The sequence below is a fragment of the Nicotiana tomentosiformis genome, chromosome 8 (genome assembly GCF_000390325.3).
Source record: "Nicotiana tomentosiformis chromosome 8, ASM39032v3, whole genome shotgun sequence".
NCBI lineage: Eukaryota > Viridiplantae > Streptophyta > Magnoliopsida > Solanales > Solanaceae > Nicotiana > Nicotiana tomentosiformis.
The window spans coordinates 121,676,272-121,820,450 of NC_090819.1; the positions used below are offsets into that span (position 1 = coordinate 121,676,272).

At 38.9% G+C, this 144,179-nt stretch overlaps 3 protein-coding genes and 1 long non-coding RNA gene across 8 annotated transcripts in view; 2 read left to right on the forward strand and 2 right to left on the reverse strand.

The window, feature by feature from the left end:
* Nucleotides 1–55,197: 55,197 nt before the first annotated feature.
* LOC138896722 (uncharacterized) lies at nt 55,198–80,933 on the reverse strand. Its single transcript, XR_011410121.1, has 3 exons — nt 80,810–80,933; nt 80,549–80,720; nt 55,198–55,346 (listed from the first exon to the last, which is right to left on the reverse strand). It is a non-coding gene; the product is annotated as an uncharacterized lncRNA (long non-coding RNA).
* An 11,263-nt stretch (nt 80,934–92,196) lies between these two features.
* Nucleotides 92,197–100,787, forward strand: LOC104105973 (protein transport protein SEC16A homolog). Its single transcript, XM_009614418.4, has 13 exons — nt 92,197–94,547; nt 94,644–94,964; nt 95,853–95,978; nt 96,059–96,181; nt 96,264–96,434; nt 97,062–97,187; nt 97,279–97,413; nt 97,551–97,678; nt 97,759–97,867; nt 97,941–98,258; nt 98,344–98,499; nt 98,601–98,899; nt 99,771–100,787. Exons 1-13 carry the CDS (start codon nt 92,625–92,627, stop codon nt 100,276–100,278), a joined length of 4,443 nt encoding a protein of 1,480 aa, XP_009612713.1. The 5' UTR covers nt 92,197–92,624; the 3' UTR covers nt 100,279–100,787.
* A 1,084-nt stretch (nt 100,788–101,871) lies between these two features.
* Nucleotides 101,872–106,625, reverse strand: LOC104105972 (uncharacterized). Of its 5 annotated transcripts, none has more exons than XR_011410595.1 (6): nt 106,493–106,625; nt 105,147–105,462; nt 103,570–104,017; nt 102,845–103,143; nt 102,222–102,678; nt 101,872–102,037 (listed from the first exon to the last, which is right to left on the reverse strand). XR_011410595.1 is itself a non-coding variant. In XM_009614417.4 (6 exons), exons 2-5 carry the CDS (start codon nt 105,447–105,449, stop codon nt 102,331–102,333), a joined length of 1,398 nt encoding a protein of 465 aa, XP_009612712.1. In that variant the 5' UTR covers nt 105,450–105,462; nt 106,493–106,625; the 3' UTR covers nt 101,872–102,037; nt 102,305–102,330. The 5 variants fall into 5 exon arrangements, 4 of the variants coding, with proteins under 4 accessions (XP_009612712.1, XP_070038834.1, XP_070038832.1 ...); XM_009614417.4 differs by having other exon boundaries at nt 102,305–102,678; XM_070182733.1 differs by having other exon boundaries at nt 101,872–102,029; nt 102,298–102,678.
* A 34,741-nt stretch (nt 106,626–141,366) lies between these two features.
* LOC104108030 (pentatricopeptide repeat-containing protein At4g02820, mitochondrial) overlaps nt 141,367–144,179 on the forward strand; it is a 4,072-nt gene continuing 1,259 nt past the window's right edge. The window contains exons 1-3 of the mRNA XM_009616985.4: nt 141,367–141,508; nt 142,173–142,559; nt 143,113–144,179. The exon at nt 143,113–144,179 is cut by the window's right edge and continues 197 nt beyond it. Coding sequence (XP_009615280.1) covers nt 142,179–142,559; nt 143,113–144,179 — 1,448 coding nt within the window. The 5' untranslated portion in view covers nt 141,367–141,508; nt 142,173–142,178. The remainder of the gene's footprint in view (nt 141,509–142,172; nt 142,560–143,112) is intronic.

Consider the following 144,179-nt stretch of genomic DNA (forward strand, 5'->3'; position numbering starts at 1 on the left):
AAAATTAGTTGCAGACACAAACAACTGATACAGTATTGACCTGAGGGGCCCAGCTAAGGGTGAATTTTTTTTTTTTGGGGGGGGGGGGGTTGGAGGAGAGGGGACCCACTAGTGCAAGGGTAGTAGTAGCAGTAGTATAGTAGAAGAGAAGAATGAATTCTATATTTGCATCAGAAGTCTGCATTCTTTTTTGTTTTGTGCACTTTGTTTTTCTTGTAGGAATATGGAAATACTCTCCCCATTGAATATCTCCTTATTATGTTTGCATATGATATGAGTATTGCTTGTGGTACAATTTTGTTCAGTTTTGGTCTCAGTGAAACTACCAAAGCAAAGTTTTCAACCTTCTGTTAAGCTGCTCCCACTGACTCCAGCTGGTGCCTTGTTTCTCCTTATGCTTCTTCATATTTCTTTTCATATTATTTTGGGGAAATGATACTGTATAATTACTTTTAAAATAATAAAAAAATATTATATTTCATTATATATGCATATATATATTTCTATATATTATATACAAAACTATATAAATTTTATATATTTTTACAATTACTCTTTGGCCTTTTATTACATTTTCTATAGAAAGAAAAAAAAAAGAAACCTTAAAGAATTCCATTGTTTTTGTTCTCTCTCATAATTGCCTTTATGGATTTGTCTGCTTGAGGTCTGCACAAGTAGTTCTTCTCCCATCTGTGACAGATATGACTACCAGAATCAACATCCAAAATTACCAAAATAACCCCTTTCACTTTTCTTTAGCCTATCATTGCCTGCTATGATAGGTAAAAATAACTTGATGGTATAAAAGTTACTTAAAGTGGCCGTATGTATAACTTATATACGATAATATACTGTTGCTTCTATTCAAACTTATTAATTTACAGATTTAATACATTAATATAAGCCGTATGCATTTGTGTTTGACCTTAATTTATTACTCCGAGTACGTCATGATCAGCTAATAAATTACTCTCTCCGTTTACTTTTACTTGTCACGTTTTTACTTTTTACACCCCTTAAAAAATAATAAATGAAGTGCATAATTTACTATGATACTCATATTAATTGATGCGTATTATTAATGGTTTTGAGAAAATAATTTGAAATGAGTAATTAATGACGTGAGTATAACAGGAAAAAGAAAATTATCTTTTCTTGATATGCTAAAAATGAAAATCTATTTTTAAAATATTGAACAAGTAAAAGTGAACGAAAGAAGTACATGGCTTTCACCTTTTGGGATTATCGTAATCTATTTATTTAGTTAAAGCCAGAAGGTCAAACAATGTATTCATCTAACATGCTAGTAGTTGCTTATCGTTATCATTAGTGTTACAACTAGCACCTCTTTCGTCTCAAATTATTTGAGATAGTTGTTTCAAATTATTTATCATTTTAGAAGTTAAAGACAAAATAAATAAATTTTTTTTTTATTTTACCTTTAGTAGTAATTGTGGTCTTGAAAACTACAAACACCTCAATTATGGGATAGTATTATAATTGTTCAAATACTAATAAAATATAAATAAAGATAAAATAATTAAAAATACCTCATAATTATTATTTTTATAAAGGATGTAACACGACGTATAATTTGAGAAGGAGGGAGCAGTAATTTGCATAAACAATCATAACATCACGCCTCCAAGTTCCACGGAGTTTAAAGTGAACTAATCCCATTGATGGAGTGGTGGCCATTATAGATCTCTGTTTTAAAAGGCAAAATTGAGACTCACTCCCGGGCAGAGCGCTCGTAAAACGCCTCTGGGCTTATGTGTGGGGCTTAATTTCGTGAGATTTATGCTTCGTTCATCAGGACTTACGCCTCGGACACGCTCAATACCCAGCGTACTGGGCTCGGCTAATAGAACTTTATGCAATTGTGTGTAACTAACATTGTAAATCCTCAAATTTTCTTAATAAATCGTTGACTATTCAAAATTATTTTTTTCTTAATCATAAATCATTAAGTTGAGAGTATTTTATGTCATAATTAAAATAAAAACTATTGCACGTTATCCACTAAGATTGTTATGATAGTAAATTTTAAATAAATATCTCATTTAAAAGTATTTATTTATTAACTTTTGTTATCTCTTTATTATATAATAGTCCATAATTTTTTTAATAATTATTTTCCTAAATATTATTTTTTTCACGTTTACGAGATACAGTATTTATTAATTTAATAGCTCAGTATTAGCTAGTAACTATTTACAAGTAATTAGTTATCATGGTATAGTATGGTGAATTATGTGTCACTTTATTAACTTATTGAAACTAACGATGCTAGAGAATCATATTTAAATTGTGAATTATATTTTTATATAAATGCTCTTTCAAATAAAAAACATATTAAATAAAAGGAGTATTTTAAAAAAATATCAAATTATAATATCGAAGTTGTTTCAAGATTCATTACTTCTTAAGAGATACATATAAAATTTCGCATCGAATACATTACTTTTGATGTTTGAGTTGTATGTATATTATGATATATGTCATACTTTTCGTAGTATTCATAGTTTAATTATAATTTATAAATATTTTAAATAGATTATTTGTTATAATTTTGTGATTTTAATGTAATTTTTATGATTAATTTTTATTTTATACTATCTTAAAATTCTTGAAATTAGTAAAATTCAAAGATCCGTAGGACTTACTCCCCATGTCTCAGGGCTTACGCCTCGCCTCGTCAGAGGTAAAACGTCTATAACAACACCTCACTATAACAGCCAAAAAATATCGAAACAAACGAGGTTGTTATAGAGAAATTTGACGGTATTGAAATAATCTTTTGTAACGACCCGACTGGTCATTTTGAGAATTAGAGACCCGATCCCCTAATATCTGATTTTTTCACATTTGTTTCTGCTTTTGAGATTTGCCAGAGTGATTGGTTATGGAATTCGGGGAGTTTTGGGACACTTAGTCCCTAGTTGTGAGTTTAAGCCTTAAAAATTGGACCGTAGTCGGAAATGTGTGAAGACGGATTCGGAATGGAATTTCGCCGACTCCGTTAGCTCCGTTGAGTGATTTTAAGCTTAGGAGCGCGTTCGTAATGTGTTTTGGAGGTCTGTAGTAGATTTAGGCTTGATTTTGCGAAAGTTAGTTTTTCGGCGATTTCGAGCGATAATGAAAATTTTGATATCAAACTCGGAATGGAATTTCAAAAGTGGCTATAGGTTCGTAGTGTCATTTGTGACTTGTGTGTAAAATTTGAGGTCATTCGGACTAGATTTGATGTGGTTCGGCGTCATTTGTAGAATTTGGAAAAAATTCTAAATTCTAAGGCTTGAATCCGTGCTTAATTCATGATTTTGGTGTTGTTTGATGTGGTTTGAAGGCTCGACTAAGTTTTTATGGTATTTTAGGATTGGTTTGTATGTTTGGTTGAGGTCTTGGGGGCCTCGGGTATGTTTCGTATGCTTAACGGAATGAATTTGGACTTGGGAAAAATCTGGTGCCTTGCCGGTTCTGGGGTTTAGCACCTGCGGAATGGAGGCCGCAGGTGCGAGAGGCGCAGGTGTGGAGGGAGTGCGTAGATGCGGAACTGGTGGGGCTGGTAATGGAGTGCAGGTGCGCAAGTTTGACCGCACCTGCGAGCCCGCAGGTGCGAAGCGTGGGCGCAGATGCGGAGCCAGGCTGCTTTAATGAAATGCGCAGATGCGCCGTTTGGACCGCAGGTGCGAGAAATGCCCGCAGATGTGGCCCCAGCCCGGTTAAGTGACATTCGCACCTGCGATGATTTTTTTCGCAGGTGCGGGACCGTAGATGTGGCCCCATGAGCGCAGATGCGGATATCGCTGGACAGAAAAGAGAATTTTGAGGGTTTGAAATTTCATAACACAAAATTCAATTTAGAGCTCGGTGGGAGATGATTTCTCGAGGGATTTCGAAGGAGAACTATTGGGTAACTAATTCTAACTCTATTTTGATCATAATACATTAATCTATTATTGTTTTCCTCGTCTAATTAAAGAATTTGAGGGTAGAAGTTTGGAAATGGGGGAAAAGGTTCCCCAATTGAAAATCTGAGATTTGAATGTGAATTTGACGTCGGATTTAGATGATTTTTGTTCGAGTGAACTCGTGAATGAATGGGTATTCATAAATTATAATTTTTACCCGATTTCGAGACGTGGGCCCGAGAAAACTTTTTGGGCGTTTTCCCTAATTTCACGCTTTAGCTTCGAATTAATTAGCTAAATTAGTTACTTGTAGTTATATTTACATTATGCAATTAATTTGAATAGATTCGGGCCATTTGGAGACGGATACTCGTGGCAAGAACGTGATATCGATTTGATTTGAGCGGTTCAAGGTAAGTGGCTTGCCTAATTTTGTGTTGGGGACTTTCCTGTTAGGATGTTTGATATTAATTGATGTGTGGGCGCCGTGTACGTGAGGTGACGAGTACGTACACGGGCTATTATGGCAAAAATCTTATTTTTCTTTTCTAAATCATAAACTGTTTTCCCCTTATTAAATTGCATTAATACATTTAATTGTTTAGCTTAGACTAGAGAAGCATGATTATGTGTTCTAACTGCCTATTTGACATTCTGTGCGCTATGCTTGGTTAAGTCCATATTTTTCTTATATGTGTTCAGTATAAACTGTATAACTCGATACCATACCTGTCATTCCATCTTGCGTTGCATATTTAAATTGAGACTACGGGCGTATTCCGGGAGACCCCCCCTGTCTTGCATATTTATTTTGGGACTGCGGACGTATATCGGGAGATCCCCCAGTACTGCATATTTACTCTGGGACTACAGACGTATTTTGGGAGATCCCCTTATACTGCATATTCATTCGAAACTACGGGACGGTATCTCGGGAGATTCCCCATTGTGTTTACCTTGTTCTGAGCCGAGGGCTCCCTTAACTGTTAAATTTTTGAGAATTTCTTTAACTGTGTTACCGTAAATTCTACTTATATATTTTACTGTTTAATTTATTATACTTACTCCGGTAGGGCCTTGACTTGAACTCGTCACTACTCGACCGAGGTTAGGCTTGGCACTTACTGGTACTATTGTGGTGTACTCATGCCCTTTCCTGCACATGTTTTCATGTGCAGATCCAGGTGCGAGCTATCAGCCTCGGGGTTAGTACGTGCTGCTGATTCTAGAAGACTTCAAGTTACTTCTGCTTGCGTTCGCAGATCTTCGGAGTCCCCTTATACTCCCTCGCCTAGAGACTTTCTTTATTATCCTCAGACTTTTGTATAGAGCTACATAGATTATAGCAGCTTGTGACTTAGTGATATTCCGGGTCTTGAGAAATTATTTTGTATATGCCGAGCGGTACTACTCTTTGCTATTCACAATATGTTGTTTATCTTTAAAGTGTTGTGTTTCTTTACATTTTTCGCAATATTAGGCTTACCTAGTCGTAAAGACTAGGTGCCATCACGATACCTTACGGAGGGTTAATTTGGGTCGTGACAAGTTGGTATCATAGCACTAGGTTCATAGGAGTCGCGAGTCACAAGCCGGTTTATTAGAGTCTCGTGGATCAGTACGGAGACGTCCGTACTTATCTTCGGGAGGCTGTGTAACTGTTAAGAATAATCATATTCCTTTGATTTCCTTGTCGTGCGAGTTATTGACATCAAAATTCTAAAACTTTATTCTATTCTTTCTCATAGATGGTGAGGACCCATACCAGGAGGACCGACGATCAGGCACCCGAGCCCCCTGCTAGAGACGCCAGAGGTCGGGGTCCGGGTAGAGGACGACCACGCGGTGCAGCTCGAGCACTTGGGAGAGCTGCGTCAGAGGAGCCACCAGCAGCTCCAGCTGGAGGGCCAACACTGGAGATCCCTATTGCTACTCTAGCCCTCCAGGAGACTTTAGCTTAGTTCATGAGCATGTTCAGCACTCTGGTTCAGGCTGGACTATTTCTGATTGCTCCCGCTACATCTTAGGCCGGGGGAGGGGCACAAACTCCCGTAGCCCGCACTCCTGAGCAAAGGGTCCAGGTTGATCAGGCCCCAGAGTATATTCCTATGCCTCAGTGGCTCCGGTTCAGCATGAGAGCAGGGTAGCTGCTTCTGAGGTAGAACAACTCAGACTTGAGAGGTACAAGAAGTGTCACCCACCTACTTTCAGTGGACTAGCTTCATATGATGCTCTGGGTTTTCTTGAGGAGTGTCATCGTATCCTCCGCACTATGGGCATTGTAGAGACGAGTGGGGTTTCTTTCACCGCTTTCCAGCTGAGGGGAGCAGCATATCAGTGGTGGCGTGCCTATGAGCTGAGTAGTCCGGACGAGGCAGCATCACTCACTTGGACTCAGTTTTCAGAGATATTCTTGCATGGGTATCTTCCTCAGAGCCTCAGGGATTCTTGGCGTGCAGAGTTTGAGCAGCTGCGTTAGGGTGCTATGACTGTGTCGGAGTATGCAGTCCGTTTCAGCGAGTTAGCTCGCCATGCACGGGCTCTGGTTGCTACAGTTAGAGAGAGGGTTCTTCGCTTCATTGAGGGACTCCACCCCAGTATTCGGACCGGTAAGGACAGGGAGTTGGAGATGGACATCACTTATCAGCAGGTAGTGAGCATTGCCAGGAGAGTGGAAGGCATGTTCGCCCTGGACAGAGAGGAGAGAGAGGCCAAGAGGTCTCGAGAGACCGATTACTATTCAGGAGCTCGTGCACCAACAACACACTATGATAGGGGTTTTGTGAGTTTCCATGTTCATTCAGCTCTTCTAGCAGCCAGCGGTGTTCCCGCTCCTCCTAGACTTCAGGAGCCCTATTATGCACCGCTAGTATCCAGTATGCCTCCTACTCGAGGTGCTATTACCGGCCAGTCCAGTAGGCCAGGTCTGAGTCAGTCTCAGCCGCCCCATCCTCCGAAGGGTTGTTTCGAGTGTGGCGACACTCATCACATGGTTAGAGATTGCCCTAGAGGCAGGAGGGGTGCACCTTCACAGACTTATCAGCCTCCACGTGCTCCACCGGGTCCTCCGGCCATTCTTCCAGCCCCATCTGCCACCCCACCTCCTCAGCCAGCTCGAGGTGGAGGTCGCCCTAGAGGGGGAGGCCAAGCCAGGTACTATGCCCTTCCAGCCCGTTCAGAGGCCGTCACTTTAGATTCAGTCATCACAGGTATCGTCCCTGTATGTCATAGGGATGCATCAGTATTATTTGACCCAAGCTCTACGTATTCATATGTGTCTTCTTATTTTGTTCCACATTTGGGGATATCTCGGGATTCTTTGAGTTCCCCTGTTTATGTATCTACTCCCGTAGGAGATTCTCTCTTTATGGATCATGTATATCGGTCGTGTTTGAATGCTCTTTGTGGTTTTGAGAGCAGAGCCGATTTGTTATTATTCAGTATGGTAGATTTTGATGTTATCTTGGGCATGGATTGGTTGTCGCCCCATTATGCTATTCTTGATTGTCACGCTAAGACCGTGACGCTGGCTATGCCAGGCTTGCCGAGGTTAGAGTAGAGAGGTACCTTAGAGTATACTCCCCGCAGGGTCATTTCATTTTTTAAGGCTCAACGAGTGGTTGAGAAGGGGTGTGATGCGTATTTGGCTTATGTGAGAGATGTCAGTATTGATACCCCTACAGTTGAGTCAGTCCCAATAGTGAGGGACTTCCTTGATGCGTTTCCAACTGATTTTCCAGGTATGCCGCCCGATAGAGATATTGATTTGTTGCCAGGCACTTAGCCCATTTCTATCCCTCCCTACCGTATGGCTCCTCCTGAGTTGAAGGATTTGAAGGAGCAATTGCAGGAGTTGCTTGATAAGGGTTTCATCAGGCCCAGTGTATCACCTTGGGGTGCTCCGGTCTTATTTGTGAAGAAGAAGGATGGTTCTTTGCATATGTGTATTGATTATCGACAGCTGAACAAGGTTACAGTGAAGAACATGTATCCTTTGACTCGCATCGATGATTTATTTGATCAGTTATAGGGTGCCAGGGTGTTTTCCAAGATTGACTTGCATTCTGGCTATCATCAGTTGAAGATTCAGGAGCCAGATGTCCCGAAGACTACTTTCAGGACCAAATATGGTCACTATGAGTTTCTTGTCATGTCATTTGTTATGACCAATGCCCCAGCAACCTTTATGCATTTGACGAACAGTGTGTTCCAGCCTTATCTTGATTCCTTCGTCATTGTATTTATTGATGACATGCTGGTATATTCCCGGTCTCGGAAAGATTATGAGCAACACCTGAGGACCGTGCTTCAGACTTTGAGGGAGAAGAGGTTGTATGCAAAATTTTCTAAGTGTGAATTCTATCTTGATTCAGTGGAATTCTTTGGCCACATAGTGTCTTGTGATGGGATCAAGGTAGATCCGAAGAAGGTGGAGGCAGTGCAGAGTTGGCCTAGACCGTCATCAGCTATGGAGATCCGCAGTTTTCTTGGTTTGGCGGGGTATTACCATCGCTTTGTGAAGGGATTTTCATCCATTGCAACACCTATGACCAGGCTGACCCAGAAGGGTGCTCCGTTCAGGTGGATCGAGAAGTGTGTGGAGAGCTTTCAGAAGCTTAAGACAGCTTTGACTACAGCCCCAGTATTAGTATTGCCTACAGGTTTGGGGTTCTACACTGTCTATTGTGATGCCTCGAGGATTGTCCTTGGAGCAGTATTGATGCAGGACGGTAGGGTGATTGCCTATGCGTCTAGACAGTTGAAGGTGCATGAGAAGAATTATCCGGTCCATGATCTCGAGTTAGTAGCTATTGTTCACGCCCTGAAGATCTGGCGTCATTATTTGTATGGTGTTCCTTGTGAGATCTATACTGATCACCGGAGTTTGTAGCATTTGTTCAGGTAGAAGGACCTTAATTTGCGTCAGCGGAGGTGGTTGGAGCTACTTAAATACTATGATATCACTATATTGTACCGCCCAGGGAAAGCCAATGTAGTGGCCGACGCCTTGAGTCCCCGGGCAGAGAGTTTGGGGAGTTTGGCATATCTTCCGACAGCTGAGAGGCCCTTAGCCTTGGATGTTCAGGCCTTAGCCAGCCAGTTTCGTGAGACTGGATATTTCAGAGCCTAGCCGGGTATTAGCTTGTGTGGTTGCTCAGTCTTCTATTTATGACCGTATCAGGGAGCACCAATATAATGATCCTCATCTTCTAGTTTTTCAGGACAGGGTTCGGCGAGGTGATTCCAGAGATATGACTATTGGTGATGACGGTGTGATGAGGATGCAGGGCCGGATCTGTGTGCCCAACGTATATGGGATTCGGGAGTTGATTCTCGAGGAGGCCCACAGCTCGCGGTACTCCATTCATCCTGGTGCTGCGAAGATGTACCAGGATTTGAGACAACACTACTGGTGGAGGATGATGAAGAAGGATATAGTTGGGTTTGTGGCCAAGTGTCTCAATTGTCAGCAGGTCAAATATGAGCACCAGAGGCCGGTGGATTACTTCATAGATTAGAGATCCCAGAGTAGAAGTGGGAGCGGATCACCATGGACTTTGTAGTTGGACTTCCACGGACTTTGAGAAAGTTCGATGCTATTTGGGTGATCGTGGATCGGTTGACCAAGTCAGCTCATTTTATTCCAGTGTTGACCACTTATTCTTCTGAGAGGTTGGTTGAGATTTATATCAGAGAGATTGTTCGCCTTCATGGTATTCCAGTATCCATCATTTCAGATAGAGGTACACAGTTCACATCACGGTTTTGGAGAGCCGTACAGTAGGAGTTGGTTACTAGGGTGGAGCTGATCACAGCCTTTCACCCTCAGACGGACGGGCAGTCCGAGCACACGATTTAGATTCTTGAGGATATGCTCCGTGCCTGTGTGATGGAGTTCGGAGGGTTATGGGACCAATACTTGCCACTTGCAGAGTTTGCTTACAACAACAGTTACCAGTCCAACATTCAGATGGAACCGTATGAGGCTTTGTGTGGTAGGCAGTGCCAGTCTCCAGTGGGATGGTTTGAGCCGGGCGAGGCCCGATTGTTGGGAATAGATTTGGTCCAGGATTCCCTGGATAAGGTAAAGGTGATTCAGGAGAGACTTCACACAACCCAGTCCAGGCAGGAGAGTTACACGAACCGGAAGGTTCGTGATTTGGCATTTATGGTTAGTGAGCGGGTCTTGCTTCGGGTATCGCCTATGAAGGGCGACATGAGATTCGGGAAGAAGAGCAAGTTGAGCCCGAGGTTCATTGGTCCTTTTGAGATATTGCGGCGAGTTGGGGAGGTTGCTTATGAGCTTGCCTTGACTCCCAGCCTAGCAGGAGTTCACCCGGTATTCCACATGTCTATGCTCCAGAAGTATCACGGTGATCCAACTCATGTATTGGATTTCAGCTCAGTGCAATTGGACAAGGATCTATTTTATGTTGAGAAGCCAGTAGCCATTTTGGATAGACAAGTGATAAATCTCAGGTCAAAGAATATTGTTTCAGTAAAAATCCAGTGGAGGGGTTAGCAGGTCGAGGAGGCGACTTGGGAGACCGAGCAGGATATGCGCAGCAAGTACCCTCATCTTTTCAGTGTTTCAGGTATGTCTTTATACTCGTTCGAGGACGAACGATTATTTTTAGAGGGTGAGGATATAACAACCCGGCTGGTCGTTTTGAGAATTAGAGCCCCGATCCCCTAGTATCTGATTTCCCCACATTTGTTTCTGCTTTTGGGATTTTCCAGAGTGATTGGTAATGGAATTAGGGGAGTTTTGGGACACTTAGTCCCTAGTTGTGAGTTTAAGCCTTAGAAATTGGACCGTAGTCGGAACTGTGTGAAGACAGATCCAAAATTGAATTCTGTCGACTCTGTTAGCTCCGTTGAGTGATTTTAAGCTTAGGAGCGCATCCGGAATGTATTTTGGAGGTCTGTAGTAGATTTAGGCTTGAATTGGCGAAACTTAGTTTTTCGGCGATTTCGGGCGATAGTGAAAATTTTGATATCGAGCTCGGAATGGAATTTCGAAAGTGGTTGTAGGTTCGTAGTGTCATTTGTGACCTGTGTGTAAAATTTGAGGTCATTCGGACTAGATTGGATGTGGTATCATTTGTAGAATTTGGAATAAATTCTAAATTCTTAGACTTGAATTTGTGCTTAATTCATGATTTTGGTGTTGTTCGATGTGGTTTGAAGGCTCGACTAAGTTTTTATGGTGTTTAGGATTGGTTGGTATGTTTGGTTGAGGTTCCGGGGGCCCCGGGTATGTTTCAGACGCTTAAAGGAATGAATTTGGACTTAGGAAAAATTTGGTGCCTTGCTGGTTCTGGTGTTTCGCACCTGCGGAAGGGAAGTCGCAGGTGCGGAGGGAGTGCACAGATACGAAACTGGTGGGGCTGGTGATGGAGCGCAGGTGCGCAAGTTTGACCACACCTGCGAGCCCGCAGGTGCAAAGCGTGGGCGCAGATGCGGAGCCTGACTGCTTTAATGAAATGTGCAAATGCGCCGTTTGGACCGCAGGTGTGAGAAATGCCCGCAGATGCAGCCCCGACCCAGTTAAGTGACATTCGCACCTGCGATGATTTTTTCCGCAGATGCGCCCCCACGAGCGCAGATGCGAATATCGCTGGGCAGAAAAGGGAATTTCGAGGGTTTGAAATTTCAGAACACAAAAATCGATTTAGAGCTCGGTGAGAGACGATTTCTCGAGAGATTTCAAAAGAGAACTATTGGGTTCTAACTCTATTTTGATCATAATATATTAAACTATTATTTTTTTCCTCGTCTAATTAAGAAATTTGAGGGTAGAAGTTTGAAAATGCGGGAAAGGGTTCCCCAATTGAAAATCTGAGATTTGAATGAGAATTTGAAGTCGGATTTAGATGATTTTTGTTCGAGTGAACTCGTGAGTGAATGAGTATTCATAAATTATAATTTTTACCCGATTCCGAGACGTGGGCCCGGGGAAACCTTTTGGGTGTTTTCCCTAATTTCACGCTTTAGCTTCGAATTAATTAGCTAAATTAGTTACTTGTAGTTATATTTACATTATGCAATTAATTTGAATAGATTCGGGCCATTTGGAGTCGGATACTCGTGGCAAGAACGTGATATCGAGTTAATTTGAGTGGTTCGAGGTAAGTGGCTTGCCTAATCTTATGTTAGGGACTTTCCCCTTAGGATATTTGATATTAATTGATGCGTGGGCGCCGTGTACGTGAGGTGACGAGTATGTACACGGGCTATTATTACAAAAATCCCATTTTTCCTTTCTAAATCATAAACTGTTTTTCCCTTATTAAATTGCATTAATACGTTTAATTATTTTGCTTAGACTAGAGAAGCATGCTTACGTGTTCTAACTGCTTATTTGACATTCTATGTGCCATGCTTAGTTAAGTCCTTATTTTTCTTATCTGTGTTCAGTATAAACTGTATAACTCGATGTCATACCTGACATTCCATCTTGCGTTGCATATTTAAATTGAGACTACGGATGTATTCCGGGAGACCCTCCCCCTGTCTTGCATATTTGTTTTGGGACTACGGACGTATTACGGGAGATCCCCCAGCACTGCATATTTACTTTGGGACTACGGACGTATTTCGGGAGATCTCCCAGCACCGCATATTTACTTTGGGACTACGGACGTATTCTGAGAGATCCCTTGTACTGTATATTCATTCGCAACTACGGGACGGTATCCCGGGAGATTCCCCATTGTGTTTACCTTGTTCTGAGCCGAGGGCTCCCTTAACTGTTAAATTTTTGGTAATTTCTTTAACTGTGTTACCGTAAATTCTACTTATATCTTTTACTGTTTAATTTATTATATTTACTCCGGTAGGGCTTTGACCTGACCTCGTCACTACTCGACTGAGGTTAGGCTTGGCACTTACTGGGTACCATTGTGGTGTACTCATGCCCTTTCCTGCACATGTTTTCGTGTGCAGATCCAGGTGCGAGCTATCAGCCTCGGTGTTAGTGCATGCTGCTAATTCTAGGAGACTTCAAGGTACTTCTGCTTGCGTCCGCAGATCTTCAGAGTCCCCTTTTACTCTCTCGCCTAGAGACTTTCTTTATTATCCTCAGACTTTTGTATAGAGCTACATAGATTATAGCAGCTTGTGACTTAGTGATATTCCGGGTCTTGGAAAATTATTTTGTATATGCCGAGCGGTACTACACTTGGCTATTCACAATATATTGTTTATCTTTAAAATGTTGTGTTTATTTACATTTTTTGTAATATTAGGCTTACCTAGTCGTAAAGACTAGGTGCCATCACGATACCTTATGGAGGGTTAATTTGGGTCGTGACATCTTTGTGATGACTTCCTTTTGTCTTTCTTGTCATTAAAGGCCTTTGGGTGCCTGGTGGTCAATAAATTGAGTGCAAACTTTTGGAAATCAAGATTCAAATTCAAATAAAAATAGAAAATAAAAGTGATTTTTTTAATCTATCTAAGTTGTTGTGATTGAATTATCTGATATGGTACTGGTAAGAGGTAACATGTATTTAATAGTTGATAGAATAATCAAGCAAAAATTGATCGAATACCACCATTACATTTGAAAAAAGGCCTTTTGGTCTAAAGGTGGTCTTTTATCAAAGGACTAAGATAATTAACAACTCAACTAGTAACTACACTATATATGTTACTACTAAGTATTTCCTTCGATCCACTTTAATTGATCTTTTGGTCTTTTTTGGGATTTGCAGTCGTACCCTATATTTGTGTCACCTTTTAACCTATACCCTATTTTTAAAAATTATTGATTTGGTAGCCAGCTGACAAAAAATTCGTAATAATATGACAATTACACCCCTTACAAAAGATATAAAACCTGCTTCACGCATTAATCTCGTGATTTGCAATCTCATTCGTGAAAAAAGATCTCCTCCTCTCCTCTCAACAGCTTTATCAAAAAACTAGAAACTTGTCCAGATTCATCTTCAGAATCACACTTGCATAAAGTTGTTTCACCTTGAAGCTAAAACTTTATGCTAATGTAGCATGAAATTGTTTCATGTCGAAGTTAAAACTTCATGCTAATATAGCATGAAATTGTTTCACATTGAAGCTAAAACTTCATGCTAATGCATGCTGAAGTGATTTATCCTGCAGTCTACAGTTTTGTCATGAGTTTTATCCGAAACTTAAGTCTAAACATGCTGAAGTTATTTAGTTCATTTGCTAAAATTTCAGACTTAACATGCTTATATTTTTTAGTTCATTTGCTAAAACTTTAGACTAAACATGCTTAAGTTATTTAGTTCAGTTGTTAAAATTTTAAACTAAACATGCTTAAGTTTTTTAATTCATTTACTAAAAGTTCAGACTAAATATGCTTAAGTTTTTTTAGTTCATTTGCTAAAACTTCAAACTAAACATGCTTAAGTTTTTGTCTTGCAGTATGTAATTTTCTAATAAGTTTTTGCTAATACATGCTGAAGTTATTTAGTTCACTCGCTAAAATTTCATACTAAATATGCTTAAGTTTTTTAGTTCATTTGCTAATACTTCAGACTAAACATGCTTAAGTTTTTTAGTTCATTTGCTAAAATTTCAGACTAAACATGCATAAGTTTTTGTCTTGCAGTATGTAATTTTCAAATGAGTTTTTGTTAATACATGCTGAAGTTATTTAGTTCATCTGCTAAAACTTCACACCAAAACATGTTGAAGTTTTATCATGCACTCTATAGTTTTGTCATGAGTTTTATCCGAAACTTCAGTCTAAACAAGTTAAAGTTTTTTAGTTTATTTGCTAAAATTTCAGACTAAACATGCTTAAATTTTTGTCTTGCAGTATGTAATTTTCTAATTAGTTTTTGCTAATGCATGCTGAAGTTATTTAGTTCATGTGCTAAAATTTCATACCAAAACATGCTGAAGTTTTGCCCTGCAGTCTACAGCTTTGTCAATAGTCTTTTATTAAAGAAATGCAAAATCATCTTTTTAAAACGCTTTTAACAAAAAAATGGGTACGGATGCAAACGGAAAAATAAAACGGGTATAAGTTAAAAAGGGGCGACCAAATAGGGCGCCCCATGCAATTTTTACCCTTTTTTGTGATTCACAATATTTAATTTTTCTAATATCAAGAAGGAATTAAATTTTTTTCCCAAGTTGCCCTTGTAGTAACGAGCTTATTAATATTTATTGTATTTCCAATGAACAAATTAAGGTTAATATGATTAATTTTACTGTTAATTAATGTCATAATCCAATTTTTCCTCCGTTGGATATCGTGATGGCACCTAGTCTTAGAGACTAGGTAAGCCTAATATTTTCTTAACAACAACAATAATTAAATAATATCTGACAATTTTTGAAATGAAAATCTCTATAAAATTTATAATTCTCAAAATTGGTAGTACAAGTCATAAGCTCTACAGAGTTTGCGACAATTTTCTAAATACAACTGTTTGAAATAAAGTAACAGTATGAATACAAATCAGAAGGTGACTCCGAAGCCTGCGGACGCAGCAACATGTTTACCTTGAGTCTCCATAGCAACAATCCACACGGCTAGATAATGATCAACTGACTTCGAAATACTTGGATCTGTACAAAAATATACAGAAGTGTAGTATGATTACACCACGGCGGTATCTAACAAGTATCAAGACTAACCTCGGTGGAGTAGTGACGAGAAATAGTCAAGACACTCACTAGTCAAATAACATGTGCAATATAGCATACAAAAATAATAGAAAATAAATAGCAATGATAGCAACACCAATCAACTAGTGATTTAAACAGCAAGGCAACAGGAACACCATAAATATTGTTCAAACGAATAATAAACACAAGTACAACCAATTAATCAAGTCTTTCAAATATATATCTTTTATCTATAAATTTTTCAATAAAAGTCTCTAGAATATAATCCTTTCCAATAAATATATTTCGAATATATTTCCTCCAAATAAATATCTTTCCATTATAACTCTTTCAAATAAATATCTTTTGAATATAATTCTTTCAAGTAAATTTCTTTCAAATATAATTTTTTCAAGTAAATATCTTTCAAATATAATTATTTCAAGTAAATATCTTTCAAATATAATTCTTTCAAGTAAAAGTCACCATGTGACACCTCATTTAACTTCCCTGGTATGAGAAATATATTCAATATATCACATCAAATGGTAGACAATACTTTCATGCACTTGTCTCATTCTCACTCCAATATATATATATATATATATATATATATATATATATATATATATATATATATATATATATGTAGACCAAATCAATTGGCACGGCAACCCTCTTCGTGCATTTATACTCTTCCTCACCGTGCAAACATATAACAATACCAACTAGGTGGGAGAAAAGTCAATAACAATAAAAGAAATAAAGTGGGAGGCACACAGTAAGCAACAACGACTACAAGTCACATAGAAAACATAGGGGCACAATAACATCTCAAGATAAAGGCATGAATGTATACACAACAAAACGATATCACAATATAATGTATGTCTCTCGTCCTCGCCTACACGGAAACACCCTTCGTGCCATGAATATATGATAATATAAAAATAATGGCACGTCATCACCCTTCGTGCTTTTACTCTCATCCTCACCTGATAATATAAATGAAATGGCACGACATCACCCTTCGTGCTTTTACATTCTCAATGGCACGGCATCACCCCTTCGTGTTTTACGCTCTCAAATGGCATGGCATCACCCTTCGTGCTTTACACTCTCAATGGCACGATATCACCCTTCGTGCTTTATACTTTCAAATGGCACGGCATCACCCTTCGTGCTTTACTCTCTCAATGGCACGCCATCACCCTTCGTGCTTTACACTCTCAAATGGCACGACATCACCCTTCATGCTTTACACTCTCCCTTACATGATAATATAATTCAAGTGGCACGGCATCACCCTTCGTGCTTTTCACTCTCAAATGGTAGGCATCACCCTTCGTGCTTTACATTCTTCCTTACCAAGTACATGTATATCATTAACAAGCAAGGTAGGAAGCATAAATAACATCAAGGAGAGTGTTTAAACCACAACACAATAATCATATCACAATTTGCCACTGACCACAACCAAATTTCAAATATGTAGCAGAATCAATAAATTTCTCAACAAATAGCCCACGGCTCCACACAACATATATAAAACCTCAAAACAATCAACAGAGGTGAAAAATACTCAGTATAGGGCAACACCTTCATTAATCCAAATTCTTGATAATTATATTAACTTTTCAATTTAAACTTATTTAATAAATATTTGCGGAAAAGGATTCCATCATGAATTTAATTCCAAGAAAAATATCAAATCAACAAACACACGGAATTCACATAAAATCAAAGTGGCAATCACACCAAATTATCATATAAAAACAAATTCAACAAAACAAGTATTTATGCATGACAAATAAAGGATTTACTATGTTCCAATAATTTTCCAATTTAATACATAAGGGCGTCTATGAATTTCAACCAATATAATTTGCACATATAAACCAAGTATGTACTCGTCACCTCGCGTACATGGTTTCAATTACATAATTTTCACAAAAGACTCAATGCCTAACGGGTATTTCCCCCAACTCAAGGTTAGGTAAGATACTTACCTCAAAGAAGACAAACTGATACTCAAGAATGAACTTCTCGGTGAAATGGCCTCCGGACGGCTCAAATCTAATTAAAATAACTTCAATGCACAAATAAAACACATAAGAAACTATTGAGGGTCATAAAGCTCAATCTTTATCAAAATCTAAAAATCGACCCAAAAGTCGACCCCCGGGCCCGCACCTCGAAACCCGACAAATTTCACAAAAACCGAACACCCATTGCGATAAAAATTATCAAATTCCGATACCAATTCGTCCCTCAAATCATGATTTTTCATTTTGAAAGTTTTCTTCAAAAATTCCCATTTTCCTCAACTCAAAACACAAATTAAGTGATAAAAATAAAGATAAAATCATGGAATATAATAATTCTAGGTGAAGAACACTTACCTAATCGATTTGCTTGATAAACCCACAAAGAATCGCTCAAAACCAAGTTCCACAAGTCAAGATATGATAAATTGGCCCAAACCTCGATTTGGAATATATATATTCTGCCCAGGTATTAAAGCACCGCGAATGCGGAAAACGAATCGCTTTCGCGAAGAAGGAAAGTGAAGGCTGCCAAGATGTGCTTCGCTAACGCGACAGATTGCTCGCGAACGCGGAGAGGAAAATTTGATGGTCCAATGATTGGGCTACGAGAAAGCGTGAAGTAGTACGCGAACGCGAAGAATAGGATGGCATACTTTTGCAAACGCGGGAAGAAGGACGCGAACGCGAAGAGGAAGTAGTCACCAACGCCTAGCTCCTAGTTTCTACTACGCGAACGCGAAGGTGGAGCTACGAACGTGAAGAAGGGAAGGGCATACTTACGCGATCGCGGATGGGAGCTCGCGAACGCGAAGAACAAATAATTCCTCCTCCAAAATAACACTATGCGGATGCGGAGGTAGTGACGCGAAAGCAATTAAGGAAACCAGATGATAGAAAACAGCAGTCCAAAAATAGAAGAAAATGACCCGTAGCCCATCCGAAACACACCCGAGGCCCCCGGGACCCCGTCTAAATATACTAACAAGTTCCATAACTTAACACGGACTCGCTTGAGGTCTCAAATCACATCAAACAACGTCAAAACTATGAATCACACCATGAATCGAACTTATGAACTTTCAATTGTTTCAACTTCTAAAACTCGCGCCGAAACCTATCAAATCAACCCGGAATGACATCAAATTTTGCAGACAAGTCCCAAATAACACAACAGAGCTGTTCCAACTCTCGATATCACATTCCAACCCCGATATCAAAAAGTTCACTTCCGGTCAAAATCTCCGAAAATACGGTTTTCGCCATTTCAAGCCTAAATGAGCTGCAGACCTCAAATTCACCGTTCGGACACGCTCTTTAGTCCAAAATCACCCAACGGAGCTGACGAAACCGCTGGAACTCCATTCTGGAGTCGCCTTTATACAGTTCCAACTACGGTCAAAATCCTAAGACTTAAGCTTCCATTTTAGGGACTAAGTATCCCAAATCACTCTGAATCATCCGGTAACTGAATTCAACCACACACGCAAGTCAATACACATAATATGATGTTGCTCAGGGCCTTATGCCGCCAAACATGACTTAAATTCTCAAAATGACCGACCGGATCGTTACATTCTTCCCCTCTTAAACAAACATTCGTCCTCGAACGTGCCAAGAATCGCCTCGAAGTCTTCAAATCACTAAAAGCACATATCCAACATACACCCGCGGGTGACCCCCTGTCACCCCAATCCATATAAACCTGACGACTCCATCTCAACTGTAATTCACCCTTTTTACCAACATCGATAAGCCTTATAGTCAAAATTCTCACCTTCCATTCATCTCCAAAGGACCTGATTCTAAATCCATACCCGGTATCAGTCTCAACCAGCTGCAACAACTCATGCCTACACCCACAAGGTATGACCACTCAACATGACATGCCACACGAAGGCCCATAATACACTTCTGATCACAATAGCTGCCAATAATCAAAACCAGCACCGGCAATTAGCCTCATAACCATTAGAACCCTATTTCAAACCTCTACAACACTGACAACGATGCAAGAAACATGAAGACCTCTTAACTATACACCCGAATCAACAAGTCACAACTAACACCACCAGCACACACCCCGCAAGCTAAAACTCAAGAAACACAGAACGAAAAATGATTGAATATGTAAAGAGAAATACATATGAGAAATATCAAACAAGCCCGACATGCACAACTCTCTATCAGTACCATCCTTCGAATCAATTTAAAAGGAAAAAAAATCAAAGTATATGAACAAATCACAAGGATCGCATCCTGATATAACCTCCATCGCGACACGCAGCCTGACTCAAACATATTAAATCACATGGAATCGCGAGGGTCTCAACCTCAACTCTGAATCACAAGCCGAATACATATCATACCAATTGAAATCTTCCACTAACTTAATTCTGCCAATAAAATCACAACACTTACTAACTCTCACCTCGGTAGAGTATCAAATCACAAATCGTAACCAAATTACTCAGGAATCACATCAAACCTGCCATAATAGACAACATGAATTTACTTCTAGTTTTGTAATTTTCAATAATGAATTAAAACAATGATATACACGGCTATCACTCATATAATCTCCCAATAGGGGCAAACACATAAACATAATACTAGGTCATGAACTCACCCAAATGTGGGACAACAAATAGGGGAACTCGCCCCGATAAGCAGAACCGAATCAAAATATGAATGGTGCCCCTCTATAACAAATCAAAAGCATACATGTATGAAATCATCTGGCACAACAGCCTCAAGACTACTATATGAAACACATCAACGTGTCGGGCCTTCCCCTCTTGGGCGCCCTCTACTCGCCTGAATACTCTGCTGTGACATACATATCCGGAGTTTAGGACAATCTCGCACTATGTGGCTGGTATCTCCACACTCGAAGCAACCTATCTACTGACGTGGCTGCGGGAACTGTGCGGTACGGGTACTCTGAGACCCATGAGCACCTGAAACACCGTGTGAAGCCTGAAGTGCAAACTGAACTGGCTAACCCACAAAACCTCTGCCATGTCGTACCCTGCCTCCAAAATAAGGACCAGTAGATCTCTCCGGTCTAAGAGGCCTCCTCGCCTCCCCATCCTCTCTCTCCTGACCTTGCATGTCCTCTCTCTCCTGATCTCACATGCCCTCCACTCGACGAGCGATCCCTACCACCTGCTGAAATGAAATATCCGACTCTAACTCCCTAGCCATGATGAATCGAATATCATGCCTGAGCCCCTTAATGAGTCTACGGGCACGCTCTTTAACTGGAGCGACCAAAGCAGGTGCATGTCTGGCTAAATCACTTAATCTAACGGCATACTCTGACACTGACATTGTGCCCTGGCGCAGCTGCTCAAACTCCGCGCGCCATGCATCTCGAAGGGACTGAGGTACGAACTCTCTCAGGAACATCTCTGAAAATTGAACCCATGTAAGTGAAGCTGACTCGGCCGGGCTACCCAACTCATACGTCCGCCACCACTGAAGCAGAGTGAAGCAGATGTGAGGCAAGATTTGAGGAAATCTGGGGTGCATTATGCTACCGCAAACCCTTTCTGCGGTGCATTATGCGACCGCAGAACAGGTGCGGGACGCATAATCACCGCACACCTAAATAGGTGACCCTCGTTTTGGAGCTTCAATTATACGGCCAGTTTGTGGACTGCATACGTGTTATGTGATCGCAAATCTGCGTCGGGGCTTCAATTATTTCTAATTTTTGAGCCGACCCAACTTCGATTTATAGCCCTTGAAGCTCATTTTGGAGCAAAAATCTGACATTTTTAGAGAGAAGGGGGAGTATTTTAGAGAGAGGAAGAAGCTCAAGTGCTTTGTTAAAAGCACGAAGGGTGATGTCGTGCCAAATGAGAGTAAAAGCACGAAGGGTGGTGTCGTGCCCTTTTCATATTATCAATTGCTCATTTTATTGTTGATAAATTAAATGGCTGCTAAGTGATACTTCTCCTGCTGAAATTATTATATCATTCTCCTTCGCATGTTCCCTCCCAATTTATAAATTGTTATTTATTGTATTATTGTTACTTTGTATTTGTATATACTTGTACATGTGGTTTACGTACATGTCTTGTCATAGCCTCGTCACTACTTCGTCGAGGTTAGGCTCGGCACTTACCAGTACATGTGGTCGGTTGTACTAACACTACACTCTGCACTTATTGTGCAGATTTTGGAGTTGGTCCCAACGGCGTACCATAGACTTGCTCGGATTCAACTACCCAGAGGAGACTTGGGGTATAACTGCACAACGTCCGCAGTTCTGATGTCCCCTTGTATCTTATCTTAGTTGTGTCTTATCTTTCAAACAACTTGAATTTTATTCAGACCTTTATTTGTATTATCCTAGTAGCTCGTGCACTTGTGACACCAGATTCGGGGATGTATTTTGATAATTCGATATTTATGGTCTTTCGTACTTTATTTCAGTAATTTAACTTCTATTTAATTAAATTTTTTTAAAAATAGTTAAGATTATTTTAACGTTGGATTGCCTAGCAAGTGAAACGTTAGGCGCTATCATGATCCTGAAGGTAAAAATTTCGGACCGTAACAATTAATGCTAAAAAGTAAATTTTTTAATATGCGTGAAAATAACCAAAAAATTAATTAAAATGAACAGGAAGGAGTATGATTGGAAAAAGGACACACTAATTGCTGGGTGGTGTTAATCGTCTTATTAACTCAAGCTGGCGTGAAAGAATATCTGAATATGTGAATTACGGGGTTTTGAAAATGGTCTTGATATAGATTTTGGATATGTTTTTTTTTTTAATTTCACTAACGAGGGTTAGTTATTGGAATTAAAGAGAGTCAGTACGAAAACTAGATATTGTTCTAGCTAAAAAAGCAAGTTGGTTTTGGTCTTGTAAAAAGGCTTGGGTGTTGAGCCCTATTTAACCTAGTCGAGCCGTTAAATAGATTTATGTTACTTTATCCGTTCCAATTTAAAAGATGTAGTTTGACTTGACACAAAATTTAAGAAAAAAAAGAAGAATTTTGAAATATATGGTTCTAAAAGCTTAAGGGGCAAAATCTTTATAAGACAATAATATTTATGTGACTATAAAAAATTTTCATTAAAGATAAAGTGGATAAAATAATAAGTTTAAAGTTATATTATTTTCAAATATAAAAAAGTATCATTCTTTTTTGAACGAACTAATAAAAAATAATATGTCATTTAAATTGAAATAGAAAGTACTATTTTGAGTTAATTTGTTTGTTCTAGTGTCAATAAGGAAACAAGGAGGGATACGAGCACTCAAATTCCACAAATAGAACGTTTAACAGTTCAATAAACAGCATAATTTGGTAATAAAGAATTTAAATAACTTTTAATGATATCGAAGCTAGTTGGCATGCAGTTGTTAAGGCAGCTGTCAGTCACATAAATTAATAAGTCGAGATTGAATAGAAATTTAATGGCACTACATCTTCCTGTACATGTTAGACGGTGCAGATAGTGTTTTGTCAGAAAAAAGAGTGTGAGTTTCTTTACCTTAGTCCTTTTCTTTAATCGCATGTGATTGCTTGCTTACTACGGATTTATTCTCTTTAATTATGGCCCCAAAAGATTCTTTTTTTTTTTTTTTTCCAATTCATCCTCAACATATACAAGTATACAACATTGACTCTTCAACATATTAATTATTAAAATTTCTTCAATTCTTCGTATAACACTGTTGGAGTGAAAAAAGTGAATAATATTTCAAAAAAGGAAGAGTTCCTCACTGTTGAAAAATATCTATTTCCTTAACTTTATAAAGAGTCATCCTATTAGTAGCTTGGTAAAGAGCTCGAACGAACCAACAATGATTGTGATGAAGTGATAAATACTTTTTTATTCTTAACCAGAAATTTTAAATTCAAGCCTTAAATATGGAGTCGCCTTTGTTAGTTAAAACATGAAGGATCGAAGCAGAATCAACGTAAAATATAGATTGCGAACCCAAGCTCTAACATTCTGAGAAAGAGAACAAGGAGAAGAAAATAATTTTTCTCTTTCATTCGATAGTCAACCATGTCTTTTATAGAATGAGTAAAAAAGTAGTCGGGTCTTATTAAGTTACAGTAGTCCAATTATGGGTGTTTAACGGGCGGACTGGAACGAGCTGTACACAAAAAAAATTAGTCCGTCCGTTTAACGTTAAAGGCTGATTAGCGAGCTGAATTAGTTGTATATTTTTCGGGTTTTTTTGGGCCCGTTCGAGTTCGGGCTTAACAGGTCTGGGCCGGGCCGGGCTACTTTTTTTAAAAAAAAATTAGTAAATTTTATTTTTCTTATTCAATGTTATTGATACTTACGTGTTTGCAAACTTTTAAGGCTTACAATTAAACTTTGAAGTTTTAAGTTTTAAATTTGAAATTTGAATTTTAAAATTGAAATTTGAAAGTAAGTGGTTACAAAAAATTATTTAATAAGACCAATAGGCAATATGTAAGGATCAAGCTCCGAAGGCTTTCATTTGATATTTTTATTGAATAATATATAATACTTCAAATTAATTTATAATTTTTTTTTTGATTTTTTTATTTTTTGAACTTGCAAATTAAAAGTTTACAACAATTATATAAAATAAGAAATAGTACATCACATGCTTTGCATCATTTTGGTAAGTTCATCCATGTCAACATGAGGTTCTTGGTTTCCGGCATTGGTTGAATTGGAACCATAAACCATTATATCTCCAATTTTTTGGTTCTCCGCTTTATTTACCTCGTCACGCCCTTGATTTCGTCGTTCTGATCTTATCCAATCTCTAAAGTACACTAGAATTTCTAAAGCGTTGCCACCCAATGAATGATGGGTATCTCCTAGTTGCTGCCTTGCTTGGCTAAATGCGCTCTCTGGTGCGACTGTTGAAATCGGCACATTTAGCACGTCTCGAGCCATGGCCGAAAGAACAGAAAATTGATTTGAGTTGCTCCTCCACCAACCCAGCGGTAGAAATTTCTTTGTGCGGGGCTCTGCTGACTTTTGCAAGTAGAATTGGAGTTCATCAATATTCCTACTACTGGTTTGTTGATGCTCTCCTAGTGTAGACCAAATCAAATAATCTTCAACACTATCATTATCATCCAAAGCACCGGTCCCGGATGTTAAAACTAAACTCGAAGGAATATTTGCATCTACAGCAGGAGAAGCATCAACAATGTTAGCATAATAATTATATAAAGTTTGTAAATGTTTGTGTAGATCAGAAATACAAGTGTCAATATCAGGAGTTTCAGTTGGTCCAATATCCATATAAGAATATAAAGCACTGATTAATTGGCGACAAGTGGCCATTTTGATAGAAGGGTTTAAAATAGCACCAATTAAGTAAATAGGAAAAATTGGGTAGAAATAATTTTTAAACTTATCTAGCATAGATTCAACAACAGAACTATATCCTTCTTTCTTCTTCAAATTATGTAGTAAAAGAGAAATTTCACCAATATGAACTAAACCATTTGCAATAGTAGGATAATAAGCTCCAGAAAACTCAAGTGTAGTCACATAAAATTTTTGTAAAACTTTTACAACATCTTCAATGACATCCCAAGTTCGAGATGTTAACAAACGGCTAGAAACGGTACAATGAGAATTAGCAACTTCAGTTATAGGCATTCTATATTTATAATAATATTTTAAGAATAAATAAATATAATTTCACCTAGTAACTATTTCTTCAGGCATGAGTCTTGGTTTTAGTCCATAGTGTACACATTTTTCCTTAAATGCATTTAATCTAGCATTTCTATTATTTTCTTGAATTACACCAACAACTCTTCTAACTAAAGTGATATCATCTCAAAATAATTCAAGGCCACTCTTCACAATCAAGTTATAAATATGACATGCACATCTAACATGAAATATTTCAGGAAGTGGTGGGTGTAGATGCAATTTTAATATTATAATAGCAGCATTGTTGTTAGAAACATTATCAAATGACATACACAAAACTTTTTCTGCAAGGTTATAAAATATAGTAACTTCATGGATAGTATTACTTATAAATGCACATGTATGACTTTGATCTTCATCATATTTAAAAGCAATAATACGTTTTTGCAAACAAAAATTATCATCTATCCAATGACACGTAACAGTCAAATAATCATTTTTATTTACAGCAGGACCAATATCAGAAGTAAGAGAAATTGTACAAGAAAGACTGGCGAACAAATAACGTATATATGTCTGGTATTGTCCAAAAAGCCTAAAGATATCAGCTCTACAAGTACTTCTAGGAATACCTTTAAATAAAGGGTTATAAATTCTTTGAGTATAAGTAACAAGATATGGTGAAGCAGCAAAACTAAAAGGTAAACAACCTAAAACAATCATTTTAGCTAATTCTTCCCGATCTTTCTTAATATAGTATTTACCCATTAACCCCCCAGTACCCGGGTTAAGTTTTTGTTGCCCATCTTCCTCATCTACTCCCCAATCAAGAGGGTGGTGCTCTACCATGTGCCTGCGAAGTTGACTCGTTCCCCCTCTATTACCGGTCTCATGTTTATAAACATCCTTACAAATTCTACATCTTACATAATTTTTATCTTCTTCTAGTCTGTCAAAAAAATTCCAACACTTACTTCTTAATCTTCGATTCTTCTTAATAGGGATGGGAGGCCTACTTGTATTACCACGACCTCTACCCCTAATATTTTGAGTTTGACTAGCATTACCAGGTGTAGCTGGTGGTGTTTCAAGATTATCAGGTGATAGAATATCATCTAAATCATCATCTATACCATAATTTTCTTAAAGTCACTCATAATCTACATTTAAATTTTCAGGTGAACTTTTAGAAATATGTGTAAAGCTACTAGAAGAACCAACACCACCTCTTGATCTTTTGAAATTTCTCTTACTACCACCTCTACTAGTGCACGCTTTTTTGACTGCTCTAAATATATCCATTATGTAAATTAAATTAAGAAATTAAATTAATAATTATAAATAATAAAATAAGGGTACACCAAAGAAGAGAATGAGATGGAACGAGTGTACCGGGATTCCGGATGCCGCACTAAATTTGATATCAGAAATCAAACTTCAATTGATAGACCGATACTTGATAGTTGATACTTGATACCACATTTCATTTGAATACTTGATATTTGATAATAATAATTTTGTAATGGCTAAACTAAATATTTGATGAACTTTGAAATAATAAGTAATTGAGAATTTAAGAACAATAATCAATATTATCAAGAGAGAATTGAGAGAGAATTAGAGTAGTAAGAGAGTGAATTGTGAGGTAAAATGAAAAAGAAAGGGGGCTATTTATAGTTTTTAAAAGGTTAAAATTATAATTTATTAAATATTAGGGGTAGGGGGGTATTTTCTTAAGGAGGTAGGCCGAAATGGCCATTTCTACAGAAAAGGGCCGTTGGCCAACAATCATATTTGAATTTGACCGTTGGCAACGGTCCAGAAAATTAAAAAATAAATTATAACGGAAATCGGGTTGTGGGCCGTTAAAAACCCGTTAGCGGGTTACCGGGCTAAGTGGGTTCCGGTGTACCGGTATCCAAAAACTTTTCGTCTAAAACCCGCTCCCTGCCCAACCCGTCCCAGCTCATCCCCAAACGCTACAGTACCGGGCTGAACCGGTCAAACCGGGTTGTAAACGGGCCAGCCCGGCCCGATTAATAGGTATAACTCCAATACAATGTGTTAGGGAGGCTTGAGTTGGGCCAGTTCAACTCTAGTGGGCTTCCTTAATAGTGGATTGGGTTGTTGTACATCCTGTGATCCAACACCCCTCCCTCCCCCCCCCCCCCCCCCCCAAAGCTGAAAGGGGAGGCCATTCCAAGCTTGGAAATAAAAACCTATTGAAGAATACCCAAAAGAGGTTTAGTGAAAATATCAGCAAGTTGAGAAGAGGTAGAGATGGAGAGAGGATTGATAACACTAGACTTCAAAGCATCCCATACAAAGTGACAATCAACTTCAATGTGTTTGGTCCGTTCATGCCTGATGAACTATCCCTTGAGCCTGAAGACTGCCTCTGCATTTGCAATCTTGGTGAGACTTGAGTCTACATGTGCTGAGTCTGAGCCTGATTTTGCACCTACATAAATGGTTGTACATGTGAATAATAAGACAGATTTGGATCTTCAATGCAGGCATTGTAAGCAGCAGCTCCCCCTTTCCCCTTAGACTTAGACCCCTGTGGATAACCAATGATCTTCCAGCAATTCTCCCTGTTATGCCCCTTCTTTTTTGCAGAAGTCACAGTATTCATTGTAAGTCTTTTTCTGCTTTGAGTAATTCCCAGGCTGTTGAGAATCGTTGACATGGTAACTGTTAGGTTGAAAATTGGCTTGAAATCCACCAGGCCTGGCTGAGTACACGGCAGTTGACTCATAGTTCTCATTCAAGGTTGGTGATGTTAATCCTAGACTTATTGCTGTAGCAGTTAGTGACTTTTGATTTTCATCATTCATAATCATTGAGAAAGCCTGATTAACTGTAGGCAAAGGGTTCATTAGCAAAATTAGGCTTCTTGCTTGAGCATAGGAATCGTTCAATCCCATTAGGATTTGATACAACTTTTGTCTCTTCATAAAGGCAACATAATCCCTAGATTTCTCACAGTCACGGGGAGCTGGTACTAATACCTCAAATTCATCTCAGGGGTCCTTCATTTTAGTGTAATAGACTGAAACAGAGGAAGTGCCCTGGTATAGTGTTGCAATCTCTTTGTGCAAATTGAAAGACCTAGAGCCATCTACCTTATCAAATTTCTCTCTTAGGTCTTCCCAAACAGCTTGTGCACTAGCTCCAAACACTACTCTTCCAACAAGTTGTAGAGTTACTGAATTCATTATCCATGAAAGTATAATTGCATTGCACCTCTCCCATTGTTCCCACAGATTTTCACGAAATTTCTCCTTTTTCCATGTTCCTTCTACAAGCCCTATCTTATTTCTTCCTCGCAAAGCTATCCTCATAGAACGATTCCATATAGTATAGTTATCCGTGCCTGTTAGTTGAAACGTGATCAGTTGAGCTCCACTCGTATCGGTAGATCCGAGATACAACGGGTGATTGTGAGGCAAATAGACTCCAAATTCTTCGTTAGCTTGAGTACTACCACCAACACTTGGATCTACACATGTAGCGACATTAGTCGGGGTGTTTTCAACAGCGTCTCCCATGGCTACTCTGCTTCAATTGACGAGAACTTCGTTGTTCAATTGATTCTCTGAACTCACAAATTTCACTAATTAGCAATGCGGATCAATAAACAAGACCAGAATTTTCTAGTCTAGCTGCTCTGATACCATGTTAAATCTATGGATCTGATGGAGCAAACCCTATCTAGAAGAGAGGAAGGAGGAAGATGAGCAAAGAAGGAGGAAATGAGAAAAGTCATATTATGTTATTAACTACCCAAGCACTATACAGACGACCCATATTTATACACTTCACAAACTAATATTTAATCTCTAACTAACTATCATTAAATAGTCTAAACTACCCCTAATACAGTAATACAACATCAAGTCACCCCTTTCATAATACTATAGAGCAATAAATATTACTTATAATGATTTGTGTGACTAATTCACAAACTAAGTAAAGTACGATCAATCATTCTAAGATGAATAATTTTCGTAAAGGATTTTAATGTTTAATTATGTGGCTGATAAATACAGAATAAAGCTCCAATAAAATCAACTGTCATGTCATAAATTTGGTTTGAACTAAAAATTCATAAAAATAATTGACCAAAGGTCTATGAAATAAGTGAAAAGTTGAATCTAATCTAATTTGTATTAAATAGAATAAAGTGGTATACTTTTTTGCATCCTAGAATAGCTAAAAAGGGATGAGTCATCTTAATACCTCCTTGTTTACCCGAAAAATGGATAGAGTTGAATTTGTACGTACTTCTAAGGGTATGTGGTATAACTTGACATAAATCATAAGAATAAATAGAAATATGGAGTGGTGACTGTAGAGAATAAAAAATAAACAAGGTTGAAAAGAAGATAATTTATGGATTAAGCAAGATGAATCAATTTATGAAGCTAAAAAGGATAACTCTGCAATATAGGAGTGTATGATATCTCAGTTACAATGTATGCCAAAACTTGTCCTTTTACAAAAATATAGCCATCCCTTTTATAGTGGAGAATCCTACTTTAGATATAATTAAATATACATAGTGGGGAATGATGTGTGGCTATAATTCCATAGTTTTGTACATTATGTGCCTTGCATTTTACATGCTTTAATGATAAATTATACTTTATTTGCGCATAATGGAATCTATTTTATGTGTAGGTGAATTGGAGATGAAAGTAGAGCAAAAGAGATACTTAAACGTTGAAAGTGTGCTCGAGAACAGTGAAAAGGAGAGACTTGGCGAGGCCAGCCAAAAGCCAGGCAGAACCAGGCTTTAGTCTAGCTAGGCCAGCACAAAGGCCAGGCTGAACCAGGCTTTAGCCTTGCGAGGCCAGCCAAAGGCCAGGTTGAACCAGGCTTTAGCCTGGCGAGGCTAGCCAAAATCCAGGCATTAGGCTGGCGACGCCAGGCCTGAGGCCAGGTCCAATCCGAGTTTTGAAGACTTAATTCGTTTTCGGGTTTGACTAGGACTTGGCCTACACGTTTAGGGTTTCTTCTACACATATAAATAGACCTAAAAACACCACTTGGAGGGACTTTTGCAGCCAGAGGCAAGAAGAGCTGGTGGAATCACCTATTGGGAGTTTAGAATCATCAATTTCCACATCTTTTCATATTTACTCTGTATTTTAATTATGCAAAATATTTGGGATATTGTTACTATGAGTATGAGTAGCTAAATTCCTATCTAGGGTTTTGATGGAACCTATTGAAGGATGATTTTCTTGTTACGTTAATATAGATTTGCTGTAGTATTTTCTCTATTTGTTCAACTATATTATTCTTGTGGTTGATTGAAGGGCCCTTAATTAGCTGTGCCTATTTATTATATATTACTCGGGAGAGAGTGCATATGTAGGTAGTTGTTGAACAACATCACTCCTAAATGTATATGAGGGATCAATACGGAGGTTTAAAAGTGGGTTTAGGTATAACGAAACCTTGATGCGATCTGAGTGAGTTGTACTTAATGCCAGCTAGCATAATTTGGGAGAATATGCCTAGTAAATTATGGTTATTACTCCGAAGATAGTTACTACAATTGGAGTGCTCATGGTCGATAGAGAAGACTTAGGCAAATTTGTAGAAAATATAGCGGAAAAAATTCCGACAATAGGAGAAATCACAACCTTAGATCATTCCAATTCTTGTTTACAACCCGTTCGTAGTTAGTTGTTAATTATTACATTTTCATTACGTAATATTTAGTTAATAAAACCCAATCTGTTACTTAAATATTTCTGAAGATTGATTGTGTGAATTTGTGCGAGTCTAGTAGCTGTATTTGATAAGTTAATTCCTTGTAGGATTCGACTCCGGACTTATTAGCCGGAATATATTTGCAACGACCGCTTAGTCCTTTTTATAAGGCATAGTTGGGCATGATCAAATTTTGGTGCCGTTGCCGGAGAATTAACGTTCTTATTAATTGCAGCTAAAAGAAGTGCTAGAATTCTTAGTGTAGTCAATTTTCTCCCTTCTAAACCAAATACATTAAAAATTTTAATGTTGTAGTCTTGGGTTTCACAGGTGCATGCCTAGGAAATCCTCAAGAACTGGTGAATTGCTCGAAGCATTATCAGATCCTGAGAAAGTTTTCAAGGCACTAAATCGTGTAAACAAGAAAAGCAAACAGCAACAAAACTTGACAGAACAATTCGAACCAAACATGGCTGACGGAATAGAAAATCCAATCAATAACAGAAACAATGAGAATGAACCAAACATTCGGGGGTGTGGTGCCTCTTGTACCAGAAACAACATTATATGATTGGGCACAGCCCACTGCCTACAATCTGGCAAACGCAATTGCAGTCCCTCAGCTACAAGCAGAACCATTACAAATCACAAATAACATGCTACATTTTTTGCAGAACAAGGGACTGTTCTCAGGGTCATACATTGAAGATCCTCAGCAGCACCTGAAGAATTTCCTGTCAATATGTTTAACGCAAAGGCAACCTAACATAACACCGGACGCAATAAAGCTTTTGTTGTTCCCATTCTCGCAGACAGGAGAAGCTCAGACTTGGCTTAATTCACTCCCCGTAAATTCCATCACTACTTTGGAAGAATTAGTCAAGCAATGTTTGAACAAATTCTACCCACCAAATAAAACTGCCCAACAGATTGATGATATATTGAGCTACAGGTAGAGACCAATAGAATCACTACAAGAAACGTGGGAGAGGTTCAAGGTCATGCTGGTTAAGTGTCCACATCATGGTATTCCAGATCAGATGTTGGGGCAGAGATTCTACATGGGACTAGCTGACAGCTTAAAGGCCAATGTTGATGCTTCAGCAGGTGGAGCATTTCTGAGTAAAACATTCGCAGAATGCAAGATCCTACTTGATAAGATGGCACAAAACTCAGGATGGATGACAAGAGCCTCCACGATTACTCCGGTAGTTCACTCAGTGGCGTTGGACCCAAACAACTCCATAGCTGAGAATGTGGCCACTCTAATGACACAAATAAGTATCCTCACCAAAAAGATTGATGAATCAGGCCAGAAGCAGCAGGTTCACATAGTTGACACAACTAATGGGGGCTTATGTACACCATGCATTAACCAACCATATGTTTGCTCGTGGAGTGCGGAAGGTGACAACCAGCAATATCATGAACATATGAATTATGTAGCCAACTATGGGGGACAGAGGCAAGGTGGTCAGAATTGGGGTCAACATAATCAACAATATAGACCAGCGCGGCAGTAGTACAATAACAACAACAATCTTGGAGCTATGCGACCACTGGGTCAAGTTGCGCCGTACGAAAGGCAACATGGCTACATCCAGCAGAATCAACAGCTGACTTATTAACAACCTCAACAACAACAGATTATGAGACCAGATGATGGGTTTACTAAACTTGAGGGAATGCTTGACAGCAACAACAGAATGTTGTAACAATTGATTGGGTCCACAGGAAAAATGCAACAGAGGGTAGACTCGCATGAATCAGCGATAAAGGGTATTGAGATTCAATTAAGATAGATTTCTATGGCCCTAAACAATCGTCCCCAAGGGACGTTACCTGCAGATACACAAGTTAATCCAAAAGAACAAGTCCCAAAATAGCTTATGGCAGTGAGTCTACGAAATGGTAGAGACCTAGATCTGGAGCAAGAGATGGCTCGTGAAAGCCGGCCTACTGAAACACTTGTGCCAGTACCCATCGAAATAGATGACTCAACAGGGTTAATAGAGGTGACAGTACAACATGCGCCAGGTGAAACAAGCAAAGAAAAAGAAGTTGTGAAGGAAACTGAGTCAGAGCAAGAGAAGGCAGCAGAAACAGTGCCAGAGCAGGTTTAAAATCAAACCACATTAAAGAAGCGGCCTCCAGCACCCTTCCCCCAAAGATTGGCCAAATATAAAAAAGATGAGCAATATAAGAAATTCTTGGAGATGTTAAAGCAAATTGGGAGGTTCGGGCCGAGTCCCTGAATCGTTAGAGATCGAGGATGCTTCCCACTGAATTCAATAAACGGTGGGTATATCAGAAGGGACCAGTCCTGAAGCTCTCCGAACTGAGGAGAACTCCCCAAGCGAGTCGCTTGGGGCAATAGTAATCAGAGACTCGCCCACTCTCCCTGCTTTTTCCGAAAGGGCGATTTGGGAAGCCCAAGCTTTGGGGGCCTTCGAGATAAACTAATCTCATGAAGGGGAGGACCCTTCTGTGATTTGTTTACTGGTGTCGAGGAAGTTGCTGGCCCTTGTGATGTATCGAGCCTTTTCTGTGAAGTGGAACAAGCTCTAAATCGGGTAAGCTCTAACTTCCTTCGTTAATACCACTTTCATGTTTGCTATTCTTTTCTAACTTCTTTTCTTCTTTCTTTGTAGGCCGCAATGGTTCATCGAGAAGTGTGTTCTCGGTCTTGAGCTGAGCTGCGTCGATATGAGGCCGACCTCCGACGGGTCACGGAGGAGAGGAACGCCCTTAGACTCCTCTTCGGACAAAGGGAAGGAGAAATTAAGGACCTACGAGCTGAATTAGCCAAGGCTCAACAAGATCAAACCGACCTGACCGTGCAGGTAATGGTAATCTTAAAAACCCATGGGCTCGGTTCTGGAACGATGGCTAATATTTCGATCTCACAACTGCAGCAGAAGCTTGAAGTTATTGGGAAACTTCGTGAGGAGGTCGATATGATAAGGGTGGAGGCCTTGGGATGGAAAGACGGCATGGACCGTCTTGCCACAGAAAAAGAAACTGCTCGAGCCCAATAATCATCAGCCAAAAACCAACTTTAAAGCATGAAGGAGAAAATCTCGGATCAAGCAAGAAGAATAGAGGAGCTCGAGACTCAGTTTGCCTCCAAACTTGCCAAGGCTAAATCTGACGTCGAAAAGGCAAAGGTCGGTGTGGATGCATTCGTGGTCGTTTATCGGGCCGATGCTGAAGCCGCTCAAGTATAAGCAAGAGAGGCAGTCGAGACCGCCAACACTCGAGCACATTGGGTTGATGAACTTGTTAAATGCCGATCTCGGAGGGAGACCCTCGAGGAGATCCATGCTCGAGGTTTCGATCTCACCGAAGAGATAAAAAGGGCTAAAGATCTCGAAGCCGATGCTGATGCCTTGGCTTCCGATGATGATGATGGTGATGATGATGATGATGATGGCGATGATGAGAGCAAGAGTGGGTCCGAGAGCGGGGAGGAGCCCGGTGGAGAAGAGACTGCCCCCGTAGATAACCAAGAAACTTAGCCCTTAGTTTACATTTTGGTTTTCTGTGTAGGGTCTTGTTTGGACGTTGTAAACATTCTTGTATATATATATATATAAAGATCTTTTCTTTTCTCGATTTGCCTCTATTTTATTCTCTACCTTGCAAAGATTTTGTTTCATTTATGCCTTATGAAAGTTTTCATAAAGCTTTAGGTATTTTGATCGAATTTGGACCTTATAGCCTTTATAACTAAGTGAGTGATTGTGCGAACTCGAAATAAGAGTAGCCTGTAGGCTTAGTAGTCGAGTGAGTGATTCGAATTCGAAGTAATGTAGCCCGTAGGCTTAATGGTCGAGTGAGTGATTGCTCGAACTCAAAATAAGAGTAGCTCGTAGGCTTAGTAGTCGAGTGAGTGCTTGCTCGAACTTGAAGTGATGTAGCCTATAGGATTTATAGTCGAGTGATTACTTGTTCAAACTCGAAGCAGTGTAGCCTGTAGGCATTTGAGTGATTCGAACTCGAAGTGATGTAGCCCGTAGGCTTAGTAGTCGAGTGAGTGATTCGAACTCGAAGTAATGTAGCCCGTAGGCTTAATGATCGAGTGAGTGATTGCTCGAACTCGAAATAAAAGTAGCCCATAGGCTTAGTAGTCGAGTGAGTGATTCGAACTCAAAGTAATGTAGCCTGAAGGCTTAATGGTCGAGTGAGTGATTGTTCGAACTCGAAATAAGAGTAGCCCGTAGGCTTAGTAGTCAAGTGAGTGATTCAAACTCAAAGTAATGTAGCCCGTAGGCTTAATGGTCATGTGAGTGATTGCTCGAACTCGAAATAAGAGTAGCCCATAGGCTTAGTAGTCGAGTGAGTGCTTGGTCGAACTTGAAGTGATGTAGCCCGTAGGCTTTATAGTCAAGTGAATGATTCGAACTCGAAGTGATATAGCCCGTAGGCTTAATGGTCAAGTGAGTGATTACTCGAACTCGAAATAAGAGTATCCCGTAGGCTTAGTAGTCGAGTGAGTGATTCGAACTCGAAGTAATGTATCCCATAGGCCTAATGATCGAGTGAGTAATTGCTCGAACTCGAAATAAGGGTAGCCCGTAGGCTTCGTAGTCGAGTGAGTGATTCGAACTCGAAGTAATGTAGCCCGTAGGCTTAATGGTCGAGTGAGTGATTGCTCGAACTCAAAATAAGACTAGCCCGTAGGCTTAGTGGGACTTGATCTTGTTGATTTTTCGGTTGGCAGTCCCCGATCGGCCCTTAAGCCTGTTTGCAAAATAGATCACAAAATAGAGGATGGATTCTGAGATATCGATAAAAAATTCTCTTTATGTCGTTATGCATGTGTTTATGTTCTGTACCAGGGATCGAGCAAACTACATGAGCATGGTTCGTTTTGACCATTTGGCTCTTACAATTTTTCATATCGAAACCTTGTTTTTATGTAGTAAATTTCTTGCATCGAACTTGATATATTTGAGGGTAATGCCCCCCCAGTATTCGAGGTTGATTGTAAGGAGGCCTCGGATACTGTTGAATTGTTCTAAGTTAGCACGATCAATGGTTGCCTCATTAAAAACCATGCCGAAAAACCCATTTGGGATAAAGTCGATCTAAGGGAAAAAGAGTGCAACGCGTGCTTTCAGACCTAAGGCGTCGTGTTGAATGATCCATCCTTGTTCTGATCGAACTCCTGCAAGGGTTAGTTTCGAAATATAAATGAACATGGGAGGGTCGTACCTTAGCAGTAGTATCGTTTTAGGTGTAACACGTTACAATTGCTTGGTAGTTGTTTGTTGTTCATAATACCGAGATTGTAGGATCCTTTACTGACGTTTTCGAGTACCTGATACGGTCCTTCCCAGTTTGGACCCAGTTTTCCTTTATTCGGATTTCGGGTGTTGAGGGTGACTTTCCTTTGCACAAGGTCCCCTATTTTAAAATGGCGAAGATTGGTTCTTCAATTATAGTATCTTTCAATCCGCTGCTTTTGGACGGCCAATCGGACGAGAGCGACTTCTCGTTTTCATCCAATAATTCGAGGCTAGTATTCATATCCTCGTGATTTGACTTTTCTATTGTATATCGAAACCTGGCACTGGGTTCTCCGACTGGAATCAAGGCTTCGGAGCCATATACTAAGGAGAATGGGGTTGCCCCCGTACTGGACTTTGATGTTGTTATATAGGCCCAAAGAACTTCGGGTAGGATTTCTCTCCATTTCCCCTTTGCGCCGTTTAACCTTTTCTTTAGATTTTGAATGATAGTTTTGTTTGTCGATTCGGCATGTCTGTTACCACTAGGGTGATACGGTGTTGATAATATCCTTTTTATCTTGTGGTCTTCGAGTAATTTCATCACTTTGCTGCCGATAAATTGTTTCCCATTATCACACACTATTTCGGCGGGTATCCCAAATCGACATACAATATGATCCCAGATGAAGTCTATAACCTCTTTCTCTCTTACTTTATCGAACGCATGTGCTTCAACCCATTTAGAGAAATAGTCAGTCATAAATAAAATGAACTTTGCTTTACCTGGGGCCGATGGCAGAGGACCGACAATATCTATTCCTCATTTCATGAATGGCCATGGGGATAGGACTGAGTGAAGTTGCTCCCCGGGATGATGGATCATCGGTGCAAACCTTTGACATTTGTCACATTTTCGAACAAACTTCTTTGCATCTTTGTCCTTATCGATCCAATTATATCCTGCTCTGATTATTTTTCGGACTAATGAATCGGTGCTTGAATGATTTCCACAAGTACCCTCATGAATCTCACATAGGACGTAGTCGGTATCTCATGGTCCTAAGCATACTGCCAATGGTCCATCGAATGTCCTTCGGTATAATGTTCCATCTGCAATTAATATGAACCGAGCATCTTTGGTTCGTAGGGCCCTCAAAATTTTAGGGTCCGATGGGAGCTTTCCGTTCTCCAAGTATTCAATATACTTCTTTCTCCAATCCCAGGTTAAGCTTGTATAGTTTATCTCGGCATGACCTTTCTCGATCACGGATCTCGAGATTTGAACGACAGTCCCTGAGCTGATCTCATCTTCCCCGACCGATTACCCCAAATTTGCAACTGCATCGGCCTCATTGTTTTGTTCTCGAGGTACATGTTGAAAGGTCCATCCTTTGAAACGGTGCAAAGTTACCTGTAGTTTGTCCAAATACCTTTGCATTCTATCCTCTCAAACTTCGAAGGTTTTATTTACTTGATTCACCACCAGCAAAGAGTCACACTTAGCTTCAATGACTTCTGCTCCCAAGCTTTTAGCTAGCTCGAGACCTGCAATCATGGCCTCATACTCGGCCTCGTTGTTAGTCGACCTAGTAGTTTTGATAGATTGCCTAATAGTGTTACCCATGGGCAGCTTTAAAATGATGCCTAGCTCGGACCCCTTCACGTTCGAAGCCCCGTCCATGAAAAGGGTCCAAAACCCCGATGATGTACCCAATTTCAATAAGAGTTCTTTTTCAACTTCGGGTTCGAGGGTTAGCGTGAAATCGGCCACGGAGTCCGCTAAAATTTTAGACTTGATGGCCGTCCGGGGTTGATATTTGATATCGTACCCACTAAGTTCGACGTCCTATTTGGCCAATTGGCCTGATAGTTCGGGCTTGTGTAAAATATTACGAAGTGGGTAAGTGGTTAATACGCATATGGGGTGACATTGAAAGTATCGTCTTAACTTTCTAGAGGCGCTTATCAGTGCTAGTGCCAATTTCTCTAATTGTGGATATCTAGTTTCTGCTTCCCCTAAGGTTCGACTTATATAATAAACGGGAAATTGCGTACCTTGCTTTTCTCGACTCACCCCGAAAGCACATTTCTCGGGTTTGAGTTTCATGTTGTATTTCCTTAAGATTCCGAACATTTCCTGCAAATGAGTTAAATGGTCCTCTGCGTCTAGGGACTTAACTAGCATGTCATCAATATAAACTTCCATCGATTTACCTATTTGCTCTTCGAACATTTTATTTACTAGGCGTTGGTAAGTAGCTCCTGCATTTTTAAGCCCGAAGGGCATTACATTATAACAATATGTTCCATACTGTGTGATAAATAAAGTTTTTTCCCGGTCTTTCGGGTTCATTTGTATTTAATTATACCCGGAATAGTCATCGAGAAAAGTAAGGATCTCATGGCCGGCCGTGGCATCGATCATGCGATCGATGTTGGGTAGCAAAAAAGAATCTTTGAGGCACGCTTTGTTTAAATCCTTATAATCTACACACATTCTAAGTTTGTTCCCTTTTTTAGGGACTACAACTACATTGGCTAACCATTCAGGGTATTTCACCTCCCGAATGGACCCTAGTTTGAGAAGTTTAGTTACCTCGTCCTTTATGAATGCGTGATTTATCTTGAACTGTGGTCTTCTCTTTTGCTTCACCAGTTTGAACCTAGGGTCCAGGCTTAGCCGATTCGTCGTTATATCTGGTGGGATCCTTGTTATATCTAAATGGGATCAAGCAAAACAATCTATGTTATCGATAATAAATTGAATAAGCCTTTTCCTAAGTTCGGGGGTTAATCTCGTTCCCAGGTATACCTTTCGTTCGGGCAAATGCTCAATCAGTATGACTTGCTCCAGTTCTTCAATCGTTGATTGTGTAGCGTCGGAATTATCGGGGACCACGAAGGATCGAGGGATCCTTTGATCATCATCTTTGTTAATCTTTTCATTTTCTAGTTGGGTTGAAACTGACGTCTGTGATTGCTAATTGGCATCTTGTTCCCCTTTTGAGTCCGACCCATTTGTTCACGAAAGTGAGGATATTGGAATTGCTTCTTCGATGGCAAACATTTCTCTTGGGGCCGGTTGTTCTCCATACACTGTTTTGACTCCCTCCGATGTTGGGAATTTATGAACCTGGTGGAGGGTCGAAGGAACAGCTTTCATATTGTGGATCCATGGCCTTCCAAAAAGGGCATTGTACCTCATGTCGCCTTCGATTACATGGAACTTCATTTCCAGGATGGTCCCGGCCACGTTTATCGGCAGAATTATCTCGCCTTTGGTGGTTTCACATTCCATATTAAATCCGTTTAGAACCAGGGTCACGAGTACGATCTGGTCCTGTAGACCGAGCTGTTCTACAACCTTCGATCTAATAATATTGGCCCAGCTACTTGGATCAATTAACACATGCTTAACTTTAGTTTTATTCATAAGTACGGATATTACCAGTGCATCGTTGTGAGGTTGCATGACTCCTTCTGCATCCTCATCATTAAAGGACAAGGTTCATATGGGTGCGTAATCCTAAATTCGAAGTTGCTTTTCTCTCATAACTGATGTCTTAGTACGTTTAAGCACCGACCCATGAGGGGTATCGACGTCACCAATGATCATGTGGATGATGTGTTGTGGTTCTTCTTGTTCGTTTTGTTTACCGAAATCCCTATTTTTGAAATGATTTTTGGCCCTGTCGCTTAAAAATTCTCGAATGTGCCCTTTATTGAATAACCGGGATACCTCCCCTCTTAGTTGCCTATAATCTTCCGTTCTGTGGCCATGGGTGCCATGATATTCGCACATTTGATTAGGGTTCCTCTGGCAGGATCGGTCTTCATGGGTCGAGACCATTTAGTGTCTTTGATGTGTTCGATAGCCGACACGATGGCGGATGCATCGATGCTAAAGTTATACTTCGATAACCGTGGTGCTTCCTTGGGTTCGGTAGGCCTGTCGAACCCACTTCTGTTCATCAGCCCCCGAGACCCTTGACCTCGATCACTCATTTTATTGCTTTGTCCGGGGTTACGTCTTGATTCATTAATCCTATGGTTTCCACTATATGGTCAGTACCGGTCCCTGACTGGACCTTGTTCTCGATTGATGTCCCTTCTGGCAGTGGGTTCAGAACCCAACTGATCGTCTTCGACTCTAATTTTTGACTGGTACCGATTATGCACGTCAGCCCAAGTAATAGCTGGGTACTCGATCAGGTTATGCTTCAACCACCGTGAAGCCGTCGAACTTCGTTCGTTCAAACTTGAGTGAAAGCCTGAAGAACCCAATCGTCTGTGACTGGTGGCAGATCCATTCGTTCTATTTGAAAATGAGATACAAACTCCCTTAACATCTCGTTATCCTTTTGCCTTACCTTGAACAGGTCCGACTTCCTGGTCTCGACCTTTATGGCCCCGACGTGCGCTTTTACGAATGAATCTGCAATCATAGCAAAAGAATCGATAGAATTAGATGGTAAATTATCATACCATATCATTGCTCCCTTTGACAGGGTTTCACCGAATTTCTTCAACAATACGGATTCGATTTCATCGTCCTCTAGGTCGTTCCCTTTAATGGCACATGTGTAAGAGGTGACATGTTCGTTGGGGTCAGTAGTTCCGTTATATTTAGGAATCTCGAGAATGCGTAATTTTTTTGGGATCGGTTTGGGACCGCGCTTGGGGGGAAAGGCTTTTGTATGAATTTTTTGGAATCTATGCCCTTCAATATCGGTGGTGCCCCCGGGATCTGATCAACCCCGGAGTTATATGTTTCCACCTTTTGTCGTTTGCTTCGATCCTCCTTTCTCCTAATTCTATTCGTTTGGTCAGTTCTTCGAACATTTTAGCAATTTCGAGATTAGTCCCCGACTCTTGCTCATTTGACCTTACTATAGCTGGTTCCGTTCTGTGGGCGATTTCTCGAGGTGGACTGGGATCCGGCCTGCTCGGTATCTGGGTTTGACTCTGCAACTGAGCTATTGTTTCTTGTTGAGCTTGCAATATTTTGAAAATCATATGCAAGCTGACACCATTTTCCTTGTCGTTATGGGTATCTCGAGCTGCAGATCGAGTGCCACAATGAATGTTATTTTCAGGTTCAAAATGTAGGTTTGCCTTAATGGCCACATGCGAATTAACGTCTAATGGCACTTCGACTCGAGCTCCAATGGTGTCGACAAGTGGCATTTTGGCCCTGGGCGTCAAGTTGTTGTTCTCACCTTAAAGGCCAGCTTCGTTGTTGATAGGTAGTGCCATTTAATTTGAGAGTTCGTCGTTGCTAATCCGAAATCAAAGGCACTTCCGAAAATAAGCATAAAATGGTGTGTTTTTGTAGATTCGTATCAAATAATCACTATTATTCTTAGTCCCATGGTGGGCGCCACACTATTTACCCGAAAAATGGATAGAGTTGAATTTGTATGTAGTTCTAAGGGTATGTGGTATAACTTGACACAAATCGTAAGAATAAACAGAAATATGGAGTGATGACTGTAGAGAATAAAAAGTAAACAAGGTTGGAAAAAGATGATTTATGGATTAAGCAAGATGAATCAATCTAAGAAGCTAAAAAGGATAACTCTTCAATATAGGAGTGTATAATATCTTAGTTACAATGTATGCCAAAACTTGTCCTTTTACAGAAATATAGCCATCCCTTTTATAGTGGGGAATCTTACTTTAGATATAACTAAAAATACATAGTGGGAAACGCATGATAAATCAGTTTTTCCCTAATTCTCGCTGAGATCTCTCCCTTAGTACGGCTGCAACGGCTCTTGTCTACGAGCTCGATCTTGATCGGACTCGGTATTGGTCGATATTGGTCGGTTTCCAACTTTAGAATTCGATGCGGGTTTGAGGTCGATGCTGACTCGGGGTCTAGTAATGACTTGGGCTCGGTAATGGTTAGCCTCTGGCCCTTAAGCTCGATTCAATTACATCTCATCATAGTTCGATTCGGACCGGAGCTCGATAATGACTTCGAGCTCGGTATTTCACATGTACCTGAAATCTGAAGCTCGTTTGTTCCATCTTCGGATCCATCTCGATTTTATGAAGACTTTTTTCGGTCCATTATGATCTCATCTCGATCAATCGTACGAAAACCGAAATCAATTTCGACCGTCAGAGGCGGATGTAGCGTTTTGGCAACGGGTTCAACTGAACCCAAAACTTTTGATGCGGAATAAAAATTTGTATGTAAAAATTTATTAAAATTACAAAAATATTAGATATGAACCCATAACTTTAAAATTATAATGGGTTCAATGCCAAAAACCTTAAAATTGAACCCATAAAATTTAAATCCTGGATCCTCCTCTGTCGACCGTATACACTCCTCATAGCTTACCACTATCCAAATATGTATTAAGAAACTATTGGAAAGAAATTAGACAAACGTAGAAAAAAAGAGATACATACCAAGTTGGCATACACGAATAACAATAAGATATACCTATGAACCTAAAAAGTAGTTAAACATGTAAATCAGTGACATAATTAAAAAGTAGAAACTAATATAACAAAACACTACTAATTTGTCACATATATAATGTCTCTGTGTCAGGATAAGAAGCAAATATTGATACTGGGAGATTGAGATTGGTTAAGACGTAAAGATGTATATTTGGGGATTCGACGATAACGATCGGACAACGATCTTTTTTGACGAAGATGAGAAAATTTTACAACCTAAAAAAGTTTTGTTAAAGTCAGGAGCTCAGATTAGTTTTATTAGTTTCAAAAGGCTTGGTTGCATTTATAGTTTGTGACAACGTGTAGTGTAGCTACAAGCTTCCACATTTTGCATGGGAAAGGAAAACGAGGGATAGACCAGGAATCAAAATTAATTTTCCATCGCAAAATATTTAAAGTAAACGTAAATGAAACCAAGTTAGAATTTTTCATATAGGTGATTGTAATTTCCCTTGTACTACTTAAGTATACGGTTCAGAATTTCCAAAATGTTATTGTAACCCAAACGCACGACACATATTGTCCGATTTAGTCCCAATAAACCTCATAAATTTGTTGTTAGAGATATGTCATATCGAGCTAAAAAAACGCATGTGAACCAAGTATGAAGTATCATATATACTCCTCTGATGTATCGAGTTAGGCTTGAAGTGTTTCGATACTATATTTTTTCTTTTATCACGAGCACAGATACCCTCTCATTTTCTTTCTTCCCTTTTATAATACTGGCGCACCTCCCCTAAAATTAAAATTGAAAAGAAAATTCTGAAAATAGTTATTGTTTCTTTAGAAAAGCCATCAAGAGAATCAACTAGAAAGAGTTTAACCAAAATTTGTTAATGGCAGATACAAAAGTAAGAGCATAATTTGACTAATGTTTCAAAATTCAAGAGAAGACAAACAGTTAAATTTTGATGTTGTTTCCGAAAATATTAAACAAAAAATGTTACCTCTTCATTGAATTAATCAGAGGAGAAATGAACTAATTTTTAAAGGAGAAATAAACTATTTCTGGCTTCTATGAACACAAAACTATGGATTCGTCATGTGCCCGACATGTGCCAATTATTACAGCCCTTTTAAAATATCATTTCTTCCATTAAAGGCTAATAGTTGGAGACTAATAAATAATTCCTATTTTGTTAAATATTATTAATTATTATTGGTTGTTTTTTTACCTAGTGTTTGGCGTGCATGTTGCTAATTAATTAATAGTTCATCCATCAGAAAACTACTTTAGCACAAAAAGCATCGAAAAGCCAGCTTGATCGATCTTAATGCAACCAGTTTAGCTTGGAGTTAATTTATATGCACTAACAGTATAATATTTTTGCACAATTAAGTTACTTCAAAATTAAATGCATACATTATATTCTATAATAAGTGTGGATAGATAACTTGAATAAGACAATATATGACATGCTACAATCAATTAAACTACTATATATAATTTCATAAAATATTATTGTAAATAATTTAATCCTGTAATTATTTAATTTAATGTTAGACCACAAACCATTTAGCTCATAAAGGTTTAATTAGGCATTCAATAGTGTAGAAAAAATCTTCTCACGAGTCACAATGAAAAGTAGCAACTGAGCATATATACTAAAAATCACCTGTTTATCGACGCAAGTTACCGACGAACATGCCTCGATAATAAGGTTGTACCAAAGGAAGTTCGTCGGTAAGTGGTAGGTAGGTAAAATCTTTCTCGGTAAAATAAACCGATAGAATCCGTCGGTAATTACCGATGGACCCCATCAATAAGCCATCGATACATTTATGACATTAGTTGGTCAAATAATTTTACTTATCGACGGATATCCATCAGTATATTATAAAATAATATAATATTAATAATATCAATACCGACGGATATCCGTCGGTAAATTAAAAATAATAATTTAATATTACCGACGGATACCATCGGTAAATTTAAAATTTTAATTTAGTAATTCAAAAATTAAAAATATCAATAAATTCATATTCCGATGAATATCCGTCGGTATTTTCAACAAAATTTGAAATTTTGGTTCAAGTCTACCGGCGGACTCCCTCGCTAATTAAGAATTGTGGATTGAAAATGAATAAGTATTCCGACGGACTCTGTCGGTAAGTCCCTCGGTAAATCTGGTACAATTTTGGCAGCGAGTGCCTATTTTTTGTTACACCACCTTCTAGCCAGAATATTACAATAGAAACAGAAATGCAACCACAATAAAACTCAACTTAACAACAACAAAACTTTATAAACCATCCAAACATACAAATTATTCCATCAAACATCAAAATTATCCAACCAAACTTCAAAATGTAACATTCAAAGTTAACATCCAACTAACAACAATCCAACCAAACATAAAATCACTCCTCATCTTCGGATTCCCCCTCATCTTCTTCATCATTTATATTATTTTCATCACTTTCATCCTCTTCATAAATGTGACTTTTTGGCGGAGAATGGGGCAGGCCGATTAAGTGGTTCACTTGAGTCTTGTCGCGAGCCAAATTTTTTCTCTGTATAATGTCGTAACGGCACCTAGTCTCTACGACTAGGTAAGTCTAACATTTGCGGAATAATGAAATAAAAACATAATTTTAACACTTAACCGTTCAAAAATACACAGTAAATCCCAAAACCCGGAACATCGTGAATCACAAACTATAGAAGAAAAATTCTAGTGTCTCTATACATCAGAGTCTAACAAGAAAAAATACAAAAGATAATGGACATGAGAAAGAGTAGAAGGGGACTCCGAGGTCTGCGGACGTGGCAGATATACCTTGAAGTCTCCAAAGTTATCCCGGCTCACTGATAGTGCGGCTGATAAGGTGTACCTGGATCTGCACACGAAAAACATGTGCAGAGAGTAACATGAGTACACCACAATCGGTACCTAGTAAGTGCCAAGCCTAACCTCGGTCGAGTAGTGACGTGGTCAGGTCAGGGCCCTACTGGTAAATATATAATAAAATAATATAGAGTGTAATACTGCAATAAAATAAAGGCTAAAATTTAACAACAATAAAATCATAGAAGGTAACAACTTAGTACACAGAAATACAACAGGGGGTCTCCCGAGATACCGTCTCGTAGTCCCAAACGTAAATGTGCAGGGGGATCTTTCGGAATACCATTCCATAGTCCCAAAATAAATGTGCAGGGGGATCTCCCGAGATTCCATCTCGTAGTCCCAAACGTAAATGTGCAGGGGGATCTCCCGGAATACTGTTATGTAGTTCCAAAGTAAATATGCAAGACTGGGGGATCTCCTGGAATACCGTTCCGTAGTTTCAAAGTAAATATGCAGCGCTAATGATAGAAATACAACTACATCACGAAATTCTCACAATTTAGACTAAGTACCAGTCAGGGAAGAAGCAGGAAATTCATTAAGCATGCAGTACATAATTCACATAAACAAGTAAGACACGTAGACATGTTGTATTAGACTAAACATGATAGCTACACATATTGGAATAACTCAATTAATAATGAAAATAGATTAGTACTCATTAAAATGGTATAATTCAAAATAACAGGAAAACATGTTGCTGCTCAGTAAGAAAATTGGGTTTTTCCACAACTAGACCGTGTAAGTATACGGTGCTCACATAGCACAATAGTTCCAAATCTTAAGGGGATTTCCCCCACACGAAGTTAGGCAAGCCAATTACCTCGAACCAAGCTCAATCAATCGATCACAATGCCTTTCCCACGAATATCCGGCTCTGAATGGCCCAAATCTAGCCAAAAGCAATTACATATCATAAATACAACAATAATAGACTCATCTAATTAACGAAATCAACATTTTAACGAAAATTCTAAAATTAACTCAAAATCGCCCATGGGCCCCACGTCTCGGAACCCGATAAAAGTTACAGAATATGAACACCCATCCAACTACGAGTCCAACCATATAAATTTTACCAAAATCCGACATCAACTCGATCCTCAAATCTTCAATTAAAGTCTATGAAGATTTCTACCATTTTTAACCCAATCTTTACCCATTTGAACCTAACAATCTTTCCATAACCTTATTGGTATGTATGCATAATACTCTTACACCCAAGAATCATATTATAAATCACCCTTCTTTACTCCAAACCCGAAATTGAAGAATTGAGGAAAGAAATTCTTACCTCTTTGAAGCCTTAGCGAGATCCTTGTGAAATCTTCAAACCTTGAACAAGAATTTGATGGATAAATGACTAAGTCTTCACTTTCTCTCTCTAAAATGCTCTCACCTCTCTCTAAAATATCAGATGAAACCCTTCAAAATGACCCCCAATAGTGTTTTATAAGAATGGGGTCGGGTTTATAAAATTAAAAAAAATAAAGCTCCGGAACGGATTCTGCTGTCGCATATGCGACCACATAATGGTTATGCGGACCGCATATCGGTCGCATAATCGGTATCCAAAACTGGCAAACATCTGCCTGAGTATGCGGTCACTATGCGGCCCACATACCTGTTCTGCGGTCGCATAGTGACCGTAGAACAGTTATGCGGTCGCATAGTCGACCGCAGATATCATCTAAACTGGACCTCTTCTGCCTCACTTTTGCGGCCCGCAGAGTGATTATGCGGTCGCATAATGGACCGCAGAAACATATTTTTCTGCCAAAAATTTTCCTTTACTTCCCGGTGCATTGTTCAACCCAAAACGTCCGAACCGCAACCTTTGTACTAATTGATCTACGTCGACCCCACAAAACCTTAATTTCCTTAGCAAATATTCTCCGGGTCACTACACATACGTCAATATCTGGTCACCCTTTTTAACTGAATTTCGAAACCTTGGAACTAGGTGTTCCAAATCATTCAAAAACCTCACCGGACCCGAACCAATTACTCCCGGTAAGTCACATAACAAATGTAAAGCATAAATTGAGCAGTAAATGGGAAAACGGGGTTATAATACTCAAAACGACCGGCCGGATAGTTACATTCTCCCCCTCTTAAACAAACGTTCGTCCTCGAACAGGTTTAGAATAATACCTGGAGTCTCAAATAAATGTGGGTATTTACTCCGTATCTCATGCTCAATCTCCCAAGTAGCTTCTCCGACTGGCTGGCTTCTCCACTGTACCTTCACTGATGCTATGTTCTTGGACCTCAGCTTTTGAACCTGCCGGTCTAAAATAGCCACCGGCTCCACATCATAAGTCAAATTACCGTCGAGCTGCACTGTACTGAAATCCAGAATATGAGACGGATCTCTGACATACTTTCGGAGCATGGATATATGGAACACTGGATGAACACCTGATAGACTAGGTGGCAAAGCAAGTTCATAAGCCACCTCTCCAATTTTCTTAAGTATCTCAAAAGGCCCAATATACCGAGGGCTCAACTTTTCCTACCTCCCGAACCTCATAACGCCCTTCATAGGCGAAACCCGGAGCAAGACTCGCTCTCCAATCATGAATGCCATATCGAGAACCTTCCGATCCGCATTACTCTTTTGTCTGGATTGGGCTGTGCGAAGTCTATCCTGAATCACCTTCACCCTTTCCAAGGCATCCTGAACCAAGTCCGTACCCTATAATCTGGCATCTCCGGGCTCGACCCAACCCACTAGGGACCGACACCGCCTATCGTACAGAGCCTCATACGGTGCCATCTGAATGCTGGACCGATAACTGTTGTTGTAAGCAAACTCTGCAAGTGGCAAGAGCTGGTCCCAAGCACCCCCAAAATCTATCACACACGCACGGAGCATATCCTCTAATATCTGAATAGTGCGCTCGGACTGCCCGTCTGTCTGAGGGTGAAATGTTATGCTCAACCCTAGTACCCAATTCATGTTGTACAGCTCTCCAGAACCGTGATGTAAACTACGTACCCAGGTCAGAGATAATAGATACTGGTACACGATGAAGCGTGACGATCTCACGGATGTAGATTTGAGCTAGCTGCTCGGAAGAATAGGTAGTCATCACAGGAATGAAATGAGCCGACTTGGTCAGCCTATCCACAATCACCCAAACTGAATCAAACCTCCGCTGAGTCTGTGGGAGTCCAACAATGAAATCCATAGTGATCCGCTCCCATTTCCACTCCGGAATCTCTAACTTCTGAAGCAATCCACCTGGTAGTTGATGCTCATATTTTACTTGCTGGCAATTCAGACATCGAGCCACATACTCTACTATGTTCTTCTTCATTCTTCTCCACAAGTAATGTTGTTTCAAGTCCTGATACATCTTTGTGGCACCCGGATGAATAGAGTACCATGAACTGTGAGCCTCCTGGAGAATAAACTCACGCAAACCATCTACATTGGGCACACATAGCCTGCCCTGCATTCTCAATGCACCATTATCTCCAATAGTGACCTCCTTAGCATCACCATACTGGACCGCGTCCTTAAGGACAAGCAGATGAGTGTCATCATACTAACGCCCCCTGATACGATCATAAAGAGAAGACCGAGAAATCACACAAGCCAATACTCGACTCGGCTCAGAAATATCCAATCTCACAAACTGGCTTGCTAAGGCCTGAACATCCAACGCCAATGGCCTCTCTGCTGGTGGTAGATATGCTAAACTCCCCAAACTCTCTGCCCGGCAACTCAAAGCATCGGCCACCACATTGGCCTTCCCAGGGTGGTACAAAATAGTGATATCATAATCCTTAAGTAGCTCCAACCACCTCTGCCAACGTAAGTTAAGATCTTTCTGCTTAAACAGATACTGCAAACTCCGATGATCGGTGTAAATCTCATATGGAACACCGTACAAATAATGTCGCCATATCTTTAAGGCATGAACAATAGATGCTAACTCAAGGTCATAGACAGGATAGTTCTTTTCGTGCACCTTCATCTGTCTAGACGCTTAGGTAATTACCCTACCGTCCTGCATCAATACCGCGCCGAGACCAATCCACGATGCATCACAATATACAGTATAAGACCCCGAACCTGTAGGTAATACCAATATTGTGGCTGTAGTCAAAGTTGTCTTGAGCTTCTGAAAGCTCTTCTCACATTCCTCTGTCCACCTGAATGGAGCACCCTTCTGGGTCAGCCTGGTCATAGGTGCTGCAATAGATGAGAATCCCTCTACAAAGCGACGGTAATACCCCGCCAAACCAAGAAAACTCCGAATCTCTGTAGCTGAGGACGGCCTAGGCCAACTCTGCACTGCTTCAATCTTCTTTGGATCCACCTGGATCCCCTCACTCGATACTATATGACCCAAGAATGCCACTGAGTCTAACCAAAACTCACACTTTGAAAATTTTGCATATAACTTCTTTTCTCTCAAGGTTTGAAGTGCAGTCCTCAGGTGCTGCTCATGATCCTCCCGACTCCGGGAGTATACCAGAATGTCATCAATAAACACAATGACGAACGAGTCAAGATAAGGCCGGAACACACTGTGCATCAAGTGCATAAAGGTTGTTAGGGCATTGGTCAACCCAAAAGACATAACAAGAAACTCATAGTGAACATATCTGGTCCTGAAAGCAGTCTTCGGGATATCCGGCTCCCGAATCTTCAACTGATGATAACCTGAACGTAAGTCAATCTTGGAAAACACTCTGGAACCCTGTAATTGATCAAATAAGTCATCAATACGAGGCAATGGATACATGTTCTTCACTGTGACTTTGTTCAACTGGTGGTAATCAATACACATCCGCATAGAACCATCCTTCTTCTTCACAAATAAGACAGGAGCACCCCAAGGGGACACACTGGGCCGAATGAAGCCTTTATCAAGCAATTCTTGTAACTGCTCTTTCAACTCCTTCAATTCAGGAGGAGCCATACGATATGGAGGAATAGAGATGGGCTGAGTGCCCGGCAACAAATCAATGCCAAAATCAATATCTCTGTCGGGCGGCATGCCCGGAAGATCAGCTGGAAACACATCTAGAAAGTCCCTCACTACTGGAATTGACTCAACTATAGGGGTATCAATACTGACATCTCTCACATAAGCTAGATACGCGTCACACCCCTTCTCAACCATTCGTTGAGCTTTAAGAAAAGAAATAACTCTGCTGGGAGTATACTCTAAGGTACCTCTCCACTCTAATCGCGGTAAACCTAGCATAGCCAGCGTCACGGTTTTAGTGTGACAATCAAGAATAGCATAATGGGGTGACAACCAGTCCATGCCTAAAATAATATCAAAGTTCACCATGCTGAGCAATAATAAATCGGCTCTGGTCTCAAAACCACTAAGAGCAATCAAACACGACCGATACACGCGGTCTACAACAAGAGAATCTCCCACAGGAGTAGATACATAAATAAGGGAATTCAAAGAATCCCGAGATACGCCTAAATACGGGGCAAAATAAGAGGACATATAAGAATATATAGAGCCTGGGTCAAATAATACTGACGCATCTCTATGACAGACCGAAACAATACCTGTAATGACAGAATCAGAAGCAACTGCCTCTGTACGAGCAGGAAGTGCATAATATCTGACCTGGCCTCCCCCTCAAGGACGACCTCTACCTCCCCGACCTCCACCTCGAGCTGGTTGAGCAGGTGGGATAGCAGCTGGTGCTGTAATCATAGCCTGAGGACCCGGTGGAGCACGTTGTGGCTGAAAAGTCTGTGGAGGTGCACCCCTCTTAATCCTGGGGAAATCCCTCACCATATGGCGAGTGTCTCCACACTCAAAACAAGCTCTGGGAGGGCGTGGCTACTGTGACTGGCTCGGACCAGGTCTGCTAGACTGGCCGCTAGGAACAGCCCGTGCAGGAGGCACACTAGATACTAGCGGTGTATAATAAGGCTCATGTGGTCTAGAAGGAGCTGGAACACCGCTGGAGGCTGGAAGAGCTGAATGAACGGGGCGGCTCACATAACCCCTACCATGGCGAGCTGCTGGGGCACGAGCTCCCGAATAATAACCAGCCTTTCTAGACCTCTTGGCCTCTCTGTCCTCTTTATCCCGGGCAAATATGCCCTCGAATCTCCTGGCAATACCCACAGCCTGCTAATAAGAAATATCCATCTCCAATTCCCTGGCCATACTACTTCGGATGCTAGGATGGAGACCATCAATAAACCGTCTAACCCTCTCTCGAATTGTGGCAACTAAGGCTGGTGCATGTCGGGCCAAATCACTAAAGCGAACTACATACTCTGACACAGTCATAGCACCCTGGCGCAGCTGTTCAAACTCTGCGCACCATAAGTCCCTGAGGCTCTGAGGGACATACTCTCTCAAAAACATGTCCGAGAACTGAGTCCATGTAAGTGAAGCTGCCTCAGTCGGACTACTCAACTCATAAGTATGCCACCACTGATAGGCTGCTCCTCTAAGCTGGAATGTGGTAAAACAAACCCCGCTCGTCTCCGCTACGCCCATAGTACGAAGAATACAATGACACTCCTCCAGAAAACCCTGAGCATTATCTGTAGCCAATCCGGTGAAAGTAGGTGGGTGGTACTTCTTTTACCTCTTAAGTCTGAGTTGTTCCGCCTCAGAAGCCGTTGCCCTAACTTCAGGCTGCACTAGAGCTACCGGCTGCATTGGTACAATCTCTGGAACCTGATCGACCTGAGCCAGCTGCTCTAGAGTATCGACGATGGGAGTCTGTGCTCCTCCCCCGGCCTGAGATATGGCAGGAGCAAATGGAATCAATCCAGCCTGAACTAAGGTGCTGAACATGCTCAAAAACTGGGCTAGAGTCTCCTGGAGGGCTGGTGCAAGAACAGGTATCTCAGGTGTCTGCCCTCCAGCTTGAGCTACTGGGGGCTCCTCTGTAGCAGCTCGTGCGGGTGCTCTGGCTGCACCACGTGGACGTCCTCGGCCTCTACCCCGGACCCGGCCTCTTGCGGCTCTAGCGGGGGAGCGGGTGCCTATTCATCAGATCCGCTTGTACGTGTCCTCACCATCTGTGAGAGAATAGAATACAGAAATTTAGAATATCTGAAGTCAACAATTTTCGCACAACAAGGAATCAAAGTAGTGAAATTTTCCTAACAGTTTCATAGCCTCCCGAAGATAAGTACAGACGTCTCTGTACCGATCCGCGAGATTCTAATAAACCGGCTTATGACTCACGACACTAACGAACCTAGAGCTCTGATACCAACTTGTCACGATCCAAATTTCCCCTCCGTATAATATTGTGATGGCACCTAGTCTCTACGACTAGGTAAGCCTAACATTTGCGGAATAATGAAATAAAAATATAATTTTAACACTTAACCGTTCAAAAATACACAGCAAATCCCAAAACCCAGAACATCATGAATCACATACTATAGAAGGAAAATTCTAGTGTCTCTATACAACAGAGTCTAACAAGGAAAAATATAGAAGATAATGGACATGAGAAAGAGTAGAAGGGGACTCCGAGGTCTGCGGATGTGGCAGATATACCTTAAAGTCTCCAAAGCTGTCCCGGCTCACTGATAGTGCGGCTGATAAAGTGCACCTGGATCTGCACACGAAAAACATATGCAGAGAGTAGCATGAGTATACCACAATCGGTACCCAGTAAGTGCCAAGCCTAACCTCGGTCGAGTAGTGACGCGGTCAGGTCAGGGCCCTACTGATAAATATATAATAAAGCAATATAGAGTGTAATACCGCAATAAAATAAAGGCTGAAATTTAACAGCAATGAAATCATAGAAGGTAACAGCTCAGTACACAGAAACATAACAGGGGATCTCCCGAGATACCGTCTCGTAGTCCCAAACGTAAATGTGCAGGGGGATCTCCCGGAATACCGTTTCGTAGTCCCAAAATAAATATGCATGGGGATCTCCCAAGATACCGTCTCGTAGTCCCAAATGTAAATGTGCAGGGGGGTCTCCGGAAATACCATTTCGTAGTCTCAAAGTAAATATGCAAGACAGGGGGATCTCCCGGAATACCGTTCCGTAGTCCCAAAGTAAATATGCAGCGCGAATGATATAAATACAACTACATCACAAAATTCTCACAATTTAGACTAAGTACCAGTCGGGGAAGAAGCAGGAAATTCATTAAGCATGCAGCACATAATTCACATAAACAATTAAGACACGTAGACATGTTGTATTAGACTAAATATGATAGTCACACATATTGGAATAACTCAATTAATAATAAAAATAGATTAGTACTCATTAAAATGGTATAATTCAAAATAACAGAAAAACATGTTGCTGCTCAGTAAGAAAATCGGGTTTTTCCACAACTAGCTTGTGTACGTACTCGTCACCTCACGTACACGGCGCTCATATAGCACAATAATTCCAAATCTTAAGGGGATTTTCCCCACACGAAGTTAGGCAAGTCACTTACCTCGAACCAAGCTCAATCAATCGGTCAAAATGCCTTTCCCACGAATATCCGGCTCCGAATGGCCCAAATCTAGCCAAAAGCAATTACATATCATAAATACAACAATAATAGACTCATCTAATTAACGAAATCAACATTTTAACAAAAATTCTGAAATTAACTCAAAGTCGCTCGTGGGCCTCACGTCTCGGAACCCAAAAAAAGTTACAGAATATGAACGCCCATCCAATTACGAGTCCTACTATACAAATTTTACCAAAATCCGACATCAACTCGAGCCTCAAATCTTCAATTAAAGTCTATGAAGATTTCTACCATTTTCAATCCAATCTTTACCCATTTGAACCTAACAATCTTTCCATAACCTTATTGGTATATATACATAATACTCTTACACCCAAGAATCATATTATAAATCACCCCTTTTTACTCCAAACCCGAAATTGAAGAATTGAGGAAGGAAATTCTTACCTCTTTGAAGTCCTAGCAAGATCCTTGTGAAATCTTCAAACCTTGAACAAGAATTTGATGGATAAATGACTAAGTCTTCACTTTCTCTCTCTAAAATGCTCTCACCTCTCTCTAAAATATCAGATGAAACCCTTCAAAATGACCCCCAATAGTGTTTTATAAGAATGGGGTCGGGTTTATAAAATTAGAAAAAATGAAGCTCCGGAACGGATTCTGCGGTTGCATATGCGACCGCATATCGGTCGCATAATCGGTATCCAAAACTGGCAAATATCTGCCTGAGTATGCGGTCACTATGCGGCCCACATACCTATTCTGCGATCGCATAGTGACCGCAGAATAGTTATGCGGTCGCATAGTCGACCGCAGATTTCATCCAAACTGGCCCTCTTCTGCCTTACTTCTGCGGCCATTATGCGGCCCGCAGAGTGATTATGCGGTCGCATAATGGACCGCAGAAATGTATTTTTCTGCCAAAACTTTTCCTTTACTTCCCGGTGCATTGTTCAACCCAAAAAGTCCGAGCCGCAACCTTTGTACTAATTGATCTACCTCGACCCCACAAAACCTTAATTTTCTTAGCAAATATTCTCCGGGTCACTATACATACGTCAACATCTGGTCACCCTTTTCAACTGAATTTCGAAACCTTGGAACTAGGTGTTCCAAATCATTCGAAAACCTCACCGGACCCGAACCAATTACCCCCGGCAAGTCACATAACAAATATAAAGCATAAATTGAGCAGTAAATGGGGAAACGGGGTTATAATACTCAAAACGATCGGCCGGGTCATTACAAGTCTTGAGGGAGTTGATGTCATTCCTAAGTGCGTCTCTAATCTTTTCTTCATGCTTTCCTTTTTCTCATTCATCCATATAGTTCCTAGAAAGTTATTGAATCGTTCGCCGCATATCCTCAAGGTCCTCATTTTGCACGGTGGCGGATGTCCCAACACCTTGTAATCCACAAAAGAGAAGTGAAAAAAATACACGAAGAGTTAGAATTGAATAATTCGGCACCTATTGAATCATTGATGATATCACTATTGTTTGGCGTAGACAAGATCAATGTTTGATTTTAAAATGATAATTAAATAAGATAGTGAATTGGAGCTAAAGATAAAACAAACATGGACAGAAAAAGGAAATGATTAGGGGTTTGGTTCTTTAAGTCGATTATGGTGGATAGGAATCAAGAAAGTATGGGGCAAAACATTTTTGTCCTACCAACTACCATCAAAATAAAGCCTTAGAATTCAATCTTCTAAAAAGGCACAGAAATAGTACTAAGAAACTCATTTTGTTTGAGCTCTACTCCCTTTTCAGAAAAAAGCCTGCTCATTTTGTCTCTTCCCTCTATGAGTCATAATAAGTAATTCTATTTCTTAGGGTAAATGTTTTAGATCAATATAAGCTACAACAAAGCCAAATGCTGGAATTGAATTTATGCTAAAATACAACAAGGACAGTTAACCAGTCCCACCACACTTCACTATCCAATGCCTTTATCCACCTGCCATTCTCTATAAATACCTCTAGTTATAAACACCTGAATCACCCTCACTCACCACAAGGATATCTAAGCTAACAGACTCACTTGTCTTACACCTCCCATACTTGAAAAAAGTTAACTTCTTTCATCCTTATAGACATTCTGATAATTGAAATTAATAGAATGCACTATCAAACATAGTCTTCGAATAACAGATGATTAAACAAGTATCCCAATTAGAAACAGCTGGCATTACCATCATAAATATGAGGCAGTTCAAAAATTTGCTTTCCGTTGGGAGAAACGATAATGAAATCAATTATCTATCTTTAGAAGGTGCATATGTATTAGAAACAATTTAAAAAGTGCATGATAATTTCTCCAACCTATTACAATTTGACATAGTAGAGTTGAATGATTGTACCTGATAATCCTGCAACATGTCTACCTAGATGCTATACATGATTTATGATACAATTGCCTCCTATTAATGAAGTCCTTAAGTTATTTCTCATCGTGAGATGAGATTAGCATGGATTTACCAAATGGCAAACCAAAATAATCTTCAGCTTCAATCTGAGAGCTGAAAATTGCATTTCTCTAGAGGTCCCCATTATTTTTACTTGCAAGTCAGTTTTTGCCACAAATCATAAAATTATGTACTATGCTGAACTAAAGAAAATACCTTTGCTGCGATATCCACATAATAAATAAAAACAACCATCACTATTTCAAAAAGAAAATCAGCAAACATTATCAATAATAAAAGGTCAAGTATCCACATTTTGCAAGAGCCTAGTGTATGATAATATATAGAAGCAGAAACTCTAAAAAACTCCAGCTGGTTGTACACAAATTATTATTGCAGTAAAGATTCTAGTACTAAAATATTGCCTTAGATTATTGATCGGGTCCAAGCCTACACTACTATTGAGTAGCGAGGATGGTCGATGCAATTTTAACCCAACTAGGGATCGAATCCACGGGGAGTTAATATTTGGAATTAGGTTTATATCTAAGCTAGATGCGGGTTTTGAATCTAATTATACTTCCACAAGTTTGGGTTTACTTTCTACTTCTAACTTTACTCTAAAGATTGTAATAATTGAAACTAAGGACAATATTTTTATTGTTGTTTTTTAAATGTTTAAAGAGACTAGGGTAGTGAATTCTACCTAGGTGACAATCTAACGGGTAGCAAAATTTAGGCAAGCTTGATTAGTTGGGATTGTAATATAGCTATCACATCCGGGGTACTCACTCTATACCTCTCGGTAGTTTGAGTGATTTTTTCCAATTTGGCTTTCTCAAGTACAAATGGGTATTCGTGCAAATCAAGTGATATTAGCTCAAGTTGGGTATTACTATCTCTAGGTTTAACCCTTTAATTGGGGCTATCAATTTCTTGAGTTCACCCCAATTCCTTGTTAGCCTAGTTTTCCTAGACTTAATCCCTCTTTCTCAAGTAGAGACAGTCATAAAGGCATGAATCAATATTTGCAACCATTAATTCTTGAGTTCTAGCAAAAACTAGGCTAAATATCACTAACCCATTCACATTCAAGCCCAAAATCAAATACCCATTAAATACCCACACTAGGGGTGGGTCACAACCCTAGCTATGAGTTTAGCTACTCATGAAAATAACAAAAATTAAAGATGAAGTGAAGATAAAATCCATAATATTAATTTATGGAATGAAACTCTAATATTAAGAAGTGAATCTAGTACAAAATTTCAGAAAACAGAAAAGTCAGCCGTCTCAGGTGCTCATACAAAACATAACATCCCCTAAAAATGATAAAAAGTTCTATTTATACTAAGTTGAAAATACTTGACAAAACTGCCCCTGCGGAAGTTGTGCGGCCGCGTAATTCTGAGTGCGACCACACTCTTTCTTTCGCGGCCGCATAATTTTGATGTGGTCCGTGTTCTTCTCTTTTGGATCTGGGTTGAGCTGAACTTTCGTAAACCGCATAATTCTAAGTGCGGCCGCGCTCCAGATTATGCGGCCGCATAAAAGTGATACGGTCCGCACTTGCTTGAGTTTGGCTTGAAATCAACTCTCTAATTCTTCATCTTGCGTACCGCATAAATTCGACTGCGGCCATACAAGGGACTTCCGCGGCCGCACAATTCTGGTGCGGTCCGCACTTCTCTCTTTTGCTCAAGTTGTCAGCTCTCTGAATCTCAGTCATCGCGGTCTGCATAATTTCAATTGCGGCCGCACAGGGACTTTCGCGGCCACATATTTCTGGTGCAGTCCGCGCTCATCATTTAGCCCAAAATCACACTCTCTGAATCTCCCTCTTGCGGACTGCATAATTATGATCGCGGCCGCATCATGGCTTTCGCGGCCGCACAATATTTGTGCGGTCCGCACTTCCGGCCTCTTTGCCCAGCCTTGGTTTTTTGTTCAACTTTTGACTCCTTTGTGAGTTGATGTTGATTTCTTTGGCTCATTTTGAACAATTCCTGAAAGCAAGCATATTTCATTAGTTTTCGGGAATACTATCAAGCATTTTTGGCCTAAAACACAAGTAAAAGAGAGCAAATAATAGGTTAGAATCCCTACTTATCAACTTCCCCAAATTTAAGCTTTTGCTTGTCCTAAAGCAAATAAGGTAATTCCCACCTCCACTAGAAAAAAGGATATTTCAGCTGGCCTAAGGTGAATCAATCATGTATCAATTGGGACTAACAATTACCCTCAACACAAATGAATTATCAACAACACCATGTTTTGACCTTTTGAGTACCATAGTTCTAATGTGATACTAGAGCATCAAGAGTTGACTTAATTCACCAAGGAAGATCGCTCTATCACGTAGGTCATTGTGGAACCCAAACTTCTCCTCCTCTAATCTCCATGATCAAATCTCACTTTAGAATGTAATACTCAAAATAAGGATTGTGAAGAAGTGCGCTCATCTCTCTCAAAAGAATGTCACAAGTCCGGCTCTAAGTACCATAATGTAACACCCCAAAAATTTTTGAAGTATTTAAGTGTACAGCCCCGTAAAATTTCGCAAATGAATTCAAGGTTTCGTGGTGCCGGAATAGGTAAAGCGCGTCTATGTGGTCCATTATGCGACCGGGAAGTAAAGAAAACTTTTTGGTGGAAAAGCGCATTTATACGGTCCATTATGCAACCGTATAATCACTCTGCGGGCCGCATAATGGCCGCAGAAGTGAGGCAGGAGAGGGTTAATCTGAGAGCAATTATGCGGTCGACTATGCGACTGCATAACTGTTCTGCGGTGCATTATGCGACCGCATAACAATTATGCGGACCACATAGTGATCGCAGACTCGGACAGATTTTTGGTCATTTTGCACACCAATTATGCGACCGATATGTGGTCCGCATAACCATTATTCGGTCGCATATGCGACCGCAGAACCTGTTCCGGAGCTCCATTTTGGGGTTTTTAAAACCCGACCCTACTTCATTAAATACACGCTTTGGGTCATTTTTAGCAAAAATCTGATATTTTAGAGAGAAGGGAGAGTGTTTTAGAGAGAGAGGAAACCCTAGGCTTATTATTCATCAAGTCTTGCTCATATCTTAGAAGATTAACAAGGAAAACCCAAAGATCTTCATCTAAGAGGTAAGGTTCCATACCCTAATTTTCAATTTCGAATTTGGGTAAAAGAAGGTTGAATTGGAGTATGATTCTTGGGTATAAGAGTATTATTTGTACATGCTTGTATTAATAAGGTTTGTGGGAAGATTCTTGAGCTCAAATAAGTAAAGATTGGGTTTTGGAGTGAAGAAAATCTTGTAAAAGAACCTTATAGTTAAATTTGCACACCTAGTATTTGATAAAATGCTCAAATGAGCCAAGATCATGAATATCTTCCTAATTATGGTTCAATTTTGTTATGTCTCAAAATAGATTGGGATTGCTAGAATTTTCGGAACGTTGTAGTAATTTAAGGAAAGCTCAAAGCGAGGTATGTTGGCTAAACTTTCTCTCTTAGAATAGATATCCATAATGTTTCCGTAAGATCAAGTATGATTGGCTCAAGATTCCTAACTTCTATATTCCGGGTTATTCCCTATAAACTTGTTTATTCCGAATGAGCCTTATGTCGAAAGATAGATGTTCAAAGTATGGTTTGCTTATTAAAATATTGTGGCTTTGAGTCGTGTTTTAAATGAGAACTAGTATACCAATTGGGTGAGAAAATCTCAATATTCTTAAGACTCTTAATTGCTCATATATGTACCTAAAGTCTTGATTTGGAAATGTCTTATTTTGATAATTTATAAAGATGGTTGGAAGTGAAATAAGTTAATTGGGGATATAGAGTGGCCAACGGGCCAAGAATTTAAGTTATGATTGTGGATAGTAATGCAAATGATATGAGAAGATGCGATAAAGAATATGAAACGAGCCTCGACTCAATTGTTTAAACAAAAGACTTCAAAGATAGAATTGCCTAAAAAGCTTTTGTACTCAATTCATGCCCAATAGCGGTTGCTTTAACTAATGCTTTGCTTTATAAATATATCTAGTGTGATTCGAGTTTTATATGTACTCATGTATTGAAATTGTACATGGTCATTTCTGGGGAAGAGTATTGCAAGAGTAAATGGTGTATTGAATGTTTATGATTTTTCATGTGTGTTTCTATTATTGGTTGGTATGCCTCATTCTTTGGGAAGAAACCATTTGTGTTTGAAGTTCCCATTTCAAATGGATTGGAAGTATATGATTTCTGAAATTTTCTATATGTTGATATTTGACGGTGATCTTTGAAATTGAAAGAGGTGAAAGTGTGGAATATGAAATACAGTCATCGTGTCAGGAATAAAGAATCTTGTGAATTGCCTAATGAGCCAAGGAAATATTGTCGTTATAAATGACTGGAAATACTAATGAGAATATATACAATGTGAAAGATGTTGAGGTGAGTACAATTGTATTTATGATATTTCTGTTTGCAAATCAAATCAAAAATATTTTTGGGACCATCATTAGCAAAACCGAGGAAGGGTGGGTCATAAGGCCCACACCTGAAACTACACATGTCAGTGTAGGGGTGGATTGGGATTATTCCCCTTATTTGGGATGAAATTGGAACCTTTGGGAAATTGTGATATTATTCCCCTTAATTGGGATGAAACTGAAACCTTTGTGGATTAGAAAGGTCAACCCACACAGCATATGTGGGAAGGCAGACTAGCTGATCGGGTGGAGATCAGACACCATGTTGCGCACATGGTGATACTACTCTTGGTAACAACTTTCTTTCGCATCACCTGTCAAATCACATTATCTGTGGGGAGATGGCCTAGCCGATCGGGCGTGATCGGACTCTGTGCTAACAAAGACAGTGGTATATCGGTGCTAATGATCTCCCAACCAAAATTATATATGAAGTTCGTATTTTAAAAATTATTATGTTTTAACTGGACGTTTGGATATTGTTGATTGTGACTTGCTGTTTCTATGTGTTGCCTTTTCTTATATGGGCATTCTATTTTGAAAGAGGATTTTTAGCTATACATACCGGTGCTATTCGACAGTACTAATGTTCCTTTTGCCGGGGGCGCTGCATCTTTAATGGATGTAGGTGGTTCTACAGCAGGCGACATTGATCAGTGATAGCAGTACACTCTTTTCAGCTGATGTGGTGAGCCCCACTTCATTTCGGGGTCATATATCTTTTGTTTCTCATGTACTGGGATTTGAGGTAAAGTCGGGGCCTTGTTGCCGGCATTTTCATATTACTCTTCTATTGTATTAGAGGCTCCATAGACAGGTTGTGGGTTATGGTTGATGTTGGGAATTGAAATAGAAATATTGGTACTTAGAAATCATGTTTTTCATTAATTCTATAAACTCGTAATGTTTTGGAAATTATGAATGAAGCTACTAATGGGAATGAAAAGGAAGTTATTAATAAAATCTTTTTAGTGATTGATTAATGGAGTACATCTCCTCTTTATTCATGGATAAGTTTGGGTAGAAGGAAATCTAACAGACTTGCTCGGCCGGGTTCTCTCGGTTGAGTACCGGTCGCGCTCCCCGAGTTTGGGGCGTGACACATAAGCTTGCCCTTTATGTAAATCACCACTAATGTAAGATCACTCAACTTAAAATCATATAGGACTTTTGCGGGAATGTAATGAAGGCTTTTGGATTAAGGTAGGACTTCTCGGCATATGATGGTTTCATCTTTCCTTAAGCACTCCATTTCCTCTTTTTGGCTCATACTTTATTGAATCTTTGAGTCATTTTCTTCTTCCTTAGGGGAACTATAGAGACGTAATGCCACTCTTTCTTGCTCATGACAATCATTTTTCTCCTTTTCTAATCATTCCATGCCTTTCATCATTGCTTTCTTTGAATCCCTTCAACTTTATACTTTATTCACTTTCTTTTTGACATATTTCTTTTTGGCCTTTCTTCCTTTTCTTTGCCTTCCTTTTTATTCATTTCTTTTTTGTTCTTTGTACCTTTTATCACTTTCACATTCCTCGTCTCTCCCCCAAACTTATGCTTTTGCCAATTGTATCAAGAATGCTAAGTGTCACGACCCAAACCGATGGGCCACGACGAGCACCCGATACCTTACTCAACCGAGTACCAACGTAATGTATCTTTCTTATTACATCATCATATACACGTGACATACGGGCCTAATAGGCTAACATGATCATTTATAAACTCTAAACATAGGGCGACAAGGCCATAAAGCATTCGTATACATGACATCTGTCTACAAGCCTCTAAGAGTATATACTTATCACAAAAGTCGGGGCAGAGCCCCGCCATACCAAATAATACACGTCTAAATCATATTGAACAAACAAGCAACTCCGAAGCAAATGGAGCACACCAACATCTTCCGCTGATCTAATGGCCTACTTGGAAGACTCTTGACCTGTCTTTCGGAAGCTGCGGGCATGAAACGCAGCGTCCCCAAGCAAAAGGGACATCAGTACGAATAATGTACCGACTATGTAAGGCACATAAATAAGTACATAACTGACATGGAAGAAATATAGAGTAAATGACTCAACCTGTAAGTCTGGATAACTCTGTAAATCATGAAATAATTATATTATCATGCATATGCATATGAATGTCATGTCGTTCATAGGTACATATTTCATAACATCATCAGGCCTCTGAGGGCATCCCATCATATCATCTCGGTCACTGTGGGCAAAATCATCAATGTATACCAGCTGATCAGGTGGTGGTGCGTATATAACGCCGTAACCTTTTTCCATATCCCATATACATATAATATACGCGTATATAATGCCTTCTGGTCATGTGTCAATGTACATGTATAAATGCATGAAATATATAAGAAATATGTTAATAAGATTTCTCGAATATCGTAAAATCTATATGCCTTTCGGACAAACTTTATCAAATACATATTTTTATGAGACCCATGAACAGAGGATATACTAATAATTCATATGGGGAATCAAGAATATAGACACCCCTAGTATTTCTATGAATAGAGTCGTTTATGAAATTTGCATATTTTGCTCGTTTCGTTTGTATCGTACGGATCATGCCAAAAAGAAAGAAAGGATAGCCTTACCATACCTGGAGTATGAAAAAATCTGTATGATATTCTTAGAAAAGGTTGCACCGTTCTTCTTTAGAACCGCAAAATTTTACGTTGCTACAGTTCTAACAATTCTCATCTGAATTGTTTGGTTGCAAGATATTTGGTTGAAATCTTATAAGAATTGCTTGAAGTTGTATGAAATCTCCTGTTTTGAATGGAATATTGAAGCAACTACGTTGCTAAGATGATAAGCAACTTTGGTTGAATTGTTATTAAAGATTCGCTACTAAACATATGCACGTCTCGTTTCCATTTAATGATTGAAGGGAGGTTATTTCTTTGTCAAATTGAGTAGGGCCCACTTTTTGGATTACTTGGCTAAACAATTCTCAAATCTTTCCACCTAACTTTCAAGACTTGCTTAGTTATTATTTAATCCTTACTTGCTGCCACGTTTTTGCCTCTTAGGCTTATTCAATCCAAGATCCTAATTAAGTATTCACTAATTATTAATCTCGCACTAAAATCAATAATTATCCGATTATTCATATATTTAAGAATTATCTCAAATTACATAAAATACTACTCACTTTTACTACACTTTATACACCTTACTATCATAGTTGTATGGTACCTTGTATGGTACTTGTCCATAAATATCGGGTATTTTAGCTCGGGCCATATTTTATCCCAATATATCAAATTTCGACGAAATTTATTTTCTTCGATTTTCTTACCCTCTCTCCTTCATGAATATTCTCATCTCTTGTTTGAAATAGCATAATATTTTTAACCTCAAAATAATCTCATTCCTGAGCTTGCGTCGATAAACTTACGATAAAACTTTAACGTCTGAAAATGCGGGATGTAACATCTCATTTTCGAGCTTTCATCAATTTATTTTTGGCGTACTTTTACGTACGAGAACATGGGGTATAACATCATTCCCCCCTTTAGAACATTCGTCCTCGAATGTTGACTGATGCACATATCATTTTCATAGCCTATGTCTTCCGAATACTTTATTACTCTCCTTGCCATCTAGGTAACCGTTCTGTGAATAAATCCAAAGGCCAAGGCATTCCCCCATTTAGGTCTCTTTCTCACACTATGACTTGTGGTCAGAATCCTTTCAATCTCGTAACTGTTGCTACCTTCGGTTATGCAGCATGTACGACCTTTTTCTTGTATGTGCGCCAATCTCTAAGTCTCACTTTGGGAACATGTACAGAACTTGACAAGATGTCCCTCTGGGTATCTATGGTATACTGAAGTTCTTTGGTCGGTATTTTGTTGAACTTACAATATTGCTACATCTTATTTCATAGACCCGGTTATCTATCTGCATGACTTTACTGCATCTAAGTAGGTCATACTATACCATAACTCTTATTTCGATTTATCGTTACTGAGGTCTGCTACCAAACTCCAAGTTACTTTTATTGCTTATACAATATGTATAAATCTATGCACTTTAATGCTTCCACGCTACTGTTCATCTTACGAATGACGGCCTAATCGCATCTCATACTTTATGACTTGTATTCATCCATTGTTGATTCACCTCAATATTGATCTACAATCTTCCATTGATAACTTGAAATTTCTTACGTAATACATTGCCATTAGGGCTTATGCTGTATCGAGGAATATTTGAAGTGATTTTCCTAATCCACTTAGGGGCGATATTGTTCTTCAATAATTGTATTTTATAGTATCCCAATGTGATTCACCTTACATTTTTAATTCCGTACAATCCATGAAATCCTCTTCAAATCATTACTCAATCGAAGGCCCAAACGTCATCCTTTATCTATCACAATCACACCCTTATTCCACTACTAGGGCAGCATTCCATTTTTTTTAGATATTATTAATCTTAGACTCCTTTGAGTTCATTCAGGCAATACTGAACTTTCTTTAACTTAGAGAAACCATTAGTTTTCTTGTTTTCATGGGCTTAATCCCGAGGACTTATCCATTCTCGTCACCTTCTCACTCGCCCTTTCTCATTCTTACTCTTGTCATAAAACTTTGTCGCCTTACTATACTTTAGCTTGGGACCTATACACTATTCGCGGCCTTCCTTCAACTTGCTTGCACCATAAATTTCCTTATGTTATTCTGGAACAATAAGCGAGACATCGCATCGTTTCTAACTCTTCTTTACTCTCTTGACTAGATCTCTCGTTACTTAAAAACCATAGGCTGGAAGGTACGCCACTGACGACGCTGCTATCATTACTGGATATTGAATCCTAGTGCTTCTAGCCTTCTATCCGAAGCATGGACTATTCACGATTTTCTACCTTTGAGTATATTGTACGTTGTTCACCTTTACCTTACTTACCTTAAAATCTCGCATCATATCTTTTATCTCTTTCATGACCTCTCTTCCACATAGGTATATCTCACGTCCATAATTTGAAGCTCTAATATAATACTTGCACCTCTGGTGCCTATAAAATCTGGTGGAAGCTTTATACTGAATTCTTATGAGACTGGTATTGTTTTAGCTGGCTTTATCATAGAGCCGTTATTGAATATGGTTGTTGTACTATCCCTTTGGTACCTCTGATATTAAGAGTGATCCTGTAATGTTCTCAATCATGATTTCTATAATTTTCTGGGTCCAATAATCAGATTCCTGATTTACTTAGTTGATGTAACTCTTTAGTTTCCTCTTCCTTCTGATCATCCTTTATGTAGCCTTAAGCTATCTTCCGATCTGCGACTCATGGCATTTAGTTATTACTTTAGCCTTTCATGGACACTATGGAAAACCATGATAAAATTTTCTAATGATTAAATCCTTTGTCTATAACCTGGACCCAATTCCTTTTTTTAACTTATACCGGAGTCTTCTACAACTGATCATTAATCGAATAATTCCTTTCGTTCCATTTCAGCTTTCTTCACACGTAAGCAATTGTTTTTCCTGGTCTTTTCCCCTCTTTTTGCATGCATGCTTAGCTTATCTGAGTTCTCACGCATGCCGAAATTTTTGTGCAACTCATATGGTCTCGAATATTACTTTTGATTTTACTTCCCGTTCATTAGCCACGGTAGATTCCTCTTTCTTATGGAGGATGTACAATGTTGTTGTGAAATTGTTGTTACAAGACCATTTCCTCTTTAGGTTACCGTGCTTAGGTTGAAGCCTTCTTCCTCATTTCCTCAGCTAGTCTTTCACTGTAGTACTTAGGGAGGACCCTCTGACTCTTGTAAAGCTGCGAGCTTATTATATCGTATACCCAATAAAAGTTTTGATGTCCTTCCTCTCCTACAATTATCCATAGTTACTTGTCTCCACGCCCTTGTGCTTGCAGGGTTTCTTCTGAACTGATATTTTGACTGTCTTCCCAGTGGCACTTTCTTTTATTTCCGTAATACTCATACGGTACCTTTAAAGACCCTAACTCCTATCTGAATGTTTCTTAAGTATTACAATGACATTACTGCGAGGATGAATTCACTATATTGGGTTTTACTATGTTTATCATGCAAGATCTGTCGACTCGTCTGTAACCTCCTGTTTAGCCATAACTAGGCTCTTCCATAATCAACTACTAACTACTCGTTGGCTCATTCTCATATCAATGTTTTGCGTAACCTTTCTTGGGTTATTTCCTTTATTTTAACTTACCTCTCGCACTGTCTCCTTATCTATCAATAACATTTTGGACAGGAACCCTTACTTTATCTCCTTGACGTCGTGTTTGCATAATGTTCTGGAATCGTAGCCTATATGTAGGCTTTGAATAAGTGCAATCTCATCCTTTTTTCATTTTTGTCGCATTCTTCCTTTACCATACCATAATTACTAGAACTACTTAATTCTGATTTAATGCCACATCACTCCATGTTCCCCCTTTAGGGAAGCACTAATATTTAGCACTATAACGATCTACCTATAGATGTTTTACCTCTTCATCATTGGCGTCTTCTCGCATTATCGATGACCCTTACTCGCCTTGCAGTAATCCTTCGGTACCAAGGATAACGAAATTTCTTACTCGCGAGAGTGGCACTTAGTGTAACTGGCACACATAGTCCCTTAAGCTTAACTTTGCTCACATTGCTTGCTTTAGGGAAGCGTCCTCCTGAATGACCTTTAAAGATATTTTCTTATGTCGTCCATTATACTATCGCCGGAACGCAATATGAAATTCTCATAATGCTGACTATTATCAAATCACTCAGTCCCTAATTCATGTTTAGTTTATCTTGTTCGCCAGCCCATATTGATTTTTATTACTCTGGGGTTTTACTCTCCCTTCTGGTAGTCGCGTTGGAGTCATGAACTTATTTCTCGAAATGAGGATATGACTTTATGACCTATACTCTTTTGTTGTCTCAAGGCCTGTCACCTCTCATATTTTCCTTCAATTGACTATAGACTTTGTAATACTGTCATCTTTTTGATCCACTGTTGTCATCCATGTATCATATCTTACTCATGATGTTTCATTAACTCTTTTCTTGTTTTCCGCTAACATTTATGTCTATCACTTTATTTTGAAAACTCGAACAAGACATTCTTTTGCTTTTAGCTCCACTTGCTCCATCTAGTGGCTCTGGGGGTTGCTTAACGTTCTCGCTCTACTAGGGACGCGAGCCATACTAAGGTAATATTTATCCCTTCTAGGCTTCCAGTGCTTATCTTTGTAGTACTCATATCTAGTTGTACTATTTTAGGGTGCACCATCGAGGTGTCTCACAAGGATATCCATTACCACGTTTGCACCATCCTTCGGAAATTGTCAACTAACTCTACCAATCCATCCACTATTTTGGGTTACTCTATCCCCATCTGGATCCTGATAACCCGTCCTTCTCTTAAACTATGTATGTTAGCTCCCATAGGGCATAACTGAGATCTGTGTGGCCAATTGTACATACATCTGTCACTGTTGAAGGTAACTCAAAATGTTTATATCTCCCTTCCTGAATAATGATAATCTTTATTAACTGGGTACCTCGTACCGTTCTTTATCTTGCTTCTTTTAATCCTTGAAACTTGTATTTATCTTCTGAATCTCTCATTGTCTTTCACCATAAAGGTGGATAAATATTCTTGCCTTAAGGCTCCTTATCAAGAGGCTTACACGTCTTAGTACAGATATGATCTGCTGAATACCTCATATTTATCCATCATAAGCATGATGCAAAAATCAAGTCCCTCTGACTCAACTCTTCCACAGCTATATCTCTTACCAACCGTCTTTCTGAATGTAGGCATCGTTGTATTATGACTAGGATAGAGTTTAGGAAATTTAGTTCTTACAACTGAGCTCAACCACATAATCTAGAGTAAGAAGAAAGAGTGACAATCCTAAATGCCATGTAGCCTCCTGCTTATAAGTGCGGTACACAACACACCCACAAACAAGACTCTACTAGACACGACTTGTAGACTCCCTAGGACAGAACTGCTCTGATACCAATTTTGTCACGACCCAAACCGATGGGCCGTGATGAGCACCCGGTACTTTACTCAACCGAGTACCAACGTAACGTATCTTTCTTATTACATCATCATATACACGTGACATACTGGCCTAATAGGCTAACATGATCATTTATAAACTCTAAACATAGGCCAACAAGGCCATAAAGCATTCGTATACATGATATTTGTCTACAAGCCTCTAAGAGTATATACTTATCACAAAAGTCGGAGCAGGGCCCCGCCATACCAAATAATACACGTCTAAATCATACTGACCAAACAAGTAAGTCCGGAGCAAATGGAGCGCACCAATATCTTCCTCTGATCTGATGATCTACTTGGAGGACTCTCGACCTGTATATCGGAACCTGCGGGCATGAAACGTAGCATCCACAGGCAAAAGGGACATTAGTACGAATAATGTACCGAGTATGTAAGGCACATAAATAAGTACATAACTGACATGGAGGAAATATAGAGTAAATAACTCAACCTGTAAGTTTGAATAACTCTGTAAATCATGAAATAATTATAGTGTCATGCATATGCGTATGAATGTCATGTCATGCATAGGTACATGTTTCATAACATCATCAGGCCTCTGAGGGCATCCCATCATATCATCTCGGCCATTGTGGGCAAAAGCATCAACGTATACCAATTGATCAGGTAGTGGTGCGTATATAACGTTGTAACCTTTTCCCATATCCCATATGCATATAATATATGCGTATATAACGCCTTCTGGTCATGGGTCAATGTACATATATAAATGCATGAAATGCATAAGAAATACGTTAATAAGATTTCTCGAATATTATAAAATCCATATGCCTTTCGGACAAACTTTATTAAATACGTATTTTTCTGAGACCCATGAACAGAGGATATAATAATAATTCACATGGGGAATCAAGAATATAGACATCCCTAGTATTTCTATGAATAGAGTCATTTATGAAAGTTGCATATTTTGCTCGTTTCGTTTGTATCGTACGGATCATGCCAAAAAGAAAGAAGGGATAGCCTTAACATACCTGGAGTATGAAAAAATCCGTATGATATTCTTGAAAAAGGTTACACCGTACTTCTTTAGAACCGCAAAATTTTACGTTACTACAGTTCTAACAATTCTCGTTGGAATTGTTTGGTTGCAAGATGTTTGGTTGAAATCTTGTAAGAATTGCTTGAAGTTGCTATGAAATCTCCTGTTTAGAATGGAATATTGAAGCAACTACGTGGCTAAGATGATAAGCAACTTTGGTTGAATTGTTATTAAAGATTCGCTGCTAAATATATGCACTTCCCGTTTCCATTTAATGATTGAAGGGAGGTTATTTCTTTGTCAAATTGAGTGGGGCCCACTTTTTAGATTACTTGGCCAAACAATTCTCAAATCTTTCTACCTAACTTTCAAGACTTGCTTAGTCATTATTTAATCCTTACTTGCTGCCACGTTTTTGCCTCTTAGACTTATCCAATCCAAGATCCTAATTAAGTATTCATTAATTATTAATCTCTCACTAAAATCAATAATAATCCGATTATCCACATAATTAAGAATTATCTCAAATTACATAAAATACTACTTACTTTTACTACACTTTATACACCTTACTATCATAGTCGTATGGTACCTTGTATGGTACTAGTCCATAAATACCGGGTAATTTAGCTCGGGCCGCATTTTATCCCAATATATCAAACTTCGACGAAATTTATTTTCTTCGATTTGCTTACCCTCTCTCCTTCATAAATATTCCCATCACTTGTTTGAAATAGTATAATATTTGCAACCTCAAAATAATCTCATTCCCGAGCTTGCGTCGATAAACTTACGACGAAACTTTAACGTCTGAAAATGCGGGATGTAACATCTCATTTTCGAGCTTTCATCAATTTATTTCTGGCATACTTCTACATACGAGAACATGGGGTATAACACTAAGGAAAGATCGGGTGCCAAGAGATGGTCATTATAGAACGAATAAAGGCTTGTAACATGGCTATTGAATGAAAAGGGGCTTCGGCTCAAAGGGGTTTACTAGGGATATCACATTGGTTGGCTACGGAAGATTTCAAGTTTCAAATTGGATCAAGGAGAGCCTATAATCATTTCTCATGTCGAGCTACACCTATAATTTCGCCTAGACAAACATTCAGGGCAAGTTCTAGACTTATTGGCACGGAACTTGGACTTGCAATTCAATACTTCATCTCTCAAGCTGCTGGATTGTTAAAGAGAATAGAGTCGAGGGCCCACAACAACCCTAGCTAAGATTGAAAATCACAAACGGCTCAAAGAAACCACCCGATAATTGTTTTAGTCAATACAAGAGTCTAAAGGTCACAACTAGAGCTATTCTTTGCCAATCAACTTGTTTCTAACCATAAGGTCGAAGGTAAATGTGTTAGTACCAAGTGAAGCTTGCTTGAGACACTTTTATTTATTACTACTATATATACAAAAACATAAAGAAAATGGACTCAATCCCTTAAGAAGGTTGTCACGCCATCCATCGTTGGGAAGATCCATCCGGTTCACACAACATCCACCTTTGGAAAGAACCGTGGCATTAAGAAAACCAAAGGCTTATTGTTCACACAAAACGTAAAAAGAAGCTACTAAAGTAAACAAGAAGCTATGCTACTAAGGAAAAACAACGAAAGAAGTTATGAAGTAAACTACGGAAAGTAGACTGAATATGTACAAAATAAAGTAAAGCGAATATATACATAATAGAAATGAATATATACATCGAATGATAAGAATATATACATACCAAAAGTGAAAATAAAGATAAAAAAAATAGTATAATGGTTATTACATACCAAATGTCATCAAATCAAAATGGACCACCCCCCAAATGAAAAATAGCATTGTCATCAATGCTCATAACAAATAAGAATAGGGAAAAAGAGTAGAGTTCGGCCGCGGACTGCGCATCACGGACCGCATAAAAATGAGTGCGGCCGCATAATACCCATCGCGGGCCGCACATAATTGAGTGTGGTCGCGGAGATCCCAGGCTCATACTACTGGTTCTCTGAAGTTACCTCAGCACGGACCGCATACTTTTGAGTGCGGCCGCGAAAATCCATCGCGGACCGCACAAAATTGAGTGTGGCCACATAATCGATTTGTTGGGTCTCTGAAGTTTAATTGTGCGGACCACACAAAATTGATTGCGGCCGCAAAAGCCAACCGCGGACCGCACAAAATTGAGCGCGGCCGCACAAACTTAGCAATGAAAAGTGCCTTCAACCTAGGGTATAGCGGACCGTAAAATTTTGTATGCGGCTGCATACCCTAGCGCGGACCGCACAAAAATGTGTGCGCGAAATTCAAATCAGAGTGGAAATGAAGTACGATTAATACTAGGGTTTTCACTAATTAGGCATGATTTGTGGTAATTAAATAATAAAAGCTACTAACCCCAGCCCCCATTATGCATTCAAACACTACCCACGTGCTTCTAAGCAATTAAGCATCAATTTGACATTTTTGGCATGAATCTAACCCTAGATAAAAAGAAAACTAAAACAAAGAGAAAAGAAAAGAAAAAGATGAAATTAATTCATTGAAATCAACATACCAGTAATGAAATGTAGTAGGAAATCAACACTTGATGAATATGGGATGAGATTGAAAACAAGAAAGAGTGCACTGTGCTTTAGTCTAGCTTGAGAGGTCAGAGTGTGTAAAGTGTGAATAGTCTCAAAAAGTCCTATTTATACTCTAACCATGTTGGCCCACCGACTTACCTGAGTGCGGCCGCACAATTTTGGTGTGGTCCGAACTCTTTACCTTTTCTAACTCAGCATCTGATTCAGTAATGCGGTCCGCATAAAAATGGTTGCGGCCGCACAATCTGTGCAGTCCGCGAAATTTTGATCGCGGCCGCGAATCCTTAAGGGATTTTGTCAGGCCAAACTTCAGAGAGTTGGCATTTTCCATCTTTCAGTTGTGCGACCGCACACAGAATTGTGCGACCGCGAAGGGCTTGTACGGTCCGTATAATTCTGGCATGATCCGCACAATTTCACCACTTGGCCAAGTTTTGTCTTGTCAATTTTCTGCACTACACACCCAATTTCTGCATACACTTCACAACAAGTTAGTCCAAAAAAATGCCTAATCTAACAAGAAAATCAAAAGAAAGAAAAACACATAGGTTGCCTCCCAAGAAGCGCCTGATTTAACATCACGGCACGACGCATGTTACCATCATTCATTTGAAATAGAGCAATGCCACAACATGGCCATCATCAACCTTACCAAGGTATTGCTTCACCCGGTGCCCATTGACTCTAAAGATCTCACCATTCTTATTTTTCAAATCAAAAGCACCAAAAGGAGTCACATGTACCACTTCAAAAGGACCACTCCACTTTGATTTAAGCTTTCCCGAAAATATCCGTAACCGAGAGTTGAATAAAAGAACAAGGACACCTTCTTTGAATTATTTGTTATGGATATACTTATCATGTAGGTACTTCATCTTGTCCTTATACAAGGACAAACTGGAGTAAGCATGGAACCAGAACTCATCAAGTTCATTCAATTGCTCCACCCGAAGATTGGCAGCTACATCCCACTCAAGGTTCAATTTCTCCAACGCCCACATGGCCTCATGCTCTAATTCCACCGAAAGGTGACATGCTTTCCCAAACACCAACCGATACGGAGAGATACCAATTGGAGTCTTGTAAGTTGTTCTATAGGCCCAAAGAGCATCGTCAAGTTTCCTTGACCAATCAGTCTGATTTGCATTGACAGTCTTGGATAGAATACTCTTGATCTCCCTGTTGGAGACTTCAACCTGTCCACTTGCCTGGGGTTGATAAGGGGTTGACACCTTGTGAGTGACACCATACTTGGAGAGTAAAGTGTCAAAGGCTTTTTTGCAAAAATGCGAACCCCCATCACTAATGATGGCCCTTGGGGTGCTGAACCTTGTGAATATATTTTTCTTCAAGAAAGCCACCACACTCCGTGCTTCATTGTTGGGCAAAGCCACAACTTCAAAATATTTGGAAACGTAATCCACAACAACAAGAATATAGGTGTTCTCACACGAGCTCACAAATGGACCCATAAAGTCGATGCCCTACACATCAAAAATATCAATCTCGCGGATGGTGGTGAGAGGCATCTCATTTTGCTTGGAGATCTCACCGGCCCTTTGGCAATCATCACAACACTTAACGAGCTCGCTAGCGTCTTTGTACAAGGTAGGCCAATAGAATCCACAGCTTAGGACCTTTGTAGCAGTTCTCGCCCCACCATGGTGAACACCATAGGGAGAATAATGGCAAGCTTCAAGAATACCCAATTGCTCTTCTTCTGGAACACATCTTCGGATAACACCATCAGTGAAAATTTTGAAGAGATATGGCTCATCCCAATAGTAGTCCAGGCAGTCCCGTTTGAGATTCTTCCTTTGGTTTGAGGAGAACTCATTCGGAACAATGCCACTCACAAGATAGTTGGCCATATCGGCAAACCATGGCATACCAGTCATAGAAATGGAAAGGAGTTATTCGTCAGGAAATGAATCATTGATCTCAAGGCCATAATGTGGCCTTCCCTCCTCCTCCAATCGAGACAAGTGGTCCGCCACTTGATTCTCACTACCCTTTCGATCTTGAATTTCTAGATCAAACTCTTGCAATAGAAGCACCCACTGCATTAACCTTGCCTTAGAGTCTTTATTGATCATCAAATAACGAAGTGCCGCATGATCGGTGTGAACAATCACATTTGTACCCATTAGGTACGGGCAGAACTTCTCCAGAGCAAAGAAAATGGCTAGGAGTTCTTTCTCAGTCACTGTATAGTTGACTTGGGCGTCGTTCATGGTCTTGTTAGCATAGTAGACCAGATGAAAGATCTTATTAATTTGTTGCCCTAATACCGCACCAACCGCCACATCGCTTGCATCACACATGAGCTCAAATGGTAAGCTCCAATTTAGTGCGGTGATAATAGCAGTGGTAGTCAACTTATACTTGAGTAGTTCAAATGCCTTCATACAATTTTCATTGAAAAGGAACTTGGCATCTTTCTCCAAGAGTTTTCACAAGGGGTTTACCACCTAAGAAAAGTCCTTGATGAATCGGTGGTAAAATCCCGCATGACCTAGAAAGCTTCTCACCCCCTTTACGGAAGTAGGGGAAGTAGTTTGGATATCACTTTAATTTTTGCTTTATCAACCTCAATACCATTCTTGGAAATCATGTGACCGAGGGCAATGCCCTCCTTGACCATAAAGTGACACTTCTCCCAATTCAGCACCAAGTTAGTTTCTTCACAACGTTTCAATACCTTATCCAAGTTATCTAAGCACTCTTCAAACAAATCCCACATGACAGAGAAATCATCCATGAAAACCTCGAGAAAGTCCTCCACCATATCGGTGAAGATGAACAGCATACACTGTTGAAAAGTTGTCAGTGCATTACATAACCCGAATGGCATCCGCGAGAATGCAAAAGTGCCATATGGACAAGTGAAGGTGGTCTTCTCTTGGTCTTCGGGTGCAATAAGAATCTGGTTATATCCAAAATATCCATCCAAGAAGCAATAATAAGCACGTCCGGCTAACCTATCCAATATTTGATCAAGAAATGGAAGCGGAAAATGGTCTTTCCGCGTAACTTTGTTGAGCTTTCTATAATCCATACACACTCTCCACCCGGTGACAGTTCTTGTGGGGATCAATTCATTTATGTCATTTGTTATCACAGTCATGCCCCCTTTCTTTGGGACACATTGCACCGGCGAGGTCCACGAACTATCAAAAATGGGGTAAATCACTCTGCATCCAACCACTTGATGATCTCTTTATTTACTACCTCTTGCATGGCCTTATTCAATCATCTTTGATGTTCCACGGAGGGTTTGGCATCCTCCTCCAAAATTATTTTGTGCATGCAAAAGGTGGGGTTTATACCTCAAATATCCGCCAATGTCCAACCTATTGCTTTCTTCGTCCTTTGAAGCACCGCAAGGGTGGCATCTACCTGCACGTTAGTTAAGCACGAGGAAAGTATAACAAGTAAAGTGGAACAAGGGCCTAGAAACTCATACCTGAGGTATGAAGGCAAATGCTTTAACTCCAAGGTAGGAGGCTCCTCGATTGAGGACTTTGTTGGTGGAGTCTTTCGATTTTCGAGATCCAAGGAAAGTTTTCGGGGCTTATAAGTATATGATCTCATTCCTTGCAAAGCATTGACACATTCTACACAGCCTTCTATCTCATCCTCATCATGATTCAACAACCCAATTTCCAAAGTATCTTCCATTTTTATCACAACACTTGTGTCATCAACAATTACTTCGGTCACAATATCCACGAATGAACACATTTTTTTGCTATTTGGCTGCCTCATTTATTTACAAATATGGAACACCACTTTTTCATCGCCCACCCGGAAGGTGAGCTCTCCAGCTTCCACATCAACTAAGGCCTTCCCTGTAGCAAGGAAAGGTCTCCCTATAATGATTGGTACCTCGTAGTCAACCTCACAGTCAAGTATCATAAAATCTGTGGGAAGGATGAACTTGTCGACCCTAACTAACACATCATCAATTATCCCCAATGGCCTTTTCATTGTCCGATCCTCCATTTGCAACCTCATGGATGTGGGTCTTGTTTGCCCAATCCCCAATGTTTTGAACACAGAATAGGGCATCAAGTTAATGTTTGCCCCCAAATCACATAAAGCTTTGGCGAAATCGGCACTCCCAATAGTGCACGGGATTGTGAAAGCACCGGGGTCTTCCAACTTTGGAGCCATGGAGTGCACCATAACACTCACTTGATGTGTCATTTTAATCGTTACACAGTTCATTGATCTCTTCTTTGTTATCAAATCCTTCATGAACTTGGCATATCCCGGCATTTGTTCTAAGGCTTCAACCAAAGGCACATTTATGGACAAACTTTTCATCATATCAATGAATTTCTTCAATTAATTCTAATTGTTTTGCTTTGCAAGTCTTTGAGGGTATGGAGGAGGAGGCCTTGACATTGGTACCTTAGCCTTTGGCACTACCGGTTCTGGCATGTCAGTCACGTGCTCCCTAGACGGGTTCACTTCTTCTTGCGTCTCCTCTACATTTTCATCAATATCAATCCTCGCTTCTTTATTACCTTGAACATCATTGCTTGGATCATCATCATCTTGCACCAACACGTCATCACCCACATGTCTTCTTTAGTTTGAGGTACTAGTAACTCCATCTCTCCCACTTCTTGTTATCACGGCCATTGCATGCCCCGTATTCCCACCTTTCGGGTTCACCACCATATCACTAGGTAGTGCCCTCTTTGGGTGAGTATTTAAAGCTTGAGAAATTTGGCCAAGTTGAACCTCCAAGTTGCGGATAGAAGTGTTGTGGGAGGCTAATTGTGCATCGGAGTCGGCGTTTTTCTTCATCATTTGCTTAAACATATTTGCAATCTATCCCATTTCACTATTGGAAGAACTAGGACCTTGCGACGGATATGGAGGCGGGTTGTTTGGTTGTTGATACATTGGGGGCCTCTGAAAGCCCGACCCCCAATCTTTTTGATTGTTATTGTTCTAACCCCCTTGATTATTGTTGTTCCCTCAATTGCTTTGATTGTTGCCAACCCAATTACCTTGATTATTTCCTCTCCAATTGCCTTGATTACCCCAATTGCTTTGATTATTGTTGTTGCCACCACTCCAATTTCCTTGGTGGCCTTAGTTGTTCCAGTTTCCTTGGTTTCCTTGTGATCTCCATTGTTGTTGATTTGGAGCATTGCTTCTTTGACCTTGATAATTGTTGACATATGGAACCTCTTCATCTTGCTCGTCATATGAATCATCTTGATTATACCCACTATTACTTTGCTCAAATTGTTCTAGATAGTTTTGTACTTGTTGACCTCGTTGTCGTCTCTTGTTTACCATCATGTTCGCCCCTTCCATAGCATTCACCTGTTTTGACCCTTGAACTTATTGAAGCTGAGCCTTGGCCAATTGGTTCATGGTGGTTGTCAATTCCGCAATAGCTTGCCCATGATTATGTAGCTCCTTATGTAGGTGAATAACATTTGGGTCACCCTGAGGAACATTGCCTCTACTTTGCCACGCCGAAGAGGTGCCCGCCATCTCATCCAAGATTTCACAAGCTTAAGAATAAGGCATGTTCATGAAGTTACCCCCAGCAAGTTGATTTACCACACACTGATTTGTTGTGTTGATCCCATGTAGAAGGTCTGTTGGATCATGTCCTCGGTCATATCATTGTTCGGGCATTCTTTGACCATGGTGCGATATCTTTCCTAAATCTAGTGCAATGGCTCATTGGGCTCTTGTTTGAAAGCTAGAATTTCATCCCTTAGTGTAGCCATGTACCCCGGAGAGAAGAATTTGGCAATGAACTTCTCGGCCAACTCATCCCAAGTGTGGATGGAATGATTGGGCAATCTCTCTAACCAGTCCAAAGCCTTTCCCCGTAGAGAAAAGGGAAACAACCTTAACCGCAGTGCATCCCCGGTGACATTTGTTTGCTTGCTCCCCCAACAAATATCGACGAACCCCTTGAGATGCTTGTAGAAAATTTGGTGTGGAGCTCCGGTGAAGAAACCCTGCTGCTCAAGCAGTGTAATCATCACGTTGGCAATTTGGAAGTTGCTTGCCCTAATGCGGGGAGGGACTATTGCACTTGCATAGCCCTCATTCGGCAACACCCGATGCGCTGCTCTTGGTGGAAGCGGTTGGCCTCGCCTGTTTACTTGAGGCTCGGGATGAACCTCATCCACTTGATCGCCATCTACCTCCTCCCACAATGGTAAATTTCCAAGGGGCTCGTTGTTAAGGGCCATTTTGTACATTTTGTACCTAAAAGCAATTCACAAACAAAATTAGTGACTCGGAAGGAAAGAAAGACAAAACACACATATACCTAGATATATAGATAAATCCGTTTAACTCCCCGGCAACGGCGCCAAAAATTGATCGGGTCCAAGCCTACACTACTATTGAGTAGCGAGGGTGGTCGATTCAGTTCTAACCCAACTAGGTTGGGATCAAATCCATAAGGAGTTAATGTTTGGAATTAGGTTTATATCTAAGCTAGATGCGGGTTTTGAATCTAATTACACTTCCACAAGTTTGGGTTTGATTTCTACTTCTAACTTTACTCTAAGATTGTAATAATTGAGACAAATGTTTAAAGAGACTAGGGTAGTGACTTCTACCTAGGTGGATATCTAACGGGTAGCAAAATCTAGGGCAAGCTTGATTAGTTGGTATTGTAATATAGCTATCATACCCGGGTACTCACTCTATACCTCTCGGTAGTTTTAGTGATTTTGCCCAATTTGGCTTTCTCAAGTCCAAATAGGTATTTGTGCAAATCAAGTGATATTAGCTCAAGTTGGGTATTACTATCTTTAGGTTTAACCCTTTAATTGGGGCTATCAATTTCTTGAGTTCACCCCAATTCCTTGTTAGCCTAGTTTTTCTAGACTTAGTCCCTCTTTCTCAAGTAGAGACTAAGTCATAAAGGCATGAATCAATGTTTGCAACCATTAAGTCTTGAGTTCTAGCACGAACTAGGCTAAATATCACTAACCCATTCATATTCAAGCCCTAAAATCAAATACCCATTAAATACCTATACTAGGGTTGGGTCACAACCCAAGCTATAGCTACTCATGAAAATAACAGAAATTAAAGATGAAATGAAGATAAAATCCATAATATTAATTTATGAAATAAAAATCTAATGTTAAGAAGTGAATCTAGTACAAAATTTCCGAAAACAGAAAAGTCAGTCGTCTCAGGTGCTCATACAAAACATAACATCCCCTAAAAATGACAAAAAGTTCTATTTATACTAAGCTAAAAATATCTCATAAAAATGCCCCTGCGGAGGTTGTGCAGCCGTGTAATTCTGAGTGCGGACACACTCTTGCTTTCGCGGCTGCATAATTTTGATGCGGTCCGCGTTCTTCTCTTTTGGATCTGGGTTGAGCTGAACTTTCGGGGACCGCATAATTCTAAGTGTGGCCGCGCTCCAGATTATGCGGCCGCATAAAAGTGATGTGGTCCGCACTTGCTTGAGTTTGGCTTGAAATCAACTCTCTGATTCTGCATCTTGCGGACCGCATAATTTCGATCGCGGCCGCACAATGGACTTCCGCGACCGCACAATTCTGGTGCGGTCCGCACTTCTCTCTTTTACTCAAGTTGTCGGCTCTCTGAATCTCAGTCATCGCGGTCCGCGTAATTTCAATTGCGGCCGCATATTTCTGGTGCGGTCCACGCTCATTATTTAGCCCAAAATCACACTCTCTGAATTTCCCTCTTGTGGATTGCATAATTATGATCGTGACCGCATTAACTTCAGACCTCTTTGCCCAGCCTTGATGTTTTGTTCAACTTTTGACTCCTTTGTGAGTTGATTTTGATTCCTTCGGCTCATTTTGCACAATTCCTGCAAGCAAGTATATTTTATTAGTTCCGGAAATACCTTCAAGCATTTTTGGTCTAAAACACAAGTAAAAGAGAGCAAATAATAGGTTAAAATCCCTACTTATCAATTATCACTAAGTAAGAATAATCAAAATTTCCAAACATACAAGAACCCCATCTGACAAATCTCCACACTAAGCAAAAATATATACCTTGTAGTCCACACGCGAGGCGATGAAAACTGCGCTCGGAGAAAAGGCTATATGCTCTACCCTTATACACGCCTCCAACCACGTTCAAACCATAATGAGAGAGTTTCTTCCTCTGATGGCATGATTGGTTGGCCTTGCTCATGGGTCGGCTGACTCCTAGCGAGCTCTTCCACTACTAGTTTATACCGATTCTATATTAAAAGTGAAATTTAGTATATAAACAATCATTATAAAAGAATTTTAAGTTAATCTTGATCTTACATAAGCCTCCTCAACTCGTGGCTTAACCCAAGCTTCTTCCCCAACTTTGCTTTTTGTGTGGGTCTTCTTCCAAACCTCATCACGTTTCGCGGGTCTCTTAAGAGCAGTTTCCTGCAAATGAAACAAAAAGAGTTAATAAATTCAAGTAATGTTAGAAAAAATCAAGACTGAGATCTTTAAATAATTACCAATATCCTCTTAGCAGTCCCCATAGACATTGAACCACAAGTGTGAAACGAGCCACCCTTATCAGAATTACGAGCGGCTTTTGCATATTCACTCTTCTTTTTAAAATCCTCAGTGACCCAGTATTTAAGAAGCTCTTTCCACTCATCTGGTAGAACCCAACCAGGCATTTTACCTTTGGTCCGAACATTAGAGAACATGTCTGATAATCGATGAGCAATCCTCTTTTAAAAATTGTCTCTAATAACATGATCTTCGTCGGGGCTCCATGTGCACCTTTTTTGCAATAAAAATATATTGTTAGTAGATAAATAAAGTTAGATAGATATATAGTTTTTTACAAATAATGTATTCGTACCATAAACTCATTAAGCATCGCTTGATGCTGACTATGTGGAATATTCTCCTAAGTCGGGTAGGCGCCATTATAAATTATCTTAATGGCAGTTGAAATTGCATTTGCAGCCGGTCTAGAAGGATAAAACCTGCAAGACAATGATAGAAACATTTACAAAATTGTTAATTCAATAATTAAAATATATGATAGATATTAAAATATCATGAAAGATTAAGCTTACCCTTCCCCTTCAGCAATGATACGTATTGTATTCTATTAATCCCATATGCATGTCCAGATGGTGGAAAATCTACATGTCCAGGTGGTGGAGGATTTGGACCATGAACTGAAGAAGGAGTCGAAGGAGTAGGCGATGCCTCAGAACTACTTGCTCTAATATTCAACCTAGAAATATATGGAGATGGAGTAGCCTCTAATGATGGAGACTCTGAAGAGGGTCTACTTGTCGTACGCCCGGACATACGACGTTGCTCTATGGCAGCAAGATAAGCTGAGTGCATGCCATGTGTAGATTGCATCGAGCTATAGCCCGGGGAAGGCATATTGGGAAAAGGAGCAGAGGATGGCATCTCGGGATAGCCCGAGGGAGGAATCTAGCTAGAGCCTGCGGGAGACATAGATGGATAACTCGACTGAGGCATCCCGGGATAGACCGGGGGAGGAATCAGTGGGTAGCTCGAGGGAGGCATACCATAAAAAGGATGTGATAATGGTGGCTGACCCTATGAGCGAGAATGCAATGATGGAATGGAAGAACGAGGTTGACTTGATCTAGACACTGTATCCTTCTCTTTTCCTTTTTTCTTTTTCGTCACACTCTCACGAGAATTATTACTCTGACGTCGATCATTATTCTCACCGGATGCCATCTACATAATAAGAATGTTAAAAAATAAGTTAGTAAAAATTATTGATTTAAAGTATAAAAATGAATAGTGTTAAATATTGACTTAAACAGAAGCTTGAATAAAAACATGAAAGGGAAGCTAAGAAAAAAATACAATAAAATGTGAGACCGTTTTTATCATAAAATAGTGGAGAGACTTTCATACAAGAAATGAAAAGGTAGACAAAAAAAAGATTAGATAATCCAAATACAGAAACAACTAACAAAAACTCTCTTTTTAATCCTCCTCGCTTATCTCATCTTCAATACCTGCCAATTCTTCACCTTCGCTTATTTCATTTTTATCACTTGCCAATTCCTCATCTTCACCTGTTCCATTACTTTCTATCGAATCTGACTTGTAAGAAGCATACTCATCGGCATCTGATAATTCTTCCTCCCCATTTGCTATGAAACTTTCTTCCTTGAGATTAATTTCTTCATATATATATATTGAGGATGTTCCAATTCATGTTCTAACTCTTTGTCCACCTCTTGTTGAACACTAGATATATCGTTTTGGTATGCAACATTCAACACATTTTCAACCTCCACACGACCCACAGGCTTAGTTTTAGTAACCGCCTACCAATTCAACTTGTCCCTACGCAATGGATAAGGAGCATAATAGACTTGCTTAACATTTGGTGCAATTATAAAAGGATCGTAGCATCTATATTGCTTTTTGTGGGTAACTTCAACAATGTTATAATGTGGGTGTACCTTTGTACCTCTATTTGGTATTGGGTCAAACCATTTACATCGAAATAGTATCAACTTTTTGTATGGCCAACCAACATATTCTAGTTCTAAAATTTCATGGATCACACCATAATAATCAACATCCCCATCATAATTGTTAGTATCCCCTTTAACCCACACCCCACTATTATTACTTTCGAAAGCTTACAGGATTCTTCAATACAAAACTTATAACCATTGACATAATACTTTTGTATTGTTTCGACCCAGGGGGCTTGGTCCCCAAGCTATATCTTTCAAAAACTGGTCTATTTGGATCATGGATCTATATATGGTAAAAATACGAAAAGTTAGAAAATAATTATAGTTTTTAAACAACTAGATTTTGGTTTGAGTTTATATTAACTCTTACAAAATCTCTGAACCAATTGCTAAACTAAGTATGAACAGCATTGTACCCTCTCAACCCCACAAACCAACTGTCCGACACATTTAAGACTTTTATTAGTTACATATTATGATAGATTTATTCATAAAACTCAATGATATCATTCTAAACTTACTTATAATATGGTTGAACTTCTGGGCAATTAAGCAACAAATTTATTATTCTTACTCATTTAAAAAAGTTATGAAATATTATCATTTTTAGTAAATGAGGACAATATACTATCACTACACTGTAAATAAATGGACTTTACTTTTGGCTTAGAATAAAAATTAAATTCATAATCTACACTCATCCACCATATCAGAATTAAGTCCAATTATCACTCTTATTGTCAGTCAAAACTAGAGTAACTTTTTACGCCCCTAAACAATCAGAAAGCATTCAAAAGCTTTTTAATTGCAAAGATGATCAAAATATATACAGAAAAAAAATATATTAATAAATAAGAGGGAATTACATTGACAAGAGAATCAAATTGACGGACAAAATCTTTATTCCTCCTAATCCATCTCTTATAAGCCTCCATAGCACCAGAATTCCTCCCAAAAAAAAATGAAACACTGCCCTAGTTTTGAGATTTAGGGCAGAAATAATTCGAAAATGGAGAGAAAAAACTCGCCGAGATAAAGTTGCATGAAGGTCTTAGTAGGGTTTTGCTCTTTTTCCCAATTATTAAAATGGCAACGGCACTGATCAAGTCACAGCCACTGCATTATTTCTCTTTACCCAGTTGAAATGGGGCCAAAAAAGACACACTAACACCAACCACCGCTTCCGCCGCTGCGAGTCTCCTTCGTCTACTGCCGATAACCACCTCAATACACCCCAAACCACCGATTTGAACGGTGGTTCTGACTCCGAAAAGCTCCCAGTAGAAGAATAAAGACAAGACAAAGACAAACTCCCAGTAGAAGAAGAAGAAGAACGACAAAAATAGAAAAATATGTTGTGGAATTTACGGCCAAGAAAGAGTGTGATGAAGGTGGGGTTAGAGGCTGAAACGGCGCCGTTAAGAAAGAGGTAAATCACCCAATAATCTTAATTATCAAATGCTTTAATTATGTGTTGTGGAATTTATGTGTAATATTTAAGTTTCTGAAAATATTTAATTCTGAAAATATTATGCCCATAATTGTAATTTTTTCAAGCAAATGTAGTAATTAGCAAGATGTGATTAATTATTTTATTAATCCCTCCCATCCACTTTAATTTAGTTTTTAGATGTTTTAACATATATTAAGAAATTCATCTTTTAGCATTAATTAACAATAAAATTGACCATGAAATATAAATATTCCCGATAAGTGTAATTCATCTTTTAGCATTAAATAATAATGAAATTACTATTAATAATTTAAAATAAATCATAAGCTAATATAATTATTAATTTACAAGCTAATTACTACTAAATCACTTTTATGTAGTTAAGTATAAATTAATAGTCTAATCAATCACTAATATTACTTAAGAATACTGCTAATATACTTCTACTTAGTAGAATTTTCAATGTATAGGCTAATCGATCACTATTTTTTCTTACATGTATTACTAATACATTTCTACTTAGTGTAATTCTCAATGTATAAGCTAATCAATCAGTAATAGTTCTTAAGAATACTATTAATACATTTCTACTTGATTAGTATAATTATTAATACATGGGCTAATCAATCACTAATATTACTTAAGGATACCACTAATACGTATCTACTTTTTGTAATTATCAATTTATAAGCTAATTAATCGCTAACATTTCTTACTGATATTGCTAATACACTTCTGCTTAGTATAATTCTCAGTGTATAAGCTAATCAATTAGTAATAGTTCTTAAGACTATTACTGATAAACTTTTACTTAATCAGTGTAATTACTAATAGATAGACTAATCAATTATTAATATTACTTAAGCATACCACTAATATGCATCTACTTTATATAGTTATCAATTTATAAGCTAATTAATCGCTAACATTTCTTACTAATACGCTTCTATTTAGTGTAATTCTTAATGCATAAGCTAATCAGTCAGTAATAGTTTTTAAGGTACACTTCTACTTAATTAGTATAATTATCAATGTATAGGCTAATGAATCACTAGCATTACTTAAGGATACCACTAATATTACGTAAGGATACCACTAATAAACCTCTACTTACTTTAATTATCAAACTAAAGATAAACAATCACAAACATTTCTCACAAATAACGTTAATACACTTCCATTTAGTGTATAATTATTAATATATCGGCTAATCAATCAATAACGATATTTATATAAGGATGCCACTAGTTCACTAATACTTAGTATTATTATCAATGTATATAGGTTAATCAATCACCAACATTACTTACATATATATTATTAATACAATTATACTTCGTGTAATTATCAATCTACAAGCTAAATACAACTAATACACTTTTGCTTAGTATATTATCAATGTGTATGATAATCAATTATTAATGTTACTTAAGGACACCATTAATACACTTCTACTTACAGTAATTATTAATTTATAAGATAAACCATCACTAATATTTCTTACGAAAACGACTAATACACTTCTTCTTAGTGTGTAATTATTAATGTATAGGTTAAAATTCACTTTTACTTTGTGTAATTATAAATTACTAAGCTAATTACCACTAATATATTTTAAGTAGTGTATTACCTCCACTTAGTGTAAATTTCAATAAATAGGCTAATCAACGACTAAGATAATTAAGTAAATACTTACCGAGGGACTTACCGACGGCCTCCTTCGGTATTTTATAATAAAAAATATAAAATAATTATCTATAAGATTATATATTTAAGTTACCGACGGAAGTCCATCGGTACTGTAAGAACAAAATTCAAAATATTATGTAAATGCAGCAGGATTGAGTACGTCGATAACTTTATTTTTTAAATTTTATTTTTAAAAGAAACCGAGAGACATTGTCGGTACCTAAAAAAATAATTCAAAAATATAAATACAAAATGTTCTGAGGGAGCCCGTCAGTAAATTACCGACGGAGTGCATCGGTACCACAAATTAAATTTTGACCGGTCAAAGTATCATTATTTACCAAGAGTTGTCCGTCGGTTATATTTTTTTTAAAAAAAATAGAAATTAAAAATTTCAAAAGTATCGAGGGACTCCGTCGGAAAGTCCTTCGGAATAGCGTCGGAAAAAAGTCTATCGATATTGCTGTGTCGGTAAATAATTATTTTTTAGTAGTGATATAGATGCCCCATGCGCAAGAATAACACGCACAAATATAAAAATAATCCAAAATATCCTTTAAAGAAAAGAGGAGCAAATTAGCATTCTATAGTGAGGAAATATGCTAATTATTTCTGCTATTTTGTTCTTGTTAATTTTTGCACATGAATTGGAAGAGCAGTTAATATTGGTTAGTTGGAAGTGGACTAGATTTTAATATTTGGACACAACTTTTGGAGAAAATGATGTCTAAGAGCCTGTTTGGATAGGCTTAAAAGCTGGTCAAATCAGCTTTTAAACAGTTTTTAACTTGTGAAAGTGTTTGACAATCAAAAAATGAGCTTAAAAAAGTTAAAATCTGCTTTAAAAAAGCCAAAACCAATAAGTTGGAAAATCAACTTTTTCTAAATTGGCTTAAAAGCCATATTGCTTTGACCAAAGATATTACATTCTTATCCCTTATAAATTTTTTTAATCCCGAAATTACCCCTAAGTAAAAACCCTACAACATACTTTTTTTTTCTCTCCATTCTCCAATATTTTTAAATAATGTTTGATACATTCCAATATTTTGTAAATATTGTTCTTTTGGCTTCTTTTTTTGGTTCCATAACATTTAATTTTTTTGGTCGTTGAATCCTTCCTTTTTTTAAATTGGTGTAACTATATTCTAAAATCAAATCATTCAATGAATTTACGTGTTACCGCTGAATTTGAAGCTATGAACGGAAAATATAATATTATAGTCATCATCTTCTTTATAATGTTAACAACTTTAAGGATATTTCAGTCATTTTAACAAGAAAAAATGCTTACCAGTACTTGTTTACCAAACACTTCATCAGCTTGTTTTAAGTTTCAGCACTTTTATCCAAACACATAACTGCTTATTTATAAAATAAATTCCAACACTTATAAAATGTTTTTAAGAACTTAACTTAAAAGCAACTTTTTTTAAGCCAATCCAAATGAACCCTAAGTCTAACCAAGAAAGCTGTGGAGTAATGGACTTTTGCTTTTATTTTTTCTTGTCCAAAATAAAAACTACAAGCTCAGGTTTAATGAACTTTGTTGACTAAAGGATTTAATAAATTCGAAATCACAATCTCGAGGAGATCTTGAGTAATCTAGGAACAATTAACCAGATTTTTGTTAAAAGAAAAATTCTATTCACTAAATCAAAGTGAATTGGAAAAAAAAAAAACACTATCATCAAAAATTATAATTGTAACGACCCGACCGGTCGTTTTGAGTATTACAACCTTGCTTCCCCCATTACTGTTAAAATTGGGCTTTACAGTTGTTGTGTGACTTGTCGGGGCAATTGGTTCGGGTCCAGTGAGATTTTGGAATGAATTGGAACATCTAGTTCCAAGGTTTAAAGTTTAAGTTAAAAATAATGACCGGATGTTGACTTATGTGTAAACGATCTCGGATTCGAATTTTGATGATTTCAATAGCTCCGTATGGTGATTTTGGACTTAGGAGCGTGTCCGGAAAATTATTTGGAGGTCCGTAATGGAATTAGGCTTGAAATGCCGAAAGTTGAATTTTTTGGAAGGTTGACCGGGGTTTTACTTTTTGATATCGAGGTCGGAATCATATTTTTGAAATTGGAACAGCTTTGTTATTCAATTTATGACTTGTACGCAAAATTTGAGTTCATTCCGGATTGATTTGCTATGTTTCGGCATTGAACCTAGAATGTTCGATGTCGATTTTTTAAGAATATGTGGTATCATATCAAGCAAATGAGCTCCAAATTTAATTTTAATTGAAGTATTAGATCCGTATTGAAATTACGGAGCCATAGCAAAAAGAATCATTAAATTCGGACATCGTATGAGAGAGTTATGCCTATTTTCGTGTCTGGAACGATTTTTCCGTCGCCGCGAGCGCCCAGGGTAGCGTGGGGTGCTAGCCATGGCGCTGGGAATTTTGGGATACTGGAAACTGCGCCATAGGCAGCGCCCCACGCTACCTGTGACGTCCGAAATAGCTGAGGGTCTATAAAATGGGGTTCTTGCCATTTTTACTCATTTTTGAGTTTATGGAGCTCGGTTTAGGCGATTTTTGGGCGATTTTTACGGGAAAACATTGGGGTAAGTGTTCCTTATCCTATATTGATTATATTTCATGATTCCATACTCATTTACATCATGAATCCATGAATTTATGGGAAAAAAAATCAGATTTTTATAAAATCTTCCAAAAATGTAAAATGAAGATTTGAAGGTCAATCCGATGTCGGAATTTGATAATTTTTATATGGTTGGACTCGTATCGGAACGGGTGTTTGGATTTTATAACTTTTGTCGGGTTCCGAGATGTGGGTCCCACGGGCAATTTTTGAACTAAATTTCGGATTTTTATGAAAAATTAGCATTTTCATATTGAATTGATTCCTATACCTCGTGTTGATTGTATCGAATTATTTTGACTAAGATTCGAGGTGTTCGGAGGCCGAATCACGAGGAAAAGGTTTATTGGATTAAAGAATTTGTTTGGATTGAGGTAAGTAACTCTTCTAATCTTGGAGTCGAGGGTATGAACCCTGAATATATGTATTTTGTGAATTGTTGGGAGGTGACGCCCATGCTAGGTGACGGGCGTGTGGGCGTGCACTATAGAAATTGTGAAATAATTATTTATGTGGAATGTTATAGTTAAATAACCTTGGTATTTTCCATGCGATTTTATGTGTTAAAGAAATTGAGCTGAAAAGCATATTACAAATCATGTTGAGGCTATGTGCCAGTATTATTGGGACCCACAGAGGTCATATTGTTGTGAATTATTGTGTTAAATTGAAAAGTCATACTCAGTCATATTCATTTCATTGCATATCATAACTCAGTTTTATGACTCTATTTTGATGCATAAAAATATTTTGGGCCGAATGCCCCATTTTACTGAAATGCCCAAGTGGCTTGAGAGGTTTATGACTGAGTGAAGCCGAAGACCTAATTTATAAGGATGAGTGTGGATCGGGGCTGCCCGCCTGCAGCATACCTGAGTGAGGCCGAGGGCTTGAATTGTGAGGATGAGTGTGGATCGGGGCTGCCCGCCTGCAACATACTTTATTATTATCGCACGTGAGTTGTCCGTGCAGATTATAGCGCTTGGGATGAAGGATCCCCTCCGGAGTCTGTACACACTCCCAGTGAGCACAGGTACCTACTGAGTGCGAGTGCCGAGTGTTGAGTGACTGGGAGGCATGAGTGATTGTGAGGTATGCTCGAGTGGCAAGAGTGATTGTGAGGTATGCCCGAGTGGCAAGAGTGATTGTGAGGTATGCCCAAGTAGCACGAGTGACTGTGAGGTTTGCCCGAGGGGCTGTATATGAGTGATGTTCTGCCCGAGGGGCTGTTTATGATTTTATCAATGAATTGCATCGCATTGGCATGCACACATGACATACAAGCATAGAGATGTATTTTTTCCTCATGCTGTACAACATCACATCATTCATGATTTCTCACACATTTTTGACAGATGGGCATAGTGATGCATTTATTTTACATGGGTTATCCGGAAGGAAAATGAAACATCTTATTTATTATTGACAAGGTTTTGGGAGAAATTTAATGTTTTTAAACTATTTATATTATTAGAAACTTTGGCAAACGATTTGGGTTTTCATTGAGATATTTGAAAGGAAGAACTATAATTTTTGAAATCATTATTTGCCTGAGTATTTTATCCCTGAATTATTTCTGGTATTATTTGCTTTATGTTGTTATGGATTGTTGTGTACTATTGGTTGTGGACCCGACCTTGGTAGAAGCTCGTCACCACTTTTAACCTACGGCTAGGTTTGTTACTTACTCAGTACATGGGGTCGGTTGTACTGATACTACACTTCTGCACATTGCGTGCAGCTGTTGGTTGCTGTTGTTGCTGTGCTCGCTGGTTGCGGGACTTGAAGATGTACATGCGTTCCTGTTGTAGTTGCCTCTTGTTCAGGGTAGCCTTAGATTTATAAAAGCTCTGTTTATGTATTATTCAAACAGACTATGTATTTATTTTATTTCCGCTTTGTATACTCTATTCTTAGAAGCTCATGATTTGTACTACTAGTTCTTGGGGAGATGTATCAGTTTTAGATAATTTCTTTTAATTAATTTCATTGAAATTGGATAGTTGGAAATTGACTTACCTAACGGGTTGGGTTAGGTGTCATCACGACTAGTGGAATTTTGAATCATGACAATAATATAACTATGATAAATCTTACTGAAAAACTGAGTACAGGTAAATTTTTACCCTTCGTCTATGTCAAGTACCAGGGACTAAATGGAGTCATTTGCAAGAATACAAATCAAATTCATTTTACGTTTGGACTTGCTACTTTACGGGGTTTTCCTTGAAATCCAATAAAACATAGTAATAATTAACAAGTAAATCGAAAATAGAAGATGATTTAAAAGGAAAAATTACTAGACTGGGAATTGATATCATCTAAATAAAGAACTGAGACACAAAGTTTAAAATTACAGTCAGACCTCTCTATAACAGCGTCAATATATAATAATACTTCACTATAAAAGTCATATTTTTTCCGAACCAATTTTCATGTTATGTTATAATATATGTTCTCCATAACAGCAATTCGCTACAGTCGGACATCTCTATAACAACACTTCACTATAAAAGCCATATTTTTTTCGGAACCAATTTTCATGTTATGTTATAATATGCATTCTCTATAATAACAATTTGCTATAACATCCAAAAATATTCGAAACAAACGAGGTTATTATAGAGAAGTTTGACTGTACTATGAAGATTACGGGGAAATAAAGATAATAACGAGTAAAAAACAAAACTTAGTTAGGTAACAAAATTTAATTAAAGCTCGCAATTTATATAATGAAAATCATTTTGAGCACGTTTAAATTCAACTTTATCTTGTTTCTATTTAGGTATTTCAAAATTTTCAATTTTCTACATAGTTACTCACGAGCAACTGTTAATACAGTTAAATTAGAGCTATTAACAGGTGAAAAAAAAATTAAAACATGCCTCAATAAATAAAGTTTTATTAAATATGACATGTCCCAGCCACTTAGAGAGTTGCCGCATGGCAATCATCAAGTCAAATTCTACCAAATCTGTCACTTTCTATTTATTGCTAGCAAATCTAGGACAGAGAGGTCCTTTTTTTTTTGAATCCCAAATAGGTGAGTAGGACAATTTTTATTATTATACAAATCTAATATAGAAAATATTTACTTAGACTACAACAAAGTTAATTATGGGATATAAAGTTTGATACGAGTAGTAACATATTATGATCGATTAAATTAAATTGAGAGTGTAAAAAATTACTATTAAACTGTTAATTGCAATTTTATTCTGAAAAAATATTGCAAAATTTGCTACTAAGGGTATCAGGCTTAAAATCAACCTGGATATAGAGTTGTCTTTTATAAAAAGCCTTTTATCCTAAGTGGAACTTCTCAATGTAAATAAAAAGAAATATCAGTCTTAACTATTTGCATATGCAAAAATATAAATCAGTCAAAGTATTTTTTTATTATTTTAATTTTTTATGGGTAGTTGAAAGTTGGGGACTTTTTGGTGCGGTATGGAGGGCTTGTCTTCTTCCCCCTCTCTTCTCACATCTTAAATAGGAAAAGAAGAACCCATGCATATATAAATATTTGAATGTCTCCTTTTTGTATTTTATTTACATATATACATATATAAGCCAAATTAACTTCCGAGAATTTGCTTCGCGATCTGTAAGTTAATTTAGTTTGTTCAATAATATTTCGTTTTTCCCCTATTAATCTGATTCTTTAAATTGAAGCAACAATTTCCCCAATTTTGTTTGTTTTTTTCCTTTATGGGTATCTTAAGAAAATCCTAGATCTTGTTGTATTTTTGTTTTCTTTGATTAAATTAAAAAAGCATTTTTTTGGATCTCAACATTTGGGTTTTTTATTTTATTTAATTGGGACTTGAATTAGAGAAATTTGTTGGGTTTAGGGTTAGGGTTAGGGTTAGGGGGAGTAAATGGCTTCAAATCCTCCATTTATGGTGGAGGATCAAACAGATGAAGATTTCTTTGATAAATTGGTGAATGATGATGATGATGCCATTGATTTTAAGGTAACTGCATCGGTGTCGGTTGATGGGAATGAATCTGATGAGGCTAAAGCATTTGCTAATCTTAGTATCAGTGATGATGTTAATGCTAATGCTCGATTGGAAAATTTAGGTGGAGTTAAAAAGGAAGGAACTTGGGATGATAAAACAGTTGATAGTGATGTTAAACCGCCTTTGGTGATAAAGGGAGGGGATGGAGAGAAGAGTAGTGGCTCCTTAGTGTCATTGACTTCGGGCGGATTAGATAGTTTGCTTGAGTCAAGCAATGGTGATTTGGAGACTGAGGTAACTACTGATTTTTCGGAAAGTCATACTAGTGGATCCGTTAATCCTGATGTAAAGGAGGAGGAGGAAAATCACGCTAGTGGATCCGCCAATCCTGGTATAAAGGAGGTTGACTGGAGTGTGTTTCATTCTAATCCAGCTACAGATGGTGATACAGAGGTTTTTGGATCTTACTCTGACTTTTTCAGTGAATTGGGGAATAATAATACTGGAGTTGTTATAGGGAACACAGGGGAGAATCAAAATGTGGGGTCAAATGTTGTATCAGCTGATCAAATTAATGAATCCGCGAATTTCGACAATTCTAGTTTGTACATGCAGCAGAATCAAGATGGTTTTGGCTATAATGCGACTCCAGAACAAGTTGCAGGCGGGGAAGATCAAAATAACAGTCAATATTGGGAGAATCTTTATCCAGGATGGAAGTTTGATGTAAATACTGGGCAGTGGTATCTGGTCTCTAGTTGTGACTCAACAGCCAATGTACAAGATAATTCTGCTGCTGACTGGACTGTTTCTAATGGAAAGTCAGAAGTCTCTTACTTACAGCAAGCTTCTCAGTCTGTTGCTGGGACTGTAGCCGAGAGCGGGACCACTGAAAGTGTCAATAATTGGAATCAGGTTCACCAGGTAAGTGATGCGACTGAGAATGCAGCGAATTGGAACCACCAAGTTTCTCAGGCAAGTGATGTGAACGGGGTAGTGACAGGCTGGAATCAGGTGTCTCAGTCGCGTGATGGAGGTGGGCTTACGACTGAGTGGAATCAAGCTTCAGAAGTAAACAATGGATACCCTTCGCATATGGTTTTTGATCCTCAATACCCCGGTTGGTACTATGATACCATTGCCATGGAGTGGTGCTCTCTCGACACATATACTTCATCTACTCAATCAACTATTCAAGGTGAGAGCCAGCTGAATCAGAATGATTGGGTATCATCTGAAGATTTTTCTCCCAATCACGATCAAAGTATTTATGGTGCATATGGGCAGAATGAGAATAGTAGATCCATAGGATTTGGCAGTGGAGGGCATGATTACAATGGGTCTTTTGGTAAATACAATCAGCAAAACTCAAATGTGTGGCAAACTGAAAATGTTGCCAAGAGTGAACCTGTGTCAGAATATAGGGGGAACCAGCCATTGGAGAATCACTACAGCCAAGAGATTTCTGCTAGCAGCCATGTTAGTCCGCAAATGTCTAATCAGTATGAGGGAACAATTTCATACCATGGGAAATCAAATCAAACTCAGGGTAATTTCTCAGCAACAGCTGGGTCACAGGGCTTTAATCAGCAATTTAGTCAGCCGACAATGCAGCAAAACGAGCAGAAGCATCTCTCAAGTGATTATTACGGAAGTCAAAATACAGTCAATTATTCCCCACAAGCATTTCAGAACACCCAGCAATATCCTTATGCTCCTACCGCAGGAAGATCATCTGCTGGTCGTCCTCCTCATGCTTTGGTCACCTTTGGTTTTGGTGGAAAGCTGATCGTGATGAAAGATAATAGCTCTTATGATAGCTCATCCTTTGGCAGCCAGGTTAGACTCGAACGTATATTTCTCCTTTCTTTTCACTATTTTTGAAGTGCAAAACTCTTACTAATTGCTGAAAGTGTTTGTGCGTTCTCTATGAAGAATCCTGTTGGAGGTTCCATATCTGTGCTTAACTTGATGGATGTGATGTCAGAGAGAATCGACAGTTCAAGTCTTGCAACTGGGGCATGTGACTATATCCAAACTCTCTGCCGAAATACATTCCCTGGTCCTTTGGTTGGTGGAAATGCTGGTATTAAGGAGTTGAATAAATGGATTGACGAGAAGATTGCAAACCCTTTATTCCCTGACGTGGATTACAGGAAAGGGGAAGTTTTGAGGTTGCTTCTGTCATTGCTGAAAATAGCATGTCAATACTATGGGAAACTTCGATCCCCATTTGGTACTGATACTTTGTTGAAGGTAAAGTGGAAATGAATTTTTCTCATAACATGCATGTAATTAGCTATAAATGCTGTCATGCTTTATTTTCTAAACTATCAACCTAAAAAAGGAATTGTACATACTAGCAGCATGTTAATGTGTAAGTCCTGTCCCTGAAGTAATGAAGGCATTCGGTGGGACCGCAAAGAAAGTTCCTGAGAAATATTCCACCTGCCACAATTTGGAACCTACCTTGACATTCATACAGTCTAAAAGTAATATGTTTGTATCGATTATTATATCGAGTTTAAAATAATAACTTGAAATACGAAAAGTAGAGAAGTTGGTAATGTCACATGAAATTTGAAATTACATAAAGCAGAACATAGTTTTTGTTTGTTTGAAATGTGCCATTTCAGGAAAGAGATCAACATTTTGGACATATTAAAACAGAAAGCCGGCAAACAAATGCGGAACAAGAGAGTAATAACAAAGAAATATTTCTTTAGGCCTTCAGCTCTGCTCTTTGAGCAAAATTGTGAAGCAGGCTGCATGTGTGCTGGGAAAGAAGAGCTTAGGGGACAAATTGTTGCGAGACAAAGCATATCTTGCAGAGTGTAATGATTTGCACTACTTTGCGATGCAAGATGCAAGATGCAAGATGCAAGATGCAAGATGCAAGAGAACTTTACTTTTTCTAGTTTGTGTCTACTTTGATGATTAGGTGAAAGCAAACTTTAGGAATAGAGGACTTCATTTTATTAACCTATGCTCTATTTGGTGATTTCCACTGCTGGAAGATGTGACATCTCATTTGTTCTAAATCTTTTTTCATTCTTTGTTTCTGCAGCCATGTCTTTATATTATGGAACTTACAGTTTCAACTTACCAGTTGCTATTACTAAATTGGTTTGGTAATTTGAGCAGGAAGATGCTCCAGAAACAGCAGTTGCCAAATTGTTTGCATCTCTGAAGAGGAATGGTACACAATTCAGCCAATATGGCACTGTTGCCCAGTGCTTGCAGCAATTGCCTTCTGAAGGACAGTTGCGGGTAATTCTTTTATATCTTTATTTCCTAGTTGCTAAGTTGATTATTTGCTTGATCAGCTAATATTTTTGGACATGCTTTAGACTACTGCTGCTGAAGTTCAAAGTCTTCTAGTTTCTGGAAGAAAGAAAGAAGCATTGCAATGTGCACAAGAGGGTCAGTTATGGGGTCCAGCTCTTGTTCTCGCTGCACAACTTGGTGATCAGGTTTGTCCGGTTCTCCACAATCCAGCCTCTTCATTTTATTCCTCTTTGTACTAATGCATTATCGTTTTACGGACAATTGTAGTTTTATGTCGAAACTGTGAAGCAAATGGCACTCCTACAATTAACAGCAGGATCACCTTTGCGGACACTCTGCCTACTAATTGCAGGTCAACCAGCTGTTGTCTTTAATGCAGAATCTACAGCTCCAAGTGGCATGCCCATTGCCGCAAATGTCGCTCAACAGCCTGCTCAGGTGTGTGTTTATAGCTCTATTACAGCTGTTATTTTCTTGGCTTGCTGGCTTTACCTTTCAGCTTCAACATATTTTTACATGATTTTCCTGAGCCCCTGGAATGGGATCCTAGTAAGATATATATTTTTTAGTAGGTTGGGATCCTGGTAAATATATATATTCAAGTATCTCGCTTTAACTAGATTCTACTCCAAAATCAATACAATTACAGAATAAAGAGACATAACAGTTATTTGACTTTTTAAAGTTGAAAACATGCATATAAAGTTAGTTTAGAGAGCATTCCAGATCATAACAAGACATTATTAGTGATAGTCAAGTGGAACCACAAGTATGTGTTTTGACTTATCAGTTCCGCGGAAGAGTTCCACTCTTTTGAGGTTAAACAGTTATTTACCGCCTTTTTGAGGATAGGGTGTTTTTGTCAGAGGTGTAAAACTATTTGCATAACCCTTACATTTCTGTAGTAAAATACAGATGATATGTAGATCACTTTTTTCTTCTTCGGCATTTTGTGAAAATATTCTATTTTTGTTATTTCCCTTTAGTTTATTAATCTATTAAAGATTTAGTGAATACTTTGCTGGGAATATTAGCTTGTTTTGATTATTCTTCTATTTATCTTAGTTTGGGGCTAATGTCATGCTTGACGATTGGGAGGAGAATTTGGCTGTGATCACTGCAAATAGAACAAAGGATGATGAATTGGTGCTTGTTCATCTTGGCGATTGTTTGTGGAAAGAGAGAAGTGATGTATGTATTCTGCTTCATATTCATATTCTCATTCTTTAGAATATCTCCTATGCTGTGTCTGTATGCTTCATACTTTAATATTGTGATTCAGATTGTTGCTGCACACATTTGTTATCTGGTGGCAGAAGCAAACATTGAACCATATTCAGACAGTGCAAGATTGTGTCTTGTTGGCGCTGATCACTGGAAATTCCCCCGAACTTATGCTAGTCCAGAGGCTATTCAGGTCCTATTCATTTGCCTTTCATAAAGAAGAAAAATGAAACATTCTTTTGCTGCTTCTATCTGTTTGCTCTGTGCTACTGCTGCATTAGTGGAGTAATGCAAGTGAATATGCTGACTGATGAAATACTGTGTTGACAGAGGACTGAGATATATGAATACTCAAAGGTGCTTGGAAACTCTCAATTTATTCTTCCTCCTTTTCAACCTTACAAGCTTTTATATGCACACATGTTGGCTGAAGTTGGGAGAACGCCAGATGCGTTGAAGTATGTATCCAAGATTTTACTTCTACTTTAAATTTTTTGGAAATCCTTACTGCTGGTGGCTTATCATTTCTAATTTTTAGGTATTGTCAAGCATTATCTAAATCGCTTAAAACTGGCCGAGCTCCTGAGATAGAAACATTGAGACAATTAGTGTCGTCTCTTGAAGAAAGGATCAAAACACACCAAGAGGTAGCCCTTGATACACTTACCTTTGTAATATGATGGTCCACAGATAATTATAGTGGGAACTTTCTGCATGCAGGGAGGGTTTGCCACTAATTTGGCTCCTGCAAAGTTGGTTGGTAAATTGCTTAACCTTTTTGATAGCACTGCTCACCGTGTGGTTGGGGGCTTACCACCGCCGGTTCCTTCAACAACAAGCGGCAGTCCACAAGGGAATGAACATCATTATCAGTCTGCGGGACCTAGAGTCTCAAATAGTCAATCGACAATGGCGATGTCATCTTTGATGCCTTCAGCATCCATGGAGAAAATAAGTGAATGGGCAGCTGACAACAATAGAATGACGATGCACAATAGAAGTGTTTCAGAGCCCGACTTTGGAAGAACTCCTAGACAGGTATGTAATGGTATTACCCTGTGGCTAATTGGGCTTGATCTGTCTGGTCTTAAAAAAAGATGAATTTTTTGTTCAATTTGTATAGGATCATGTCGACTCATCAAAGGAAGCAAGCTCAAGTAACAAACCAGGTAATTCATCAGCAGCTGCAGGTAGATCACGCTTTGGTCGCTTTAGTTTTGGCTCTCAGCTTCTCCAAAAAACGGTTGGATTAGTCCTTAAACCCCGACAAGGTCGTCAGGTACATTATTTTTTCATGAGGTTTCGCTCTGTTATTTTCTACATTGTGATCCTCTGGATTTGTGTTTCACACTTATTTCCATTTGTTATGATCCATTTTAGGCCAAACTGGGTGAAACAAATAAATTTTATTATGATGAAAAACTTAAAAGATGGGTTGAAGAAGGTGCTGCGCCTCCTGCTGAGGAACCAGCTCTTGCACCACCACCAACCACTGCTGTTTTCCAGAGCGGGGCACCCGATTATAACTTGAATAGTGTACTAAAAAGTGAAGGTTCTATTAGTAACGGAAGTCCAGACATGAAGAGTCCACCTTCTGCTGATAATGGTTCAGGAATCCCACCACTTCCACCGGCCACTAACCAATTCTCAGCACGCAGTCGGATGGGTGTTCGGTCAAGGCAAGTGATATTGGCGTGTTCCTTTATAGAAATATATCGGATGATTCAATGTTTCAGTAGGATATATGACCATTGGGAACATACTATTGTTGAAGTAATAACAAGGGGCCAGCTGATTTTTTTTGGTGGCTTAGGTTAACTGTGAGTCTGCTCTTTGGTTACCTTGGTGTTCGGATCCTGGATACACCTTTATCCTGTTAAAATGACGCACTTTGACTGCACGAAGAATAAAGTATTTTGCTTTAATAGCTTATTAATATTAAGTTAGAAAAAGAACATGATTAAAATTTAGTTTGGATTTAAAAAAAAGTAAGTTGCTTTGTGAAGAGTTGTCTTAGTTTAAATTGTTGGAGGGAGACAGCTTTGTCATGGAAGGAAAGAAGTAAGGATTTTGGGACGAACAGACAAGGAATTGTTCTGGTCAGAAGGAGTATAGAGTGTCTACTTGGACTAATTACTTGATGATGTCCTTCCTGGCAGATCAAAATTATAAAATACATAATTCGATTTAACAAGGAGCAGACAAAGCGCTTCCTTCTCAAAAAAAGCAGCAGACAAAGCGCTACCTTCTCAAAAAAAGCAGCAGACAAAGCTTTATAATCTTTTGGTTTTACATCTGAAGATATATGTTAGGTTATTGCAGCTATCTGTTCCTAGTGATTTGTTCCTGAAAATGATGAGGAAACTATTAGTTTAGATGTTTTTGCATCCAGCTTCTTTATTTCATTGACTGTGTAATTGGTTTTAATCTACAAATATGGACATAGGCGATGAAAGCTAGTATTTCTAGGAGGTAAAAGTGCATATAGTGTTTCCTGCTGTGACTCAACTAGAGAAAGCTGACCTACTATTCTCATCCCTCTTTTGGCAGGTATGTCGACACATTCAATAAAGGTGGAGGTAATCCAACAAATCTTTTCCAATCGCCTTCTGTTCCTTCCATGAAACCTGCTACTGGAAATGCAAAGTTCTTTGTTCCTACGCCAATGTCCCCTGTTGAACAAACAGTTGACAGTCATTCCAATGAGCAACAGACTTCAGGAAATAGTGAAAATCATTCAATCTCTGCTGTGAATGGGTCATTCCAGTCTCCTGCACCTCCATCAACCATGCTTATGCAGAGATTTCCAAGCATGGACAGCATCTCTAAGAAGGGGGTAACTACTGGACCTAGCCCCCTGTCAAGTCAGTCACGGAGAACTGCATCATGGAGCGGAGGCATTTCTGATGCTTTCACCCCAAATAAATCTGAAGTAAAACCACTTGGTGAGGTATTGGGTATGCCTCCATCATCATTCATGCCTAGTGATGCTAATTTGATGCACTCCTCGATGAATGGTGGTAGATTTGGTGAAGATCTACATGAAGTAGAACTGTGACACAATAAAGATGTACATATTAATTTTTGGTTGTTGTCTTGGTTCTCTCCACTCTCGGGACACAATGCTGCTCAAGATCGTCGACCATTTGTTGGTAAGGCCGTAAGGGGTTTAAGTGTGGTCAAAGGAAGCTGGAACACACTTCTCACCAACCCTTCAATTACTTCTCCTTTTTGTAAGATCAGTTATGTGTTGAAAGCCATTACATACTTAGCTGTTTACTTTTAGGCATAGGTCGTTATTTTTGTCTTTTCTGTTTCTGTTTTCGCCTCTCCAAAAGGTTCAATACCTGCTGTTTGAGAGTCTTGTCATATTATATTACAAGGAAAATGGCATGAGATACATTGTATAGTTGATTTGTTCATTTATAGAGAAAGGAATGTCCATCCTATTAGTTTAAATAGGAAGACCATCTCTGCGGGAGAAAGTGTAGCAAAGAAGAATGTTAGAACTCCATTTCCAGTATTGATTGGACAAATAAAATGCCTTGTACTTTTTCTCCCAGTGGACACTGCATGTCTCTATTTCCTGGTTACTTTCGTTATCATTAGTCACATTTTTGTTAAAATTAAAGATCAGTGCTTTTATAGTTCCCTTTTTTCCTGTTTGGTTAAATGAGCATTATTCCATCGTGTAGGGGTAAGGTCTGTGTACACTACCCTTCCTGACCCCATTTGTGGGATTAAACCTGATTTGTTGTGGATAAAAGAGCAGTACTAATATACTAAATCAAAATACTAATATACCTTTAATTTGAAAAAGTCTACTAAAGCTTACAATCTAATGATACTGGGAAAGATCATTCATTCAATGTGGCCTGAATTTTCACTTTCCCCTTCCCCTTCTCCTGATCTCCTATGTCACTGTAGAAGAATACTTTCAAACAATCATACAATATTTGTATAACAGAATCGACAGACTGAACAGATTTAAAGTCTGATCTCCTAGATTCAAAAATACGAGAATAAGTAGTGACTTCTTTTAATATTAATTATCCAGAGAGTTTGCTTCCCAAGTTGATGTATTTATAGCAAATCCTACGACAATGTTAATTCTCGGAATTTCACTTGCTGCATATGATCACTAACTTAGGAATTCTGTTAGGAGATAAATGTAGCACCAAAGTTACATTTGTGCCGCATCTAGGTCAACTAATTTATGACAACCTTTTCTGGAGTGCAAAAGAATTAAACGCCCAAGGCAACCAGCATCATAACCCCTATAGTTTTAACCCCCTCCCCCCTCCCTCCATTTCTCCAAAATAAACAGCATAATAAAGGTGTCATGTTACTATTAGAGGAAAGCTTCTACCCAATGGAATCCTGAAAGCAGTCATCACAAAACTGCATCCTAGGGAAGAAAAACTGCTAAACTGTCATCCGAGAGAAGAAATCCATAATCTGCAGAACCTTGTCTGTTGGGCTTACGAGAAGATTTAACTCTCTATAATTGCCAGCATTATGAAAATTATATCACTCATCATTTGATGAAAAGCTTCTCAAAGCATCTTCTGTTGAAAAACTGAAAAGTAGCAATTATACCATGATATTCAGTATTTCCAAATTTCATGCCAAAGCTCAAACTTCACTAGTCTAGACAAAGATATAATTTAACCCCAAATAAGAACACCCTGATTCAATTGTCTTTACAGCATAAACAGTACCATAGTCAGATTCAGAGTTTCTCTTGATCTTTCTACATCTCCAAACATAACCAGACTGATTCATCGCAGTGAACGAGGACACCACCCACTCGCATCCTGAAAGTTATGAAGTGCTAATTTAATTAAACGCATCTAAGTAAAGAAAAGCTACAAAACCTTGTATAAAAATCAATCATCTGCCACCCTATCCAACATTTTCTCCATTCCAAATATTGACTTTCAGAACCTCCGTAAATATACCCTTAAAAGAACACATTTATGACGAGAAGGGCACACCCACCTAAAAATGGCAGAGCCAATGCTTTAGGTGAAACAAAATGAAACTCAGTGCTCTCAGCTTGTCAAAAGGGTAAGACAACTCACCACAAGAAAAACTCCAATCTACCCAATTAGTATCGGTTATAGGCTTTCCCATAATCATCACGCCTCTGACGCTGAAAGTCACCATAACTGTCTTGTGGCCTTGATGGATGGTAGTTATCCATAGGGTTTGGATATCTTACCCTTGGTTCCATTGGTATGTTGGGTCCTGAATAATGTGGATTACCTGCTGAGTTCTCATACTCTTGATAACTCTGTTGATTGTAACTGCCAAACCCAGAGGCTGACGCATGCTGTCCTGCCAGCTGTTGCCTCCTCAGAGCATCAAGTTGTAGAAACTCTTCCCATTGCTTTGCATGTTCAACTCTAAGGATGGTCAATTTCTTCATGTAGTTCTCTCTTACTTCTCTGATGGCCTAACATTTGATAAACCAAAACAAGATTATGACTGGAAAATGATTTAGCACATCAGCACTATGGCCTCGGTGAGGGTCTTTCTTCAAAGCAAAATTTGAAATAAAATAATAATCCAAAAATGGAAAAAACAAAAGAAAATATCAAACTTTAGGTACTTCTTCATACCTCTCTATGCTTGTGATTTTCTTCATCTTCTTCCTTATCCCGAATTCTTCCTAGATCTATAGCATCCTTTTGGTAGTGCAATTCAAGATTCTCTAAGGATTGTGGAATGGAGGGGTAGTCAAAGTCACGGTTAGATTTCATGTCAGAACCACGTCTACCAGCATCCCAACCATCAGGCCTGTATACACCCCTGCCCTGACCGTGACCATCGTACGAATTATACGAGTTACTCATATAAGTGGGGCGTGCCGGAGACTTTGACTGGCTTGATCGACCTCTAGCTCCATCATTACCATAAGCTTCACCAAATGAAGAGTGGGTTAAGCACTTCCATTGAAGAACTCTAACAATGATGGCAGCTTTAACATGGCAAAGTATCTTAAAATCTCATAGTGAACCCATCTGAAGCAAACGAGTCTCTACATACTTTCAGTGAAAATTTTCAATGGGGGATAATCCTTTCATTTGAGACCACCACGAATGTTACATCAGAATCGAACAGAATGCTTGAAAAGAACTTACCTCTTGCTGCCACAAAAAGAAAAAGATAAGCAACGCACATTATGAATGAAATTAACTCAACATCAGAACCAGCCTGTGAAGTTCATACTCAAAAAACTTAATTGCCAAAGTTACATGTAGAAGGGAAAAATAAGAAACCAAAATCAGGCTGAAAGGCAAATTGTGCTCTACTTGTCGAAGAGAAAGACTCTTTGGTTTCCTACCTTGTGAACTACCCCTTGCAATTTTGTGAAAACCATCATGACCGCGATCATCCACAACCTTCTCTTGTCTTCCATACCTATGGTGTAACTGTGATGCATTCTGAGGGCTGTGATTGGATCTCTGAGAATCAGAACGTACCATACGAGAGCTAACAGGACTTCTGCGCTCAGGTGACCTTGATCTGGACGCCTGAGAACTAGAAGGACCCTTTTTGTCCGCTTCTTCTTTAATTTTATGTACAGCATCCACTCCTTTTCTTAGGATCAATCTGTCCTTCCCACTAACTATGATAAACTTCTCCTCCATTTTGATTTTGCAGCCAACATCCTTCTCAATTTGATTTATAACTTTCTCACTGAATAAAGCTTTCACATGGCTTTCCCTTGCAGGCACTCTCTCAAAGAAATCTTGAGACTTGCGATTCGCTCCAAGAGTAGATGGACATCCCTATACATGGTTTGTTTAGCACACAACATAAACTTTGACATTTGCATAAGCTCTTCTGTGAGTCTCTGAGAATAAACTTTTGACAGGTATGGAAGGCACACACACTTTTTGTTTTATAGGCAGCCTATTTTATAAAAGTTAAACGGTATTCATATGTTCTTCTGTTTTCACCCAAAATCTTATGGTCAGGATTCCTGGGTTGGCTGACAGAAATGGCATGCAGAAAATTTGCCATAAAAGAAAAGGATTACAGGGACTACCAAAGGGGTTATCCCAGTCGACGCATGAACAGAGGTTAACTTATTTTGCTTTACTTATGCCTTTGGTCAGAAGGATCATAAGCAAAAAAACTGTCAGATGATGTCTACTGCTCTTCCATCCCTCAGTTTTAGTTACCAAGCTACCAGTATATGCAAGAAAGATACCTCATGGGATTTTTAATTTTCCTACTTATCCAAGCCACCCAAAAAAAGGATTTAAAAATTCGTAAGTTAGAGAGGGGGGGGGGGAACAGTAAAATGAGCCAGTTTACATTAAGCCAGCTGGCCCAGTATATCTACAAACAAAAGGAGCTCTTGGTCTAGAAACATCTGATAACTGTGGTTAACTTGACAGAAATGTAAAATGAAATCGATTGCCTTTAATCAGAAAAGAAGGGAGATATAGTAAGGAGCAAAACTGTGATAACAAAAGATACCACCTAGTTCTCTCACCAATTTTTCTCAGGAAAAGAGATGCATCAACATCCTACAGAGAAAGGGTGAGGAACAAAGGATATTATAGATTGAATACAACAACAACCCAGTATAATCTCACTAGTGGGGTCTGGGGAGGGTAATGTGTACGCAGACCTTACCCCTACCCTTGGGTAGAGAGGTTGTTTCCAATAGACCCTCGCCTCCTTCCCTCCAAGAACTCCCCACCTTGCTCTTGGGGTGACTCGAACTCACAACCTCTTGGTTGGAAGTGGAGGGTGCTCACCACTAGAGCAATTATAGATTGAATGGATTGACTAAATGTAGATATTTCCAGTTATCAGTCGTGTGATCCTTAAAATTTCTCTCCCTCCTCAGCCACCCAAAATAGTAGTAACAAGAACACTAATCAGAACCCTAATACAAAGCAGTACCTGGGTAAAGTGGCCTGACTCTCCACATATTTTACAAATCAATTCTTCCTCCTTCCTTTTCTTCCAGTTTCTCTCAGTAGCTTTAGATTTAGCTTCCCAAACCTTTGCTTCCCTGCTAGTAAAGTCCGTCGGGACAGCATTGGGGTCGGGGGCGTCCTCTTCCTCATCGGAACCAGCATGAGACCTTTTGTTTGTCACTGTTATCTCTTGTGCCTTAGTTGTGTTGGATCTAACGGGGCCAGTATATTCCTTGTAAAGATCACTGAAATCATCATCAACATCTGAATCTTGCCTATTAGACATATCAAAGGGCACCCTGTTTTGGCAACAGCCAACAGAACAAGGAAAGCCGGAAAACATTGTTACTAACACAGACAAGAACAAATTACAACAAAAATAATTCACTTCAAGAGTCTATGGAAAGATATCCAATATCAATTTTGCAACCTTAAGGATGTGGTTTCGTACAATAAGTGGCCTTCTTTTTATAGATAAGGGATATCATTGAAAAAAGGCGATTAATCCATATAGAAGCTGCATATAAAGGAATCTTAAAGGTTTCCGTTCCTATATGAAGATTCTAGCTAATCATTTATTTAGTAAGAAAGCCTAATGAGTTCCATATGTACATAAAATCCATAAAATTCCAATTCTTCTTGAGGGAGAATTTTTTAGGCTTTTCCAATTCTTCTTCCTCTCAGCTCCACAACCATTATGTAGCCCACAGCCCAAGCATAAACCTTAGCAATTCAGGGTGTTGGACATGAGATTATATTGGCACTGGGAATATTTGGGAACTGAGACAAAGGCGGTAGATCAATCTGTTTGGTTTGAAAATTGAGGTTGGACTGCTTTACCATTTTTCAAAAAAAAAAAAATATTTGAGATTGGCTAGTAACCTTTCTCTACTAAAAGTGACAAAGCCTTGTGGGTTACCCATTTCGCATGCTGATGCGAGGTAGCTGATACTGGTGGAATAGTTGAGGTGTGTGCAAGCAGACCCGGATACCACCGCTATTAAACAAAACACACAGACACAGACGCTCAAAAAAATATGGAGGGCAACCTTGTTTCCGACATTGGCAGACTTTTCACAGATTGACTTTCAGTACCCTAACTTAACTCTATTCCATCAAATACAACTTTATGGAAAATGCTAAAGGCAGCGTAAAAATAGCATAAAGAGACAAACGGGTATTTCAACATTAACAAAATACTGTAAATAACAAGGAAGAAAACTGAAAGACCACCTGAATTTAACAGTCAAAAAATTCACCAATTGATTTGATAAACGGATTAAATATGGGTTTTCGAAGAAAACGGAGAAAAGGCTAAGCCCTACTTACCGGAATCTGGAGACGGGCTAGGGTTTGCTGTGAATGTGAGAGGTAGGGTAGTGTAGAAGCGGCGTTAATAGAAAGGGGGATTTGGGGGTTGAAAAAATAAATGAGGGGATTTTGGGAAAAGAAGGAAAAATGCGTATCCCTTGGTTATCTCTGACCGTTGATCTTTTTAATCCTACGGTCCTCATTTGTGCTTGCTTCTTGTACGATCTTCTTTTCATCCCAAACCTTTTGAGTGTTAAGATTTGGTCCCTCTCTTTTTTTCTTTTTATATTTATTTTTGGGGTTCTTTTGTCATTAGGTAAAATGGATTGTTCCAACTTCCAAACTAATTTAATCCGTTCAAAATTTACTTGAATCAAATGAATTGGGTCAAAATTGGTCGAATAAAGGTCATAACTCAATCCGTCCATGACCACAATATGCCCTCTTTTCTTTTAATTTTGCTTTTAAACAAAATGTGAAAATTAATATATTTTTCTTAAATTATTATCTCAATTCTATCCAATTTACATAATTCTTAATTTCCTAGTTTTATTTTGTCAAAGACATAGTCATTACCCATTGAAGCACATACATCTTCAATTTCCTAGTCTTGTGTCATTTGGCTCAATTCTTTGTTTTTTTTCCTTGGCCCAGTTTATGTAGTTGTCTAACAAATCCCAACTCCATCTAGTAAGTCTATGTCGTCTTTCGTTAAGGCTAAACTTACTTTCAAATTATAGAAAAAATATCAACAACAATAACAAACTCAGTATAATCTCACAAGTAGAGTTTGATGAGAATAGCGTGTGCGCAGCTTTGTTCCTACTTTATGAAAATAAAAAGGTTATTTCCGATACATCTTCAGCTCACGAACGAAAAAAAAAATCATATTTGTTACTAATATTTTCTTTAAACTATTTCAAATTATAATAGCCATCTTCCCACCAATTCCTGTTGCAAATAAAATTTAAGCTTATTAAAATGAAAACATTTGGACGTTATGGTTGAAATAAAATCTTATTTCAAATGTCGAAAGTGCCTAACATGTTAGCAGAAGAAGATTTATAGTAAGAATTATTGATCTAACATTCCCTAAACAACGATCATAGATTTCACTATTTACCTACTGATAATTGTCTTACTTCGAATAAATCATCAAAATGAAAGTAGGTAACATTGGAACCGATATAATTATTTTATTTTTTCATTAACATCTGCACGCAAAAAATTATTCTTGTATTCAAAAAGTAAAGAAGCTACTTTAATTAAATAACTTAAAATAGCATCCGTGGTAAGAGGATAAGCACTAGTACTCATTGGATTGATTGGCTCTTTTATCCCCGAGGTTTGTGGGGGGGGGGGCAAGATAATAATTAAAATAATATAAGAAAAATTTACATTATTTGGTGCTCACCGAAACAGAACTAGTTAAGGAACAAAAAAGCTCCTCTTCTCTCCCAATCCTACTCAACAAAGGCAAACTCGTATCAAACTCTATTTATATACCGCATCTTTCCTTCCTATAATACAAATTCACAATAAAATTTCAATCCAAAAGAATTTCACCATATCAGTTTTCTCTCTTCCAAACCATGGCCGAAATAATCTCCCGAACGTTATTCTGCACTAGTGTTTCTTTCTATGAAAACCAAATCAAAGTAACAGTTACAAAAAAAGCCGCCGACGTTGATAAGTGGATTGGGCAAACAATCCACATTCACCGGCGTAGACTAAACAAGCTCCTTATTGGTCTAGACATTGAGTGGCTCGCCTGTATTAACGCCACTGATAAAAACCACTCCAAAATAGCGCTCCTTCAGCTCTGCGTCGGCCGTCGTTGCCTTCTATTTCAACTTCTTCACGCAGATTACATCCCGAATTCTCTCCGCGCTTTTCTCGCAAACCCTAACTTCACGTTCGTTGGTGTTGGTATTCAGGGCGACGCTTACAAATTGTTCCAAGATCACGGGTTGTTCGTAGCGAATTCAGTGGATTTGTACCAGTTAGCATTGGTTGTACGTAAATTTGAGCCTGAGTATGGAATAATGGGGTTGAAGAGAATGGGATTGAAGAGAATGGCGTATGAAGTTCTTGGTAAAGTGATGGAGAAGCCGTTGAAAGTTACGTTGAGTCAATGGGATACTGAGGAATTGTCGTATGAACAAGTGGAGTATGCTTGTATTGATGCTTTTGTGTCTTTTGAAATTGGAATGAACTTGTTTTCTGAGATGTTGAACAGATTGGTGTATTCTCCATATGTATCTGCTTTTGATGTAAAAATTTGATGAAATATCATAGGGAATTAGGAATGTATATTGAAGAAAATTGATTTTTTGTATCTATATATATGTCGAGTCTGAATGAGGGATGTGTATGATATTTTTGTTAAATTCTGATTCAGTATTGATTTTTGGTATCTTGTATTAATTCCAACAAGGAAGGTGTATGATTTTTTATTTTTTTTTCTCCTTCTAGAATTTTGATTTGTGGCAGTATGGATATTTTGACTCTTGTATCGTGTAATTTGTGCAGATTTTCTGAGTCGTTGTAACCTCTCTAGTGTATATACCCCCTCTCGTTAAAAAAGTAATGAACTTTTTTAATTATTCGGAGAGTCAAATAAGATTTTTCTTTGATCATATATTTTGTAAATATTTTTAAATAATCTGAATTTGTAATTTATAGTAGTACTTTTTATGTAGTTTCTAAATATGTAAATTTTATTTCAGAAAATATAAAGAATCTATGTCCAATTCACAACGAAAATAGATCTGGAATACATTTATGATCGTTGTTTAGAACATAATAAGGGTGGCAAACGGGCGGGTCGAATATGGGACGGGTCGAGAATGAATAATGCAAAAATGGATAAATTAACTAATCCAACACATATTTAATACGGATAACAAATGGGTTAACCGGTGAATAATATAGAATCCATATTATCCATGGTTTTTTGAATATGATCACTTTTGGGAGAATTCCTAGACCCCAACTTGAGAAACCCCAATTTGAGACTTTATAAATGTAAAAGTTAAACACAATAGTTATTTCTAAGTGGATAATGTGGTTATTATCCATATTTGACCTATTTTTAAAAAGTTCATTATCCAACCCATTTTTAATGGATAATATGGATGGATAATCATTTTCTTTTATCTATTTTGCCACGACTTCAACATAATATAATTATTATAAAGAATTCATTTTTGTTTATTTAAATAATTGATTCTAACGTGTATATTCACTTGATTCTTAACAAATACTATTTTTTAAACACCTCCATTTCTTTGTTCTTTTATCTTCACAAGCCAAAACTTATTAAGCTCGTATATTATTTTGATTTGAGTATTATTTTGTCAACAATTCTTATAAGTAAACCAGAACATATCCTTATCCACATTTCTTATTTTGTTTCGAATCTATATTAAAACGTATTAGGAGTCATTTGCTTAATACTTTTAGTTATTAGCAAAACTTACCGGAAAGTATACGAATAATTATCAATGTATTACCGGTTAAATAAAGAGAATAGCATTACAAATTAAATTTGTTATTTAATGGGGCAAGTGGAATAAATCGAAATAAATCCTAAACCCTATTTCGGCTATACTCAGATACAACAAATCCATAAGTTTTGAAGGGAAGGTCACGAATTCTTAGACAACATGGACGGTTTCAGACGACTAGATGAATGCTATTACTAGGCAGTTTATATTTAATATGCTAAATGTCAAGTGGCAATTAGTGCACATAAATCAAATCAGCACGTAGCAATTATTACAGGAATTCAAGAATTAATATTTGACAAAGAATAGGAGAGAAACAATTATCATAATAATTAATTCATCTATTAAAACAAATTTAGAATTTTTAAATAATTATGCAAACAATTAATTTAATGACGTATAAACACTCATCACCTCGCCTATACATCATTCATATGCATTTCACATAACAAATAATTTAAGGGTTCTATTCCCTCAAGTCAAGGTTAACCACGACACTTACCTCGCTTTGCAATTTCAATCAATTACTCGACCACAACTTTTCCTTTTAAATTTGTCTCCAAAAGCTTCAAATCTATTCACAAATAATTTGATATACTCAATACGAATCATAGGAATTAATTCAATATGAATTTACTAATTTTTCGAATAAAATCCGAAATTCATTTTAATATTCGACAGTGGGACCCACATTTTGAATCCCAGAAAAACTCACGAAATTCGAATACCCGTTTCGATACGAGTTCAACCATATAAAAATTATCGAATTCCGACATCGGATTGGCTTTCAAATCTTCATTTTATATTTTCGGAAGATTTTATAAAAAATCTGATGTTTCTTCCATAAATTCACGGATTCATGATATAAATGAGTATGGAATCATGAAATATAATCAATATAGGATAAAGAACACTTACCCCAATGTTTACCCGTAAAAATCGCCCAAAAATCGTCTTACCCGAGCTCAAAATCGAAAATGGTAGAAAATGGGTCGAAATCCCATTTCCAAAACTTAAGTTCTGTATGCCCATATTTTTACCCTATGCGATCGCGTACAATGCTTCGCGATCGCGAAGCACATTTTTAGGCTGCCCAGCTTTTGCTCTACGTGAACGTGTCAGTGCTCTCGCGAACGCGAAGTACAACTTCTCAGCCTTCTGCGATTGCGGACTACCTTGTGCGATCGCATAGCACAAAATTTGTGCTTCAGCTTCTGCCTCATTCCTTCATCGTGAATGCGGCTTTGCCCACGCGTTCGCGATGCCTTAGCTTCTCCAACTATGCGATCGCGTATAATACTATGCGATCGCATAGTACAAATTTCCATCAGTGCTCAACAAGCCTTCGCGATCGCGGATAAAGCCACGCGATCACGATTAAGGAAACCAGAACTGGAAATACCAGACTTTTCCAAAGTTTCAAAACACCCGTAGCCTATTCGAAACTCGCCCGCGCCCTCGAGGCTCCAAAACAAACATGCACACAAGTCCTATAACATCATACGAACTTTCTCCCGCGATCAAATCGCCAAAATAATACCTAGAACTACGAATTGAACACCAAATCGAATGAAATTTTCATGAAAACTTTTAAAACTTATATTTTCACAACCGGATGTTTGAATCACGTCAAATAAACTCCGTTTCTCATCAAATTCGGCAAACAAATCATAAATATTATAGTGGACCTATACCGGGCTCCGAAACTAAAATACGGACCCGATGTCAATAAATCTAACATTAGTTAATTCTTAAAAATTATTAAGCTTTCAAACTTTTAATTTTTTATCAAAATTCCATATCTCGGGCTAGGGACCTCGGAATTCGATTCCAGGCATACGCCCAAGTCCCAAATCACGATACGGACCTTCTGGAACTATCAAAACACTGATCTGAGTCCTTTTGCTCAAAATGTTGACCAAAGTCAACTCAATTGAGTTTTAAAGCTCTATTTCACATTTTAATCCATTTTTCACACAAAAACTTTCCGGAAAATTATACGGACTGCGCATGCAAGTCGAGGAATGATAAGTAGTGCTTTTTGAGGTCTTAGAACACAAAATTACTTATTAAATTTAAAGATGACACTTTGAGTCATCACATTCTCCACCTCTAAAACAAACGTTCGTCCTCGAACGGAGTTAGAAAAAGTACCCGAGCTGGAGAAAAGGTGTGGATATTTACTCTGCATGTACGACTCGGACTCCCAGGTAGATGCCTCTACCGGCTGACCTCTCCATTGCACTCGAACTGAAGGATAACTCTTAGACCTCAAATGCTAGACCTGCCGAGCTAGAATAGCCACTGGCTCCTCATCGTAAGTCAAATATTTGTCCAATTGGACTGAGCTGAAATCTAAAACATGGGACGGATCACCATGATATTTTCGGAGTATAGACACATGGAACACGGAATGAACCGCTGATAAACTAGGTGGCAAAGCAAGCATGTAGGCTACTTCACCCACCCTTTCAAGAATTTCAAAGGGTCCAGTATACCTAGGGCTCAACTTGCCCTTCTTTCCAAACCTCATTACACCTTTCATAGCTGAAAATCGGAGCAATATTCTTTTTCCAACCATGAATGCAAGATCACGATCTTTAAGGTCGGCATAACTCTTTTGCCTCGACTGAGCTGTGCGAAGTCGATCTTGAATAACCTTGACCTTATCCAAGGCATTCTGTACCAAATCGGTACCCAACAATCGAGCCTCTCCCGATTCGAACCAGCCAACTGGCGAACGACATCGCCTTCCGTATAATGCCTCATATGGAGCTATCTGAATGCTTGACTGGTAGCTATTATTATTAGCAAACTCCGCAAGTGGCAAAAATTGATCCCAAAAACCTCCAAATTCTATAACACAAGCGTGAAGCATATCTTCCAATATCTGAATGGTGCGCTCTGACTGTCCGTCTGTCTGTGGATGAAATGTTGTACTCAACTCAACCCGCGTGCCTAACTCATGCTGTACAGCCTTCCAGAAGTGTGAGGTAAATTGCTTACATCGATCTGAAATAATAGACACGGGCACACCGTGAAGGCGGACAATCTCACGAATATAAATTCCAGCTAACCTTTCTGAAGACTAGGTAACTGCCACTGGAATGAAATGTACTGACTTGGTCAACCTGTCCACAATGACCCAAAGTGCGTCAAATTTTCTCTGAGTCCGTGGGAGTCCAACAACAAAATCCATAGTGATACGCTCCCATTTCCACTCAGGAATTTATAACTTCTGAAGCAAACCACCAGGTCTCTGATGCTCATACTTAACTTGCTGACAATTCAGACACTGAGCTACATATGTAACTATATCCTTTTTCATTCTCCTCCATCAATAATGTTGCCGCAAATTTTGATTTTTTTGGTGGTACCTGGATGAATAGAATACCTGGAACGGTGTGCCTCTTCACGAATTAATTCATGAAGCCCGTCAATATTAGACACACAAATACGACCCTACATTCACAGAACTCCATCTTTCCCTACAGCAACCTATTTGGCATCACCGTGACGCACCGTGTCCTTAAATACAAGTAAATGAGGATCATCATACTTCCGCTCTCTGATGCGCCCATATAAAGAAGACCGAGCGACTATGCAAGCTAGAACCCGATTGGGTTCTGAAACATCTAACCTCATAAACTGATTAACCAAGGTCTGAACATCTGCAGTTAACGGACTCGCACCAACCGGAATATATGCAAGACTGCCCATACTCACAACCTTTCTACTCAAAGCATCGGCCACCACATTGGCCTTTCCGGGGTGATACAAAATGGTGATATCATAGTCTTTCAACAATTCCAATCATCTTCTCTGCCCAGCTTTTGCTCTACGTGAACGTGTCAGTGCTCTAGCAAACGCGAAGCACAACTTCTCAGCCTTCCGCGATCGCGGACTACCTTGTGCGATCGCATAGCACAAAATTTGTGCTTCAGCTTCTGCCTCATTCCTTCATCGTGAATGCGGCTTTGCCCACGCGTTCGCGATGCCTTAGCTTCTCCAACTATGCGATCGCGTATAATACTATGTGATCGCATAGTACAAATTTCCATCAGTGCTCAACAAGCCTTCGCGATCGCGGATAAAGCCACGCGATCACGATTAAGGAAACCAGAACTGGAAATACCAGACTTTTCCAAAGTTTCAAAACACCCGTAGCCTATTCGAAACTCGCCCGAGTCCTCGAGGCTCCAAAACAAACATGCACACAAGTCCTAAAACATCATACGAACTTACTCGCACGATCAAATCGCCAAAATAACAGCTAGAACTACGAATTGAACACCAAATCGAATGAAATTTTCATGAAAACTTTTAAAACTTATATTTTTACAACCGGATGCTTGAATCACGTCAAATCAACTCTGTTTCTCATCAAATTCGGCAAACAAGTCATAAATATTATAGTGGACCTATACCGGGCTCCGGAACCAAAATACGGACCCGATGTCAATAAATCTAACATTAGTTAATTCTTAAAAATTATTAAACTTTCAAACTTTTAATTTTTCATCAAAATTCCATATCTCGGGCTAGGGACCTCGGAATTCGATTCCAGGCATACGCCCAAGTCCCAAATCACGATACGGACCTTATGGAACTATTAAAACACTGATCTGAGTCCTTTTGCTCAAAATATTGACCAAAGTCAACTCAGTTGAGTTTTAAAGCTCTATTTCACATTTTAATCCATTTTTCACACAAAAACTTTCCGGAAAATTATACGGACTGCGCATGCAAGTCGAGGAATGATAAGTAGTGCTTTTTGAGGTCTTAGAACACAGAATTACTTATTAAATTTAAAGATGACACTTTGGATCATCACATTCTTCACCTCTAAAACAAACGTTCGTCCTCGAACGGAGTTAGAAAAAGTACCCGAGCTGGAGAAAAGGTGTGGATATTTACTCTGCATGTACGACTCGGACTCCCAGGTAGATGCCTCTACCGGCTGACCTATCCATTACACTCGAACTGAAGGATAACTCTTAGACCTCAAATGCCAGACCTGCCGAGCTAGAATAGCCACTGGCTCCTCCTCGTAAGTCAAATATTTGTCCAATTGGACTGAGCTGAAATCTAAAACATGGGACGGATCACCATGATATTTTCGGAGCATAGACACATGGAACACGGAATGAACCGCTGATAAACTAGGTGGCAAAGCAAGCATGTAGGCTACTTCACCCACCCTTTCAAGAATTTCAAAGGGTCCAGTATACCTAGGGCTCAACTTGCCCTTCTTTCCAAACCTCATTACACCTTTCATAGCTGAAAATCGGAGCAATATTCTTTTTCCAACCATGAATGCAAGATCATGATCTTTAAGGTCGGCATAACTCTTTTGCCTCGACTGAGCTGTGCGAAGTCGATCTTGAATAACCTTGACCTTATCCAAGGCATTCTGTACCAAATCGGTACCCAACAATCGAGCCTCTCCCGATTCGAACCAGCCAACTGGCGAACGACATCGCCTTCCGTATAATGCCTCATATGGAGCTATCTGAATGCTCGACTGGTAGCTATTATTATAAGCAAACTCCGCAAGTGGCAAAAATTGATCCCAAAAACCTCCAAAGTCTATAACACAAGCGTGAAGCATATCTTCCAATATCTGAATGGTGCGCTCTGACTGTCCGTCTGTCAATGGATGAAATGTTGTACTCAACTCAACCCGCGTGCCTAACTCACGTTGTACAGCCCTCCAGAGTGTGAGGTAAATTGCTTTCCTCGATCTGAAATAATAGACACAGGCACACCGTGAAGGCGGACAATCTCACGAATATAAATTCCAGCTAACCTTTCTGAAGACTAGGTAACTACCACTGGAATGAAATGTACTGACTTGGTCAACTTGTCCACAATGACCCAAAGTGCGTCAAATTTTCTCTGAGTCCGTGGGAGTCTAACAACAAAATCCATAGTAATACGCTCCCATTTCCACTTAGGAATTTCTAACTTCTGAAGCAAACCACTAGGTCTCTGATGCTCGTACTTAACTTGCTGACAATTCAGACACTGAGCTACATATGCAACTATATCCTTTTTCATTCTCCTCCATCACTAATGTTGCCGCAAATCTTAATTTTTTTGGTGGTACCTGGATGAATAGAATACCTAAAACTGTGTGCCTCTTCAAGAATTAATTCATGAAGCCCGTCAATATTAGGCACACAAATACGACCCTACATTCATAGAACTCCATCTTTCCCTACAGCAACCTATTTGGCATCACCGTGACGCACCGTGTCCTTAAATACAAGTAAATGAGGATCATCATACTTTCGCTCTCTGATGCGCCCATATAAAGAAGACCGAGCGACTGTGCAAGCTAGAACCCGATTGGGTTCTGAAACATCTAACCTCATAAACTGATTAGCCAAGGTCTGAACATCTGCAGTTAACGGACTCGCACCAACCGGAATATATGCAAGACTGCCCATACTCACAACGTTTCTGCTCAAAGCATCGGCCACCACATTGGCCTTTCCGGGGTGATACAAAATGGTGATATCATAGTCTTTCAACAATTCCAATCATCTTCTCTGCCTCAAATTAAGATCTTTTAATTTGAACAGATACCGAAGGTTACGTTGATCAGTAAATACCTCACACGAGACACAGTAGAGATAATACCTCTAAATCTTCAGCGGATGAACAATGGCTGCCAATTCTAAGTCATGAACAGGATAATTCTTCTCGTGAACTTTCAACTGCCGCGACACATATGCAATCACCCTGCCATCTTGCATTAATACTGCACCAAGCCCAATGTGAGATGCATCACATTTTACTGTATACGATCCTGAACTTGTGGGTAATACCAATACTTGCGTCATAGTCAACGCGGTCTTGAGCTTCTGAAAGCTCAACTCACGCTCGTCTGACCATCTGAATGGGACACCTTTCTGGGTCAGTCTGGTCAATGAGCTTGCTATAGATGAAAGCCCTTCCACGAACCGACGATAGTAACCTGCTAAACCTAGGAAACTCTGGATCTATGTAACTGAAGTAGGCCTAGGCGAATTCTGAACAGCCTCAATATTCTTAAGGTCCACCTTTATGCCTTTTGCTGATACAACATGCCCTAAAAAGGCAATTGAGCTTAACCAAAACTCGCATTTTGAGAATTTAGCATATAAATGATTATTTTTCAAAGTCTGAAGCACACTCCGAAGATGTTGCTCATGCTCATCTCGACTACTGGAGTAAATCAAGATATCATCAATGAATACAACCACAAAAGAATCCAAATATGGCTTGAACACCCAATTCATCATATCCATAAATGATGTTGGGGCATTTGTCAAACCCAAATGACATCACTGGGAATTCGTAATGCCCATATCGAGTCCGAAAAGCTGTCTTAGGGACATCAGATGCCCTAATCTTCAACTGATGGTAACCATACCTCAAATCGATCTTCGAAAATACCTTGGCACCCTAAAGTTGATCAAATAAGTCATCAATTCTTGGTAAGGGATACTTGTTCTTGATAGTAGCCTTGTTCAACTACCGATAATCTATATACGTTCGCATTGAACCATCTTTCTTCTTTTCAAATAATACTGGTGCACCCCAGGGTGAGACATTGGGTCTAATGAATCCTTGATCAAGCAAGTCTTGTAACTGCTCATTCAATTCTTTCAAATCCGTCGGGGCCATACGATATGGTGGGATAGAAATGGGTTGAGTGCCCGAAGCCAAATCAATACAGAAGTCAATATCTCTGTCGGGTGGCATTCCCGGCAAATCTGCAGGAAATATTTCTGGAAATTCACGAACCACTGGTACTGAATCCATAGAAGGAACATCCGCGATGGGATCGCGAATATAAGCCAAATAGGCTCGACACCCTTTCTCGCCCATACGACGAGCTTTCATATAAGAAATAACCTTGCTGGCAGAATGTCCAGAAGTTCCTTTCCACTCTATCCGAGGTAACCCCGACATGGCTAGGGTCACTGTCTTGGCATGGCAATCCAATATAGCATGATAAGGTGATGGCCAATCCATACCCAAGATGTCATCAAAATCTACCATATCAAGAAGTAGAAGATCCACAATAGTCTCAAGACTATCAATAGTAACCACACACGAATGATAGACATGATCTACTATAACAGAGTTTTCCACCGGTGTAGATACACACACAGAAGAACTTAGAGAATCACAAGGCACAACTAAATATGAAGCAAAATAGGAGGACACATAGGAATAAGTAGATGCTGGATCAAAAAAGAACTGAAGCATCTCTATGGCAAACTGGAATAATACTTGTGATCACAGCATCAGATGACTCTGCCTCAGGCCTAGCTGGAAAAGCATAAATCTGAACAGCGTCCCTAGGACAGCCTCTAGCTGGCTGGCCTCCACCTCTAACGGTCTGACCTCCATCTCTAATGGACTGACCTCCACCTCTAATGGCCTGACCTCTACCTCTAGCTACTTGACCCATACCTCTAGATGGATGAGCAGGCGGTGCTGATATGATGGCATGAGAATCTTACCGAGATATGTTACGCGCCAACCTAGGGCAATACCTACTGATGTGACCAATGTTCCCACACTCATAACACCCAACCTGATGTCGTGGCTATTGAAGCTGACCCGATTAGGTCGGATAACTGTTGTAGTGACTTTGGAGTGGTGGTGCACTGATAAGAGCTGAATGCGCACTAAGTGGTGGCTGCCCAGAGTAAGGCATAACAGGACCGTGACTCCCTGAAGCACCGGGAGATGCATGAAGTGCTGAATGAAATGGTCTGCGAGGATGATCCCTACCAAAATTACCCCTGCCTCCAGGCGAGGCACCACTAAAACCACCGAACTGACGAGGCCACTTATCATACCTATGCCCTCTCTCATGTGCAAGAACCATCTCGATCCTCCTCGTGATATTATCAGTTGCTTGAAATGAAATCTCGCTTCCGGTCTCCTTGGCCATCTGAAGCCTGATAGGGTGAGTGATTCCCTCAATAAACCTCCTCACTCTCTCTCCCCCTCAGTAGGTAGTAAAAAGAGAGCATGACGAGCCAAATCCACAAAATGGGACTCATATTGAGTAACAGTCATACTGCCCTACTGTAGACACTCAAATTGCTTGCGGTAATCCTCTCTCAGTGTGAAAGGAAGAAACTTCTCTAGAAATAGCTGAGAGAACTGTTCCTAGGTAAGTGCAGGCGATCCGACTGGTCTGGTCAATATATAATCTCTCCACCACCTCTTGGCGGAACCCGTCATTTGAAATACAAAAAAATCAACCCCTTTGGTCTCAACTATACCAAAGGGAACCGCTGTAGTGACTCTGGAGTGGTGGTGCACTGATAGAAGCTGAATGTGCACTAAATGATGGTGTGATGACCCAAAATGTCATCTCTAAATTTAATAAGTAATTCTGTGTTCTAAGACCTCAAAAAGCACCATTTATCATTCATCGACTTGTGTGCATAGTCCGTACAATTTTTCGGAAAGTTTGTTTTGTGAAAAATGGATTAAAATGTGAAATAGAACTTTAAAATTCAACTAAGTTGACTTTGGTCAACATTTTAAGCAAACAAAACCGTATTAGTATTTTGACAATTTCGGTAGGTCCGTATCATGATTTGGGACTTGGGCGTATGCCCGGAATCAAATTCCGAGGTCCCTAGCCCGAGATATAGAATTTTGATGAAAAATTAAAAGCTTGAAAGCTTAATGATTTTTAAGAAATTACTGATGTTGGATTTATTGATCCCGGGTCCGTATTTTGGTTCTAGAGCTCGGTAAAGGTACACAATAATATTTATGACTTGTCTGCCGAATTTGGTGAGAATCGAAGTTGATTTGACGTGATTCGGACGTCCGGTTGTAAAAAAATACAAGTTTTAAAGTTTTCTTAAAAATTTCCTTTGATTTGGCGTCCAATTCATAGTTCTAGGTATTATTTTGGTGATTTGATCGAGCGAACAAGTTCGTATGATATTTTAGGACTTGTGTGCATATTTGGTGTGGATCCCCGAGGGCTCGGGTGAGTTTCAGATGGGCTACAGGATGATTTCAGACTTAGGAAATCTGGTTTTCTGCAGACTTTAGGCTTCTAGTGTGTTCTTCTTCGCGTTCGTGAAGGTACTCTCGCGAACACGAAGAGCAAATTGGGGATGGCACATTTTGTGCTTCGCGTTCACGACAGAGTAAATGCGTTCGCGAAGGCTTGAGGTGCAAAGCTTCGCGTTCGCGATCGAAGCCTCGCGTTCGCGAAGGAAAAGAGGCTAGCCAGGAAATTGCCTTCGCGTTCGCGAAGGCCAAGCGAGGCAAGCTTCGCGTTCACGAAGAGTAAAATTGGGCAGCACAAATTTTGTGCTTCGCGAACGCGAGGCACTGACCACGTTCGCGAAGGGTAAAAATCTCAGAAACAGAACTTAAGTTCTGGAAATGGGGTTTCGACCCATTTCCAACAATTTCCAATTTTGAGCTCGGGTAAGGCGATTCTTGGGTGATTTTCACGGGAAAATATTGGGGTAAGTGTTCCTTATTCTATATTGATTATATTTCATGATTTCATACTCGTTTATATCATGAATCTGTGAATTTATGAAAGAAAAATTAGATTTTTATAAAATCTTCCAAAAACGAAAATTTAAGATTTGAAGGTACATTTGACATCGGAATTTGATAAATTTTATATGGTTGGACTCGTATCAGAACAGGTGTTCAGATTTCGTAAGTTTTTCCGAGATTTGAGACGTGGGTCTCAATATCGAATATTTTAATGAATTTTAGATTTTTATCCGAAAAATTAGTAAATTCATATGGAATTAATTCCTATTATTCGTATTGAATATATCAAATTGTTTGTGAATAGATTTGAAAATTTTGGAGACAAATTTAAAAGGAAAAGTTGTGGTTGAGTAATTGATTGAAATTTGCAAAGCGAGGTAAGTGTCGTGGTTAACCTTGACTTGAGGGAATAGAACCCTTAAATTATTTGTTATGTGAATTGCATGTGAACGACGTATAGGGGAGGCAATGAGTGTCTATATGTTGTCAAATTAATTATTTGCATAATTATTTGAAAATCATAAATCATTTTAAATTATGAATAAATTATTAAATTAATTGTTTTACTCATAATTCCTTGTCAAATATTAATTATTGAATTCCTGTAATAACTACTACATGCTTATTTGAATTATGTGCATTAATTGCTACTTGATATTTAGCATATTAAATATTAAACTACATATTTCCTCCCTGACTTCCATATTAAATTGTGATTTGTCATTGTTTATTTCATAATTATTGTGTACTTGTTGTCTTATAATTTTATATTAATTGTTGCATTTATTGGAGTAATTTCTTCTATGAGAGTTGGTAGATGAATATATTGGAGGATCGAGTTGCACGCCGCAACATAATTGATTGAAATGAATATATTGAAGGATCGGGTTGCACGCCGCAATAGAATTGATTGAAATGAATATATTGGAGGATCGGGTTGCACGCCGCAACATAATTGATTGAAATGAATATATTGGAGGATCGGATTGCACGCTGCAACAGAATTGATTGAAATGAATATATTGGAGGATCGGTTTGCACGCCGCAACCGAATTGATTGAAATGAATATATTAGAGGATCAGGTTGCACGCCATAATAGAATTGATTGAAATGAATATATTGGAGGATCGGGTTGCACGCCGTAACAGAATTGATTGAAATGAATATATTGGAGGATCGGGTTGCAGGCCACAACATAATTGATTGAAATGAATATATTGAAGGATCGGGTTGCACACCGCAACAGACTTATTAAAAAGTCTATATATACACTTGATAAAATAATTATATGAGAGGTTGGAAAATGAATATATTGTGGAAATGGGTTGCATGCTGCAACAGAAATTGATTGAAATAATAATTGATTATGACTGCTGAGTTGGCTTCAACTATTAAAAATGAGTTGCCCGATTTATTTCTATTATTGTTGTTTTACTAATATTGCGTACAGGTTAATATAAGTGATCCGCCTTAGCCTCGTCACTACTTCGTCGAGGTTAGGCTCAGCACTTACCAATATATGGGGTCGGTTGTACTGATACTACACTCTGCACTTCTTGTGCAGATTTTGGAGTTGGTCCCAATGGCGTACCATATACTTGCTCGGATTTCAGCTATTCGGATGAGACTTGAGGTATAATTGCACAGCGTCCACAGTTCTGAAGTCCCTGTCTATTTTACTTTAGCTATGTGTTTGTTTCCAGGCAGATTTATTTTATTCAGACCTTTATTTGTATTTATTCTAGAAGCTCGTGCACTTGTGACACCAATTCTGGGATGGTATTTAGACACCGCTGTTTTTATGGATTATTCACTATATTTCAGAATTTACTTCCGCAATTGTTCTTTGTTAGTAATAAATTTAAAAATTATTTTAAAAATAGATAATATTATTCTAACGTTGGCTTGCCTAGCAAGTGAAATGTTAGGCGCCATCACGGTCGGAATGTGAAAATTTCGGATCGTGACAATTGGTATCAGAGCACTAGGTTACATAGGTCTCACGAGTCACGAGCAAGCTTAGTAGAGTATGAAGAATCGGTACGGAGACGTCTGTACTTATTTCTCAGAGGCTATGAAGTTTAGGAACAATATCACTTCTTTCTTATTTTGTCGTGCGATTTTACTCTATCATCAAAAATTGAAACATTCTACTCTTATTCTCTCGCAGATGGTGAGAACACGTAATACCTCTACCGATGGACAGGTACCATAACCCCCGGTGGCAACTATGGCCAGGGGTAGAGGTCGAGGCCGAGGTCATGCTAGAGGCCGAGGCAGAGGCCGAGGTAGAGCTGAATCCAGAGCTCGAGCAACTCCACCTGTTATAGAACCTCAGGTGGATCTTCATAAGGAAGTTCCAGTTCAGAATGTACCAGTTGGACCAGTTTAGGTCCCGGAAGGATTCATAGCCACTACGGTACTTCAGGACTCTCTAGTCCGTTTGGTAAGTCTTATGGAGGGCATGGCCCATAATGGTACATTTCCAGTGGCACCAGCCGTCTCACAGGCTGGGGGAGGAGCATAGACTCCTACTACTCCCGCTCCGGAGCAGGTGGCTCCCCAGAATTAAGCTCCAGCAGCCCCGCCAGTTAGGGCAGTTCAGCCAGTTGTTGCAGCACATACCGGTGATAGGCCCGCCATGTCTTTTGAGGCCTTATTGAAACTGGATAAGTTTACTAAGCTCTTTCTAGTTCACTTCAGTGGTACACCTTCTGAGGACTCACAAGATTATCTTGAACGCTGTCACGAGGTGCTGCGGAACATGGGTATAGTTGAGACCAATGGGGTTGATTTTGCTGTATTTCAGAGAACGGGTTCCGCCAAGAGGTGGTGGAGAGATTATACATTGACCAGACCAATTGGATCGCTTGTACTTACCTGGGAGCAGTTCTCTCAGCTATTTCTGGAGAAGTTCCTTCCTATCACACTGAGAGAGGAATTCCGCAAGCAATTTGAGCGTCTACAGCAGGGCAGTATAACTATTACTCAGTATGAGTCTCGTTCTGTAGATTTGGCCCGTCATGCTCTCCTTTTACTACCTACTGAGGGGGAGAGAGTGAGGAGGTTTATTGAGGGACTCACTCACCCTATCAGGCTTCAGATGGCCAAGGAGACCGGAAGTGATATTTCTTTCCAGGCGACTGCTAATGTCGCGAGGAGGATCGAGATGGTTCTTGCACAGGAGAGAGAAGAGAGGTATGATAAGAGACCTCGTCAGTGCAGTGGTTTCAGTGGTGCCTCGTCTGGAGGCAGGGGTAATTTTGGTAGGGGTCATCCTCCTAGACCGTTTTATTTAGCACTTCATGTATCTCCCGGTGCTTCAGGGAGTCACGGTCCTATTATTCCTTACTATGGGCAGCCAACATTTAGTGCATATTCAGCTCTTATCAGTGCACCACCACTCCAGAGTTACTACAACGATTATCCGTCCCTTCTGGTTCAGCTTCAACTTCAGCAGCCATGGCATCAGGATGGTTATTATGAGTGCGGGAACATTGGTCACATCAGGAGGTATTACCCTAAATTGACGAGTAACAGATCTCAGCTAGATTCTCGTGCCATCATACCGGCACCGGTTGCTTCACCGCCTGCTCAGCCAGCTAGAGGTAGGGGTCAGGCAGCTAGAGGTGGAGGTCAGGCCATTAGAGGTGGAGGTCAGACCATTAAAGGTGGAGGCCAGCCAGTTAGATGTCGTCCCAAGGACACAATTCAGAGTGGTAGGGCCCAGGCCCGATTTTATGCTTTTCCAGCTAGGCCTGAGGCCGAATCATCTGATGGTGTGATCACAAGTATTATTCCAGTTTGCCATAGAGATGCTTCAGTTCTATTTGATACAGGATCTACTTATTCCTATGTGTCCTCCTATTTTGCTTCATATTTGGTTGTGCCTTGTGATTCTCTGAGTGCTTCTGTGTGTGTATCTACACCAGTGGGAGACTCTGTTATAGTAGATCATGTCTATCGCTCGTGTGTGGTTACTATTAGTAATATTGAGACTAGTGTGGATCTTCTACTTCTTGATATGGTAGATTTTGATGTCATCTTGGGTATGGATTGGCTGTCCCCTTATCATGCTATATTGGATTGTCATGCCAAGACAGTGACCCTAGCTATGCCGGGGTTACTTTGGTTAGAGTGTAAAGGAACTCCTGGTCATTCTGCTAGCAGGGTTATTTCTTATATGAAACCTCGGCGTATGGTAGATAAAGGGTGTTGTCACGACCCAAACCGATTGTCCGCAACGGGCACCCGGTACCTTACTCAACTGAGTACCAACGTAACGTATCTTTCTTATTACTTCATCATATACACGTGACATACGGGCCTAATAGGCCAACATGATCATTTATAAATTTAAAACATAGGCCGACAAGGCCGTACAATCTTTCACGTACACGACATATGTCTATAAGCCTCTAAGAGTATATAATTGTCATAAAGGTCGAGACAGAGCACCGCCATACCAAACCATACACATCTAAATCATATTGACAAAACAAGCAACTCCAGAGAAAATAGAGTGCACCAATATCTTCTGCTGAGCTGGTCGCCTACTTGGAGGACTCTCGACCTGTCTATCGAGACCTGCGGGCATGAAACGCAGTGTCCCCAGGCAAAAGGGATGTCAGTACAAATAATGTACCGAGTATGTAAGGAATGATAATCAGTAAATAATATACACAAGAAAAATATGGAGTAAAAGACTCGACATGTACGCATGCATAACTCTGTGAATCATTTCATTTTTTTATAATGTCATGAATATGCGTATTAATGTCATACCATGCATAGGTATATAAGTTCATAACATCATCAAGCCTCTAAGGGCATCCCATCATATCATCTCGGCCACTGTGGGCAAATCATCAACGTATACCAGCTGATCAGGTGGTGGTGCGTATATAACGCCGTAACATTTTCCCATATTCCATATACATATAATATACATATATACGCGTATATAACGCCATCTGGTCATGGGTCAACATATATGTATAAATGCATGAAATGCATAAGAAATACATTAATAATATTTTTTCGGAATGTCATAAAAATAATATGCCTTAAGAAATACGTTAATAAGATTTTCTCGGAATGTCGTAAAAATAATATTCCTGTCGAATGAATTTTATCAAATATGTATTTTTCTGAGACCCATGAACAGAAGATATAATAATAATTTATATGGGGAATCAAGAATATAGACACCCTTAATATTTCTATGAATAGAGTCATTTATGAAAATTGTGCATTTGCTCATTTCGTATAGATCATGCCAAAAGGAAAGGAGGGATAGACTTAACATACCTGGAGTAGGGAAAAATCTATATGATATTCTTGGAAAAAGTTTCACCATACTCCCTAGAATCGCAAAATCCCGTTGCTATTATGCTAAGAAGTTTCGTATGAATCTCTTGTTGAAGCTAGTTACATTACTATGAAGATAAATATATCTCTCTTTTGTGACTTTTATCCAAATCTCACGACTTTTGTTGAATCATAGAGGTATTTCATGGCCTTTGTTGAAGTACTCACGTTGCTTTCTCCATATTTTTGTGAATTGAGTCTTTTATGGCTTTAGCCAAGATTCCCTCTAAAGTGCCACCTAGCCTCACAAATAGTTAGTCACCTTAGGCTTTAATTAAAGCTTTCCACATGTTGCCACCAAGCCTCACAAATAGTTAGTCACCTTAGGCTTAATTAAAGCTTCCCACGTTTTTGGCTTTATCCAAAAGCCTTAATTAATCACCCATCAATCCTTAATTAACTAGTTAATCTTCCATTAATCAATAATTAATCACTTACCCATATAATTAAGAATTATCACAACAACAACAACAACAACAACAACCCAGTATAATCCAACTAGTGGAATCTGGGGGAGAGGGGGTAGTGTGTACGCAGACCTTACCCCTACTATGAGGTAGAGAGGCTATTTTCAATAAACCCCCGGCATCCTTCCCTCCAAGAACTCCCACCTTGCTCTTGGGGTGACTCGAACTCACAACCTCTTGGTTGGAAGTGGAGGTTGCTCACTATCAGAGCAACCCCTCTTGTCATAACTAATTAAGAATTATCTCAAATTATCTAAAATACTATTCATTTTTAATACACTTTATACATCATACTATCATGGCTATATGGTACCTTATATGGCACTAATTCATAAATACCGGGTATTATAGCTCGGACCGTATTTTATCCCAAATTGTCAAACTTCAAGGAATTTTATTTTCTTCAATTTGCTTGCCCTCTCTTCTTCATGAATATTCTCATCACTTATTTGGAATAGCATAATACTTATAATCCCAAAATAATCTCGTTCCTGAACTTACGTCGATTAACTTACGACGAAATATTATCGTACAAAAAAAATACGGGATATAATATCTTATTCCCGAGCTCTCATCAATTTATTTATGGCGTGATTTGATATACGAAAATGTGGGGTGTAACAGGTGTCTAGCCTATTTGGCTTATATTCGCGATCCCAGTGCAGATGTTCCTTCTATGGACTCAGTACCAGTTGTTCATGAATTTCCAGAAGTATTTCCTGCAGATCTGCCGGGGATGCCACCCGACATAGATATTGACTTCTGTATTGATTTGGCTCCGGGCACTCAGCCCATTTCTATTCCACCATACCGTATGGCTCCGCCAGAGTTGAAAGAATTGAAAGGGCAGTTACAAGACTTGCTTGATCAGGGATTCATTAGACCCAGTGTCTCGCCCTGGGGTGCACCGATATTATTTGTAAAGAAGAAAGATGGCTCTATGCAGATGTGTATAGATTATCGATAGTTGAACAAGGCCACTATCAAAAACAAATATCTACTACCAAGAATTGATGACTTATTTGATCAGCTTCAGAGTGCCAAGGTATTTTTGAAGATCGATTTGAGGTCTGGTTACCATCAGTTGAAGATTAGGGCATCTGATGTCCCTAAAAAAGTTTATCAGACTTGGTATGGGCATTATGAATTTCTAGTAATGTCATTTGGGTTGACAAATGCCCCAACAACATTTATGGATTTGATGAATCGGGTGTTCAAGCCTTATTTGGATTCTTTTGTGGTTGTATTCATTGATGATATATCTTGATTTACTCCAGTAGTCGAGAGGAGCATGAGCAGCATCTTGGAAGTGTGCTTCACACTTTGAAGAATAATCAGTTATATGCCAAGTTTTCAAAATGTGAATTTTGGTTAGACTCAATTACACTATTGGGGCAAGTTGTATCGGCAGAAGGTATAAAGGTGGATCCTAAGAAGATAGAGGTTGTTCAGAATTGGCCTAGACCTACTTCAATTACAGAGATTCAGAGTTTTCTGGGTTTGACAGGTTATTATCGTCGGTTCGTGGAAGGGTTTTCATCTATAGCAAGCACATTGACCAGATTAACCCATAAGGGTGTCCCATTCAGATGGTCGGACAAGTGTGAGTTGAGATTTTAGAAGCTCAAGACTACTTTGACTACGGCGCCAGTGTTGGTATTACCCACAGGTTCAGGATCGTATACAGTATATTGTGATACATCTCACATTAGGCTTGGTGTAGTATTAATGCAAGATGGCAGGGTGATTGCATATGCGTCGCAGCAGTTGAAGGTTCACGAGAAGAATTATCTTGTTCATGACTTAGAACTGGCAGCCATTGTTCATGCGCTGAAGATTTGAAGGCACTACCTCTACGGTGTCTCGTGTGAGGTATTTACTGATCATCGTAGCCTTCAGTACCTGTTCAAACAAAAAGATCTTAATTTGAGGCAGAGAGGATGGTTGGGGTTGTTTAAAGACTATGATATTACCATTTTGTATCACCCCGGAAATGGCCAATGTGGTGGCCGATGCTTTGAGTAGAAAGGCTGCGAGTATGGGCAGTCTTGCATATATTCCGGTTGGTGAGAGGCCATTAGCTGCAGATGTTCAGACTTTGGCTAATCAGTTCATGAGGTTAGATGTTTCAAAACCCAGTCAGGTTCTAGCTTGCACAGTCGCTCAGTCTTCTTTATATGAGCGCATCAGAGAGAGGCAGTATGATGATTCTCATTTACTTGTCCTTAAGGACACAGTACGGCACGGTGATGCCAAACATGTTGCTATGGGGGAAGATGGAGTTTTGCGAATGTAGGGTCGTATTTGTGTGCCTAATGTGGATGGGCTTCGTGAATTAATTCTTGAAGAGGCACACAGTCCCAAGTATTCTATTCATCCAGGTACCGCCAACATGTATCAAGATTTGCGGCAATATTATTGGTGGAGGAGAATGAAAAAGGATATAGTTGCATATGTAGCTCGATTTCTAAATTGTCAGCAAGTTAAATACGAGCATCAGAGACTTGGTGGTTTGCTTCAGAAGTTAGAAATTCCTGAATGGAAATGGGAACGTATCACTATGGATTTTGTTGTTGGACTCCCACAGACTCAGAGAAAATTTGATGCAGTTTGGGTCATTGTGGACAGGTTAACCAAATCAGCATATTTCATTCTAGTGGCAGTTACATATTCTTCAGAAAGGTTAGCTGAAATTTACATTCGTGAGATTGTCCGCCTTCACGGTGTGCCCGTGTCTATTATTTCAGATCGAGGTATGCAGTTTACCTCACATTTCTGGAGGGTTGTACAGCGTGAGTTGGGCACACGTGTGGAGTTGAGTATAGCATTTTATCCACAGACATACAGACAGTTAGAGCACACTATTCAGATATTGGAAGATATGCTTCGCGCTTGTGTTATAGACTTTGGAGGTTCTTGGGATCATTTCTTGCCACTTGCGGAGTTTGCTTATAATAATAGCTACCGGTCGAGCATTCAGATGGCTCCATATGAGGCATTATACGGAAGACGATGTCGTTCGCCAGTTGGCTGGTTTGAACCGAGAGAGGCTCGGTTATTGGGTACCGATTTGGTACAAGATGCCTTGGATAAGGTCAAGATTATTCAGAATCGACTTCGCATAGCTTAGTCTAGGCAAAAGAGTTATGCCGACCGTAAAGTTCGTGATATTGCATTCATGGTTGGAGAAAGAATATTGCTCTGAGTTTGACCTATGAAAGGTGTAATGAGGTTCGGAAAGAAGGGCAAGTTGAGCCCTAGGTATATCGAACCCTTTGAAATTCTTGAAAGGGTGGGTGAAGTAGCCTACAAGCTTACATTACCACCTAGTTTATCAGCAGTTCATCCGGTGTTCCATGTGTCTATGCTCCGAAAATATCATAGTGATCCGTCCCATGTGTTAGATTTCAGCTCAGTCCAATTGGACAAAGATTTGACTTACGAGGAGGAGCCGGTGGCTATTTTAGCCCGGCATGTCCGATAGTTGAGGTCTAAGAGTTATCCTTCAGTTTGGGTGCAATGGAGAGGTCAGCTGTTAGAGGCATCTACCTGGGAGTCCGAGTCGGACATGTAGAGTAAATATCCACACTTATTCACCAGCTCAGGTATTTTTTTTTTCTAACTCCGTTCGAGGACGAACGTTTGTTTTAGAGGTGGAGAATGTGATGACCCAAAATATTATCTCTAAATTTAATAAGTAATTCTATGTTCTAAGGCCTCGAAAAATACCATTTATCATTTCTCGACTTGCGTGCGCAGTCCGTACAATTTTTCGGAAAGTTTTTATGTGAAAAATGGATTAAAATGTGAAATAGAGCTTTAAAACTCAATTGAGTTGACTTTGGTCAACAATTTAAGCAAACAGACTCGGATCAGTGTTTTGATAATTCCTGTAGGTCCGTATCGTGATTTGGGACTTGGGCGTATGCCGGGAATCGAATTCCGAGGTTCCTAGCCCGAGATATGGAATTTTGATGAAAAATTAAAAGCTTGAAAGCTTAATAATTTTTAAGAAATTATTAATGTTGGATTTATTGACTCTGGGTCCGTATTTTGGTTTCGGAGCCCAGTAAATGTCCATAATAATATTTATGACTTGTTTGCCGAATTTGGTGAGAATCGGAGTTGATTTGACGTGATTCGGACGCCCGGTTATAAAAACATATAAGTTTTAAAGTTTTCTTAAAACTTTCCTTTGATTTGGCGTCTGATTCGTAGTTCTCGGTGTTACTTTGGCGATTTGATCGCGCGAGCAAGTTCGTATGATATTTTAAGACTTATGTGCATGTTTGGTTTGGAGCCCCGAGGGCTCGAGTAAGTTTCAGATGGGCTACGGGATGATTTCGGACTTAGGAAATCTGGTTTTCTGCAGACTTCAGGCTTCTGGTGTGTTCTTCTTCACGTTCGTGAAGGTACTCTCGCGAACGCGAAGAGCAAATTGGGGCTAGCACTTTTTGTGCTTCGCGTTCGCGAAGGCTTGAGGTGCAAAGCTTCGCGTTCGCGATCGAAGCCTGGCGTTCGTGAAGGAAAAGAGGCTAACCAGGAAATTGCCTTCGCATTCGCTTGCCTAGCAAGTAAAATGTTAGGCGCCATCACGGTCCAAAGGTGGGAATTTTGGATCGTGACAGATGACTGCCCAGAGTAAGGCATAATAGGATCGTGACCCCCTGAAGCATCGTGAGATGCCTGAAGTGCTGAATGAAATAGTTTGGGAGGATGACCCCTACCAAAATTACCCTTACGTCCAGACGAGGTACCACTGAACCCACCGAACTGACGATGCCTCTTATCAGACCCTTGCCCTCTCTCCTGTGCAAGAACCATCTCGATCCTCCTCGCAACATTAGCAGCCGCCTGAAAGGAAATCTCACTTTCGGTCTCCATGGCCATCTGAAGCCTGATAGGGTGACTAAGTCCCTCAATAAACCTCCTCACTCTCTCTCCCTCAGTAGGAAGTAAAAGGAGAGTATGACGGGCTAGATCCACAAAACGGGTCTCATACTGAGTAACGGTCATACTGCCATGCGGGAGACGTTCAAATTACCTGCGGTAATCCTCTCTCAATGTGATAGGGAGGAACTTCTCTAGAAATAGCCGTGAGAACTGCTCCCAGGTCAATGCAGGTGATCCAACTGGTCAGGTCAACGTATAATCTCTCCACCATCTCTTGGCGGAACCCGTCATCTAAAATACAGCAAAATCGACCCCATTTGTCTCAACTATACCCATGTTCCGCAAGATAATCTTGTGGGTCCTCAGAAGGTGTACTATTGAAGTGAACTAGAAGAGCTTAGTAAACTTTTCAAGTCTGAATAAGGCCTCAGAAGACATGGCGGGCCTATCACCGGCTTGTGCCACAACAAATGACTGAACTACCTCAACTGGTGGGGATGCTGGAGCCTGATAATGTGGAGCCACCTGCTCCGGAGCGGGAGTAGTGGGAGTCTGTGCTTCCCCTAGCCTGTGAGACTGCTGGTGCCACTAAAAATGTACCATTATGGGCCACGCCCTCCATAAGACTCACCAAATGGACTAGAGCATCCTGAAGCACAGAAGTAGCTATGAATCCTTCCGAGACCTGAACTCAACTAACCGGTACAGTCTGAACTGGAGCCTCCTCTTGAAGATCCACCTAATGTTCTACTACTGGTGCTGCTGCTCGAGCTCTAGCTTGATCGACTGTTAATGTTCAGATGTGGCACGGAAAGAACTATAGAAGTATTTCTCATGGGGATGATTACATGAGAGATGTGTTAGTCATTGGAGTGGTGGGATTGGGATTGGCTATAGTGATTCATGCGTTCTATGGATTTGGAGACTAGAAGTTCTCATAAGCAAATTGTTTTGAGGTTGCAGATTGTGAATATGTGTCCAAAGTTAGCTCGATGGTGATACATGCTATGGTTAGAATGTTGAGGAATTTGGAGGGTTATTTATCTATTTGTGGGTGACCAGAGTTGATTTGGGGTCCATTGGTAGGACCAATGAGGACGTACATTCTACATCGGGGCGGATTGGTTGACTCCGTATTGTTGTTGTTGAGGGATGTGCCATTTAGTTAGAGTTGAGCTTATGCGTGTTATGATATGTTCTATGACTTACCCTTCTATGCTGGGGGGAGGGGGGACACATTGGTTATATGCACACATGGTGCGGTTCTATTTGGGCCTTATAGTGAAATTTGAGCGAGATGGGTATTAGGGTGTTGAATGATGTTTTGTGCATTTGGTTATGTTCTTTCTGGACTGTGGTATTGTGTTATTGGTTCCTCTGTGGTCATGGTCATGCACTTTGGGTACATGATGTCAAATTTGCGTGAAGTTATTGATTTGGAGCGTTGTGGCTTGGGGTGTTGCATACGGACCAATATTTGGATGGGGTCACACATTGCAGTAGAGTTATGTTGAGATATGATCCTTTGTGATTGATTCGCGTGTCTTGGTTCTACTAGGTATGTTGGGTTCATAGCATTGCGGTTATGGTGGTGCTTGTTGAGTTTGCTGGATGGTTCTCTCATTTGAGTCATTTTCTATTTTTGGGTACCTTTGAATTATTACATATTAGTGCACGGATTACACAGTTGTGACTTCAGGTTGTATTGGTGTGGCATGTCAATATAATAGTTGTGCTTGATAAGGTAAGATCATTGGACCTAGAATGTGTCACGACCCGAAATTCCACCTTCGTGACTGTGATTGTGTCTAACATTTCACTTGTTAGGCAAGCCACCGTTAGAATATAATTAGCCATTTTAACACAATTTTAAATTAATTAATAATAAAGAAACAAATGCGGAAATAAAGTCTGAAATAAAGTGAATACTCCATAATACTAGCGATGTCTGAATACCATCCCAGAACTGGTGTCATAAGTGCACGAGCTTCTAGAATAATACAAACAAGGGTCTGAATAAAATAAAGCTGTCTGAAAGAAAGTACAAAGCTAAAATAAAGTAAATGGGGACTTCAGAGCTGCGAATGTCGTGCAGCTATACCTCAAGTCTCCACTGGTAGCTGAATCCGAAAAAATCTACAGCACACCGCTGGGACCAACTCCGAAATCTGCACAAGAAGTACAGAGTGTAGTTTGAGTACAACTGACCCCATGTACTCTGTAAGTGCCGAGCCTAACCTCGACGAAGTAGTGACTTACATTAACATGTACCCAATAATAGTAATAACAACCTTAATAAAAATGAAACATGTAACTCATTTCAATAGTTGAAGTCAACTCGGCAATCATAACCAGTTATTATTTCAATCAATTTTCGTTGCGGCGTGCGACCCGCTCCAACAATATAATTCTTCAATAAATTTTCGTTGCGGCGTGCAACCCGCTCCAACACTATAAACTTTAAAATATAATCCGTTGCGGCGTGCAACCCGATCCCCCAATATATTCATTTTCAATTCTGTTGCGGCGTGCAACCCGCTCCAAGAATATAAAATTAACAACTCTTGATTGTAATAAAAATACTCCAATAAATACCACATTCAATAAGAAATTATTAGTCAACAAAGCATACAATGATTATAATTTATTCAGGAAACAAGTAATTACAAGAAGTAATTAATTGTGGAAAATCATGGAGAAAATAGACAATTTCATATTTAATATGCTAAATGTCAAATAGCAATTAAGACACCTAAATCAAATAAGCATGTAACAATTATTGCATGAATTCAAAAATTATTATTTGACAAGGAATATGAGAGAAACAATTATTATACCAATTAATTTGAGTCTTAAAACAATTTATGAATTTTAAATAATTATGCAAACAATTAATTTGACAAAGTATAGACACTCGTCATCTTGCCTATACATCGTTACACATGAAATTCAAGTAACAAATAATTCAAGGGTTCTATTCCCTCAAGTCAAGGTTAACCACGACACTTACCTCGCTTTGCAACCAAGTTCAAGATTCCAATAAACCTTTGCCTCGTGAATTCGTATCCAAAATCCTCAAATCTACTCATAAACAATTCAATATACTCAATACAAATCATAGGAATTAATTCCATATGAATTTACTAATTTTTCTGATTAAATATGAAATTCATCTAAAGAATTGACAGTGGGGCCCACATATCGAATCTCGTAAAAACTTACGAAATCCGAACACACGTTCCGAGACGAGTCCAACCATACAAAAATTACCAAATTCTGATGTCAAATGGATCTTCAAATCTTAAATTTTTTTTTTTGGAAAGTTTTACAAAAATTATAATTTCTTCCATCTAAATCCGAAATAAATGATGAATATAGACATGGATTTATGAAATATAGTCACTTTTGGTTATATAACACTTACCCAATTCAAAGTCATGAAAACACCCTTTGGAATCGCCTAAATCCGAGACCCTAAACTCAAAATGAGTAAAAATGACTAACTTCCGATTTTATGGGTTATGTCCAGCATTTTTGCATATGCGGACACTTGATCGCATCTGCGGTCCCGCTTCTGCGACGCGTGGACCGCTTTTGCGACAGCCCGTCTGCTTCTGCGGGCTGTCCGCTTCTGCGAGGCATGGCTCGCTTTTGCGAGCTCGCATATGCGGTCTAAAATCCGCAGATGCAATTACACTAGAAGGCCAAAATTTCAGATTTTTCTTAAGTCCAAATTTTGACCCGTTAACCATCCATAATCCACCCGAGGCCCCCGGGACTTCAACCAAATACACCAACAAGTATTAAAATATCATATGAACTTAGTCGAGACCTCAAATCACATCAAACAACTTTAAAACCGCGAATCCTACCCCAATTCAAACTTAAGGAACTTACAAAATTTCAACTTCTACATTCGATGCCGAAACCTATCAAATCAAGTCCGATCGACCTCAAATTTTGCACACTAGTCATAAATGATATAACAAACCTATTCAGATTCCCAGAATCGGATTCCGACCCCGATATCAAAAATTCAAGTCCGTGGTCAAACTTTGGAAATCTTTAGCCTTTAAATTCCTAGTTTCCGTTAAATGGCCATAACTTGAGATAGGGACCTCCAAATTAAATTCTGGGCATACGCCCAAGTCCCAAATTATGATACGGACCTACCAGAACTGTCAAACACTTATCCGGGTCCATTTGCTCAAAATGTTGACCAAAGTCAACTTAATTGAGTTTTAAAGCTCTATTTCACATTTTAATTATTTTTTTATATAAAAACTTTTCGAAAAATTATACGGACTGTGCACGTAAGTCGAGAAATAATGAACAATGCTATTTGAGGTCTCAAAACACATAAATAATTATTAAATTTAAAGATGACCTTTTGGGTCATCACATAATGGGTGCTATCAGATATAATTGCGGTATATTTGAAAGAATAATATCGGAAGTCGGTTTTGAAATTGGCTATAATTCTTGTCAAATGAGGGAGAGTTTCATGACTTGTTGAACTGATAAGTGGTTAGGAGCTTCTGCGTGTTTCTTTCATCATCGGTAGTGTGCGAAGGTTTTAGAGCGAGGTTTTATTTGATATGAGGTTGTTACCGGTATTGGGTTGGTTATTGAGCAACTACGGTGATTAGAAATTATTGCTACGAGTATTCAAGTTATGTGGTATATTATGTGATTGTGTCTTGGATTATGGTTATGGATTGGTGCAACTTCTTCAGACTTATACAATGTGTAGATGCGAGATTCGGGTCTTATAGGAAATTTCAGATGTTGGAAATTTGATTCTAAGGCTTACGGGCTAAGATTGAATTATGAATCTTCAGTTATGTTGTGTCGTCAGGCTTATATGGATTAGGGTGATGTGGGATCTCCCCCGGTTATATGCAAGGTAAGGTTACACAGTGATTTGATAGCTTAGGAACAACTATTGGCACGTTCGAGGGAGAACGTATGTTTAAGTGGGGGAGAATGTAACGACCCGACCGATCGTTGTGAGAATTTGCACTTCGCTTGGTAGTTTGAGGGAATGAGTATCTCCGTATGATGTATTATGGCTTGTGTAAATCGTTGGTTTTGATTTTCAAGTTATTCGGAATCGATTTAGAAGAATTAACTTTATAATTGAAGCTTTAAGTTGGAAGAGTGAACCAAGTTTGACTTTTAGTATTTGACCTCGGATTGGAGTTTTGATGGTTCCGTTAGGTCCGTATGGTGATTTCGGACTCGGGCGTATGTCCAGGTTTGCATTTGAATCTTTCTAAAAGGATTCGGTACTAATTGGCGAAAGTTGGAAATTTGAAGGTTTGGAAAATTCATAAGTTTGACCGGGAGCCCCCCCCCGAGTTGACTTTGATGATATCAGATTCGGATTTTGGTTAGGGTAATTAGAATAGCTTCGTTATGTTATTTGGGACTTGTGTGTAAAATTCAAGTTCATTCCGGTTTAATTTAATATGATTCGCCGCGAGTTTTGGAAGTTAAAAGTTAAAAGTTCTTTCATTTTGAATTGATGTATGATTAATCGTTTCGATGTTGTTATGTGTGATTTGAGGCATCATCTAGGTCCGTGTTATGTTATGAGACTAGTTAGTATATTTGGACGGGGTCCCGAGGGACTCAGGTGAGTTTCAGATGAGGTTCAGACCATTTCGTCGGATGTTGCATTTGGCTAAGGCTGCTGGTTATGGTGTGGCCGTATCTGTGGACAACTGGTTGTAGAAGCGACTTCGCAAATGCGGGGATTTTCTTCGCAGAAACGAAAATGGGAGGTTGGCATAAGGGTCGTAGGTGTGGGTGCATAGGCGCATCTGCGCGACCGTAAATGCGGTTCAGTATGTGTAGAAGCGCGATCGCCGAAGTGGGCAACAGATCGCAAAAGCGATGGCTGTTGGTTTAGGGATTTCGTAAAAGCGAAATATTTACCGCAGAAGCGGATGTCGCAGATGCGACGATTTTGATCGCAGATGCGATGAAGCTGGGCAGACTATATTTCGAGAGTTGGTCATTTTCTTTTCACATTTTTGGGATTTTGGAGCTCGGTTTGGGCGACCTTAGAGAGGAATTTCACCATGTGGATTGGGGTAAGTATTCTCTACCTGGTTTTGATTTTATTTTATGAATCTATCTTCATTTTTGGTATTTGGTTGATGATTTCAAAAGAGAAATTGGGGGGGGGGTGCCTAAAGTTTCATAGAGTGAATTTTTGAGGTTTGAACGTCGATTCATAGTCGGATTTGAGTGAAACTAGTATGGTTGGACTCGTAACTCAATGGGTTGTCGGATTTTATAAGTTTCGGCGGGTTTCGAGGCATGGGACTTAACTCAATGGGTTGTCGGATTTTATAAGTTTCGATGGGTTTCGAGGCGTGGGACTGAGTTTGACTTTTGGTCGATTTTGGGCCTTTGATTAGAGATTCACCATTTATCATTTTGAGTTGTTCCTTGGGCATTATTTGATGTTCTTGAGTTGCTTTTGGCTAGTTTCGAGCTGTTCGTAGGTTGGTATGTGCGAGATGGCATTTTTGGAGCATTGTTTGGCTTACTCGGTATTGGATTTGGCTTGCTCGAGGTAAGTAACACTTCTAAACTTGGTGCTAAGAGTATGAAATCCTGAATTACGTATTATGTGAGTGATGTTGAGGTGACGCACATGCTAGGTGACGAGCATGTGTGCGTGCACCGTGTGAATTGTAATTTAGTCGATTCCATGGAACTGCATAGCTATCTTATCTGAACATTTTTACTGTACTCTATGTGTTATTGCACTCGAGTTATAATTTATGCTAGAAATCATATTTAGGCTATATGCTGGTACTAGTCTCTGTTATCGTATATTGTCACATCTCGTATAATTGATTAGGGCTGCTTAGCGTAAGTGTCGTGAGCCCGAGAGACTAGAGAGATTGATGACTGAGTGAGGTTGAGGGCATGTTGTGAGTGATATTTATGGTATCAAGATGCACGTCGAATTAGGCTTTATTGATTCATGTAAGGATTTAGCTTATTATAGTGCTTGGGCTGGATCGGCTCCTCTGGAGTCTGCACATCCACAACATGAGCAGTTGCTAGCAATTATTTACATTTGGGCTGGATCTGCTCTGATTTATTTGCATTGGACTGGATGTGCCCCGGATATTATTATGTTTGGGCTGGATCTACCCTGAATTTATTATGTTTGGGCTGGATCTGCCCTGTACAGTACTGAGAGACTGAGTGTGTTGAGTGTTAAGCATGGTGAGTGAAAATACGAGACAATGAGATTGAGTACTCTAAGAGGGTGAGTATTTGAGTTCATCACTAAGATGCATTGTTTTGACAGACATACTTGAGATACATGCATAAGGATGCATTTCCTCACGCTACCCTGTTTTGGTGACATTCATGATTTCACTTGTATATTGGCATGTAGGCATAGAAATGTATTTTCCTCATGCTACCTGAAAATGAAAGTTCTTATTTATTGTTGAAATAGTTTTTGGGAAAATCACAGCTTTCAAACTTACTCGTTTATTTTTTGTATTTTCGGTGAAAGATTTAGGATTTACTGATATACTTGAAAAGCATGCCTATTTTTTGTAACTGTGCACGAGTAGAGCATCTTACCTCTGAGTTATTTTCTCGTACAAATTTTATTATATTTTTATGAACTGTGGCTGGTTATTATAGTTGGACTATGATCCTTGTCCCAACTCGTCACTACTTTCAACCTAATATTAGGTTTGTTACTTATTGAGTACATGTGATCGGTTGTACTCATACTACACTTCTGCACCCTGCGTATAGATATTAGTTGTTGATGTTGCTGCGTACGGTGAGAGACAGATCGAAAGATGTATCTGCGTTCCAGTTATGACTATCCCTAGTCCTTGGTAGCATTAGATTCAAACTCTTTTAAGTTACATTTCAAACAGATGTTGTAATTATTTCAATTCAGTTGTAAAGAAATATAAATCTTAGACGCTCATGGTTTATACAACCAGTCCTTGGGAAATACTTGTATAAAAGGAGTTATATTATCTTTTCTCCTCTTAATAAATCTCATTTGAATTGGATTTCTGTTAACTGGCAATTAGATTTCTGTTAACTGGCTTACCTAACGGGTTGGGTTAGGTGTCATCACGGCTAGTTGTATTTTGGGTCGTGACATTCTAATAATTAGGACTTTAAAATTCACAAAAAAAATTACCTTGTATAAATTCTTTCTTTAATTGAACTATGAAACTATAATACCTTTTCATGGTAAATTTCTTAATATTTAGGATTTTGAAATGTAAAATATATAATTTGGCATTATTATCAACGGCAATTAGGAATAAAAGATGATTCATTTTCCCAGTATACTTTATTCAAACAGAGCAAAATCAGTTATAGCATATATAGTATGAAAAGTCAAATTGGTAAATGCACAATATATACTATATACATTTTAAATACCTATCATCATTATAATCTTAAACAGAACATTAAACTCTAAAATACTTTTGAAATAACACTCAATAATTACACATCAAATATACATTTTTAGTAGTAATATTTATAGAAATTTAAAAAAAAATTATAATCATTAATTTGGATACACGCGCGAGGAGCGTATCCTAAAACTAGTGCTTTTAATTATTAGTAAAATTTACCGGAAGGTATACGAATAATTATCAATGTATTACCGACTAAATAAAGAGAATAGTATTACCAATTAAATTTGTTATTTACAGCTTATTTTGGATAGTTGTTATGTATCGTTTCATAATATATCATATAGTATTGTATTGTTTTGTATTATACTGTATCATTTTGATGTATATAATGTTTGGATAGAATACATTATTTGTCATCATTTTATGATGTTATGCACAAATAATATAAAGAATAAACTTACAATATTATAAAGAAAAAGTAAGATATGAGGTAGAATTATTATATAAAAAGGTAGGGTAAAAGATAAAATGAGATTATTTAATGATAAGAAATGGCAAGATACGAGAAAAAAAAATAAGAAAACGGCGAGGCCACACCAAATCGGTCGTTTCATAAAGTGTCAATTTTCGTCATAACAATACGATACAGTAAAATTTAAGTAACAACCAAAACAAATATTATATCTAAAGTAACAATACCATACAATACAATATGTAACAACTAGGGGTGTACATAGGTCGGGTTGGTTCAGATTTTCTAATTATAAAATCAAACTAATTATACCGAGTTATTAAATCTAAAGGACAAATCAAACCAATAAAAGTCGGGTTTTAAAATCTCGTTTTTCTCGGATTTTTTGAATTTTCGGGTTGTTTCGGGCTTTTTATCGTAAAATCTTCATAACACAAAACATAGAATTTGTGCTCCAAATATTTCTGTAATCCTAGTAAGACAGAACTATACAAGGCATTTTTTTAATAAAATAACATAAATATGAGATGATTCATGGCATTGTACTAAAATATTCAACAATAAAGATGAGAAAATCGCATAAAATAAATATTACTAATTATCCATAATAAAAACAAACATAATTTAAAGTTACTAATAAGTTGCTAAAATAAGTACGACTACTAAGTACTATTATTTATATGACTAAACACTAAAAAAAGAAGAAGTTATTTTATCTAAACTATGGAAAAATAAAAAAATAAATATCCAACACTATTTTCATTCATAGTACAAATGAATTGAATGTCTTTTATTATCATTAGTATTGATTTGATTTTGGTTTAGGATTTATTTGAGTTACTAACATTTATGGACTATAAAAGTTATTGGAATATCCAAAAATTATAAGTCCAAACTTAAAATAATATGTTAAAAGATAAAATAATAAAAAAGCTTAAGAAATATTTATAAACTACACTACAATAAATATTTTCATGTATTAAATATATTTAAAACTTCTATACATATAATATCGGGTTGATTTGATTTTAATTTTACTTTTTTAGTTAAAATCAAACAAAATCAAATATCATCAATTTTTTTTCAATACCAAACCAAACCATAATAAAGTTTATTTTTCTGATTTAACTCGAATTATTGGATTGATATGATTTGTTGTACACCCTAGTAACAACAATTCAAACAAGCTGTTAACGGGCCAAGTGGAACAAATCGAACTAAACACCCAGAAGGTTAAACTGTTAAACCCTAAACCCTATTTCGCCTATATTCGGGATACAAATTTGAGAATACAAGCTCTCGCCGGCGAGCAAATTAACCTGCGAAATCACACACTCACTAGGTTTGAATTCTGCTGATTTTATCATTTTATTTCTTCATTTCTCAACTCCTTCATAAATCATAAGCCTAAGTTTTTTCAGTCAGTTTGAACTTACAGCTTGTATTTTTGGTGGGTTTGCCAAAACTGAAAGTTTATTGTCCCTAAAAATTAAATATCAGGTGCTTATGCTTACAACTGCAAATTGGCAATAATCCAGAAAAAATAGGTGGATATTTGTAGTTTTTTGAAAGGCCCTTTGTGGGTGCTTTTTGTGCAGTCTGCTTAGAACTAAACAAATATCAGCAGTCTGCTTTTTGTGCTTTTGCTGGTGAATCATTGCGCTATGTGTAGCTATATTAAGAATCAGTAGTTAGAGCTGGTGAATCATTGGTCATGGATTTAGTATTCAAAATCTAAATTTAAAGATGTCAATATCAGGTTAGAGAGTACATTTACTATTATTCGGGTTTTTATTTAGACAATGTGGTGTGATGGAATAGTTGAGGTGCGCCCAAGCTGGGTTGGACACAACCCTCATAATAAAATGTGGTGAAGTACATCTTATGTATAATTTGTAGTTACAAAGATTGTTTGTCTCAAATATCTTAAAATGGTGTGTTATAGATGTGCCTTGGTATTTTTTCTTTACATGGTTATCTCATGTTTAATCTTCTTTTCAACGCAGACCCTGATGAGTAGAAGTTTGTCTGCGCTAAGAATAAAAATGTTGCTCCGTTTGGTTCGGAGATCTTTTGTTGCTGTTCGCCCTTTGTCGACTGAAGCTGCGACGGCAGTGAAGTCCACAAGTTTAGTAGGTGGCACAAGCTCTAGCACAAGTTTAGAAGGTGACACTAGTATTTCCACAAGCTTAAAAGGTGGTTCTAGTACTACCAAAAGTACTGGTGGCAGAGACACGCTAGGGAAGAGGCTTTTGAGCTTGATCTATGCAAAGCGTAGTGCTGTCATTGCTATACGCAAGTGGAAGGAAGAAGGGCACCCCGTCCGCAAGTATGAGCTCAATCGCATTGTTCGGGAGTTGCGAAGACACAAACGATATAAACATGCTCTTGAGGTTCTCATCCTCCACATTAACTTTTTCACGATTTACTTTTGAATCATTTATTTTCTTTGGCTTATAGTGGTGGTGTATTTCAGCACTGGAATACTTTTTGCTGACAATTTTCTAGCTTATATATTTTCCCATGGAAATGGCCTAAGGATAGATGGGTTAGGGTAAGAACTATTAACTATCCAATTCTTTTGTTGAATACTCGGGTGAAATATTCTATGTGGTTAAATTGCTGAACACAAATTCCAATTCACTGTACATGTTACTACATTGGATATCGAAAAGATGGTTACCAGTTCAAGAAATGGTGTCTTACGACTGAGAAGTGAATTTCTGTTACAGTATTCGCAATTGCTACCGAGTCTTCACTTATAAAGAGAATTGCTGGAGTCTTCAAGCTTGCTGGAATGTCTTAGCTTATTGCTAATAAAAACTGTGCTACTGATGTTAAGAATGGCAAACATGCTGTAAAAGCTTATTACAAGCATGCAATTTATTTCTTCAACTGTTCTCATTTTGTTAAAATTAATACAAGCTGATGGGGTTATGTTTACAGGTTTGTGAATGGATGAGGGTACAGGATGATATCCAACTATTATCTGGTGACTATGCAGTTCATTTGGACTTGATTGCAAAAGTTCGTGGTATGAATAGTGCAGAGAAGTTCTTTGAAGACCTACCTGATAAACTGAAGTCCCAGACCACTTGTACCGCCCTTCTCCACAACTATGTCCAGCACAAGAATACTTCTAAAGCTGAGGCTTTGATGGAAAAAATGTCCGAATGTGGTTTCTTGAAATGCCCTCTTCCTTATAATCATATGCTTTCCTTATACATATCCCAAGGGCAACTAGAGAAGGTTCCCCGCCTGATTCAGGAATTGAAGAAAAATACCTCCCCTGATATTGTCACATACAACCTGGAGTTGGCAGTTTGTGCATCCCAGAATGATGTTGAAGCTGCAGAGAAAACATTCCTTGAGCTAAAGAAGGCAAAATTGGATCCTGACTGGATAACATTTAGCACGTTAACAAACATCTATATTAAAAGCTCACTTCAGGATAAAGCAAAGTCAACTTTGAGAGAAATGGAGAAAAGGATTTCCAGAAAGGTTCGAGCTGCATATGGTTCTCTGCTTAGTTTGCATACAAATCTAGAGAGCAAGGATGAAGTTGTGCGAATGTGGAAGAAGATGAAGTCAACCTTCCGTAAATTGAATGATGCAGAATATACTTGTATGATATCTTCTCTATTGAAACTGGATGAGTTCGGAGAAGCAATGAATCTGTATACTGAATGGGAATCTGTCTCTGTGACGAGGGATTCTAGGATTTCGAATTTACTTCTTGCTGCTTACATTAACAAAAATGAGATGGAAAAGGCTGTCGATTTTCACAACAGAACGGTGCAGAAAGGCGTATCTTCTAGCTACACCACTTGGGAGCTTCTTACATGGGGTTATTTGAAGCAAAAGGAAATGGGTAAAGTTCTAGAATTTTTCAAAAAAGCTGTTACTAGTGTTTCAAAATGGGATCCTGATGCAAAGATGGTTCAAGAGATGTTTCATGTAGTTGAAGAGCAGGGCAATGTTCAGGTGGCAGAGCAGTTGCTAGTTACCCTTCG

What these genes read in the sequence shown, in the direction of transcription:
- LOC104105973 (XM_009614418.4), top strand. Translation starts at nt 92,625, where the DNA reads ATGGCTTCAAATCCTCCATTTATGGTGGAGGATCAAACAGATGAAGAT. An exon ending in CTTCTGAAGGACAGTTGCGG is followed by an intron (nt 95,979 to 96,058) that starts GTAATTCTTTTA and finishes GACATGCTTTAG; the next exon opens with ACTACTGCTGCTGAAGTTCA. An exon ending in AACCCCGACAAGGTCGTCAG is followed by an intron (nt 98,500 to 98,600) that starts GTACATTATTTT and finishes GATCCATTTTAG; the next exon opens with GCCAAACTGGGTGAAACAAA.
- LOC104105972 (XM_009614417.4), bottom strand. Translation starts at nt 105,449, where the DNA reads ATGTCTAATAGGCAAGATTCAGATGTTGATGATGATTTCAGTGATCTT. An exon ending in TGCAAGGGGTAGTTCACAAG is followed by an intron (nt 103,144 to 103,569) that starts GTAGGAAACCAA and finishes CATTTGGTGAAG; the next exon opens with CTTATGGTAATGATGGAGCT. An exon ending in AAAATCACAAGCATAGAGAG is followed by an intron (nt 102,679 to 102,844) that starts GTATGAAGAAGT and finishes ATCAAATGTTAG; the next exon opens with GCCATCAGAGAAGTAAGAGA.